At 42.9% G+C, this 144179-nt stretch overlaps 3 protein-coding genes across 4 annotated transcripts; 2 read left to right on the top strand and 1 right to left on the bottom strand.

Moving 5' to 3' along the window:
- Window positions 1-26096: 26096 nt before the first annotated feature.
- Window positions 26097-68030, top strand: ZBTB34 (zinc finger and BTB domain containing 34). 2 transcript variants are annotated; one of them, XM_089675291.1, is made up of 3 exons: window positions 41772-41833; window positions 44300-44399; window positions 56645-68030. In XM_089675291.1, the coding sequence occupies exons 2-3, from the start codon at window positions 44303-44305 to the stop codon at window positions 58132-58134; spliced, it is 1587 nt and encodes a 528-aa protein (XP_089531417.1). In that variant the 5' UTR covers window positions 41772-41833; window positions 44300-44302; the 3' UTR covers window positions 58135-68030. The 2 variants fall into 2 exon arrangements, with proteins under 2 accessions (XP_089531419.1, XP_089531417.1); XM_089675293.1 differs by lacking the exons at window positions 41772-41833; window positions 44300-44399 and adding an exon at window positions 26097-26183.
- Window positions 68031-75659: 7629 nt separating this feature from the next.
- On the bottom strand, window positions 75660-101709 carry LOC149463686 (uncharacterized). Its single transcript, XM_089675331.1, has 9 exons — window positions 101520-101709; window positions 95981-96042; window positions 89902-89933; window positions 85784-85871; window positions 82764-82841; window positions 82504-82596; window positions 81706-81785; window positions 77344-77427; window positions 75660-77205 (listed from the first exon to the last, which is right to left on the bottom strand). Exons 1-9 carry the CDS (start codon window positions 101707-101709, stop codon window positions 77121-77123), a joined length of 792 nt encoding a protein of 263 aa, XP_089531457.1. The 3' UTR covers window positions 75660-77120.
- An 8753-nt stretch (window positions 101710-110462) lies between these two features.
- Window positions 110463-142948, top strand: LOC149463685 (structure-specific endonuclease subunit EME2-like). Its single transcript, XM_089675290.1, has 8 exons — window positions 110463-112151; window positions 112720-112856; window positions 117018-117110; window positions 120542-120654; window positions 122622-122724; window positions 124487-124602; window positions 125315-125504; window positions 142631-142948. The coding sequence occupies exons 1-8, from the start codon at window positions 111569-111571 to the stop codon at window positions 142859-142861; spliced, it is 1566 nt and encodes a 521-aa protein (XP_089531416.1). The 5' UTR covers window positions 110463-111568; the 3' UTR covers window positions 142862-142948.
- Window positions 142949-144179: the final 1231 nt, after the last annotated feature.

Raw genomic sequence — 144179 nt, 5'->3', positions numbered from 1 at the left:
GCGGGCACCGGATTGCGGTGCTGCGCGCTCCCAGGGAGCGCGCACACGCAGGGTGCGGGGAGGCCATTTATAGACGGCCTCCCGACCCTGCAGTGCCACCGCCCGGCCGTTTATATACAACGGCCGGTCGGGAAGTGGTTAAGGTGATCGGATACCCACTGTTCTCGGTTGCAGCTGGTGGAGGGGAAACAGCAGCACACTGACCTTCCCAGTAAATAGCTGTGCAAGGGACGTGTCAGGAAAAGACCAATTATTAGAGGAGAGCACATTGAGCATAGCTAGAGAACTGACCATGCTGTCATGCCTAGTGTGGTCAGATTTTAATAGGAAATCAGACTGACTGACAGGAACACTAAGGATTTCACACAAAGGAAGCGATAAAAAGAGAACAGTATACTTTTTCATATAAGTACATGGTACAGCAGGCACATATCAGGAATATGAAATGTTGTGTTAACATATTATTTAAATCTGCTAGTCACTCTAACAATCCCCTCCCCCAGATTAACAATGCTGCTGTGCCTCTGTGCTCCTTCATACAGAGGGGGAGATGCTAATATAGCATATACAGCAATGGTCCAATACAGAAATACAGCATGGTCCAATCTCCCTGAAAGATGTCTAGTGGGGGACTGTAGACCTCTGGTTGACGCGTTTCGAGGCTATACCTCTTCCTCAGAGCCGATCTACGGTCCCCCACCAGACATCTTTCAGGGAGATTGGACCATGCTGTATATCTTGTGACATGGTTTTGATTTTATTGCTTTGTGAGTATAATACATTTCTATTTTAAAAGGTAATGCACTAGGCCCGTGCGGCCTCTTTTTTGTTTCTTTGTATGCAGTTCTTTTGGATTTCCCTGATCCGTTGAGGGCAGCAAGGCTCACATTCCTTAAATACTCCATGTGGGGCTACAGACATTGTGGAGTCCATTGTTCAGCTCAGGAGTTTAGGCATTTGGTTGCTTTTTTCTTCTTGAAAGATCAAACCATACTGATTAAAATGCAGTAGCCAATAAACTACTAAAACTATATATATATATATATATATATATATATATACAGTTGTGTTCAAAATAATAGCAGTGTGTTGAAAAAAGTGAATAAAGCTCAAAGTCCTTCTAATAGCGTATATTCCATACACACAAATGCATTGGGAACACTACACATTCTATTCCAAATCAAAACCTATAGAAAAATATATCAAATTTGTGTTGTTCCTCTAAAAAAATTGAAGAAAAGTGAATATTAGACTGTTCAAAAAAATAGCAGTGTTTTGTATTCTTCTTTACAAACTCAAACATTCACTATATAAACTGAAAAATGTTTGAAGATTTTGCTTTCCTTTGAATCACTTAATTAATATTTAGTTGTATAAGCACTGTTTCTGAGAACTGCTGTACATCTGTGTTGCATGGAGTCAACCAACTTCTGGCACCTGTGAACAGGTATTCCAGCCCAGGATGATTGGACTACTTTTCCACAGTTCTCTATTTCTTGGTTTTGCCTCAGAAACTGCATTTTTGATGTCACCCCACAAGTTTTCTATTGGATTAAGATCCGGGGATTGGGCTGGCCACTCCATAACGTCAATCTTGTTGGTCTGGAACCAAGATGTTGCACGTTTACTGGTGTGTTTGGGGCCGTTGTCTTGTTGGAACACCCATTTCAAGGGCATTTCCTCTTCAGCATAAGGCAGCATGACCTCTTCAAGTATTCTGATTTATTCAAACCGATCCATGATCCCTGGCATGCGGTAAATAGGCCCAACACAGTAGTATAAGAAACATCCCCATATCATGATGCTTGCGCAACCATGCTTCACTGTCTTCACAGTGTACTGTGGCTTGAATTCAGTGTTTGGGGGTCATCTGACAAACTGTCTCCGGCCACTAGACCCAAAAAAGAACAATCTTACTTTCATCAGTCCACAAAATGTTCCGCCATTTCTCTTTAGGCCAGTCAATGTGCTCTTTGGCAAATTGTAACCTCTTCAGCACACGTCTTTTTTTCAACAGTGGGACTTTGCGGGGGCTTCTTGCAGATAGCTTGGCTTCACATAGGCATCTTCTAATTGTAACAGTACTAACAGGTAACTTTAGACCTTCTTTGATCTTCCTGGAGCTGATTGTTGGCTGAGTCCTTGCCATTTTGGCTATTCTTCTATCCATTCGAATGGTAGTTTTTTGCTTTGTTCCACGTCTTTCAGGTTTTGGTTGCCATTTTAAAGCATTTGCGATCATTTTAGCTGAGCAGCCTATCATTTTCTGTACTTCTTTATATGTTTTCCCCTCTCCAATCAACTTTTTAATCAAGGTACGCTGTTCTTCTGAACAATGTCTGGAACGACCCATTTTCCTCAGAATTTCAGAAAGAAATGCACTGTAACCATGCTTGTAGGCATTCCTGACAATGTTTGGGTATGCTCCTAATGTGACGATGGTTGGTGTCATGGGGTGTTTCCTCCCAGATCTGGACCAGGGCATCATTGAGCTCCTGGACAGTCTGAGGGGTAACCTGACAGTGTCAGTTGGACCGAAACATGATATCCCGGAGGTGTTCTATTGAATTTAGGTCAGGCGAGTGTGGGGGCCATTCAATAGTATCAATTCCTTTATCCTCCAGGAACTGCCTACATACTCTTGCCACATGAGGCCAGGCATTGTTGTGCACCAGGAGGAACCCAGGACCCACTGCACCAGCGTAGGGTCTGACAATGGGTCCAAGGATTTCATCCCGATACCTAATGGCAGTCAGGGTGCCATTGTCTAGCCCAGTGGTCGGCAAGCCGCGGCTCGCGAGCCACATGTGGCTCTTTACACACAATGCGGCTCTTCTGTGTGCCGGGCGTCCGCTCCCCTCCCTCCTCTCGGGCGGCCGCCCCAAAAGTCAGGATTCTGCAGCTAGCCCAGCAATGGGCAAACTACGGCCCGCATACGGCCCGGCGGACCTTTTAATCCGGCCCGCGGAGCGTGGCAAACATTGGCTGTCAGGATGTAGGCGGGGCAGCGTGACGAACTCCTCTCCTCTCACAGTCCGCCCTGAAGACCGGAACGGCGCGGGAACACGGCGAGAGGAACGCGCGGAGCAAAGGTAAGTGAATTGACACAATATGGGGAATGAATTACTATAGGGGGGATGAATTACTATAGGGGGGAAGAATTACTATATGGGGGATGAATTACTATGGGGGATGAATTACTATATGGGGGATGAATTACTATGGGGGATGAATTACTATATGGGGGATGAATTACTATATGGGGGATGAATTACTATGGGGGATGAATTACTCTATGGGGGATGAATTACTATATGGGGGATGAATTACTATGGGGGATGAATTACTATGGGGAATGAATTACTATGGAGGATGAATTACTATAGGGGGGATGAATTACTATAGGGGGGATGAATTACTATATGGGGGATGTATTTTCAGTTTTAAAAATGTGGCTCTCAAAATAAATTTCAATCGTGGTTTTGGCGAGATTTGGCTCAGTTGAAAAAAAAGGTTGCCCACCACTGGTCTAGCCTGTAGAGGTCTGTGTGTCCCTCCATGGATATCCCTCCCCAGACCATCACTGATCCACCATCAAAACAGTCATGCTGAACAATGTTACAGGCAGCATAACCTTCTCCACATTTGTCACATGTGCTCAGGATGAACCTGCTCTCATCTGTGAAAAGCACAGGGTGCCAGTGGCGGACCTGCCAATTCTGATGTTCAATGACAAATGCCAATCGAGCTCTATGGTGCTGAGCAGTGAGCACAGGGCCCACTAGAGGACGTTGGGCCCTCAGGCCACCCTCATGAAGTCCGTTTCTGATTGTTTGGTCAGAGACATTCACGCCAGTGGCCTGCTGGAGGTCATTTTGTAGGGCTCTGGCAGTGCTCATCCTGTTCCTCTTTGCGCAAAGGAGCAGATACTGGTCCTGCTGATGAGTTAAGGACCTTTTACAGCCCTTTCCAGCTCTCCTTGAGTAACTGCCTGTCTCCTGACATCTCCTCCATGCTCTTGAGACTGTGCTGGGAGACACAGCAAACATTCTGGCAATGAAACGTATTGATGTGCCATCCTGGAGGAGTTGGACTGCCTGTAAAACATCTGTAGGGTTCAGGTATCGCCTAATGCTACCAGTTAGTGACACTGACCCTAGCCAAATGCAAAACTAGTGAAAAACAGTCAGAAAAGATGAGTAGGAAAAAAAATGTCACTGGCCTCCACCTGTAAAACCATTCCAGTTTTGGGGGTCGTCTCATAGTTGTCCATCTAGTGCACCTGTTGTTAATTTCATTAACACCAAAGCAGCTGAAACTGATTAACAACCCTCTCTGCTATCTAACTGACCAGATCAAAATCCCAGGAGTTTCATTGACTTGATGCTGTACTCTGATTACAAAGTGTTGGTTTAAGTTTTTGAGCAGTGTATTAACCTCCTTAGCGGTATTCCCGAGTGTAGCACGGGGTAAAATTTGAGTACCAAGAGTGGTAACCCCGAGCTACACTCGGGCTTACCATGCGGCGTTGCTCTGGGGTTCCCTGCAGCACTTACCTTGTCCTTCGCCCCCACGATGTGTCCCCTGCAGCGTCCCCGGCCATCTCCTCCGGCCGATGCTGGCATCCGGCTTCCGTGTTCCGGTCCCTGTGATGTCGGGATGTACAGGGGGTATATGTGTAAATATATATTCAGTTTTACATGCTTTGTTTTAATTTATTATTATTATTATTATTATTCAGGATTTATATAGTGCCAACAGTTTGCACAGCGCTTTACAATACAAAGGGAAACCGCACAATTACAATTCAGTAAAGAGGGAATAGGAGGGCCATGCTCATGGAGCTTGCATTCTAAAGGAAGGAGGAGGTGTACAAAAGGTGAATGCTGCAGGGGATGATCTGATGGAGGTGGCTTAAGTACAGATCTTAGATGGAGGTGGGGTAGGTTCCCCTGAATAAGTGTATTTTCAAAGATCATCTAAAGGCAGACGGTGGGGGCTGACCGGACATACTGATGTAGGGAGTTCTAGAGGATGGGAAAGGCTCTGGAGAAGTCCTGGAGTCAAGCGTGGGAGGAGGTGACTTGGGAGCTAGAGAGCAAGATGTCTTGGGAGGAGTGGAGCGGGTGATTTGGACGATATCTGCGGATGAGGTTGGTTATGTAGCTAGGGACAGCGTTTTGGATGGCTTTGTGTGTTGTGGTTAGTATTTTGAATTTTATACATTGGGTTAGTGGAAGCCAGTGAGGGGATTGGCAAGTAGGGGCAGCAGTTTCCAATCGGGTGTAAGGTGTATGAGTCTAGCAGCATCATTCAAAATAATATATAATTTTTCATACACTAATTCATTAATCCAGGGAGATTGAACCAATTATCGAATTATTTATTTGGTATTTTAATTTGTATAAGGTTTTTTTGTTGAAAGATCTGTCATAATTGCAATGGTGTACCATCACAATCAAGTATTGCCCTTTGCCTGCCCATGAGATCGGCCCCTTTATAAAAGACAGCCAGTTGCCACAGTTATCCAGGACTTGACAAACAAAATGCATTGTGGTGGCAACTGGATTGTTTGCGGTTCAGCCTGATTCCCTGTGGCCGACTTTCACTCCCTACCGGGACCCATGACATCAGTTCCGGTGTGCTGCAGTCCCCGTTCCTGTTAGCCGCTTCTACCTGTCAAGGGATGAGCTTTGTACACATCTCCATTCCTGGTTCGGGGGTTCCCGTGCAGCAAAGGGTGAGCGGATATTCCACCACGACTACAAGTTGGGCAACTGATACTGCTGGTTTGATATTGGAAGACAATACGGCTTTTCTTATTATACTGGAATATATCTATTAACTTTTATTGGAACCAATTGCTTGGTCATTCTATAACAAACCTATGCCATTCAAGTGCTGTTTCTTCTGACCTTTTTCATCAGATGTACTAGAGAACCTGCAACAATATAGGTGGGAATCGAGCTACAGTATGTATGGCTGTCCTTAGACGTATGCTAGCTCTACACCTCAATTCCTCATGAAGGTGGACTGCGAGCAGTTGAACATTTTTTATCAGAAGCCGACTACATCCATCCTTCTCAGCCGGAGTTTATCTGCCAATGCACCAAATTTGCCCTTGAAAGAAATAATTTCCAGTTCAATGTGTCTTATAATAGGCAGATATCTGGCACAGCAATGGGTGCACATTTTTACACCATGCTATACTAATTTAATCATGGGCTTCAAGGAGAAGATCAATATTTAAATCCAGAACCCTTTTACCAGGCATCTAGTATATTATGAGCATTACATTGATTATGTATTCATCATCTAGGACGTCCCACTTCAGACGGTTTACAGCTTTTGTCTCTTATTGCAATTCCAACACGTATGAGATAAAATTCACACATGTGGTGGATGACAATTCTCTGTTTTTCTTGGATCTGAAGTTGACTTGGGATCTGGAGGATAAGAACCATTTCAAGGAAGCAGCAGGCAATTCCTACCTTCATAAAAAAAGTTGCCACCATCCCAGGTGGAAAGACAATATTTCATATAGCCAATTTTTTCGGCTTTGTAGGAATTGCTCTAACATGGCTAACTATCTATCACAAGCTGAGGTGTTAACTAGAAAGTTCATGGAAAAGGGCTAAAGAAGAGATCATATTAAAAACAGACTATTCAGAAACATTGGCCTATTCTGAAGCAAGACCCTGCTCTTTGCGGGGCCCTCCCAGATATGCCTAAAGTTGTGTTTAGGCAAGCCAATAATGTCAAAAGTATTGTTGCTTCGAGCTGGAGAGCCACTTAAGAACCACTTTAAGACATTTAAATGAAAATATAAAATCTAGACTAACACCACTGTCTCTTATAAGACATACAGTATATTTTACCTTGATAATAAAGGTTAAGCTATAGGATAACTAAAGCCGAGAACAAACATGTAATATATTGCATTTTACCAGTCCTTGGATGTGGTGACTGTATTGGTTTTCTTACTTTTAGGCTAGGAAAATTTTAAGCAAGTACAGAAAATACATTTGATGTTGCCAAAAATGCTGTGTCCTTTTCACTTCCTGTGAACTGAAGTGGAAGTGTTATCTTCCTCGTGTAAACTACTAATCTTCTTATCCCCTATGTATTGGAAATGAATGAAGGTAGACGTGCTTGAGATCCAGCCTTGGTGGTGACCATGGCAACCTTCATGGATACAGTGGAGGAATGAGCGCAGATACCTAGAGACAGCAAGTGTGTTCTGTACAAAATTACTTGATGTGAAGTTGAGTTTGAAATGGAGGTGTTTCCAAGTCCACTCCGCAAAGTCCATTTTAGGACTCTTTCCCAACTTTTATTTATCCACACCTCAAAGGTATACAACAGGGCTATTTAGCAGAGCAACAAGCACAAATGTATTTCAGCTATTTTGTTGCATAGCTCTACCTATTCCTCTTTAGTTCTATTTATTGCCAAACTGATTCCTTCAATTATTAGAATGAAGCTGTTGTCTGCTCACTTAAACTGCCATTTGCTTGACTTAGACACAGACATGGAGGACATTTGTCCCTCTGCAATTCCTCTACTCTCTCAGACATCAGTCTGGCGGCTTGTCTACTTACTGCCCTTGCTTATAACTGCCCTTGCTGCACATATGAGTAAAGACTGACTAGAGAAGCCTTTTGTGAGTAAAGCCAGCCATAGATGGTTCAGATCTCGGCCGCTTCAGCAGGGACAAGCTGATATTCGAACCATCTATGGGTAGGCTGACTGAACCCCAGTTGATTGTTGTACAACTTGGGTACACCCAGCCTGTTGGATTTTACATGTGGATATTGCTGGTGGCTATTATAGCCACTAGCAGTAATCACTGTGTTTTCCCGGTGGGGATGACTTCCCCCATCGGGAGAACACAATTGCTACGTGGGAGGGATTCCCTCATAAACACTGAGTGTGTTGGAGGAATTGAACAATTTTCTTTCCTGCAACCCATGGTTGCAGGAAAGAAAATTGCATCATGTATGGCCTGCCTAACACACCTGACAATCAGTTGTACACCTGTTCATGAACCCTTTCCTGCTGGCACTATCTGCACCTTTACACAATGCCTGAAAAGCCTGAAAAAATAAAACTAGGGAATCCACCTCATCTGAGGACTGGTAAGCGGCAATATATTACATTTTCTGTTTAGATATGGTTTAAAGTACATTTCCTAGTGGTTTAAAGTACATTTCCTAGAAGTCTTTCAATTAACAATGATATTAGAACTTTAAACCCACAGTCTTCTTGATCTTATGTCTTAATAGATATTTGTTTGCAGGTCTGACTAAAATACTACAACATAGACATCCAGCCACCAATTGTAGTTTAATTTCTGCATCCAAGAGGAGCCAAAGGAACTATTACCATTTTACCATGGCCATGCTAATTGCATAAATATATTAGAACTGTCACATTAACATTAGAAAAGCAAATAGTTACAGATCTATTATTGTGAGGGAAGCGTAGGCAGGACAGAACACACAAAGAAGATGGTAAACACACAAAGCTTTATTGAACTATGAAAGGCACTCAATCAGGGTAGGAAGGTAGTGTCCAGGTACCCAAAAAGAGGAAGAGAGGGGAGGAGCCAAAAATAATTGTAATCCGGCCCACGATAGGGCAATCTAGGTAGCGATGGCCTGAGCACTTGGGGGGGCAGTCCAGGTAGCTACGATACTCCAGACATGCAATAGGCAGTCCGAGCAAGTATTAATCCCGGCACACAATAAGGGCAATTCAGGCAGCACTGATCCAGGTACTCAATGGGGCAGTTCAGGTAGCAATAATCCGGGCATTCAATGGGGCAGTTCAGGTAAGGGTAATCTGGGCACACAATAGGGGCAGTTCAGGCAAGCGTAATCTGGGCACAAAATAGGGGCAGTTCAGGGCACTCCGCAACATGCGGCTTGTAGGGACACTTATGGTAGGTGGCTTGCGGATGCTCAGCAGCAGGCGGCTTCCAGGGACACTCGATCAGCAGACAGGGGGCAGCTTTCCAGGGACAAAGTGGTCAGCGACAGGGATCCTCACTGGCTCAGCTTTCCAGGGACAACAGCAGGCTCACGGGGACTCAGCATGGTCTTGACTGTGGGGTCTGACCTCAGCTCAGACCTCACACAGCTTTCCACGGACAACAGCAGGCTCACGGGGACTCAGTGGGGTCTTGGCTGTGAGGTCTGACCTCAGCTCAGACCTCACACAGTTTTCCAAGGACAAAGCGGTCAGCAGACAAGGAATCCTCACGGGCTCACCCTTCTAGGGACACAGCGATCAGCTCCCCGGGGACACAGCGATCGGCGGACACTCTGTGGGGTCTGGCCTCAGCTCAGACCTCCCAACAGCTGTTCTCTCTCTCGTGCAGGGGACCAACACAGCAGTCAGCTTGTCAGGCTTGCAGGGAGTCGGCAGGGTCTTGGCTGTGGGGTCTGGCCTCAGCTCAGACCCTGCACAGCGCCCTGTCATGAGCGGGGGACGAGCAGCAGGCTGGGTCCCGCGCTGGCCTTCTTAAGCCGGCGCAGGACACTTCCCGGTTGCCTGGCCCAGCGTCGGGTTGCTGGGGCAACAAGACATGCCCCCCTCACTCGGGCTGTGCTCAGGGAGTGCGGCCTTTGGGTCCGGCGGGTGCAGAGCGCGGGAAGTCTCGTGCCCACGCTGCGCCCTCCAGGGGGGCGTGCGGAGACAGGTCGGCAGCACTGCTCCAGGGTCTCCTGACGGGGTCGCAACTCTTCCGGCGGTATTGCCGGGAGAGGTGTGATGCTTGCCACAGGGGCCACTTCCTCTCATCCTGCACAGCCTGTCTTCAAAGGCTGCGGCAGGATGAGGGGACTCGGCAAAGGGGGCGGAAGGGGTGAGGTGACAACAGGTCTGGGGACAGCAGGCAAAGGGGGGTGGTGGGAGGCACAGGCACTCTGTGACAATTATACACAAAGCATGCTCAATAAGAGACCAAAAGATAATTCACTCAGTCCACAGACTGGTAGAGCACTTAGAAACAAAACAAATAATCTATGCACCAATAATGCACACAGGATACAGAATATAAGATGTAAACACTCAGTCTGCCAAAAAGGAAGCAAACAGGCAGTAAATGTTTAATTTCTGAAGCCATCTATCTAGCCAATATCTTACCAAAATTTTCATCTCCGGGATTCTTGAGGATCTTGTCAACTGCCAAAAGTTAAATATGGTCTAAAGAGTTGTCATGTTTAAACATGATGTTCAAAATAGAAAATAAAAATTACATAATCATACACACAATGATTTATATTTTTAATGCACATATTGGTTTGCTGACATAAAAGGCACCAAGTTGCACATCACCAAAGACAGCCTCCCTAATCTTGCAAAATGCCTTGACACACAGAGCAAAGCGACCACAGGCTTTAACTGTTCTTTTTTACTTCATGAGAAAGTGTCCCTTTTAACACAAGAGACCTTCTGGCAATTAGGAATTACTTGTGAAATCAGTGTTAGGACCCCTTCCCATAAATTTTGATTTAATTTATTTAAACCTGTTATAAGAAATAAACACAAACATAGAAAATCTAGACAGCATTCCTTCCCATTAGATAGAAAAACACTTGTAGCCTAGGACATGACAAGGCACGTTCATATGCTAGTAGCAAAACTCTTGGTTAATATTCTTAAACTAAAAAACACGAACATCGATCCTCAACCTTCTCTGAAAATCTTCAGGTAATTCAAAGTTACTCCCTTGCCCTTGAATTGCCTGTGGAAATATTACATATCACATTACCTTCAGTTTAGGATGAAAACTTGCATCCCATAACAAATTATTGGCGGAGGCAGTTTTGCAGTATTATCTAGTACAAATTCAAGATTAATGGGTTACTGTGACAGTTGTCTCCCTTTCCACTCAAGATTGCACAAACCACTTCAGAACCAGCCAAAAAAAAATAAAGATATCACCAATGTACCTGTGCCATGTGTAAAACACTGCTCATGAAATTTATTGCTGATGATCAGAAAAAAAGACACCATTGTTCTTGAATTAATATATTCATAGTCTGCAAACCACAACAATTTATACCTTAATGAAGACTCTTCACATTCATAAATGCCAGAAAAGACAGCATGTAGAGTCAATGAAAACAAAGGACAGTAAAAAGATAATGTGAGGTTGAAGAAACTGACCAATGTTAAAGTCAATTTAGTAGGTCCAAGAACCAAGGCCCACTACAGTTGTTGAACAGGGAAGATTGTGTATTGCTTTTTGACTCTTTAATAGAGCATAAACTCACATATCATGGATTTTTAAAAAAGCAAATACTTTTCCAGCATCAATACCAACACTAAATGCTTTATTAATGAAATACAACAAATGTCTTGAGCATGTAAGAGAAAGAAGGGAACCTTTCTGGACCAATCAGAACTGTATTGATAAGTCATGAATTACAATGTTCAATGCACCACAATTCAATGGCCCCAGACTAATGTAAAATACATAAAAAATAAAATATATTACCTTACACCTCCAACTTCCACCTGCTCATGACAACACAGGGGGATCCTGGGAAAGCTGGGAATCACGAGAAGGTGCCCAGCACTGTGGTTAAAGTAAAGCAGGGAGAAGCCATTGTGTAAGGTAAGTATCTTTTACCCTTTACTTGTGATGGATTCAGGTGTTTTTCACTTTTCACTGGAGTTGAGCTTTAATCCCATATACAGTACTTACATCTAAAAAATGTGAAGCGAGACAGCTGGCTAATTGGTCTGACATTCTTTTAAAAAGAAACTCTGCAGCTTGCGAACATTGGTGTGAATTAGGCCCAATATATGTAGGAACTGGAAAAGATAGATTCTCACTTTTGTGGGATTATAGCTAAAGAATCCTCCAAAGCAGATTGTGTAATCGCTAAGCCCTTACATTGTGAGATGTGGCATATAAATATAAAGAATTCCCTCTTGCAAATTTGCATTGCTTTTGGGACAAATTATAAAATAGGTGGAGAAGCCCTGCTACTGCAGAATCTTATTGGGTTATATATAATATTTATGTAATGTTTCTGATTACTGTAGTTATTGCATAGGTTTTTGTTAGGGAAACATTGTGTAAGCAATAAATTAGGCTGTTCCCATTACCTCTGTGCTATTGTGAGTGTCCTAAATTCTCACATGTAGACTCATTGCTTTTCTTTTACTCATTGCTAAGGGCTTGTATATTTGTCATTCAATATCATACAGCTATATGCACCATGCTCATTTTGTTCATTCAGTGTTTTGTATCTTTATGTCATGTACTTGTATGAAGGGTTTGAGTTGACAAGGGTGGCCTCCTTCACAGCTCCCATCCGAGCATCCCTGGAAGTTGGGACACGTGCAGCTGGAGCAATGGAAGGACACAGGTGTTAGACAGCTGGAACTGAAGACTTGAACTGGAAGTGCTGGTAGCAGGTGAGCAGAAACACAGCAATGAAAGTACCTGAAATTCACCAAGTCCAGTTGTGCCGAGTTCAGTAACCGTCAGGCAGGCAGTTGGCAAGGTACAGAATAGGGAGGTAAAATCATGGTCAAGAATCCAGCCCGAGGATAACAAACAGACAGTGACCAGGTCTTTCCCTTTGTGTGCAGCTGCCTGCTTAAAGCCAATCACAGCAGTGGGCACAGCCTTAAAGTGCTCATGTGTGGGTTGCTCAATGATCCAGAAACACATCCGCATGCTTGCAGACTGACCCCCCTATGTTCATAAGCGACTTGTCTAATGGTTTCCCAGTGCCTCCCAATAGTGTCTCTGTGACCTCTAGTGTTTCCAGTGTCCATCCAACCTGTATCCAGCTCCTGTATGTCATTGCAGTCGCAGTGTTTCCTGGTGTCATCAGTCATTCCAGCTTTGCTATTTCTGTGTACTCCAGCCTGTGGCCGTGAGCCTGTAATCCTTGTATTCCCCATTGTATATCAGCTTGGTATAGAAGGAGACAATCAAAACAAAGCAACATTACTGAGGGTGTCAAATACTTTGCTATAACTGCCTTTCCATTGCAAGGTATTACAAGCATAAGTATCACTCTCCTACCTCTGCCACCATTCAGCCACCATTGCTGGGCAACAAGGACAGTGCCACTATGTTAGTGGCAGGCAACTGCCAGATCCATTGAGTAGCTGTGTTTGCCAAGTCTTTCTCCTCTGATGGCTTGACCAGCAGCGACACACCCTTACCCCATGCTGCCAAGTTCTGACTGGTTGCACTTCTCTGCCTGATTTAAGCATCACAAGCCTGGAACCATCTTCTGGATTACAATTGCCCCTTGCCAGCCCTGACCACGGAACCATTTACTGGATCATGCTTGTCCACAACCTGCCCTGACCTTGGATTGTAGCACCAACGCTCTCCACTGGTGACATGGGCCAACCTGACTTTAGATTTACAGGTACTGTTTTCTGTTATTTTCACCCAGTCCTAGTTTTGTATGGCCAGGAACTAAAACATTGTGTGGGAAGACCTTACTGGAAGGTCTACCTGCCTTTGGGGGTTGTTCTAGGCAAAAGAAACATGTACTAGCTATAGCATCAGACTGTGTGTAACACCAACTATGTCAATTGACTTGTCCAGTCCAGGAGCTTTCCTCAACAAGCTGCAGCTCCTTGGCTGCCTTGCCAGATCCTGAACCTAAAGTTAAACTGCCTGACAGCTTTTCTGATTACCACCACTTGTTTTCCAACTTTGTCCAGTTGAAAGCTGTAGTTCCAGCTTAGGCTATACTCTACTGGCTCTGAGGCTAAGCTGAAAGCAGTAGTCATTTCCTTGTTGTAGGGGGACCCCTAGTACTGGGATTTCAGTTTAATTTGGACAACTCTGCTCTCACCTCTGTTGATGCATTTTTTAAAGCGCATGGTCTGCTTTATGATCTTGACTGTACTTGCATGACCAAGTCCTCCATCAGAGCCCTACAGCAAGGAAGGAGCACAATGGACTAAGCCCAACTATGGCTGGAATGACCCAGACATAAGAAGTCAGTTCAGATTGGGGATGGCCAATGGCATTAAAGACTCCCTGGTGCACTGCCTGGAGCCCAACACCCAGGAAGAGGCCATGCAACCAGTTATCAGGGCAGACTGACCTTGCAGTCATACTGAGAAAGTGGTTTACCAATCTCCCAGTGTCCTCACAGTCTCCCCTCCTCTAATAGCAACGAGACCCTCTGTTCAGTGCCAAGAGGAATCAATGCAGATAGGTGCCACTCTGTTTTTGCTGGAGGAGAAAGTGAGCAGGATACGGGAACTCTGATGATATTGCAGTGGCCAAGGCTATTTCTCTGCTAGGTGCCACAATAAATCTGGAAATTGCAAAGTCTAGAGAATCCTGGGTCTGTGTCTCTAGACCAGCCTTTTTCAACCAGGGTGCCATGGCAAAATGCCTAAAAATTGCCCAAAAATTGTATACAAGGTAACAAAGGGTCCTTATATAAAGCAACTTCCTGGACTGTATAACCTGCGGGAGTGGCTTCTCACTCATTGTATCCTCTATATTTTCTGCACTGGCATTGTCACAGCACTATGTTCATTGCTCTGTTTGTTGAATACACGTGTACTTAAATAACATTAGAATAATGTCCAAAGGTGAAATCATGCTGGTGCTAGAGTGTACTCTGTTCCCTTAGATTATACAAAGCAGAATGTATATAAGGCACACTGCAAAACAGCCCTGAAAAGCATATTAACGAAATCTTGCATAGCCAGTGCTCATGTTGCCAAATGCCTTCATACCAGAGGAGATGAACAGAAGAAACAGCTCCGATCAGTTCACCCTTTATACAGTATTTGATAATGACCCATATTTGATTGCTGGGTTTCTTGCATCACACAGCCATTGAGCTCTGCATACTTCCATTTCAAGCAATCAGATATTTGTTTGGGAGATTTTGATAAAGTCCATATCAGGAACCCCAGCAATCACATTTCAACCCTGACAAGGGAGGTTTTGGGCTCCCAAAATGCACTGACTACCATTGTGAAATCATTCTAAAAAATAAAGGTTATATGGACCTTTGAACTGATCATTTGGTGCTTAGTTTCTTCTGTTCATGTAATCTTCTGAAGTGGAGGTCCAGTGCCTCTATTTTAATTTTGCTTTATTGATACCAGATGAGGTATTCAGAATGACTGTTTAATTTTAGCATGGAACCAACTACAAGGGATTATGGGAAAATATGCTGGCATAGCAGACATGACAGTTCACAAACTTTATCCTCCTGCAGGATAATCATGGCTGTTGTAGTTTCCATTCCATTTGTGTAAATACGGTTTATATGGGTCATTATTGAAGTATATCATTATTTTAGATCCAATATAAAGACACCAGGTACTGTTAGAGTGACTGTGTCCAACCCTGAAATAGTGTATGCTTACCAACTGTCCCTGATTTCCAAAGATGGGAACCTTTCTGTACTGTGATTTCCTGTTTTCCTGCATTATAGATTAAATCCTTACCAACTGTTAGTCCTAATTAAAGCTAAAAAGCTGAAAAAGGCAATCTGAAGGCAAATCTGTCATGCCTCTCTGCTTGGCACTAGCATATAAACAGGAGTAAAAAACAGTCGCTTCCATCTGCAGCATCTCACATCAGTTTTGACAGATTTGGTTAAATGAAAACGCTTCTTGTAGAAAGCAATTAAGTTCCATGACATTGCTAGAGTAAAGCCTAGTACACAAAATCAGAAGATCGGATGAAAAATAACTACACATCAAAAGAGGGCACATAATCACAGGCACTACTCAATATCTAGAGCGTCACTTACTTTCATTGTATATGGTTAGCCTGTGTTAGAAAATGCAATTTTTCAGCTCAGAGCAAGTGACCAACATAAGTTATCTTTTCACTGCACTCTATACTGCACTGCATAGGCCAGACTGCTACAATCTATATGCTGTGTATTGTGTAGTACCCAACCCTAGATAGGCTGCTAGGCTAAAGTGGTTAAGCTCTCTAAAGTGTTAGCTCTCTGTCTATATTCTATTATTTTTTATTAAATAATCCTTTACGTCAGGGATAGCCAACCCTGAGGAGATTGTGATCTACCTGAACCCTGGAGATAACCTAGCAAGACCACATTAAATAGGCTTTAGGAAAACTTAGAAAAATATAACTATACAAATGTTACTGTAAAAATATAAATATAAAATATCCTTTTTAGTGTCACTGAGAAATCTTGCATTCACAATTTTTTTTTCATGTCACCCCAAGTCAGATGCAAGAGTTATAAGCAAAGTGCAGAGGTCAGGAGTCTATTATGTACAGAGTGCAGGGGTCAGGAGTGTGTATTATAATACTGCATGAGTTGGGAGTGTGTTACGTACAAAGTGCAAAGGTCAGGAGCCTGTGATTCATAGAGTACAGGGATCACCCACATGGAAGAAAAATATATTTTAAAAATATTCTTCTCAAATACAGTATCTCACAGAAGTGAGTAAATCCCTCACATTTTTGTATATATTTTATTATATCTTTTCATGTGACAACACTGAAGAAATGATACTTTGCTACAATGTAATGTGAGTGTACAGCTTGTATAACAGTGTAAATTTGCTGTCCCCTCAAAATAACTCAACACACAGCCATTAATGTCTAAACCACTGGCAACAAAAGTGAGTACACCCCTAAGTGAAAATGTCAAAATTGGGCCCAAAGTGTCAATATTTTGTGTGGCCACCATTATTTTCCAGCACTGCCTTAACCCTCTTGGGCATGGAGTTCCCCAGAGCTTCACAGGTTTCCACTGGAGTCCTCTTCCACTCCTCCATGACGACATCACAGAGCTGGTGGATGTTAGAGACCTTGCACTGCTCCACCTTCCTTTTGAGGATGCCCCACATACTTGTCTTTGTACTCCTCACCTGGTTGCTGTCACACGCTTGACACCATCTGAACCAAATAAGTTTATCTTGGTCTCATCAGACCACAGGACATGGTTCCAGTAATCTATGTCCTTAGTCTGCTTGTTTTCAGCAAACTGTTTGAGGGCTTTCTTGTGCATCATCTTTAGAAGAGGCTTCCTTCTGGGACAACAGCCATGCAGACCAATTTGATGCAGTGTGCGGAGTATGGTCTGAGCACTGACAGGCTGACCCCCCACCCCTTCAACCTCTGCAGCAATGCTGACAGCATTCATACGTCTATTTTTCAAAGACAACCTCTGGATATGATGCTGAGCTCGTGTATTCAGGTTCTTTGGTCGACCATGGCGAAGCCTGTTCTGAGTGGAACCCGTCCTGGACATTTTCACTTGGGGTGTACTCACTTTTGTTGGCAGCGGTTTAGACATTAATGGCTGTGTGTTGAGTTATTTTGAGGGGACAGTAAATTACACTGTTATACAAGCTGTACACTCACTACTATACATTGTAGCATGAAAAAATCTCACGTCTGTGAGATACTGTATATTGACATTTGAAATACTACAATTTTAGCCATATTCAATATATTAAAAATATACTGTATGTTGAAATGCGTTTTTTTTTTATATATTACAAAATATATGGAAAATATCTATTTTTTTAAATATAGTCTTCAGATTTTTTTTAACATATGAAAAAGTAATTTTAACATATATTTTTACATATATTTGTAAATGCATTCCAAAAATGTAGATTAAATGTATTTTTAAAGACATACAGTATATTTGAAAATGTATTTTTAAAAATGTTTCATATATTTTGTAATATATATAAAAAATGAATTTCAACATACAGTATGTGTGTATATGTGTGTATATATATATATATATATATATATATTTGCAAGAAAACGTATGTGAACCCCTTGGGATTACGTGGAGTTTTGCATGAATTGGGCATAAAATGTGCTCTGAACGTCATCTAAGTCACAGCAATAGAAGAACACAGTCTGCTGAACATAATACTACACAAACATTAGATGTTGCCATGGTTTAATTGCACATAACATGTAAACATTCACAGTGCAGGGAGGAAAAAGTATGTGAGGCCCTAGCTTAATGACTTCTCCCAGAGCTAATTGGAGCCAGGAGTGAGCAAACCTTGACTCCAATCAGTGTGATGATATTGGATGTGTTGCTGACAGCTGTCCTGCCCTTACAAAACACACACCTGTTTTGGGTTTACTGGTTTCAAGAAGCACTGTCTGATGTGAACCATGCCTCGCAGAAAAGAGCTCTCAGAAGACCTACGATCAAGAATTGTTGACTTGCATGAAGCTGGAAAGGGTTACAAAAGTATCTCCAAAAGCCTTGATGTTCATGTGTCCACGGTAAGACAGACTGTCTACAAATGGAGAAAGTTTAGCACTGTTGCTACTCTCCCTAGGGGTGGTCGTCCTGTAAAAATGACTGCAAGAGCACAGCGCAGAATGCTGCATGAGGTAAAGAAGAATCCCAGAGTGTCAGCTAAAGACCTACAGAAATCTGTGGCACATGCTAACATTTCTGTTGACGAATCTACAATAAGGAAAACATTAAACAAGAATGGAGTACATGGGAAGACACCACGGAGGAAGCCATTGCTGTCCAAAAAGAATATTGCAGCACGTTTGAAGTTTGCAAAAGAGCAAGTGGATGTTCCACAGCACTACTGGCAACATATACTGTGGACAGATGAAACCAAGATTGAGTTGTTTGGGAAAAACACACAACACTATGTGTGCAGAAAAAAAGGCACAGCACACCAACATCAAAACCTCATCCCCACTGTAAAACATGGCGGAGGGAGCATCATGGTTTGGGGCTGCTTTGCTGCCTCAGGGCCTGGACGGATTGTTGTCATTGATGGAAAAATGAATTCCAGAGTTTATCAAGACATTTTGCAAGAAAACGTATGACCATCTGTCCGCCAACTGAAGCTCCGCAGAGGACAGGTGATGCAACAGGACAATGACCCAAGCATACAAGTAATTCAACAAAACAATGGCTGCAACAGCACAGAATACGCCTTCTGGAGTGGCCCAGTCAGAGTCCTGACCTCAACCCGATTGAAATGCTGTGGCATGACCTTAAGAGAGCGATTCACACCAGACATCCCAAGAATATTGCTACACTGAAACAGTTTTGTGAAGAGGAGTGGTCCAAAATTACTCCAGATCGTTGTGCAGGTCTGATCTGCAACTACATGAAACGTTTGGTTGAGGTTATTGCTGCCAAAGGAGGGTCAACCAGTTATTAAGTCCAAAGGTACACATACTTTTTCCTCCCTGCACTGTAAATGTTTACATGTTATGTGCAATTAAACCATGGCAACATCTAATGTTTGTGTAGTATTATGTTTAGCAGACTGTGTTCTTCTATTGTTGTGACTTAGATGACGTTCAGAGCACATTTTATGCCCAATTCATGCAAAACTCCACGTAATCCCAAGGGGTTCACATACTTTTTCTTGCAACTGTGTATATATATATATATATATATATATATAAAATTTTATTTTTAATATTTTATTTTTATAATATATTTAATACGACCAAAATTTAGTATTTCAAATATATGCCAATATATTTGGGAAGAATAGTTTTAAAATATATTTAAAATATACTTTTTTTCCGTGTGGGCAAGTGTGTGTAATGTATAGTATACAGGGGTTAGGAGTATTTTAATGCAAAGAGTGCAGGGGTAAGGAGTGTGTAACATGGGCTGATGTGTGTGACACACAAAGGGCAGGTGTCAGAAGTGTGTAACATACTTAGTGCTGCTGGTGCTTGATGCTAGAGATGCCCATGATGACAGGGTTGTGATCTAACTGTCACATTGCCAAGTTATCACCTTTTACCTCTATGGCTGTTTTCCAGAGTGGACGCTCACTCCCTCACCACCTCAGTGCCGCCTCTGGCTCTTTCCCCAGGTTTTTGCCCTCTTATGCTCTGCTTTCACTCCAGCAGGTATAGATAAAAGAAATGACAAACCAGCACATTTTGCAAAAAACATTTTTGCCATACCCCTGTATTTGTACTCACACATATTGATCCATGCCCAATTCTAATAAGCTGCACCTACCCAGTAATAATCAATGCCCACAATTTGCACCAGTGCACTACATACACTGCAGTCTGCTGCTTCCTTCCATTTGCGTTTCCCTCAAGCCAGGATTACAACTTTTTGTTTCTTTTTTCATAGGCTTTTTGATGATCATTTTGTGCAATTTAATGGGCCTCAAAACATGTAGAAGCAGAAAAAAAAATGCTTTCAGCTATGTTCAAAAACGCACTGGAAAGCAGCGCACAGCTGTGAGCAGGCTCTGTCTATAACATTGACTTTGATGACGTACACGTTTTAGGCCTCAGGCACCCAAACCCCGAGCAGAATTCAGTTTTCTGTGGCACACAGCAGCTAGCATGCATTCATCCATGTGCACAAGGCTTTAGTGTTTCCAATGTAAATGTGTGAATAGGGCTTGAGTAAAAATGTGACAACCCTGGCTGCAAAGTACATTTCCAGCTTTAACAAACGTATGATACAAATGTAGGCATTGGATTTTAGAGATTTGTAGTATTTAACCACTTCCAGCCCAGAGGACATATATGTATATGTCCTTTGGAGCAAGTGCTCATACCAGGATCATGGCTGCAGTTGCAGATCCTGGGGTGATGCTTTAGGGCCAGCTACTGGCTTTCATGTAAAAGTGATCTGAGTGGCTCTACAGCTGACCAATCACTTTTACAGGGCTCAGACGAGGACCCCCTCCCACTTTCGTTTCCGAGCTCTCCTATTTCACTGGGGAACCCATGACCTCTGCAAGTGATCAGGTCGGTTCCCCACTGAGGAGAAGAAGGAACATCCATTCCTCCCTCTCCTCTGTGATGAATGAAGCCGGAAGGGACGAAGATGTTGTGACTTCCGGTTTTGATTCAGTGTTTACTGGGCTAGTACAGGCCTGGAAAGCAGCCGATCAAGTCAATAGTTGTTTTATCAGCTGGCTTGGAGGGCAGAAAAGGGATCAGGGGTCTAAGAGGCCCCTGATCTCTCCATAAAGAGTACCTGTCACTGCCCAAGCCATCACAATGAATTTTGTTCATTCCTTGTGTCAACAATAAAAGAAAAACATTTAAAAAGTGCAAAAAAATACATTTAAATAGAATAAACTAAAAAATGTAAATTAGAGCTCATGTTTACCTCTAAACTGGTAAAATGTAAAGACTAACTACCTAAATACTGGACACTTTAACCCCCTTCCTGCCCAGGACATTCTTACATTATTATTATTAATATTTTTATATATTTAAAAATTGATCAATCCTGATATATTGACTGCTTATCTAATTTCTTGAGGCCCTAAAATGCCAGGACAGTACAAATATCCCCCAAACCACCCTTTTTTGGAAAGTCGACAGTCCAAGGTGTTTAGTAAGAGGCATAGTTAGTTTTGTGAAGTTGTAATTTTATGCCACAATATTTTGGAAAATGAAGTAATTAAATAAATTGTTTTTTTTCACATAGTTGTCGTTTTAACAAGTTATATCTCACACACAGTATAGGCTTACTTATAATTACACACCAAAACACATTCTGCTACTCCTCCCAAGTATGGAGATACCACAGGCGTGAGACTTTTTCTCCCTGGGCTTTTAAGGAGCATAAATTCCACATATTTTACACATCTAATTTCCTGACTACCTATCACGTTTTTCGAGGCTCTGGAGCAGCAGGACAGTGGAAAACCCACAAAATGACCCTCTTTTGGGAAGTAAACACTGCAAGGCGTTTTCTAATGAGTCTTTCGAAAATCTAAATTTTTGCCACAAGTTTTTGGAAAATGCAGGAAAGAAAATATTTTTTACATAGAGTTGTCAATAAGATATTTCTAACACACATAACAGCCATACTTGGAATTACACCCCAAAACACATTCTGCTACTCCTCCTAAATATGGGGATTTTCACAGCCTAGCCGCACAGATGGGCCCAAAATCCAAGGAGCACCTTAAGCCTGTTTAGGGGAATAAATTACGCATCTAATTTCCTGACTACCTATGAAATTTTTGGAGGCCCTGGAGCATCAGGACAGTGGAAACACCCATAAAATGATCACCGTTTGGAAAGGAAACACCACAAGGTATTTTCTAAAAGGCATGGTGAGTCGTTTCAAGACTTTAATTTTTTGCCACAAGTTTTTGGAAAATGCGGGTTTTTTTTTTTTTTTACACAAAGTTGTCAATTTAAGATATTTTTCACACACAGCATGGGCATATTTAGAATTACAACCCAAAACTGCCTGTGCTACTCTTTCCAAGTACAGCGATACCACATATTTGTGTACAGTATCACACAAATCAACCAGTTGTATAAAAGCCAATGTATTGTAATGGTCACCTCTGTACTAGTGGTCAGGGAATATAGCTTTGTGTAGTATCACCTATAGCAGTCCCTGTTCCTATAAGCCAAGCAAGCTTAACCCACTGGTATGTGGCTGCCCCCAGAAATGCCATGTTCACTGGCCAAGATGTACAGGACACTAAAGAAAGGAAAAACAAAAGAGTTCATGTGATTCCAGGAGTGCAGTTGTCCACAGGGGATGGCTGGGACTGGTGTCTCAGAGGAATACAGTCAGTGGGATATGCAGATGGGTCAGTTTAGGGGCAGGCAGAGTCATGATCAGCAAACAGGCAAAGGATCGGCCCACACATTAGGCAGAAACATGGTCAATAAACCAGCCAGGGTTATTACAGGCAGCAGGCAGAGGAAACACTTCACTGATGTGGCAGTTCTAAGGAACACAATTGCTGACATAAACCGGTCTGGTGACACTGGGACTGGTGTGGTGGTAATCAGGAAAACTGTTGCTCGCAGCACCGGTCTGGTGTAATGGCAATCAGGAACACTGATTCTAGCTACACTGGTCTGGCGACATTGTGGTGGTGATTGGAGGTTGAGCTGCATTTTTTTTTTCACCCCTCAACTGCTACCCCCTTTAGCTGCAGAGGCAGTGGCTGCGATATACACATGGCATGGGTGTGATTCTTTGCTTCGCAGCTTTGGCAGGAATTATACCCCCTGTACTCTTGCCGATCATGACCCACTCAAGTGAATGGCATTGCTTGTGTGGGTTACAAGGGATTAAAGCTGGTGGTGAGGAGGCAATACAATACGTTCTCACTGCCTGTCAAATGGTTTCTGAAGAGCGATCTGAACACTGATGGCTCTTCAAGGAACATCACTTATGTGAACAAGTCCTTATGATTATACTGTGATTGTTTTGATGGTGATCAGGGACACTCTAACTGGTGTGGTGATCAGGGACACTGTACAGCTCCTTTTACACAACAGGGTTGGTGTGGTCGCCGGATTCCTGTGGGAAGAATCTGCGGATCCTTGCTGCTGGAATGACTGGGTTATGCAGTTGGCAGCTGTGTCCAGGCTCGGACATCTGTCCCTACCTGCAGCTAACTGCTCTATGTGCGGCTACATGTGAACAGCCAGCAGCTGCTGTCAGATCGCCATTAGTTTAAAAGGACTCAGCAACCACTGCTGATCACATAACTTGGTCGTTCCAGTCACAAGAATCTACAAATTGTCACTGAAGGAATCTGGCAGCTGCACCAAACTGGCCGTGGGGCCTAACTGGTGTAGTGGTGATCAGGGACACTAAGTGGGTGGTGGTGGTTAGGGACACTGACTGGTGACAGAGTGTGTGTGTGTGTATATATGTTTGTTTTTTTAACATACTGTCCCTAGAGTAGTGCAGTGTCACCATAGTGACACTGTACTACCTAAGAAGGTGATTTCTTTTTTACACTGTGACTGCTTATTACAGTGATGATCACTTTAACAGCAATCATTTTAACTGATGCTCTGATAGGCCTGGTACACCATGTGATCACTGTGACCAATCACAGAGATCACAATAGTTACTAATGAATCATGAATGGCTGTCATTCATAATTATATAAAGGATATCCTGAGGAAGCCACGTGTCCTATCATGGTGTAACGCGTAGAGAGCATGTGCGGTGATGCACTTCCGGTTTTGACGCCATCTTGGTACACCCGAGTCCCCTAGTACACCCATAGCACATGGGAAACTGCTGTACTAATAGGATTTTAATGTGAGTGTCCATTTATTTGGCGTTTTTTCATTAATAAAGCGGTATTACACTATGCAGGTCTTTCTCTTTACCCCGTCATGCATGACTGAGCCTATTGTGTGAAAGGGATATTTGATGCGCTGAGTTATAATCGGAGCCCGTTTGGAGTCAGTGGAGCCATAGTGTGGGAAGCCGTCTGGTTTGAGGATTACCCAAGGTGTTGTGGCCCTTAAGGGTCGATGTTAGGAGGTCAGGAGGCACTTTAGCCACTGTGGGATAAGTCACAAAGAGTGTCACTGAGAGTACTTATAGTGTACACTGAAGATTGAAGCACTTTTTGTTGGACTGAGGTGGTGGTGAGGTATAGGGAATAGGTGATAGCAGCTGGCTATGTATTAGGTAATTTCATAGTTGAGCGCAGGAGGATATTTCAATTTTGTCATTCATAATTGATTACTTGGTGAGCATGTGATTGCTGTGATTGGTCAGTGATCACATGGTACTGGGCTGATCACAGCGGCCTGGAAGTGATAGCTCCGTTCCACTGTGTCTGATGGATACAATGGTCACAGACTGAGACACTATGCACCCAGGGGGCGAACACAAGAGCAGGAGGATGTCATATGATGTCTACCTGGGATAGTAATATACCTACCCGGCCATGTTATTACAATATGCCAAGTGGAAAAGACTTCTTGCATTTCCTATGGAGAGTTTTAGGTACTGTTGTTTATTGCCATTTCACAGGTGTGTAGAATTTTAAATCTTGACATCTTTGGTGTCTTCTTTGCACAAAATCATCTTTCCTATTTTACCAAAAGTTGAGTATTGTGTATATTGAGTTTGTAAGCACTAAAATTCTTATGTATTTTTTTCCTGATAATTTGCATTTGGTAAATGGATGTGCAGATATAGTGTGACATAAAATAAATTACAACCAACATTTTTTTCTCCAGGGCCTCTGCCTTCAGGAAATATATAATGTTTGAAGGTTCTAAGTAATTTTCTAGCAAATAAATGCTGACTTTAACTGTTTGCCTGCTGCCCTATACTAGAACTACTGCATATACACGTGATTTGTATTCCTGGGTAAGGGCCCACGCTTGCTGCCTCGCAGCTACGGATGTCATTTCCTGGGTCCTGGCCAGAGATTCCCCACCAGCACCCGGCGATCGCTGAGTAACACAAGGGGAGAGATCTGTGAGTAAACAACACAGGTCTCTCTCCTGCATACTGCTTTGTATTTCTCTGCACAGCAGTGGAATACACAGCAGCATGTTCCCTAATAAAACACAGCACACAGATAACCCTTTGCCCAGATGTTAACCCCTTCCTGCCCAGTGTCATTAGTACAGTGTCAGTGCCTTTCATTAGCACTGATCACTGTATTAGTGTCACGGGGGGTGGCAGTTAATTCCCACCCAGTGTCAGAATGCCGGCCGCAGTCGCTGATTGTTGCTATCACCAGTATAAAAAAAAAAAAAGTAGCAGAATACATTTTGGCCTAAATTTTATGATTAAATTTTATGTTTTAAATTTTTTTAGTGGATATGTTTTATAGCAAAAAGTAAAAAATATTGTTTTTCAGAATTGTTGGTCTTTTTTTGTATATAGCGCAAAAAATAAAAAGCACAGGTGCTCAAATTCCACCGCAAGCTTTATTTGTTAGGAAGAAAGGTCTGTACAGCGTTGCATGACTGCACAATTGTCAAAGTAATGCAGCGCCATAACGCAAAAAATGGCCTGGTCAGGATGCGGGGGAAATCCACTGGAGGGTATGAGAAATGCCAAAATTGGCCCGGATGGCAAGTGGTTATATCAGAGACAATTCCAAGGATAACCCTCAGCATTGTCCCTGGAAATCAGACATTTACCCGCTGTCTGCAGAACATTAACCATCTGCCTGAGAAGTCTACACACCGTTATGTATACAGGTGGTTTCAATAAAGTTGATTGAATTACAAAAGTGAAGACGCGCCCCTTGTAGCGGAAGATGCCTGACGTGACGTTCGATGGGTGGGGCCGGCAGGAGGGACGCCGACCCGGAAGTGTGTGCGGGGCGAGGCCTGAGAGTGTTTCCGGCAGCTGAGGAGAGCGGAGCGCGCTGGGCCCGGCCGAGGTGTTCGGAGCGATGTGAGGAGCAGCGGGGCGGCTCATTCCCGGCAGGTGAGGGTCCGGAGACCGGAGTGCGTGAGAGGAGAAGGAGGAGGGCAGTTTTATTCTTCACATCTCCCGAAAACACCTCATACACGTCAGCGGCGGCACAACGAGCAGCGCCCCCCAATGGTAGATACTCCGCCGGAGTGTCCAACGCAACACGGGCTTCCCCGCTCTTCCCCTGGTCCGGCCTTAGGAACGAACAGCCCTCCCCACCACATAATATAGGGGGCCCTGTGCCGGGAGGAGACATTCCTGGGGCCCCGTTCCTCCATACCCGGCACAGGGGTACACCAGGAGCCCCTTCCCCTGGACCGAACATGGGGATCCCTCGTTCCATCAATGTGAGCGTCTCCCCGGACATCAGGAGACCCTCCTATGATTGCACACCCCTGAAATAATTAGGAACACATTCCACCAATCACTGACCCGCCTCCATACCTTGCACACCACCAATACCTGTACCCTGCACATGAACCCCCCCCCCCCCATTCACAGACCACCAATCACTGACTAGCTTCCTATACCTCCTTACTCTGCACATGAGAACCCTCCCCCCCCATTCACACATCACCAATCACTGACCTCCACCCCCTTCTATATCTCCATATCCTGCACATGAGAACATTGACCCACCTCCTATACCTGCATACCCTGCACATGAGAAACCCTCCCATCATTCACACACTGCCAATCACTGACCTGCCTCCCTTTACCGTCATACCCTGCACATGAGATTCCCCCCCATTCACAGACCACCAATCACTGACCCGCCTCCTATACCTCCATGCCCTGCACATGAGAACCCTTTAGAGATCACTAACCCCCCTCCTATACCTCCATTACCCCCCCATATATACACCACCAATCACTGACCCCCACTCCCTTCTATATCTCCATATCCTGCACATGAGAACATTGACCCACTTCCTATACCTGCATACCTTGCACATGAGAACACCCCCCACGCATCCACAGACCACCAATCATTGACCTGCCTCCTATAACTCCATACCCTGCAAATGAGAAACCCTCCCATCATTCACACACCGCCAATCACTGACCTGCCTCCTATATCTCCATACCCTGCACATGAGAACCCCTTCACGGATCACTGACTTCCACGCCCCCCCATACCCTGCACATAATGAGAACATCCCCCCCCCCCCCATTCACAGACCATCAATCACTGACCCGCCTCCTATACCTCCCACATGAGAACCCTCTCCCCATTCACAGACCACCAATCAATGACTCGCCTCCTATGCCTCCATACCCTGCACATGAGAACCCCCTCCCGATTCACAGACCACCAATCACTGACCTGCCTCCTATACCTCCATACCCTGCACATGAGAACCCTTTAGAGATCACTAACCCCCCTCCTATACCTCCATACCCCCCCCATATATACACCACCAATCATTGACCCCTCCATACCCTGCACATGAGAACCCCCTCCCCATCCACAGACCACCAATCATTGACCCGCTTCCTATACCCTGCACATGAGAACCCCCTCCGCGTTCACAGACCACCAATCACTGACCCACCTCCATACCCTGCACATGAGAACCCCATTCACAGACCACCAATCACTGACCCGCCTCCTATACCTCCATACCCTGCACATGAGAACCCCCTTCCCATTCACAGACCATCAATCACTGACCCGCCTCCTATACCACACACATGAGAATCCTCTCCCCATTCACAGACCACCAATCACTGACCCGCCTCCTATACCTCCATACCCTGCACGTGAGAACCCTTCACAGATCGCTAACCCCCCTCCTATATCTCCATACCCTGCACATAATGACAAAATACATCCCTATACACACACCACCAATCATTGATCCCCCCCCTACCTCCATACCCTGCACATGAGAACCCCATCCACAGACCACCAATCACTGGCTGCCTCCTATACCACACACATGAGAACCCTCTCCCCATTCACAGACCACCAATCACTGACCCGCCTCCTATACCTCCATACCCTGCATATGAGAACCTTTAACAGATCACTAAGCCCCCTCCTATATCTCCATACCCTGCACATACTGACAAAATACCCCCCCATACACACACACCACCAATCATTGACCCCCCCCCCCTCCATACCCTGCACGAGAACCCCCTCCACAGACCACCAATCACTGGCCCGCCTCCTATACCCTGCACATGAGAAACCCCCCCCTGTTCACACACCACCAATTACTGACCCACCTACTATACCTCCATACCCTGCACATGAGAAACAACTCCACCCCTTCACAGATCACTAACCCCCCTCCTATACCTCCATACCCTGCACATAATGAGAACCTCCCCCCCCCCATACACACACCAATCACTGGTCCCCCCTCCTATACCTGCATATGAGAAACCTCCCCCCCACCACCAATCACCGTCCCCCCTCCTATACCTCCATACACTGCACATGAGAATCCCCCCCATTCACTGAACCCCCATACCCTGCACAAGAGCACCCCCCCACCTATCACCAATCAGTGACAACCCCCTTCCTATACCTCCATACCCTGCATTTAATGAGAACCCCCCCATACACACGTCACCAATGACTGACCACCCTCCTATACCTCTATATCCTGCACATGAGAAACCCCCTCCCCCCACCTCCTCCTTCACACAGCACTAATCAGCAACCCCCCCCTCCTATACCTCCATACCCTGCAAATGATAACCCTTCACACACCACCAGTCACTGACCCCCCCTCCTATGCTTTCATACGCTGCACATAATGAGAACCTCCCCCCCAATACACACACCACCAAGCATTGACCCCGCTCCTATACCTCCATACCCTGCACATGATAACCTCTCACACACCACCAATCATTGCCCCCCCTATACCTTCATAAAATGCACATACTGAGAACCCCCCCCACCCCACACATAATGAGAACCAACCCCCCAATCACTGACTCCCTTCCTATACCTCCATACCCTGCACATAATGAGACCCCACCCCCTTTTGCACACCACCAGTCACCGATCTCCGTCCTATAGCTTTACCTTTATTTCCTGCACATAATGAATCCCCCAATCACTGTACATAATAAGACCCTGCCACCACCTCCATTATTGACCTCAACCACCAATTACTGAGTCCCCGTCTAAACCTCCATAACTTGCACATAATGACCTCTTAATGAGCTTCTGCCCCTTCCCTTCCCTCATACCTTGCTCATAATGAGACACCCCCCCCCCCCCCAGTCATTACATTTACCCACACTACCACCAATCACAGCGTGTATATATAGTAACCTTATAATAACCAAATATCATAAACATTACTTAGGAACTTCAGGAGTCCTTCTTCTTGGATACCCTGCATATGAGACCCCCATCCACCACCAGTCACTGAGCCCCCACCTATACATACCCTTGTCATTATTACCTCTCCCAAGTCCCTGTATATAACAAGAGCCCCCTCTCACTACTAAGCCTCTACCCTTTCCCTCTCACCCTACTCATAATGAGAACACCCCCCAACCAATCACTGTATCTAATAACCATTACTGAGCCCCTGTTCCTACATACCCTGTATATGAGATCCCCCACCACCAGTCACCGAGCCCCCTTCTATTCCTCTATCTCCACGCTCTGTACGTAATGTATTCCCATCCGTAAGAGCCCCTACTCCTTCTATTTCTTCATATCCTGTAAATGAGACCCCTAACCACTCCTCATCACTGATCCTCCTTCTGTTCCTCCTTGCTCTGCACGAAATCTGACCCCCCCCCCCCCCCCCCGATCACTGAGCTGCTTCTTATCCCTCCATATCTTGCATGTACTGCACATAATTTCACCAATCACTGAGCCCCTTCCATAACCTACACAAGACCCCCCCCCATTCCTTGTACATAATAAGAACTCCCTACGATTACTGAACACCTAACTCTCCCATTCCTCCATGCCCTGTGCATAATGAGAACCCCTAGCTCTACCAATCACTGGGCACATAAGAGCCCCCTTCCTGTCCCCACACCACACCATTACTGAGTCTCTTCCTACCAATCACTTCCTAAATTTCTGTACCTTGCACATGAAAACTCCCCTACCAATCATTGACCCCCCTCCTATTCATCCATACCCTTCACATAATGAAAACTTCCTGCCACGCGCACATAATAAAAACTTACTGAGCTCCTCATCCCTTCATACTATGCACATAGTCAGATGCCACCCTTCCTCAGATCGCCAATCCCCAACATACCCTGTGCTTACTGAGATCCTCTCACCCCAAATGATAGGGAGCCCCCCATGCTTTTATACCCTGCACATAGTGAGATCCACTTGCCGGCAGGTTACTGAGCCCCTCCATACCCAGGCTTAATGAGATCAGCCCAACCAAATAACTTAGTCTCGCATCCCTCCATACCCTGCATGGAGAGAGATCTCCCTCCTCCTCCCCCCCCCATCACTGAGCCTCTCCATACTGTGCACATAGTGAGATCAATCAATCCAACCCCCAAACATCCTCCCTCCATATCCTGCACATAAGATTCCCTCCTAAATCACTGAGATGGTCCACACTCTGTACATAGTGAGATCAGTTAGTCCCTTCCCCAACCATCATCCCTCCATTCCCTGCACATAGTAAGATCTCCTCCCAAATCAATATGACTACTTCTTACCCTGTACATGAGATTAGCCCTGAATCTCTAGTACCCTGTATTCCTCCATGCCCTGTACATAGCAAGATTGTCCACCTAAATCCCACATAATAAGATATGAGATCCTCTAACAACCCCAGCCCCAACCTTCACTTTCTATAAACAGATTATGTCCACATTTATCCATACCAACCCCCCCCGTCACTGAAAACCCACAGTCCTTTATATGCTGCACTTAGCTCCAAAATCACTGAACCCTCCTGTTATGTAATAAAATCACCTCCAAATCACAGAGTCCCCCTTGCCTATTCCTCAGCACTCTGAGGTCAGCCCTTCTCTCCACCAAATTACTGCCTTCCCATTTATAGCTTGCACATCATTAGATCAGCCCCCACATTTCTTTTTCCCCATATCTGGCATACGAGATCTTCTCCCGAAACGGAGACCCTCTACCCCTCTGTTTATATTCACCCAGTCACTGGGATGCCTGTTCCTTCATACCCTGTACACAATGAGATCAGCTCTTCAAAACCCTGGGACCCCTATTTCTGCATTCCATATACATAGTTCAAAACCTCTGTCCTAAAACTTCTGCCCGATTAGGTTAATAATTCCCAATTGGGACTCCAAAACCCCTAATACCCTGCACATAATGAAATGAGAAACTATCTGTTCCTCCTTCATTGGTACATAATTAAATCAAGACCTGGCTCTCATCAAAAACCCTTAATTGTTTGCACTCAATCAGAACACTTCAATCCCAGTACATTCCTGAAACCATTAACCATCAATCATCCCAGAGACTCACCCCAATTCCTGGGTTATCTGCAAACAGCAGTGCCTTTCTATACCCAGTATGTTCCTGAGCCCCTCTCTTTGTACCATCTGTATAATAAGCCTGAGACCCTATTTCTCCATGCTTTGCCCAGAAGGTCAAAACCCCCCAACAACTGGGATCTACCATACTGGCATATTGATAATGAGAAAATACCTTTCTTCAGAGACCCTTACCCCTCTCATTCCTCCATATCCATTACAAATTCAATTCAGAATCCCCAATTATCCAGTCTATCCTGGAGACTCTCCACTTTGAGGTTCTTTCTCCTCTGTACATACCACATAATGTTTCCTGAGAATTGTAACCCTAACTGTAACACATATTGAGTTTATGATACCCCTCCATTGCTGAAACTCCCTATTCTTTTACAACCACTATACAAAGAGATCAGGACAACACAGTCTCGGTTGCCTCCAGAGACTCTCCCCCATCACAGACTGAGGAGACCCACTGATATGGTAGTAGTGTGGATGTGTGGTGATTGGGCAGTAGGCTGACAGGTTCTGCACACAAAAGGCTCCTATGACCCTCTTGGGTCGAGTGAATATGGAATTTAAGTACCATATCATTCTGTAGTTGAGATACAGATTTAATCCAATGTAAAATCAGATGAGAACTGTACATAAAGTCAACTCAGTTTGAGGACTTAGCCTTGGAGCCTTCACCAGAGCAGAGAATAGGGGATGGTGTATATGGACTTGTTTATTAGAAGCCCAGTGTCTTCTGCCTTCAGCCAGTGAAAATCCCATAACACACCATAATGATCTGCTGTTTACTCTGCCATTACCACTGGAATTCTGACAGCTCTGATCCTAAAAGTGCTCATCTGAGTGCTGCTGAATTCATTTAGCCTGGATGAGATTGGGGAAGCCTTCAGATCAAGATTAACACGTAACCAGGGAACTAGTATTTTCTGGAAGATCAAGACCAACTATAATGGTCCTTGTACCTACTACAGGGTTTCTTTAATGGCTTGCTGTGTTTTGTGTACAACTGGCGATAAATGGCTGCTGTTGTCCATTATTGTATAGAAGAATAGTTTATTGCACAAAAAAATCTGATTGTCGTCATGGTGAAAGATGGCTGTTCTGACTATATATATTTTATATATAACATCAGCACTGTTTCTGATGCAGTTCCTCTGGGATTTCTAGTACATCTGGCTATTGCAGTTAATCTTCTACTTCAAAGTTGTTTCAGCTCTTATGGATAGATACTGTTACCTAATGCTGCCGTTGCTTTAACCACATCTGTTGAACATTTATGGAAGTGTAACATATTCTTTCAATGTGTGCTGAGAATTGGTTACCCGTTCAGCAACATTGATGCTTCCAGCAGTCCTAGGAATGGCAAGGTCTTTGATTGCATACTTGCATATAAATCATGTGTGTGTTCTTTTCTTTTTTTTTTTTTTTAGGTGACTGTTTGATCCTCCTTTTGAAACAGTAAAACATGTCTAGGGCAATTATCACACCCTTCCTGCTGGGCGTCCCCAGAACACCCCCCCTCCACTATGTTTGCCAACACCTTTTACCTTCAGGCGTGGCTTAAACCTCATGCCTAACTCTAGTCATGGAAATTAGGCTGGGAAGAATTTAGGACAACCAAACTAATGAATTGATTGGGCTTTAGAACAGTGTCTTAAACAAAGGAAAGTGATGTTAGTGACATTTGCAGCTGGATCACAGTGCACTGACTATCTGCATACATGTTTTTAAGTAATCAGCCATTGTGGAAGTTTTATCATTCAGTCTAGGTTCACGCCTGTGCAAGTTGTTGCCACTGTGTGACCTGTACCTCTTCCCACCGCTGCAACCAACCACACAATCAAACACAGGAGTTGCGGGCGGGAGCCATTAATCCTAATGGTATGCTGCCTGGAAATCGCACCCGCACTGGGAACCACACTGTACCTGCAGTTCCCGTGCAGGCTACAATTACAAAAATAGTGCAGGGACTTTTTCCCTGTATTTCACGAGGCATGCAGCCCATTCAAATGAATAGGCAGTTGTGCCCTTGCAAACTACAGCCCACACAGCTGCATAGAAGGGAACCTAGCTAAATGATCGTTCAAGTCCTTGTGAATTTACCATGTGTCACCAAAAATGCACAGCAATGTGTATACTGTGTTTCCATTTATACTGCGTATCACCACAAGGAACTGCAGTACATGTACTTTGTAACGCATCACAACACAAAGATGTGAACGGTCTGTGCTTTGCAATAAAGACGTTGTCATGTATCATTTAAAGTGTTACTAAACCCATAACCCTGCTTTCACTATATCTGGTCTCCAACAGTACACAGAACTTTGAAATGCAATTATTTTAGTAAATATAAACTGGTAAATACCTTTTCTCATCAGAAGTTAGAGCAGTCTTGTGGATTCTATCTGTGTTTAGGCTAGCACTAGCTAAAGCTTCTCTTTCTGCTCTAGGAGGATGCAGATCCCCTGGCCTCTGTCTGGACAGTGCTGATTGGCCCTGTGCTGATTCCATGCACTCTCCCAAGGAAAAAAACAAAACAAAAAAAACCTCTCTAGCAATACACACTAAACTGAGCAGGTGCATGCCTATGGTTTAGTCTGGAGATGAGAGGTGGTTGCTTGAAAAAGGGGAGGAACAGAGAAGAAAGGATCAAACCACCTTTTTACACAATGCAGAAGATTAACCCCTTAGGGTCCACAGTGAGTATAACATGCATGCTTTACTGCATATACAGACTGATTTTACTGTTGTGGGTTTAGTAACACTTTAAGGTGTGTCACAGCAAACTCAAAATGAATAGGCTTCCCAATGCAACATATGTAATTTGTGCAATAATGCACATTGAACACAATTGCGGTAGGGCAACGCACCAGTGTGGGCTGGCTCTTAAAGCCTAACTCTACTTTTGTTGAAAAAATAGCAAATTAAATATAACACCCAGTCGCCACACAGGCCATCCTGTTATGTAAAGTTACCTTTCCTTTTCAATTTGCAGCCATTGTCATTTTCTGTAAAATTCAATGCTATATGGCAACCTGCAGGCCTGTACACAGTGGGTATACAGAACTTCCCCAGAAATGTAATATTCTGATTGTATGATTGGTTCACTGATTTTTCCAAATGTTTGGACTAAGATAAGAAAATTTTTTATAGAAATAGAAATTATATGTTAGATGTGATACTACCTAAGGGTTTATTACTTCTAAAGGGATGCAGACACTGCAGCTTTCCTCAGAACACTGCAAGTGCACCAGCTGATTAGATTGAACACAGGTACTCCCATTCAGGGATCAGTATTCCAAGAATATAGTGGAACTTGCAGCTTTTTCTTTAGAACAGAAACAGGTAGTACTCTGCTACAAAGCTTGTTCAAATCATTTCAGTGTACGTAGATCACACACGGGATTATTTTTTCTCAGCAAAAACTTTAATCCACCTAAGTGTCAAAGCTATTGGTGACATATTTGTGCTTGAGTTCCGGGGTGTGCACATGCTTGTTGTGTTCTTTATTGTCAGTGTCTTGTATTGGAAAGTGTTCACCACCAGGGTTCCTCCAGAGGTTGCTAGGGCTTCTTGAGTTGTAGCTGATCAGCCTTCATTGTGATGGTTCTTGCATAGTTCTGGGGCCAACAGCGTGACACCAGCAATATTTTGTAGTTGTGTTAGGGGAGCATTCTCCTCACTGACCACCAATGAAAGGTGCATCTTCACTATTGACCCTCCATGAAACGTTTTTCAGCAGGGATTCCCTTAGATCTGAAAAGTATTTCAAGGGTTCATCTGAATAAGAAAGGCTGTCATAAAGTGCGAGTTCACTAAGTTTTTGATAGATACTGGGGAGTTTAACCACTTTGCTGTTTCTTCTGTATTTGAAGACTATTGGTGATTTCTTGGATGTGCATGCCTGCTGTGGTCATTATGATGGGCTTCCACCATCTCTGAATGTTTATTTGATATCATGGAAAATGTAACAAGGAATTGGAATACCTGGGGCATGCAGGAGCCCCCAAAATGTTTAGGTGTAGGCTTAACACAAGGGCACATAGAAAACAACAATTTGTTGTAACAATGCATCACACTGCACCTACACATCGTACACGAGTGCGCACACATTTTAGCTTAGTGGGGTGATGTGAACGAGCCGTTAGACTTGCAGATATGGTGGTATATCACCCAACTTTAAACACTTGGTGCAGAACATTGCTGCTGATGCTTGCAACCAAACTTCAAGCTCTCTATGCAGACTTCTGGGAAAGCAGCGCGTTATTTCCAAGAGCTAGGCGATGAGTTTTTGAGAAAATCCTATAAACTTTAGTACTGTTGCTATGGTTGCCGTAATTCGATTGCTCATACGAAAGATCTGGGGTGTATTGGGTAACTGTTAGCAGCTGATCAATTTTCATTTTACTAAGGCTGTATATTCACACCTCTGTGTATTGGTCTGCTGCAAAATAATGTCTAAGTATGCACAGCACTTATCAATGCTATGGGTAGCAGCTACTCTTTGATTCAGATTTTCAGTGTGCTGTCATTCTCCAAAAGCCCCTCTAAGATTTTGGTTCTAGTTAAGGTGATTCTAAAGGCAGAAGGTTTTTTTACCTTAATGCACTCTCTCCATGCAGCTTCTCCCTCCAGCCCCCTGTATACTTACCCGAGCCCAATCTCAATCAAGCTATGTGCATGAAAGTAGCAGCTCTCTCGACTCTCTCCCTCCTCATTGGCTTAGAGACAGCAGCAGGAGCCATTGTCTCCTGCTGCTGTCAGTCACAGTCAATGGGGGGGGGGGTGCGGGACCTGCTCTGTGTCAGTGGACACACTGAGAGGAGCTCAGGAGTGAGTTTGCATGATTTCCCCCATAGCAAACAGCTTGCTAGAGGGGAACTTGATGGGGGAGGAGCCAGGAGTGCTAGCGGGGGACCACAGAAGAGGAAGAACTATGCACATTTACAATCGCTTCAACCTCTGCACAGAGAGTACGCAAACATGGGTACCAAAATGTAAACAAACCTGTGCTGAGAGCGAATGCCCTGTGAGCTCCCATGAAAATTATCGGTGCCTAACTGAAAGCTCCCGATCACGTGACTGCTGTGACAGCTAATCACGGTGGTGACATGATCATAAACTTGCCTCCCGACATCAGGAACTCCTTAAAGGGTAGGGAAGCACCTGTGTTAAGGATTATCTTTACTTTTGTAAAGGAGACAGCACAGATAGAAGGAATATCTGTAGTAATGTAGCGGAGGCACAAGAGGGTGCTTCAAAGTGCAGCAGATTAAGTCATTTATTAGATATTCACTTTTACTCCTATTTCATGTGAGTGACTCTTTGTGTTTTTTTTAATTTATTTAATCTGCTGCACTTTGAAGCGCCCTCTTGTGCCGCCTTTACACTACTACTGCAGGTATTCTTTCTATCTGTTGAGGAGCTGTGTCCTGTGAAGTCCTTTGAAGCCAGCTGCATTACCTCATTTGGCATTATGCACTATTCAGCTAGGACTTCAGCACTCTAGAATCGACTGGCTTGTCTTTGTGCTATAATAGATTTTTATCTACTTATCCTCACTTTTGGCCAGTTGTATTTGTTCCCATTTTTACAAACTTATCGCTCAAAACAGACCTTAACCCAAATTTAAGCACACTTTTCTATTAATAAACACTTCACCAATTTATATCAAAAGATAAGATTTCAAAATATCTTTCTCTGTAGAGTAGGAGATGATAGATCACTCTTGAGGCATTTGAATAACTGAGATTTGAGAGAAGGAAAGTATGTGTATCAGTGAACCTTCTCGAAATTGTGACCTTTGGTCATTGCTTCATTTACGGATGAGGGCACTGGCCTGTAAATTCAGCATTGTGCTGCCAATTCCTAAGGTAAATAGCAGGCAAGTAGCATCTAACTAAACCCCATTATTGCCTGCATGCTTGTTGGCAATCTGTGTATAACTGAATAACCTAGACAGTCTTGTTTCTGCTAAAGGTAAGGGGATTTACAGCGCCTTGGTAGTTCATTGAGAGCCACAAGCCAATAGTCGCTAAGGCTGTCGGGAGCCCAGCACAGCCACATTTTTTAAAAATTTGATAGAAGATCCCCTGCTAGTTATGAAAACGGGGGATCCGGGGGGAGCAGGGGTCAGTCATTTCATAACATGTTACACCCTTAATATGGATGTAACGTGTTATGAAAGGTGAACTTATTGTTTCAGCTTTGGCAATAAAACCTGGAAGCTGATTAGTTTCTATACACTGCTGCACCAGATTTTACATCATGCAGTTTTAGTAAATAACCTCCTTAGTCTCCGCAATATTCGTGCCTATTCCAGCCTAACAGGCACATCAGATAGTTTACTTTCCCTCAGGCCTTCATGCTAGCTGCAGGTGCCTTCCAGTATATACTCCCCATGATTTCAGGGACAGATGACCTTGAGGGGTTGCATTTATGGGCTCTTTTAGGCTACTTTTGTTAGTATCCCCGCTGTCAAGAGGTGAAGTGGTTAACTTACCTCCAAGTCTGGACTCGTTTATGAGTAACTCCACTTTTGTTAAGAAAAAACTTTTTTTGAGTGACGTGTATATTGCAGGGATTTTACCAAACTTTGTTGCAGTTTCCTACCTTTTGTTATTCTGAAGAAATACAGTGGGTACATTAAAAAAAAATCACCCCCCCCCCCCCCCGTTAAAATAATCACATTTTACTGAATTGAAGACACAGTTTTTGTTTTATCCATCTGTATTTATCACATCCAAGTGAAATATAACACCAACATGTCAGAAAAAAAATTTAAAAACAGAATCACGTAATTGGAAAAAGAATCACCCCCCTCCTAAAAAGGATTCAGGTTTAGTTAATCACCCAAAGCCATTTGACTTCCAATTGTGATCAGCAGTGGTCATTTTGATTAGCGTAGCATGAAAAGAGCTTTCCTGGAGCATTTCAGTCCCTGGTAGTGCAACTGACGCAAACAATCAACTATGGGTGGCAAGGCACTGTAAAGAGATCTACAGGATAAAGTTGTGGACAGGCACAAGTCAGGAGAAAAAAAAAAATTAAAAGCTTTATCAATGCCTAGAAGCACAGTGAAGTCTATTATTAAGAAGTGGGAGGTATTTGTTACAACACAGACCCTCCCTGTATCAGGACGTCACTCCAAATTGCATGAAAGAGCCAGGAGAAACTGGTCAGAGAGACTACCAAGAGGCCTACAACAACTCTGAAGCAGTTGCAGGAATTTATTATTTATTACAGGTACTTCTATAGCGCCGTCAATTTATGTAACGCTTTACATATATATTGTACATTCACGTCAGTCCCTAACCCTCAAGGGGAGTAAAATCTAAAATCCCTAATTCACATTCATACATACACATACTAGGGCCGATTTAGACAGGTTCCAATTAACCTACCAGTATGTCTTTGGAGTGTGGGAGGAAACCAGAGTACCCAGAAGAAACCCGCGCAGGCACAGGAAAAACATGCAAACTCCAGGCAGGTGATACAGTGGTTGGGATTCGAACCAACAACCCTAGTACTGCCAGGCATTTAGCCACTGTGCTGCCCATGACAGAGTGGTCATTGTATGCATGTGACAACAATATCACAAATTCTCCACAATTGTAGCTTGTATGGGAGGATTGCAAGAAAAAAGCCGTCCACAAGAAAGGCCACATGCAGTCACCACTGAGCTTTGTCAAAACGCACCTTCTGAGGCCACATGGGAAAAGGTGTTGTGTTATGTTATGATCAGATGAGACTAAAATTGAATTATTTGTCCCGAACATTAAATTTATATGTCTGACGGAATCCAATTCAGCTCACCATCCAAATAACACCAGTCCTACAGTAAAGCACGGAGGTGGTAATATCCTGTTATGGGGGTGTTTCTCTATAGCGGGGACTGGAGCACTTGTTAGGATAGAAGGAAATACGGATGGAGCAAAATACTGTCGAATTCTTGAGGAGAATCTGCTGCCCTCTGCCAGAAAGTTGTCAATGGGAAGAAGGTTTACCTCCCAACATAATGACCCAAAGCACACAGCAAAAATGACCACACAGTGGTTGAAGAAAATGGGGAATGTTGTTGCTTGGCCTAGTCAGAGCCCAGACTTAAACCCCATTGAAAATCTGTGAAATGACCTGAAGACTGCAGTCCACACACAGTCACCATCAAATTTAACTGAACTTGAGCAGCTCTGCAAAGGAGAGTGGGCAAATATTGGAAGGGGGGGGGGGGGTAGGTTCTGACATGTTAGTGTTGTATCTTTCACTTGGATGTTATAAGTTGTACTGAGTAAATACAGCTGGATAAAGCAAAAACCGTCTGTCTTAATTTTAGATAGCAAAGCAACAAAATGTGGTTATTGTAAAGGGGGGTGATTCTTTTCTATATCCACTGTAGCAGTTTCTCTCTGTTCATGTACAAAGTGAATGTGATTGGGAGTGACTTTTTCATTATTAATCAGCTGCTGCACTTGCAGGTCCTTAATGAAGAAAGTTGCAGGGTCTGAATCCCTTTAGGCGAGATTAAGCCTTTGGGAGTACCTCACTGAAACTGAAATATTTGTTGCCAAGGATGCCCAAAATCGGATCTGTATCTTAGTGCAGACTTCTGGGAAAATCAGTGAGCCAATTGCACAGCAGGGAATGACATTTGGGGGGTGAAGCATTCAGTACACCATCTGTGTACAGAATGCCTCCAGTTTGTCCTATTGCATTGCTTTGTACAGGAAATTACAGTGCTGCAGATTAAAAAGGAAAGGTAATTTGTTACATTTTTTTTTACTAACGTTCTATTACAATATGGCTTACGTCGCATATATATGAACTATATTTATTTTTTTCCCTATGTTACCCTTTAAGAATGGTCTAATGGTCTGTTTTGTGGTATAGGCCTTGTTTGCATAAGTGGCCCTGTGAATTGGGAGAATTGTTCTTATGAATATACCTAAAAATGTACTCTATGGGGGTCATTTATTAAAACTGGCGAGTGCAAAATCTGGTGCAGCTCTGCATAGAAACCAATCAGCTTCCAGGTTTTTTGTCAAAGTTTAATTAAGCAAGCTGTTAGAAGCTGATTGGCTACCATGTACAGCTGCACCAGATTTTGCACTCTCCAGTTTTAGCAAATCAACCCGTGTATTCTGGAATATAGTTGTCTTTATGCATAAATGTGCATAGACAACATGTGAGAAAATGGTTTAGAGATAAGACTTCTGATTCCATTGGCATGACCAAAGGTATCTTTATTCAATGTCTCAGGCCTTATATGTGAAATTCACAACCAATCACTCTTTCTATGTGATGTTAATCATTTTTGAGTAATAGACCTCATTGCAGTTTTGTTCTTTGTTTTCCTATGTAGATACACCTCAGCAATCTTGTATGTATTATACAGGATACTCTAGGTATATTTACATGCATGACATTAGAGTCAGTTCTTTATACATATATTACTTTGATTATATTCAGATTGTATTTGCCCTTGTGTATATGTACATGGATAGCTCAGGGGTTCTGGCTGCTGAGGCTCTATCCAGCAATGGATCAAATCCCTCATTCAGGCCTTACCAGATGCACTCTTTGGGCGTGATACTTGGTTCCAGTCATCTACCTTTTTGTAGGAAGGTTAAAAAATGTCACCTTTCTTGGAAAAAAGTGGTTGTGTAGACAGAAGGGTTTTTACCTTAATGCATTCGATGCATTAAGAGGGAAGAGGAGGATCAGGGCTGCTCTGTGCAAAACTATTGCACAGAGCAGGGCGATATGACGTTTGTTAGTTTTAAAAATGTTACTTTTTTAGAATAAGTTTAAACATATAACTCATGGAGTAATCTAAGTTTTCCCATCTAATACTAAACTGCTTGCTAGAAAGAAAATAGGAAAGCCAGAATACTTAAAACAGAGGAAATAAATGGGCTTGTCCTCGAATAAGCTGTCCTGGAAGATGATTCGGGAAAGCAGAGCTATCTAGTAATTCAATTTCAATGAATCTTTCAGGACAGCAAGGCTTCCTGCCTTACATTCTGTATTATATTGTTATTATGGTATTCCACTACTGCCTTCAGTTATTACTGAGGAGACTAGGCAACTGTGCTGTCTTTATTCATTGTAGATATGTTTTCTGTTTTTAGGTAGGTGGAACATCTTTCTCATAAACTGTCCTGGAAGATTAATGGGAATTAGGTTACCAGGTAACTGTTTTTTTTTTTCTTCATTTTGTGTAACGTAGGGGAGGGTAAAACACTGCCAGCTTTTTGCTGTCTGTGTGTAATTAGGGAGCGTTCCCTTGAAGATTTATTGAAATACATACATGGTTCACATTAAGTGCATTGAAGCATCTGTCACCTTTTTTTTTAATTCCTCTTTCTAGAAATAGTTTTCTGGTCTTTTGAAGAACATTATTTAAAGTGATAGTAAACATTTTTTAATTTTAACTACAGGTAAACTTATAATAAAGCTTACCTATAAGTAAAATGAATATCTCCTAATTGTGCACAATTTAGGAGGTTTTTATTTTTTTATTTATTTAATTTTTTTTAGCTGGCGCATGCACCCTGAAGGAGCGGCATATCCATGCCATTCCTTCAGAGCCGTGTGCTGTAGCCCGTGACTCCCGCACACATGCAGTGATGTAATCACGGTCTGGCCTGTCAGACAGCCCGCGCTTGCAAACCTGAAAGGAAGAAGGGTGAAGATGGAAGCTTCTACAGCGGTGACAGCGTGCCGCTGGAGGGCTTTGTTTTAATTGAAGTTAGGTGGCGGTGCACACTAGCATATTGACGTTACCTTGCAGGGGACTTTTTTTCAAATTTCCTTTGATAGTGACATTATGTGCCGTTTGGATCTTTGTATTGGCAACATGACTTTGGTTGGATCAGAATAAGTGAGGTTTATATTGTGTTGGGCTGGCTGTAATCAAGTTTGACTGTGTTCCATCAGCTGGCTCTATTTATCCTTAGTTGGGATTGATTTAAAAGAGAAGTTTGAGATTTAGAAACAAACAAAAAAGGCAAATACACATACCCAGGTGGATGCAACATTAGTCCGATGCTGCATCTGTCCCTGCAGGCTATAAGACCAAGAACTGAGCGTTCAAAGGCTGCACTTCAATGAGCATAGCTGGTAACTGTCAGTTACAGGCTCTCTGTTCTGCCCCTCCCGCACTCACAGGAGCGCCGAGCTGTGAAGGGCATGGGGGTGGCTGGCTAAGGCTGTTAGTGGCTTACTGAGTCTGCTGCCGTTCAGGAATCTGGGTGGATCCCGACTTTAAAGTCAGGAGGATCTCTCCAGAGCTTGGACCAGCTCAGTGAGTGCTGAGTATGGGTCACAGGAATGCAGAATTATTTGTATTCCTGTGACCCACAGAAGAGCTTTGGCCCTACTTCTCCTTTAACTTGGTGGGCAGAGCCCAATAGGTATATAAAAAAAAAAATTCTCCTGAACAAATGACAAATGTTAAACATTTTATTCACTCAGGTGTCCTACATGTAATTGGTTTAGGAGAGGAGTGTGTTTCATGTTAGATCCATATTTAGGGTGTAAAATCAAACATTGTCACATTGCCCAACCCCCTACCCTCAAAGCCCCCTCCCTGAAGTGCCCTTTTTTTTACTTGAATTTATGCCCACACAACCACATAATTAATTCACACTTCCATTCATAGCCTGAACACTGAACAAAAGAAATCCATATGTATGGCCAGTTTAAAGAGGATTTACAGCTTAAATATCACATTAAACAGCTACAGTACAGAATGATGTGGCAGCTGTGTGTGTTTTAATATACCGTAGTAGCGTTTGCTACATAAAGCAAATGGTGCAGTGCTTCAGCAGAAGTATACCAGTGACTTTCCGTCTGCTGTTGGAATTAGAGAGTTGGTCTTGGTGCTTCTCTACCATTCAGGAGAAGCCTTGTATTTTTAACCATGACTACAAGGCTTCCTCTGATTAGCCAAAGTGGAGAAACTATTTAAAACTGGAATTCTACTTTTGGCAAAGAGTGGAAAACTCTTCATGACACCATATGGAATTCATATGGATGGGGGTTGCGACTCCCCTTATTGATGACTTACACTTTAGCAGTCAAATTGTAATAACACCTACTTTGTGTTTCATGTCCCCATTCACGTAGCATAACAAAAAAAAAAAAAAACTTTTTTAGATTCACAATTCTGGACACTCCAGCAAGAAAAAATCCTTGAAACTTTAGTTTGAGGGGTCTGGCTCAGCAGCTGTGTTTGCAGTAATTACCCTGTATGTACTCTGCATCAAGAGATCTTGACTATGGGTGCTTTTTCCTGCGTGATCCACCATTCGTAGAAGTTGTACTACAGCTTCTCTGAATGGAACATGATCTTTGAATGGGGAACAGGTTGATGATAGCTCCGCCCCCTCCAGTCACAGATCCCGTGTACGGCGTCTATAAATGGCAGAGTGGGAAGGAAAGGGACAGGCATAGTTGGGCTCTCTTGATGAGGGGCTGATAGCCCACTAGTTGTATTAACTCCCACATCACCAGAAGATTTCACACCACAGCAAGGTTTCAACTAAAAACAGAAGAATCTGGGCAAGGGACACAAATACTCACTGTAAATTTTGCCACTTGTGTTGATTCTTTTGTTTGTGGCTAAACTTTAAAGAAGATTGTACTTCTTGCAGTATATGCTAATGAGGATGGACTTGAGACAGGCTCACTCTGACATTATTCAAAAAACCTTGCAGTCAGCCATGACGCATCCTCCTGAGAAACATCTAAAAGGTAAGAAACATATATATAAATAAATAAAAAATTGGGCATGCTGTTTGCAGGGATGTGGAAATTTTTGAAAAAACTACTTGTCCAGGGACTAAATCGGGGCCCTAATCTACTTGTCCCTCGTGACAATCTTCTTGTCCAGATAAAAAAAAAAAACATTTTAAACAAAACGATATTTAAATCAGAGGTGATTGTAGGAATGTTGGGCTTTTAAAAACAAAAGATGCTTTATGGCGACTTAAATGTGTAATATTTTTACCATTGTGCAGTTTATCTCCTCCTCCCCTCCCTGCCTCTCTCCAGCACCACATCCGGGGACTAGCAGGGAGGAGAGAGACCTTGCAGTGTAACCAGCACCGATTGGCTGCTCGTCAGGAAAGGGTGGTCAGGGCTTATACTTTATCCCTTTCGCTGCCGGAGCTGTTATTGCGTTTTTTGCACACGTTTAAAAAATCATTGTAGGCTTGAAGATTACATGAAACCCCCTAACATGATATATTTTCTGAAAGCAGAGACAAGTAAGTTAATTTTAGGGCACAAAAAAAAAGCAATAAACTGTCTTATTTTTTTTGTAAAATATAAAAGATGAGGTTGCATCAAGTAAATAGATATCCAACTTGTCAAACCTTAAATTTGTGCGCGCTCGTGAAATGGCGACGAACTTGAGTACCCTATATTCTGTATAGGTCAACACATTTAAGGCTCCTTATAGGTCATCAGTTTAGTGTTAGAGGAGGTCTGGTGCTAGAATTATTGCTCTCGTTCTGGTGTGCGCAGTGATATGTAACGTGTATCGCAGTCGACGCGTAGGCGCCCCAGCGTGTGCTTTTACGTTTGTAGGTGCGCATATATGGGGGTGGGGGCCTCAATATTTTTTTTGGAAGGGAGGGGGTGGTAAGTGCTTGGGTGTAACTTTCACTTTTTACAATAAAAAAAAATATTTTTTTTCCAACACATAGGGGACATAGTCCCCTATGTGATGATTTTTGGTGACAAATTCTCTTTGAGACGTCCAAGGTCTAAAAGACCCTGCATGTCTCCCCTCTGCTCCACTGAATGGAATGTGGTGCACATCGCACCATATTACATTCTTTCCCAGGGATTGCATTAAAATCTCTCAGCGGGGAACCAGAATTGACATCATAACGTCACTTCCGGGTCAGCACAAGGAGGGGAGTGGACTTGTCCGCTCTTCTCCCTCCCCTCTTGCCGACGGCGAGCCCGGCCCCCAGATGGGCAAGCGGAGCCCAGGAGACCTCACGCCGGGGGTGCGGAGAGGCTGGCACTGTGTGAAGCAATTGGCAGCAACGCTGCCGCCTATTGCTTCACCTGACAGGTGAGCCCTGCTGCTTGCCCGCAGCAGGGCTAAAGGTAGAAAGAAATTACCTGCCCAACACCCGGAACTAAATGTCCCTGGTGTCGGGCGATAGGAATCCCAATATCCCTGCTGTTTGAGTGGAAACACATAACATATATTGGGGGGTTTCTCAAATTTGACTGCAAAAGTAGAAATACTCTTTACCAAGCATAGTTTTATAATTGCTTTCCAGTGTTGCCTTGATGAGCATGATTTTATAACTGAGCTTGTAGATACCTTGAAGACAAAGTTAGATCTGTCCCCTGAGTTTCAGCTGTATGCTTTTCTTTGTACTTCTACTGTGTGTTTCAGTAATCTCCTCAACCATTAGCTCCTACTGCTAATGGTTGAGGATCAGTTAATAATTTAAGGGGGGGGGCAGGGGGGAGCTGCACCTAAAAGGTTTTTTTCCTTAAAGTGGTTGTACAGGCAGAAAGGTTTTTAACCTTAATGCATTCTATGCATTAAAGTAAAAAACCTTGTGGGTGCAGCTCCCCCTTCAGCCCTCCCTTATATTTACCTGAGCTCCATCTCGATCCAACGATGTGCATGAGAGCCGTGGGTGTCTCCCGCCTGATTGTCATTGACTCCTGCTTCTGCCAATCACTGCCAGTGAGCAAATGAGGAGAGGGTGAGGGTGGGGCCTAGCTGCGCTTTGTGTGAATGGACAGTGTCCATTCATCGGAGCGCAGCTCGGGAGTGAGCTTTCTCGAGTGCCCCCATAGCAAGAGGCTTGCTATTGGGTGTACTCATCGGGGGGGGGGAGCCATGACCATCAGAGGGGGACCCAAAAAGAAGAGGATTGGTGCTGCTCTGTGCAAAAATTACACAGAGCAGGTAACTAATGTGGTTGTCTAGGTTTGAGTGAAAAATGACATGCTGGAAGCCTTGCATGTGTTCTTTTGGTAAGTTAAGACGGGAATCCAAACTCCTAGCAGGTCATAACTAGTAGATCCTAACTCTGCGATCTTGCACAGCATTTAAAACAAGCATCCAATCGTAGTCAGCAGTTTTTTTTTGTTTTTTTCCAAAACATTGTTCTTTTGGCTGCCAAGTCATTTTGTTTCTGAAGTCTTGTTTTCCAAATTTTTTTTTATTTTTATTTTAAACTTACCCTGTGCTCTGCTAATCACCTCTAGAAACGTGACATTTGTTCTAAATAAACTTTACATTACCAGCTCTTGTTAAGTTTAGGTTTCCATTACTTGTTGCTCTTCACCAAAGCGCATTTCAGTTTTCAGTGGATGTGCACAATAAAAGTGGTATTAAACCCAAAAGCAAACATTTATTATATTACAGCTTACCAATTCTTAGATGTGATGGTTGCCTTCAGTTTCTTTTGTAGACTTTCTTTCCTTTATTTTAATCTGGTGATCCAGCTGGTAAGTCTGTTTTTCAACAGGAGCTTTCCTGAAAATGTAGTAGTTAGGCCCCTTTCATACGGGACAGATTCCATGTAGAGTCTGCTCCGATCAGCAGAGAAATGCAGTATGATCTGAAGTTTGGCTTCAATGTGTTAGTGCATCTAAATCTGCTAGTACATCTAACAGCCAGTCATCACAACACACACACTTCCAAAGGTACCTCTGTTGGTCATTCAGAGTGGGGGCTCTCTAATACAGGTGACATGTTACTTGCCAGATCACAAGGTGAAAACTGAGAGAAAAAAGCCTAACAAAAGAAAACTAATACGGCCACCACATGTAATGATTGGTAAGCTACAATTTATTACATTTTTGGCTTAATACTGTTTTAAGGATAAAAAGTTAATTGGGAGGGTGGGGTGGGGGGCGCTCACGAGCAGCGCTTGAGGATGGCCGCTTGGTAATCATGCTCCTCCACCATGGGCACATCAGCAATCAATCCAGCCTCCTGGAGAGCTTTCCACCATCCTCTTCCAGCACTCCCGTTCTCTGCCGACCCTGCTGCAGCACATGGGGAAGAAAACAACAGCCACCCACGCCTCCAGCACCAGAACAGACCCTTCCGGTCCTGAGGCCTGCCCACCCACACATGTCGGAAGCCCCAGCCTCAATTATGGAGGCTTCACCACTGCTCCTCCCAGGCAACCCGGATGCTCCCTCAGCCATTGAGAGACTGCCGGACATCTCTCCTGATCACCCGCTGCCCACCTTGCGGGACGCAGATCTCCTGGACAGATTTAAAACCATGCTGCAGAGGGAGCTCACTACAAGCCACCTCCAGACTGGCTGCTCATCTCACCAAGGAGATCTGAGAACTAGGCAACAGCACCAATGCCCATGAAGATCAGATGGATGCTGCAGTCACAGTCATTAAAAAAATCATTAGCTGGACCTCTCACATCTGAAAAAGGAGCTCTCCTGCAGTTGGAGGACTTTGAAAACCTGTCCCGTCGGGGTAACCTGAGTTGGTGCGGGGATACCGATAGATCGTCTAGAGTTTGATCGCATCCACTGAGCTCTGGGGCCGAAGTAGACCGAGGGTCTCCCCGGGGATATCATAATTAAATTCACCCACTACTGCACGAAAGAAAGCTTTTGCGGGCCGTACGAGATGAACAGGATCTTCATTTCCAGGGCCACCCATATCAATTGTTTGCAGACCTGGCACCATCCACCATACAGAAACGCTGACAACTGAAGCCATTCATATCAGTCCTCCTGAACTGTTACTTTAAATTCCAATGGGGCTTCCCATTCAAGCCTACTTTCACATACCAAGGCTGGAGCCATGTTGTCCACAACCCGGAAAAGGCCAAGTTGACCCTGGAGGCACTGCACCTTTTGCCCCCGCGGGACACCATCAACAGCCTGGCGCATCCTCCTTCCACTTAACTGGGTCACATGTGGGAGAAAGTTGGAAGCAGTAAATGCTCCCTCCCCGGTACACCTCTGCTATCAAGATCTTCACCCTCCAATCCAGGCTAAGTTCAGATGGGAGGGTAAGCTCTACTTTTCCTCATTATATGGCCTGGTCCACTGGTCATGAGCCCCTTTGATCCCAACACTGCGTTGGCCCTGATTGTCCCCTGTTGGGCGAAATGTTCCTATGTTTTACTGTTTTTACACTCAGAACTTTATATCCTGCTGTAAATGATGATGCATGCTGACTGTGTTCCCTGGCTCCCGCTGGATCCTTGACCCATTGTTGCTCAGGGACTGAACTAATCTGAACTGGTGTTTCCAGCATTGGATTACTTTTCTTTCACCCAGCAGGAGCTTTTGCGGTCCTGAAAGCTTCTTAACCTTATTGCCATAGGCTTCTTCTGCCCTCATTCCACCCCCTTTTTTTTCTGATTTACCACTCCCTTCTGGCTGGATTCTCCTGTTAGTTACTTTCTTGTTGACTCATGTTATGGGGGGAAAGAGGGTGGCCTTTAGATCATGATGTGTGTGTTTTTTATGTTACATGTCAGAAGCTTCCCTGTCTTGCGGTCCTGTAATGTCTGTTGTTATTGTCGGTCCCCTTGACCACTTGGCCCGCAACCCAGGAATGCTTCCTCCTTTGCTCTGGTGGTTTGTTTGTCATTGCTGTTCTTCTCTATTTTGCGCTTTACTTGTGGCCCTCAATTCGGGTGCGGCTACATGGTCCACCTTCCGATCCCCCCTTCCCTTCCCATTTAATCTCCCCTCTCCACTATGCTTCCTATATTCAGTCCCCCCTGTGTCTGATGATAGAGCCACCCTTCTGAGTGGACGCTGGGACGCAATTTCCACTGGTTGTGGTATTGTTGCCCTTTCCTACAGTGTATATACTCCGTCCTCCTGTCTTTTTTTTTTCCCTTTCCTGTCGTCCTTTTCTTTTTTTTTCATGGATCTGGTGCTTCCCAGGGCACCTGTACACTTGAGGTTTGGACCGTGGTTCATTGCCTACCTAAGCAGCCAACCCCCCCCCCCGGATCCATTATGGCTCTAAAACTCTTTACTCTCAAAACATTCATGGCTTTAATTCTCAGGCCAAGCAGTCTAAGGTGTTTCATCTCAAGTCCCAAGATGTGGACATAGTCTGCCTGCAGGAGGCGAGAAGATTTTTCCAATCCTCTACACCACGATACCTCTCCCCTCATTATCCAACCTTTTTTTCTGCTCCTACCCCTGAGAAACATAGGGGAGTAGGAGAGTGGTGATTGCCTTTGTTTTCTTGCAACTTGGAGATAGCCAACCCCACTGGCAGGTACCTGCTTCTGTGAGGCACCATCTGGGACCATGAAGTGACCCTGGTAGGCTGCTACATGCCAAATGGGTTCCAAGACAAATTCTTCTTATTTGCTGAAAGTGATCTCGCAACACCAGAAAGGTATCCTCCTTTTGATGTGTGACTTGAATGTTCCTCTTAATTCTTCTCATTATCTTACTGGGGTGACCGCCTCTCATGACTTCTCATAGGAGTCCAAGTTGCACACCACACTGCAAACCTATGGCCTGGCAGATGTGTGGCGGGAACTACATCCCACCTCACGGGAATACACCTTTTACTCAGCTCCACATCACAGCTTCTGCAGAATAGATAATGTATTTATTTGCTTACATCATTTATCTTTAGTACATCCAGGCTTATCAGACCATGACCCTTTGGTTTTCCTACTGAACCATTCAGGCTTATCCTGACCCACCTACTAATGGAGACTAAATGATTCCCTTATCGCTACTCAAGCTTCGTACTCACAGATACACTCGCATATTCAATCCTATTTTGCAGACAACATTGGCTCATTGTCTTCTGCAGTTTCCTTATGGGAGGCCCACAAGGCCACCTTTAGGGGTCATCTGATCCAATCTGATCTCCTCCAGAAAATGCGCCAGAGAACGGAGGATGCAAATACTGACCTCTCTTGGCTACAGCAGATGCGGCTTGGAAAGCTCCTTCTACTGCGGCTAATTGGAAATCCTGAGATGCCATAGCTACTGAACTTGACCTTCTTTCTAACACGCAGGCTGAGAAAGCCTTATGCTGAATCAAACATAAGTTTTATACATGTGCCAATAAATCAGTGCCAATAAATCAGGGCCAATGTTGGCTAGGAAACTTAACTCGGTGGGCTGCACATACAAACCTGTTCAAATCCGAGTGAGTGGAGGTGGCCTTACCTCTGATCCCGGTGAAGACAGATTTGGAGATTTTTTATCTTCCCTGTACAAGAAACCAAACTCATTTATTACAGAACATGCTGACAGTTTTTTTTGTTTTTTTTTTATTGACCTACGCTTGCCCTTCTTATCACCTGCAGCCCGCGATGCCCTGAACATTGACTTTTCTGAAGCTGAAATCTATCAAGCTGTTAAATCCCTGAAGCCTTCCAAGGCTCCGGGCCCGGACGGGTTCTCAGGGCTATACTATAAAAAAAGTATACCCTTTTGGTCCACACTTAGCAGCTTTGTTCAACTCTCTGAAGCGGGGCTCCCGGCCTTCCCCAGAGTCTCTCAAAGCACACATCACCATGATTCCCAAGATATCTGATGACGCCTTTGAACTGCAAGCCTTCAGACCTATTTCTCTCTGAATGTAGATCTGAAGATTCTGGGGAAGGTCCTGAGCACCCGAATTAACAAATATTTACATTCCCTTATCCACAGGGATTAGGTTGGCTTCGTACAAGGAAGGACAGCCTGGGGATAATATCCGTAAAGTTGTCCATCTCATCCATATCTTGCTTCAACGCAAGATACCGGGTATCCTTAGACATATACAAAGAGTTTGACTCTCTCTCCTGGGATTACTTGACCTATACGCTTTCTTGTTGGGGGGTGTGGAAACTCCTTTCTAGCCTGGACTAAGGCTTTATACTCATCTCCTTTGGCCTCCTTGCCCTTCCCGATATTTCAGGGCATGAGACAGGGCTGCCCACTATCACCTGCACTTTTTGTTCTAGCTTTTGAACCCCTTGCTGCGGCCATCTGAAAGAATCCAGATATATCTAGTGTCCCTTATGCAGGAAACCACTACAAGGCAACATGCAGACGACGCCCTCCTGGTTCTAACTAATCCCCTCATTACTACAGGGTATATTGGACCGATTCTCGGCCATATCTGGCCTTCGCATTAATTTTTCCAAAACAATGGCATTGAACATTACTGTCCCTGCTGACGTAGTTGAACATTTGCAGCTACAGTTCCCATACTGTTGGGTGTCCCACTCCTTAGATTACATTGGAATTAAACTTACTACCTCTGATTCCACCTTGTTCTTAGCAAAATATTACTCTTTATTACGATCTTTGACTTCCCTCCTTACTTCATGGCAGTTTCCTTCTCTGTCATGGATACATGCTGTCAAAATTACAGTCTTGACTAAAGTCCTATACTATTTTGTTGGTTGTTTTTAATTTGCTTCATTTTTGTACATATATCAGCTGAAGTTGATGTATGTAGATTTTTACATCATACATTTTGTATTTTGCATTGCGTTAATTTGTGATGATGGATGCATGAGTAGAATCTGAAGGAAAAGCAAAACTTTAATCATCTGACTGGCTTCAGCACTTGATTTTACCCCCAGGACCACTCCTCTTATAACAGGGTTAAATCCCTGCTTTGGTCAGCAGCACAAAATTTGTCATCTGTTCAAGTCTTGGGTTAAATCAGGGGTGTCAAACTGGTGGCCCTCCATCTGTTGCGAAATTACAAGTCCAATCATGCCCCTACCTTTGGGAGTCATGCTTGTAACTGTCAATGGGTTAGAGGATTAACATGTAACACTTCCCTTATTCCTTGCTCCAATAGGCTTCCACTATGCTGTGTGACTGGTTGCCAAAAGCCGATTCATTTTACCAGTCACAGACTTTCTGATATATACAATGCAGGACCAGCAGTTTGAGAAAGCGATTAACAAGGTATTGGATCTTTTTCCTCTACCCCTATATTTAACAAGCTTTCAAAGGGAATCTATAGTCACTGTATACACTTTTATATTACATTAGCATTGTAATAGTGTTCCAAACAATAGTTCTTTTTGAGACTCCCAATAAAAGCTTGCTTAGAAATCTCCTTTCATGTTGAGTGCTTTCTGTCCATTGGTCATCTTTCTACAACTTTCTGAATTTTGAGCTACAATGAATTAATATATGACTACATTTTGACTAGTGGTGCACCGAAATGAAAATTCTGGTGTCGAAACCGATACCAAAAATTCAGAATGCATGTGGACGAAAAAACGAAATGTCTGTGTATGTGGGGAGGCTCCAAATTTTTTTTTTCTACTTTCATGTATATTTTTTTTTTTTCCTTTTTTTTTAACTTGTGATTTTATTGCTATCACATAGGGGATAAATAATTTCCTATGTGATAGCTTGTGAGTGACAGGTCCTCTTTGTGAGGGGGTGGGGGGCAGTGTGTGCAAGGAGGGGGCAGCAGAGGAGCAGTGTATACAGAGCGGCTCCCTCACTGGCTGTCGCTATCTGTTAGTGCCAGTTTTTAAATGCAATTTCCGGCTTTTTTTTTTCTTTGCTATGAGCTGTCACTTTCCCCAGAGCTATTGGAAACTTTGTTTCTTTTATCACTGGAAAGAAACTAAAAGGAAACTTTGTTTCTTTTAGCTGGGGGGAAAGTGACAGCGAATTCTGTGAGCTATAGTGAAGAAGAAAAAAGTCGGTGAAAACATTTAAAAACCAGCACTGACACATGGTGACAGCCAGTCACTGTACACACTGCTCCTCTCCTACCTTTCTCAGCCATTCCGTCAATCCCCCCCCCCCCGCACCACCGATAGGGCTATTTTTGGCTGATGTGTTTCCATACTGTTGAAAGGGTGTGTGTGTGTGTATATGCTGGGTCTTATTTACAAAGGTACTGAGGCCCATAGATTGTGAATGGGCTGTATGTTTTTGCTGTTTGAGTTACCAGGTACTGCATGTAGGAAGCCCATTTGGGTCCTTTCACATGGACGTTCCGTTTTGTTTTGTTTTTTCTTTTTTTTCATCAGTTCAGTCGCTTTTTTTTTTTTTTTTCAAAATCGAAGTTAAACGGATCAAGACTTCACTTTTTACCTTGCTTTTGGTATCAGTTTACATCCATTTGTGATCCGTTTAAATCTGTTTTTGAGCCGATTGCAATCCGCTTACATCCGTTTTACATCTGGTTTTCATGAGTCATGGAAATTCCCCAAGGCACTTTGCTCTAACTCGGCATGCATTGTGCTTCCCATGCTGCTTTGTGGCCCCAGTGAATGACTCTATGTACATCACCGTGTTCTTCCTGTCTCTTTCCTGTTATTTTGTGTTTTTTATTTTCTTAATTTTTTTATTATTGTTTTATTGAAAATAAAGAAAAATATATATCCTAATTTGCAGAAAAACAGATGTTAGCGGATCGGATGTAAGCGGATGTCGTCCGGTGACATCTGTTTTTCGTCCGTTCCAGGTTTTGTTTTTTTACAGAAGAAAAATAGGGATTTCTTTAAAAAAAAATAAAAACGATGTTCACAGATGCAGACATTAACCAGTTCCCCGCCATTTGGGTGCAGCGTTGCATGACTGCGGAGTTGTCAGTCAAAGTAACGCAGCGCCGTATCGCAAAAAATGGCCTGGTCAGGAAGGGGGGTCTGGAGGGCAAGTGCTTAACTGATGTAAACAGATGATTATCCATTTACATGAGCTAGTCTGTAGAAATACATGGGTATCCGTTTTTCATCCGTAAAAGGACAGATGAAAACCAGACATATGGAGCGCCCCTGTGATAGGACCCTTGGTGTATATGGACGCACTCACTGCACAGACATTGCTAATATGATGATCATTCAGATGAGCACCCCAAGCACAGATGCATTGGGGTTGATTTACTATAACTGGAGAGTGCAAAATCTGGTGCAGCTCTGCAATCTGTGGCAGTAAAACCAATCCGCTTCCAGGTTTTACTGCCAAAGCCTAATTGAACAATCTGAAGCTGCACCAGAGTCTAAATGCTCCAGTCTTGGTAAATCTACCCATGTGGGGCTGCTCACCCACACACGTCAAATTAGAATGAGCAGCTGTGTCTGTGCCGCTACTGCATCCCCATACATTTTACATGGGGTGCCTGAACACAGCACCTGGCTGCTCATAAATGCGTATACCTACCTTTTTTTAAAAATTATTTTCATATTCGAATGTCAGCTTTAAAATTTTCTACAAATTCTTATCTGTCTATGGTAGCAGGAACAGGCATGGACAGTTGCTGCCAAGATTCAAACAACGCAGGAGCTTGTTGTTCCATTGCATGAGTCGCATAACCAAAACTTGCCTGTCATTGTTCAGTCACAACTGCACCCATCATTTCACTAATTCTAGCTATATGAGGAAATTGCATCATTACAAGGGTTGGTTGCAGTTAGCTATTGATCAATTATGTATAGACAGTCAGTCTATGCATGTGTTAGGTTAGTGCCTGGCACAACAACTAAACCTTTGAGTGCTTTGGGACCTTATGGACTTTTTTGGGATGTTGGAGATTGACTTCATGGGGTTTATTGGATGGGACGGAGATGCTGAATTCCCATCAGAACTTTGTGTATGGACCTTGTATATATCTGAACCCATCATTTTTGGACATCAATGCATTTGCAGAGACCAGTTACTTTTTCACAATACAGAGCAGATGAAAAATAAATTTTCTGATGTATGCAAATACATTAATGCAGTGAGAATATCTGAATTTTAATGCGTTGGCAATGAATACCAATTTCAGTTTAGTGGTATGTGCAAAAGACATCTCCGCACAAGGCTAACCTACTTTTCTGTTCAATCCTGACTTTTCCTGCCCATGTCGGTGGATTTGATTTTTAAGCTCTTGTCTTGGTTAAAATCCCTAAGGGCAATTATTTTTTTTTTTTATTTTCAGCAAAAAAAATAGTTCGGGGAAAACTGTACATTTAATTAAATGTCTTACTGCTCTGTCGAGTCTTATTTCTAACATAAGACCAAAAGCTAATGCACAATAGGATATTTATATTGTCAATGCTCGGGGTCTCGAGTACGATCGTTTTCTATAAGGAATGCAAAGATAAATGGCTGTACATCGCTCTGCTATGTGCTAAGCTGTTTTTCATGTTTCTAGAAGCACTTTATGTTGTGTCCATTTTATTTCCTGAAAGATAGGTGTCAATAATTTCAGTAAGACCCGATTCACATATATGCAGTGCAAAAAACGCAGTGAAACCGGAGTGTTTTCTGCACTGCATTGAAATCGCACTCCATTTATGCAATCTGCCACTGGTGTCAATGATTCTAAAGGTTCGTTTTTGTGTTTTTGTTTTTTTGGAAAATAACAAAACATGTCTATACTTACCTGCTGTGTGCTGTGGTTTTGCACAGAGCAGCCTGGATCCTCCTCTTCTAGGGTCCCCCGCAGGCTCCTCTGGTCCCTCCCTCGTGTCAGGTGCCCCCACAGCAGGCAGCTTGCTATGGGGGTACCTGCTCCTCTGTCCATTCACACACAAAGCAGCGGCTTGCCCCCAGCCCCCCCCCAAAAAAAAAACAAGGGTGTACGGATGTTTAATAGGAAATTAAGGGGGTTAGGGGAAACTTAATTTTGGTACATAGAGCAACACATTGCAAAGAGTGTTAATTTTGTCTTTGGAAATGCCTTTATATTATCTAGGAATCATAACCACTACATGGCCATGCAAGTGCCAGTATATTTTGTTTTGTGACGACTTTGTGTACATGTTTTCTGTTCACCACTGTGCAGCTTAATAAAGTTTTAAGATCAGTAATATGTAGCATGAAAGGTGTTCATAGATTGTCGCTTGGCATGTGATTACCTGAGGGGACATGCTGTCTGGTTTGGTCATGAAACCGATTCTATCCTGGGATTACATACCTTTTACTGAAGTCCCTTATTCTAGTATACGAGTTGTTAATTTTTAGTTTCATCTCCTGTTTTCAGAAACTGCACTCTCAAACAGTGATTTTATTGATGACTTTTATTTACATTTCAGAAACGTGTGCAGCAGACAAGATGGACAGCAACAGTTTCATCCAGTTTGAAGTGCCGGAGTACAGCAGCACCGTCCTCAGCCAGCTAAATGAGTTGCGTATGCAAGGAAAGCTATGTGACATCATTGTTCACATCCAGGGCCAGCCGTTCCGCGCACATAAGGCAGTCCTCGCTGCCAGCTCCCCTTACTTTCGTGATCATTCAGCACTGAGCACCATGAGTGGCTTATCAATATCAGTTATCAAGAACCCTAATGTCTTTGAACAGTTACTGTCATTCTGCTACACTGGAAGAATGTCTGTACAGCTGAAGGATGTTGTGAGCTTCCTAACTGCAGCTAGCTTCCTTCAAATGCAGTGCGTCATCGACAAGTGCACTCAGATCCTGGAGAGCATCCACTCAAAGATTAGTGTAGTGGGTGTGGGTGGGGAAGACAGCCAGAGTAACCACAATGGAGTCAAAGATGATAGCTTCTTTGCTAATCCAGTGGAGATCTCTCCATCATACGGTGGGCAAGGGCGACCATCGATTGTAGGCAATGATTTAAAAATAGATGGGGTAGCCAGCAAAAGTTTAAGAAACCGTCCCCAAGAAGAGGGTCAGTCAGACAGAGGCAGCAGTGGTAGCATTTCAGAGCATGAAATTCAGATAGAAGGCGATCAGGATCATGCTGACACCGTGCGGGAGAACCAAGTCTCGGAAGTTAAAGTCAAAACTGAAAAGTCTGACCGGCCAAGCTGCTCAGATAGCTCTTCTTTGGGGGATGATGGCTACCATACAGAACTGGTTGATGGTGAGCAAGTGACTATGCTGAATGTAGGTTCCTACGGGTCTGTATTACAACACGCATACTCTTATTCTCAAGCTGCTTCCCACACAACCAATTTGTCTGAGCCCTATAAGAGCATCAGCAACTCAAGCCCTTCCAGGTCCATGCTAAGTTGTTATCGGGGTGGCCGGGCACGCCCAAAGCGGGCATCTAATATAACCAGTGAGGTTCATAATGTGATCCAAAGCCCTGAAAGTGAAACTGTCATAAGTGCACCAGCTTATGAGAGCAGTCCCCAGGAAAAGGCCTCCAGAGGCTATTGGCATCCCTACAGCGAAAGACTCATCTGTATATACTGTGGCAAGACATTCAACCAGAAAGGTAGTCTTGACCGACACATGCGGCTCCACATGGGAATCACGCCATTTGTGTGCAGATTTTGTGGGAAGAAATACACTCGCAAAGACCAGCTGGAATACCACATACGGGGGCACACTGACGACAAGCCTTTCCGGTGTGAGGTGTGTGGCAAGTGCTTCCCATTTCAGGGCACACTGAATCAACATTTACGGAAAAATCATCCCGGTGTTGCTGAAGTGAGGAGTCGGATTGAATCACCAGAAAGAACGGAGGGATTTGTAGACCAAAATGATACCAATGTTTCAGATGTGACCATGGACTCCAATATTGAAATTCACACAGTCACTACTACACCTGACTAACTAGACATGCCAGGGCACTGTAAAAAGCACACATTATGTTATTTAAGGCCTATTTTTATTACTTATCGCTTATTTGGTAATCTCTTTACTATGGAGAAAGCTACTCTTAATCCTTTTGTTCTTTGAGAATGCTTCTTGATTATTCAGAGACATTTTAATATAACTGGGTGATACACTAAATGTACTTTGTTTTACTTTGGAAATTTCTTTTAATATATACTTTGTCCATTTTGCTTTTTAAGGAGACAGGGTACCATTGCACTCCTAAAGAAGCATATAGTTAGAGGTGATAAAGTGAGATTTTGTTTTTGTTTGGTGAATGAAACTGTTTTATCTAACAAAAGTGTTTATTATATGAGAAATTCTATATATCTCAATGATTTACGGATAGCTAAGGCAGTAAGGTTATAAATCGAGCAGTGGCCTTGACTAATAGGAACAGAGCAGAGTTATGGGAATCTACTGTAAGTTCAGTTCAGCCATTTTGTACACTTTACATTAATTGCTGGACATTTGTGGTTTGGCTAGGCCAAGATTTGAGTTTGATGAATGTTGAGCTTTGTTGGGTTCAGTTGTAAGGTTGGAGAATGTAAATTTATATCTTGCTTTCTTAGCTAAAAATCTGTACTTTTTTATTTGGATCGTGTGCAGGCAACCAACAGCCCAGCAACAGTGAAGGGAGGTAAATGACTTGGCATGCCCTATTGAATAGGGATTTTCTATAGGAAGTTGGAGTTAGTTCTCAATGCTGCCAAACTTTCATCATCTGATATGTGGAACATACTCATTACAAAGCTGCCCCAACACCCTTTCTATACCAACACGTCCATACTGAATAGATATACATTTTATGATCTGTATAATTCTAAATGTTGCTTCAAAAGAACCAAGTATATGTTATAGTTTGTAATCATCCATTTTTAGTTTATTCACAGTGTAGGCAAGCTGCCACTGGCTACTTTTGTGAGACTTGAGTTAACCGCTTCAGGTTTTCTGTTTTTGACTAAAATTCTAACATTGTTGTGTCACTAGATTTAGTAGAGCGTAAGCCTATGTCAGCGAGGAGACTGTTATAAGTCTTGTGACAGATTATAGGGAAAGTTCTAAAAGACACAAAATGTTAGTTGCTATTGAGTAATGCTATATTATACTTAAGATATTGGTCTTAAATTATTTGACTAGGAAACCTGTTGTGAATTTGTAGCTAAGCAGTCCTTGCAAACTGTCTGATTTCCCCAAAATTCAATTGATAAGTTGACCTGGTATATTTTTGGCTTTTCTGTTCTACGCGTGTTTTTTGCAATGTAATCATATGATTGCATGTAGTTGAGTTAACACATTTCTGGCAGCTGAAAACAATGAAAACTTACCTGTTGTTTTCCATTGTCTATTTTATAATGTGAGTACAGAAAGAAATTTGTTAATTTAGTACAAAACTGTACAACTGAGCAATTGGCTCCAGTAGCAGATACTCCATATGGTAGAAAATATACTTCTCCAGAACTTTTCTCTACCCTTCTGGTTAGATTCACCTTATGCTCCAGTTTTGATGACTTCCCCTCAAATTTGTTGGAATTTAACAATTTCTAACACCTCTCAACTTTATGAAAGAATTGTGTTTTGACGTTTATTAAAACAAGCTTTGCTTATTTGCTCCCTTTCAGGCTCAGTTCACGTGTTCTGTGACTTGTGAGACCCAGAGTCGCAAAACATGTGAAATGCCATGTATCTCTCTGAGAGCCGTTCCAATTAACACTATTGAAGTCACTGCAACTTCAGAAAAAGTTCCTGCACCACTTTGATGCACTGAAGCTGTATCAGTCACATCAAAATCGTATTATAGTTGTACTGCAAAGTTGCACTGAAAATCGCCCGACTTTGGAGTAAGCTAATGTGAAGCAAGCCTTAGTCTGTTTAAATATTCCATTGGAAGTGTTTTGGAATATTTGTTTGATAAGTGTGAAGAATAACTACATTTTATACAATTTTCTTCAATTTCCTTTAGATTTACCTTCAACTGTGTAGTGCAAGGGCCTGCCTGATTGCATACAAATTAAAAGTGTTTAGGTTTGACCTCATATTATATGGTTTTGGTAAATCTAAAGGAAAATTGTACAAGAAAAGTGTATAATGTATGGCCAGCCTATGTCCTGTGAGCACTTCCTGTAATATCTCAAGGAATCTAAATAGCCCTCTTTCTTTGACTATATAATTGTCTGTCAAATAGATGGAAAGAGTAAGCAAAAAACAATTGGGTGGGGCTGACACCACTCTTGTCACTCTACAACAGGATTTAGGAGCTAAGTGCATTTCTGGCAGGATCAACAGTGTTTAGCACTTGCTGGTAGGTTAATTGGCCCAAGTATCCTATTCTACTGAGCATGTCCAAGATGGCTACCTCCCCATCTGCTCCAACAGCAGATAATGTGTTTTGAGTACCTAGGGTTAAAAGCACTACAGCGATATAAGTGAATACAAGATTTGTCTATACTTGCAAGGTTCTTTTAATAGGAAATTTCTGCATTGTGATTTTATTCAGAAAGGCGAACAGAAGTTCAGAAGAAATGTGTATAAAAAGTGGACATATTGACAGGCTATGTATTTATTAGCCCATATCTAGCAGTCAACAACTGGCTTTCCTTCAGACACTCCAGTATCTTCAAGTGATGCAACTTTTCAGGCATTGCTTGAGATATTTGGGCGGTTGTAGGGGAAGACTGTAGAGCAATAACAAGCACATGTCACAGGCTAAGATTCTTCTGTTGTTGCTCTCTCCCATTGTTCCCTACTCTCGATGTCAAACATCAGCACAATTACTGCATGTGTACCTCAGTAGAGTTGGAGAATGATTACACTAGATCCCTATGGCATACACTTTGAGAAAGGACAGGCATATTTCTCACCACTCTTTATTTTTGAGGAACCGTCTTGACCTTTTGTTACCTACACGCTACAATCCGATTGTAAAATTTCCGTTTTTATTATTGGTTAAAGCTTATTGTTCAATGAGCTGTGATATTTTCAGTTAGATTGAATGAAAGTGAGATTGATAGAAAACTGATCAAGTATGACTTTTAGAATTTTTATTTACCCAAATTTTTGACAGTTCACTGAGCTAATATGTTTGTTTTAATTTGACCAATATAGCTTTCTAAATTTAGAGATAATTTTGAGCTAATGCAATATATTGTAAGATAGATACAAAAGCAACGAACATGCTGTCAAATATAGGCTTTGAATATGTATAATTTGACAGCGTATAATAATCAGATCCTTCTATTGTGTGAAGAAAAAAATGTGCAATTTGGGGTAGAACTTCATCATTTTGGAGTTTTACAGTCTTGGTGAAGTAACAGCTGCTTTGTTTTCCGTGAATTGCTTTCTCCAAAAACACTTTTTAGCCTCTCTTCACACACCACCACCCAGATGCCAAACGTATGAACCGACATTACGTCACATGTTCCTGTCTAAGAGCTGGATTTTATGGTGCTGAATTTTTATCATTTTTAAAAACTTTTGGGATAGTTTCAGTGGTTGGTAGTATTTAGGGTTTTTTTTTCTGTAGGTAGTATTTAGGGTTTTTTTTTCTGTAGGTAGTCTCAATTTTACTGTACATTAATGCTTCTGAGGCAGCATTTGACAAAATAACACTCAAGTCTTTTTAGAGAAACAATCCCCCCCCCCCCCCTTTACTGCATATAATAAATTGCCTTTGTCAACTCTGTTAAATGCTCAATATCGCAGAGTTTGTTCCTAATTTGTCGGTCTATCCTATCTCTTTACTAAACAATGCACCCCACTGATCATCCTTGTTTGTTTATTCATAATCTCATGATCAAAAATCTTCTCATGTATTTTGTCATTGGGCAAATTTCAAAGACTATTGCTGACAACCTTGGAAATATGGAATAAGGCTCCATGCACACTTTTATAAGCTCAAAAAAAAAAAGAAAATGCGGATGTTTGTTTAAACAAAATCATTTTACTAACAGTTTGCAAGAAGGTCTTTATACATACTTTTTTTTGTATTCTTCTGGATCTTCCAAAAGGCCAACTCTGATTGGACTGTGTACCGACAGTAGTACACAGGGTTGGTGTTGAACAACCAGTTATAAACTGTTTATTCTCATTTACGTTTACACATTAAAGAGGAGCTCCAGTCCCCCCCCCCCCCAAAAAAAAAAATTAAGCCCGTAGCTAAATTATTGCTGCACAGCCGGTATCCTAATGCGCATGCGCGAGCCACACTGTGCTTTGTGAATCGCCCCATAGTCTTCTGTGACCTGTGTATTCCAGAATGTTGCGGAGGAAGCTTTGGGTGAAGTTGTGCTTTTATGTTTTTTGTGTTTTGCCTTTGCATCCAAAATACCACATATAGAGCCCCTCAACAATCAAGTCAGCTCTTTGATTAGGACTTTTCGTTTCCCTTTAGAAATAATCCTTTGACTACATAGGTACTTCTGTTATTTTTGTGGTGCTTTATGCCATTCTGGTACCTTGAGCTGTTTTGTTTTTTTTTTTGTTTTTTTCATTTACAAAATGTGAAAAAAGGCTGATGGTCAAATTTCTCCACATCCTGATATTTTGTACCAGCATTACCATGCTATACAAATGGCATTAATTTTGTCACCGAGCAATTTTCACTTTGTTCTTTTGGCATAAGGATTTGCCAAGACAGGTCAGTGGTTTTGAGGGGCAAAGTTGGCTGTTTAGTGCAGAAATGATGAATTTTACCAAAGAGCATGCAAAGGATGTTTGGGTTTAGCCATGTCTGTACAATGACAAGATATCACTTTTAAGTTGTAGGTTTTCTCTGTAAGTTGTATATATTGTAGGTTCATAATGAGGACTGTTTAATGTCAAGCTACAGGCAAACTGCTGGGTGCACAATTAAATTATGTGTATATGGACTGGTTTACCAGCCAAAGGACTTGTCATTTGTACTGTAGGTCTATGGTAAAATGCATTCATAAAAATCATGGATGGTATATATTTATATTTTTTTTTTGTATCTTTGGAGTCCAGCTTTAATCTTCTATTTGATTTCCCATTAGTGTATCCTCCATGTGTTTTTGAGCCCAAGAATTGTGTACTTGCTGAATGCAAGATTCGGTTATTACTGTGAATCTGCCATACATGGACATATTGGGCAATCTGACATATGGTTTTTGTCCACTGGTGCTCATTCTTCTCTAACATGGACATTTGGTAGCTAGGTTGATCATCCAGATCACACAGGGTACAGTAGTTGTACACATGCTGCTTGAAAAATCTCGTTTGGACTGTTAAATTTCTTAAGGGCATCTCTTGGTCCCAAATGTTGTTGAGGCCTGCAAGCTTCCAAAGTCTGATAATATTTTTTTTATATAATGTAATCTGCCCATGCTCTTTTTATACGGCCACCCTACATTATTGAAAATAGGAAATGAATGACTTTTTTTCCTATCACCTAAGCATGTGGCTTGCTTTTACATGAGGCTGAGAGTTTAGATCGTAGTATGAGGCCAAATTCCGTAACTAGGCAAAGTATTTCATCTTGTTTAAAAGTGGTGACTTGCACATTACTACTTATTTTGCAAGCCCAAATTCGAAGTGGCATTCTGTGCAAGCAGGAAAATATGTGGTTCTATTTGACACAGGGTTTATAATCCTGCAGTACACCACTCTTGTGATCCAGCACCACAGCCAGAACTTTGTGCCCTCCTCTACTTGGTCAAGAACACAGCCTCACCTACTGCTTGGACAGTCTGGAGGACACCATAGTGATTGGTTATCATTGTTCTCTCCGCTTGTTGATGTGTTTCCTATTAGTACATGTACTGCAGTAGAACATGATTGGTTACTAATGTGGCTTCTTCATCTCCTAGTTTTGAGTTCAGCTGTGCAGGGGATTATAAGACACTGATATCAACACAAATTCAGGTGCTTAGACCAGTGCTATTTAAAAATAGATGACATTATTGTTGTAATGAATACATAACTGCATTACTTTGTGCCTGGAGTTTACCAAAAAGTGTCATTTGAGTTTTACATGATCACCAGTAACGTAAAAGGCAAGTTGCTTACGTCTGCCATGTCCTAGTAACTCCCCTGCTTTTCCCACCTGCTACAGTCAGTACAAGGCTAGGTGATGGTGTCACACTTCCCTGATTGGGTATTTGGAATTCTAAAGAAAAGAGAAATATCTGAAAACTGCAGCTAAAGTTTTTTTGTGATTCCAAGCAGGTGAAGGTGCAAACTATTGAAGATCATTTCTTTGTTGTCCTTCAGAGATATAAGGAGCAGGGGGGCGATTTATCCTATTGGTGTCTCCCCAAACATATCTGGTGAGAGAGGAGTTAACTTTAAAGGTATCTAACAAAGTTTAGAAACTAAAGTCAAGCCATAGTGCAATCATTTACTGTATAAAGCTCTTGTTGGTAACACTGCCATCCTTGGTAAAGCACTAATCAGTGATTTCTGTGTATATAATGGCTTTTTCCTAAGTTAATTTTATGAAATGACAAACTCCTAATGAGTACAATGACATGGTTGCTCCTCTCCAGCTGTGGCCAATCTATAAAATTGTGCCTTGCCATAATAAACACACCATGGTGTGCTTCTGTTCTAAACTGTAGAACATTGTCGCCTGAGTTCTGATGGCCATTGGTGAGTAGATCCTTATTCCTGTAAACTGGCTACATTCTCATGAGAGCTTTTCCAACCAACAAGCAAGCTGCCTCAGCTGTCAGCATGCATTTCATGTTTTCTTTCACTTTCTTGCTGTAACTTTTTAGAGTTTAACAGAAAAACTCTCTTGGTACACAAATCATTTCTTTACAGTGTTATTTAGGTACAATACTGTTACATTTTTACAAACATAGGCAGGACCGAACTTTTTTCAGTTAAGGACTTTTTTATGCAGCTTGTTAACTTATGAGCGTAGTTTATACTTTATCGTCTCTGGTTTAGAGAAATGTGAATTTTTTTTCCTTCCCTCTTGGATCTGTTTAACCTGTAAAGACAGACTGTGAAATCGGACATTTTATACTGTTTTACTATATAGTTTGTGGTTTTCAAACGGTTTCTAGTTTTCCTAAGCTGTTCAATCTTAGACAACTTACTACTTCTCTGTATATAGGTAGTGCAGTGCTGTATATACACTATTCCTGTTTTAAACCTCTTGACACTCTCCTGGGGTGCATAAACCAGCCGTCCGGCGCCACCCGCTTCCATGGAGACTGCTGTGTAATGAGGATGGCGTCACCTTTGCAACAAACCTGCTTAAAGTTGAGCCTGTCTTTTAAAATAAGCCAAAATAAAATACTTTGCTACAAGTTTTTAAAGTCATGGTTCAATGTATTTGAAAAAGGCCGCTCCATCTAAAGCTGATATTCCAGTGTTCAGTAGATGCTGGAGAGGTAAACCACCTAATGGTTTCTGATGTGTTTTGGACTCTGGGAGTGAGATCTCTGCACTTTAGTTCCGAGGTCTGGCCAGCTGGCCATTGCAAGGAATTCCCACTCTCCCTGGATTTTTAACTTATTCTATATTATGGAGATTGTAACAGGAGGAGTGAGAAAACTGGTGGGTGAAAACTGTTGCAGGGAGGTCTGGCTACTAGATTCCACCATCGATGTAAGAAGATTGCAGGCGACTATCCCACCAGATGCCATCTACAATTAAAAGTATCCCTTTTGGATGGATGGAACCTTTAACAAGGGTTTTAAAAAAAAAAAAAAAAAAAAAAAAAAACCATACGATTATAGTATCCAAGGGCTGGGATAAAGCTATATCACACGAGCTTTACTTAAACACATATTTAATTTTTTTTTTTTTTTTTTTTTAATCTGTATATTGACTGTGATATAGTTAGTGTCAATATTTTTAAGAGGTTTTTTTTTTCTCAAACAAAAACCTCCACTGAAAGGGACTAAAATATGCAACCCCTGAACTATTTTCTAAGGGACTCTTGCCCTTTTAATGGTGCTCTTTTGACTGGTCAGGATTATTTATTAAATTTTATATATATATCTATATTAAAAAAGTATTTGGAGATTTTACTTGTGTAAATTCTTTATATAACAATTGTCAGTTGGAGAAAAATATATATTTCATATATCTCAGTGACCGAACTTATGTTCGGTGTTAAAGTCATTCAGAATGTTTGATTCCAAACAATACCCCCCATGTAAGGAGCTGGAATAAAGTGCAAGGTTCTGTACATGAGTGTATGACTTAAAACAGCATTTGCGTATTCCCATGTAAGTATCTGTAGGCTATAGGGCGCTAAATGTCTGGTTAAAAGACTGTTTGCATAAGACCTAAATGTTAAAATCTCTATCCAGGATGGACTATAACCAAAATAACATTTGGTTTACATTTTCTTATGACTTTCTCTGCTGTAAAATGGACTCAGAATATAATCTTAATACAAAGGCCCTTTAGCACCTAACAGTCTGAATAGATTTGATTTTATAGATTACAAGCCAAATTGTAAAGTTTACAGAAGTGTCAGTGTTTTTGTCCTTTGACGGTTCTACAGTGTTTCTAAACTGTGCAGCAAAAGTATACATTTGCTAAGTGAAATATTTAAACTTTTTATCATTTTAGGGAAAAATATTTTCCCCCTTGAGAACATAGGTTAAGTGATTGCTTCACTGTCCTTTTTTTTTTATGTAACCTATGCTTACTACAGTATTGCTGCTTCCAAGTACTGATATTGCAGACTTTACACCAATACAAGTTGTTTTGACATTAAGATTTTCCACTTTATGAATAAGTTTATCCAGAAAGGGGGGAAAACAGACCTAGAGCCACTTTAAAGCGGAGTTCCAGTCATTATTGTGTTTATTAAAAGTCAGCAACTACAGCTGCTGACTTTTAATAAACACACACGCGCCTGTCCCAGGGCTGTGCTCACCCGTGCCTTCCCTTCTCTCGCCAGCATCTCAACTGTGGACCCCAGGCTGTGACAGCTTGCGGCTTCACAGCCGGGTGCCCACTGTGCGAGTTGTGCTGTGCATCCTGATTGGTCTAGCAGTCTTCTGGGACCTGTGATATGTCGCAGAAGACTGGGAGGAAGAAGAGGGACTGAACTTCTAGCTCACTTTGCTGCGATGAACTGAACCGGAAGTGGGAGCTTGTACCTGTCGAAACCAGGTATCCATTCCCCCCAAAAAAGTGTAAAATATGGCAGTGGAGGGGGAGGCAAACAAGCAGAGCTTCCACTTTTGGGTGGAACTCCCCTTTAAACCAAAGCAAAATGCTAAAAGATTTTGAAGTTATATTGTACAGGATGGATAATAAATGCACCACTTGCAGAAAGACAATCTAATCTGAGTTCATGTTGACACTTTAATTCAAATGGGAATTTTAAAAAACCCTTCTTGTTCACACCATTTTTTCAGTAAAGTGTATGCCAAAAAAGGCCTAATTGTGCAATAACGTTACAGTATGGCCCTTACTGGTTTTTGATGGGGCGATAATAATTTTTTCCTCCTCTCTATAAGAGAATCAAACATTCTGAATAGCTCCGGTGTTATTAATGCCTAGGTGTCTGGTGTTCCATACCAAGCACGTAGAGGTGTTAACTTGCAATATAAACCAGTAACCTCATAACTCCACACTTCTGTATGAAGTAACTAGCTAGCTAAACAAGAAAAAACATATGCTGTAACAACTATTAACTTGCCATTAAGGATTATTTTATAGCATGATTAAAAATATTTATTCAAATGATATTTTACTCTTGTATTGTTTTTGTTTTATTTTATTTTTTTTAGATTTGTGATATGACTCAGTGCTGCTTAATTTTGGTCAGATGACTTATGGCTTGTATAATTGCTTTTTTTAAATGGTATAAAGTCAATGGGGATTGCTGTTTGTTTGTAAATAAAAATGCTGCTAAAGCAAAAGACAGTGTATGTGGTCTCTTTTTTTCTGCTTCTTATGGTTTATAATGACAAAATCATGACCCTTTTTTCCCTGGATAGAATGGGGAAGTATGGAACCTGCTGTGTTCATCACCTCCACTGATGAGTGGTCACATCTTGGCACACAGGGTGTCATTTTGAGGGGAAATCTTCCAATGGAGACAAATACCTTCCCTACTATAAAATCCAGCATTACACAAAATTGTTTGTATTGGATAAAGAACTTTTGGTTATTGTAGTGTTTACCTTGAATTAATCTTTTATTGCCTATTTTTACTTACGTACATTTAATATTTTCAGAGTATAATGCATATATTCCCTTAATTTGTGAGTCAGGTGTGGCTAAGACCAGAATTGAAAGTGCAACAATAAAGGGTACTTTTACATTGATGTGTTACCATAACACATAATAAAATGCTCCACAGTGTCATTCACTTTAACCACTTGCCTAATGGGCACTTTTACCCCCTTCTGTGCCCAGGCCAATTTTCAGCACTGTTGCACTTTGAATGAAAATTGCACGGTCGTGCAACACTGTACCCATATGAAATTTTTTTTATAGTTTTTTTCATACAAATAGAGCTTTCTTTTGGTGGTATTTAATCGCCACTGGGTGTTTTATTTTTTGCACTATTAGCAAAAATAGAGCAAAGAATTTGAAAATAAAATTTTGCAAACAGGTAATTTTTTTTCTCCTTCACTGATCTGTGTTGATGATACTACACTGATATGCAATGATGGGCGCAACTGCTTGTACAGCACTGATGGGGGATACTGATCATCAGTGCCAATCTGTTCTGTCACATTTGTCGTTTATCGGCAGTACTTTCTTCACGCTGTGAAAGTGTGAGGAAAGTGCTGCTAACTGGAAACTGTATTTACTCTGAGCTGCTGTGGCATTGGATACAGTTGATCACATGGTAAAAGGCTGCTGTGGTTGACCTTTTACCACATCACGTGATCAGCTGTGTCCCTAGGGCGTACAGCGATCATGGAGATTGCTGGGGGCATGTCTTATGACACCCTCCCAAAACTGGACAACTGCGCTGTAGCCGTCATTTGGCTATAGTGCTGTTAGCAAGTGGTTAAAAGCACCCCAACTCACTTACAGTAGCATACAATGCACTCACAATGCAGAAAATCAAAATGCTTTGTGTTGCATTAATGTTCTCCCCCATATTCTGGGCATTGGCATCTTATTCATAATTGGCATCCTTACCCACTTGGACTGGCATCTTTTACCCGCTTCCTGTTTGGTTAGTGCTATGATAGTTTGACAATTATTACTTAAGCATCACTGTATCCCAATTAATTATATTTTTTTTGAGAACACACTCTCTTGTGCCTGCAACCCGCCCCCCATAGTTGAGACCCTTTAACCTGCCAATGCTGCCACAACATTAGTGCTCAGTGGCATTTTAAAACCCACCACAATACTCCCCTCATAGTTGAGGCTCTTTAAACTGCCAATGTTTAAGCAATTATTTTACGAAGAAAAAAAAAATTAACATGTCATACCTGCTGTGTGCACTTGTTTTGCACAGAGTAGCCTGGTGCCCCGCAGGCTCTCCTGGCTCCTCCTTTCTGTCAGGTGCCCCCATAGCAAGCAGCTTGCCGTGAGGGTACCCGCTGCTCCTTGTGTCCATTCACACATGGAACCTCGGCTTGGCGCACTGCCTCTACTCACGGACTGGCTGGCTGTGATTGACAGCAGTGGGACCCAATGGCTCCTGCTTGCTCTCTCAGCAAATGAGACAGAATCTTGTGACAGCTGAGGCTGCCAGCTGGATCATGATGAGGTTCAGGAAAGTATTGAGGTGGCTGGGGGCACTGCTGCTCCCATAAATGTTTTTTTAGAGTGAAAAAGGATATTCACAAATACAACCAGTATACAAGTGACATAAGCAAAAAGAGAGGCCTGAATCCTATAAGGGAAGGCTACATAACAATGCCATTTAACAAAAACGAGGTACAAAATCAGTAGAGTATATGGTTAGGAAAGGTGGCTAAGCATATATTGCAAAGAACAGTGGCCCCAAGCTTGTCTCTGGTGCTGTTCGTGACAAAGATATAAGAAGAGGGAGCAGAAAAAGCACCACAAGAAAAACTAGACCAAGAAGTGGGGGGGGGGGGGTTGAGGAAAGCAAGCAGTAGATACTTGTGCTGGTCCCAAAAGGAAATAACTAGTTCTAGGCAGCACCGCTAAAAAAAAAAAAAAAAAAAATTAAGCTCTTGCTGAACTTGTCTGAAACAACATGGAATATGCAGAAGTAGTTTTGTAAGGAAACCAGTTAACCCATATCACATGATATTGTGTAATGCAGTCCTGAGCGATGTGAATTAGTTCCTCTGTGTTTGTTAATGCAAGCAAACCCCCCCCCCCGCTATGGAGCATAGTCTCAGTCTCAGCCCGTCAGCACCTAGAAAAGATCTTGAAATCGTTCTGTACACTGACATTCAGAGATCACTTGTGGTTGGAGTCACAAATGGTTACCAAATCTACATCCGAAAAGGAGCACTCCAGGTCCCATTCCCATTGGTGGCAGGAATCCAAGTCTGTCACCCAAGACTCTGGAAATAGAGTATGTGGATGATACTACGTACTCCTGGGGCAACTCCATTATACAGTTGATTTCAAAGAGTGTAAATCCTGAAGAACAAAAAGTCTGTTCTTAGGGGAGTTCAAAAAATGTCTTTTAGAAAAATATTCCTGGGGGAGAATGGTTGATTAGAAGAAACGTCCATAAGAGTTAAATGGCTCCAAAAACAACCTCTGTCGAAGAACTGGGTCGCACATAGTGTCTGTTTAGACCAGAGCTGCTGTAAGATCTTACCATCAAGGTTGGACATAAAGTCTAAGTTAAATCTAAGCCAAGTTAGTGGACCACTAACTGTCAAAATCAAACAGGATGCCCAGGCTAGCTGGAATGCTTTCAGTGTGCAGTCCATTAATGGGTGTTGAAAAAGCTCTAACTTAGAAAGAGGTTTAGAGGTCCAGGGCAAGACTACCAGTGGGATGGAGGAGATTGCCTGCTCCACGGAGATCCAGTCCTTGAATGGGCTGTGTACACAGTAGTCTATAATTCTGGCCAGGACACATGCCCAGTGGTGTTTCCTTAGATTGGGAAACCCCAGGCCTCTCCAATGTTTTGGGAGTCAGCTGGAAAAAGCAAGCCTTGCCCTGCCTGAGAAATGCAAGCATACTTTTTAGCGAGGAAAAAAAAAAATGGAAGGCACTGCAATAGGTAGGGGATTGCATAATATAGAGTATATGGAAGTACATTCATATTAAGGTTTTTAGCTCTCTAAACCAATAATAGCAGGTCCTGTCCCAGGACAAGTCCTATGTAATCTGTGCGAGCAGGGGGTGGTAATTAAGGGCATAAAGCCCAGACAATAGAGGGAAGATAAACCCCCAAGTATGGAATGGCTGTTTCTTGCCATAGGAAAAGAAAGTGCAGCTTACAAATAGATGACATCCTCAGATGGCAGAGATGTTCAGGGTGTCAGACGTAGAGAAAGTTTTGAATTCAAGAGTAACTGGACGTGATCCAAAGTCACTAACAATGCAGGCTGAGAGGTTTGAGGTTTAGTTGAGAACAAAAAGGTCATCAGTGAGAGGCTCCAGTTTGTGCTACCTCCCCCCCTCCTCTCACTGCAGGGGTCATATGCAAACACCACATGAATGGTTCCAATGTAAAGTATAAACAGAATCAGAGGCAGGGGAGCATCTCTGCCCAGTGTCATTATGGATCCAGAAGGCGTCTGACGGGTGTCGACTAACTCTAGCAGGCCACTGTAGAGGGACAGAATCCTAGAACAAATGCCATTGCGAATGCCCAGGAAGAGGAGAACCACAAGATTACTAGATAGAAGATGCCCATAGGACTTTTATTGAGCTGTGCCAAACAAAATAAATACCACATTATATAAAACTGTACAAATTTTATTCCAAATATCAGAAGCAAGGTACAAATGACCATGTATTGAAAGAATAAAAAAAATGAACATTGTATATTCCACATAAGGAGAGTTTGCACAAACAAGTACACAGGTACTAATATTAGTCTCAGTGCGTGCATTTCATGAAACACATTGAGACTAGTATTAGTACCTGTGTACTCGTTTGTGCAAACTCTCCTTAAGTGGAGTATACAATGTTCATTTTTTTTAATTCTTTTAATATATGGACATTTGTATATTGTACCTTGCTTTTAACTGATATTTGGAATAAAATTGGTATGGTTTTATATAATGTATTTATTTTGTTTGGTGCAGCTCAATATAAGTCCCATGGGCATTTTCTATATTTATAGTAGTCTTGTTTTATAGGGACTGAGCTCTGCCTACATCTTTGCACTCCAGTCATTCATTTATAAGAGGAGAACCACCTCCATATAGTCCCAGGCCACTCTGTCAAACGCTTTCAGTGTCCAGTGATGGGGAAAATCCTTCCTAATCGTTTTCGTTTCTTTTTTTCTTGTCATTGTGGCTTGATATCTGCTTTAAATAGTACTTTTTAAATCAACCATTGCTGATTTACAAAGTCTAGTGCTGGACGTTTCTTTACATCTATAAAATAAGCTGAACTTTCTGGGAAATTGCTTAGAAAACCTTGACAGTGATGTTAAATATTAACAGGCTGTTGCATCTAGCGGAGAGGATAGATTAGGCACAGGAATGTCCCTGTGCCCCAAAGCTGCTCAGAGCAATATTGACATTGGACGGCTCCCTGGTCTTTGTGCTGCGTCAGGTGGGATTCTATGTTGAGGGAATTTAAAGGAACACAAAAAAGGAAGACAAATATTTATTGGATGGGCTGCACCCTCCCCATGAACTCTGAATGCATTTAGAAGGCTCTTCTCTGAGAAATATAAACATGCATTTTATTTAATGGATTTGCGATACTGTAATTGGCAAAAGACACAGTATGACCAGACAGTTGATGGTGAGGTGAGCCAAAAGGAACCAAAAAGCCCTCTTCTACTGAGACAGCGAGCAGAAAAATAGAGCCTTCTTAAAACACAAGCCATCTGCATGTCTCAATTCCAACACAATTTCTCAAAATAAGGGAATTCTCATTTCAGTATAATGGGTGGAACTGAACTAATCAGTCCTTTATGCCCCTTGGGACCAACAGTATATGTAGTACTGCTACAATACAGTTCAGATATAGCCTAATATTATACAGCCATTTATTTCAATCTGCATTCGGTTCTTTCAGGATTGCAGTGAGACATGGTTTATATAACCAATAAACCGCTAAGGTAAAAACTAGTTAAAGGGAAAATAACATTTAAAGTTAATCCCCAGGTGATTCCACCCATCACATGAATGCCAACATCAACAAGTATACTAACGCGAGAGATACACTACATTGCCAAAAGTACTGGTACACCCCTCCAAATCATTGGATTCAAGTATTCCAATCACCTCCATGGCCACAGGTGTATAAACTCAAGCACCAAGGCATGCAGACTGCTTCTACAAACATTTGTGAAAGAATGGGTCGCTCTCAGGAGCTCAGTAAATTCAAGTGTGGTACCGTGATAGGTTGTCCATCCGTGAAATTTTCTTGTTACTAAATATTCCACGGTCAACTGTTAGTGGTATTATAACAAAGTGAAAGCAATTGGGAACAACAGCAACTCAGCCACAAAACGATAGGCCACATAAAATGACAGAGTGGGGTCAGCGCATGATGAAACGCATAGTTTGCAGAAGTCGTCGACTGTCTGCAGAGTCAATAGTTAAAGACCTCCAAACTTCGTGTGGCCTTCAGATTAGCACAACAACAGTGCATAGAGAGCTTCATGGAATGGGTTTCCATGGCCGAGCAGCTGCATCCAAGCCTTACATCACCAAGTGCAATGCAAAGCATCGGATGTAGTGGTGTAAAGCACGCCGCCACTGAACTCTAGAGCAGTGGAGACGTGTTCTCTGGAGTGACGAATCACGCTTCTCTGTCTGGCAATCCAATGTACATGTCTGGGTTTTGGCGCTTGCCAGAAGAACAGTACTTGCCTGACTGCATTGTGCCAAGTGGAAAGTTTGGTGGAGGGGGGGATTATGGTGTGGGGTTGTTTTTCAGGGGTTAGGCTTGGCCCCTTAGTTCCAGTGAAGGGAACTCTTAAGGCATCAGCATACCAAGACATTTTGGACAATTTCATGCTCCCAACTTTGTGGGAACATTTTGGGGATGGCCCCTTCCTGTTCCAACATGACTGCGCACCAGTGCACAAAGCAAGGTCCATAAAGACATGGATGAGCGAGTTTGGGGTGGAGGAACTTGACTGGCCTGCACAGAGTCCTGACCTCAACCCGATAGAACACCTTTGGGATGAATTAGAGCAGAGACTGTGAGCCAGGCCTTCTCATCCGACAACAGTGCCTGACCTCACAAATGTACTTCTGGAAGAATGGTGAAACATTCCCATAGACACACTCCTAAACCTTGTGGACAGCCTTCCCAGAAGAGTTGAAGCTGTTATAGCTGCAAAGGGTGGGCCAACTCAATATTGAACCCTACGGACTAAGACCCATTAAAAGTTCATGTACTTGTAACGGCAGGTGTCCCAATACTTTTGGCAATATAGTGTATGTCTAGATTGGACTTTTTAGGCATTCCACATATTTACACATAGAACCGCATAAAATATAGCTTATTTGGAACACAATCTTTAAAATAAGAACCATTATAGAAATACATTAGGCTTCCAATAGAGCTATGTGATCAAAACATAATAAGTGCAATTCTCTTTGATCCGGCACATTTCGCAATTGCTTTCTCCCTCAGAAGAAACAAGAATTTGTAGACAAAAACCCAATCAATCACAAATAATATGCAGCCATAAAATCACCACCGTGTTAAAAGGTCACAAAGCAATTCCCATGGGCAAACTCCAGAAACACCTCCCTCAACAGAACCCATGGGCGCTCATTCTCATGTAAACGCCACTTCAAAAAAAGTTCCATCAAAGCAACAAAGGTGCCTGAAGTCAAAGAGTAACAGTATTCCCAGAAGCAGGGTTTTAACATAAAGTAACAGAATCACTTGAGCGCTTTCCTCACAGAAGTCTAGAAAGCACTAAAGTGATTATACTTGACATTAAAAGTCAATAAATAAAAAACAGTACTTCTACAATAAAAGTATGAATTCATATGTATTTTAAATGTATTAAAAAAAAGAGAGTAATCAGTCAAAAGTATATAATTAGAATATAGAGTATAAGACCAATTTACAGTTGCTTGAACAAACTAGAGTACTAGTAGAGAATGTAATCAGAAGCAAATTTATAAAAACTAGAGCTGATACCCATCTCTACCAACCAGGTGACATTTCTGAGCCAAAAAACAAGAACATTTACTGATTGCAATTTGGCAAAATTTCCAATTCTGCTTAAGTAGTATAATTTATTGTATTAATAATAGGCCCGTGCCAGATTAGCTGGCACTGATTGCTTTAAAAGTCCATTTCATTGGAACTGTTAATAGGGAGTCTGCCATCCCTGGCTTTTCCAAAAAATGCTGGTAGCCTGGCAAACTGTTCTGGCCCAGTGACTTGAGTTTTTAGTACTTTAAATCACTGATTTAAGGTAACTAATTCACTGATTTTTTTTGTATAATTACATTCTTTATTAAAGTTTTACAATACAAAAAAAAGAAGAGAAAGCATTAAATTATTGCAAAAGTCATATGCTTAAGAAGTGGATTGCAGATAGTTGGAAACAGAAGGCCATCATAGCAGACTGATAAACATCAAGCAACTGATTCACTGATTTAGCACAAGAATGGGTAAGAATATCTCGTTTTCCTGACTTGGTCTCGCATACTTGTTCTGGGCCATACATTGATCGAACTTCGGCCAGTTCAGCAGGGACCAGCCGAATTTTGATCCACGTATGGGCACCATGGTTGTACTCAAATCAATCTATTGATCGGCTTGTGTATAACAAGCCAGTTGGGTTTTTTCTGAAAGATTAGTGCAGCTGGGTATAGAGAGCAGCACCAATCCTGGTGTTCTGCCGGCAGAGAAGGCTCCTCGCTGTCAGAACACAATAGTGCTGTGGGAGGGATTTCAACATCAACACTGAATGTGTTAATGGGGGAGGATCAGCAATTTTCTACTTACGCTGTCTTGAAGCCATTAAATTAGCACGACAGCCAGGCAACTAGCATTGCAAAAGGTGGCTTATTTTCAGCATATAAACATGAAAATTTCTCAAAGATGAAAAACATTCATAAATCAACATTTTGAAGACCTGCTTGTCAAAGGGGAAAATGCCAGTGAGAAAATGCAACAAACATATGAGTTATAAAGCTTCTGCGTCTATGGGAAAATGCCACAGAATACATTGGTTGACATGCGCACTAGAACAAGAATGAAGAAAAAAAAGAAAGTAACACACACACACACCGCAACTGAAGTTGCTTCCATGGCTGTTTGCCAGGCCCGTGCTTTCTGGACTAAGCACATGACCCAATACCCTAGCTCCATCCTAACAGATCCATAGGTACACTAACTAGAGTTTTTATTTATGGCCCTACACTACTGCATGAATGGCTTGGTGAATATGCTCCACCAGGTCTCCAGGATGAGTCTTCTCGCTATCTGTATGGAGAGGATTATTTGCTCAAATGCTGGTCAGCAGAACTCCTGTGCAAGAAATGCCTACAGCATGTGCACTGTGAAGAAAGGAGAACGTATCTTTGAATAAGCACATCAAGGAAATCACAGACTGTAAGAGTACTCTTCTCCCCAGAATATGAAGGCCATGCTTCCACAAATATACCTGATCCTGAGATTAGGAAAAGTCCCTCTTGATCCTCCAGCTGCAAGCCAAAGTCTGGAGTGAGCTTATGAAGATGTGATCTTGTATGCCAGCCAGGTCTGGCTCCAAGCTTGCTTCCCAATGAAGAGAAGCCCTGACTTGTCAGAGTGGGAGGACTTCTTTCGGCCTTCTGGTCCCAGGAAATAAATGATTCTGGGATCAGAGTGTCATTTGCAGGAGCTACAAACTGACCGTTTAGGCTCTTACTCCTCCCAACTTCATGCACTCAAATTTGCCGCTCTCATTGCAATAATGGGCAGATCTTCTTGCTGCTGTTCAGAAGCTCCTCTTCAAATATGCCAAATAAAAGGAGTTTGGCCCATTTCCTATGCCAAGTAAAGGAGTAAGACTGTAGGTCTCTCAATCCTTAAAGTGTATTACCACTTTTTGCAGTCAAATCTGAGAAAATCTTACTGTATATCAACACACACACACACACACACTTTTTTAAAAATATTTCTTACCTTTTTAGATGTTTCTCAGGAGGAGCATCGTGGCTGACTGCAAAGTTTTTGTTGAACAATGTTACAGTGAGTCTGTCTTCAACCCTTTGTTAGAACAGACAATGTGCAAATCTAGTTATTCAGTAATTGTCAGATTTGCCTTCACAATACAGGTACGCTATATTATAGCAACACAGCTGCCCGGACCCTCATAAACAAAGAACTATCTAGGATTTTTTTTCTGGACCCAGGAGGGTCCAGTATAGAGCATCTAAAAAAGGTAAGGTACAATTTTTTTATGTTATATGTGAATAGGGACATGTAACATATACTGTGTAAGGTAGGTGTTATCTTCATTTGACTGCAAACGTTGAAATACACCTTAAGGCCATTCTGCAGGTGTGGTACATATCTCTCCCCTTATACATTCCCTGTGACACTGTGGGAGCTGAACCAGGTTCTTTCAACCCTTCAGAGGCCCCCTGAAGGGCTATTCTTGCTATCACCTTTATGCTGAGAGTCTCTGAGGTAGCAGCCTGTAAAGAGCTTTTCCTATTGTTACACAAGGTTGTCTTGAGGCCATAAGCCTCTTTTCTCCCTAATGTTCTAATGTATTCTTCTACAACTTCAACCATAACATTGTCCTTCCCTAGTTCCTGCTCCTCATTTCACCATTGTTAGCTTGATTAGACACGATTTCATTTGAGCCTATGGTCTAAAGGAATGGGTTCCCTTTCTTGCTAAGGTACACTCTACCAGATCTGTTAATCTTCATGGACTTTTCAGCATCAAGTATCTGTTTCTCAGATTTGCAAGGCTGCAAATGAGGCAAGGGTGATAAAACACTCACTGGATTGTACAGCATTGTAATCAAAAACAGGAAAGTCTGTAAGGACAACAAAAGACCTACCTGCTTCATTTCTGGGGGAAGGTGTTCTGTAGTCTGGAGAGACCTGACAATACTAACTGATAAAAGTGCATTAGAGACAAAGGAAATTATTGCTAGGATCAACAGGTATTTTTTCTTAAAGAGATAATAAATATTTTCAATGGTATACTTAACAGAATGAGAGAGATCAAATAAGAGAAGTTCATTGTTACATACGCTTTAAAGGAGTATTAAACCCAAAACCCAAAATGTAATGTATTGCAGCTTGCCAATCATAAGATGTGGTGGCTGAATTCGTTTTCTTTTTCTAAGCTTTCTTGCATCTATTTTCACCTTGTGATCTGGCTAGTGACATGCTTCCTGTCTTAGGGTGCCTACACTCTGGATCAGGGGTCTCCAAACTTTCCAAGCAAAGGGCCAGTTTACTGCCCTTCAGGCTTAAGGGGGGCCGGACTGTGGCCAGTGGGAGTAGAAAATGCCCCGGCATCAGTGGACATAACTAATGCCCCATCATCGGTTTTATTTAAAGGAATAAGGCCCCATGCTTGGGATCAGTGAGAAGAATAGTGCCATCAGTGGGAGGAATGGTGTCACATCAGTGGTGTCGGCTGGTTAAATAGTTCCCCAAGGCCAGATAGAGGCTAGCAAAGGGCCACATCTGGCCCCCTGGGGCCACAGTTTGGAGACCACTGCTCTAAATGGCGCAACAGAGATACCTTTGGACAACAGCATTGCCACTGCCAGCCTGGATCATGCTCGTTAGTCTACAGGTCACGGAACATTGGTATGATCAGTGAGCTGTTTTTATAAAAGACTTTTATGAAGACTAGAAAAGCCAGATTAGACTCTGCCAAAAAACATCTAAAAAAGCCAGACCAGTTCTGGAAAAGCATTCTTTGGATGGATGAAACTAAGATTAATCTGTACCAGAATGACGGGAAACAAAAAGTGTGGAGAAGGCTTGGAATAGCTCACGATCCAAAGCACACAACGTCATCTGTAGAACATGGTGGAGGCAGTGTGATGGCATGGGCATGCATGGCTTCCAGTGGCACTGGGTCATTGGTGTTTATTGATGATGTGACAGAAGCAGCCGGATGAATTCTACAGTGTTTAGAGATATACTGCCATCCCAGATTGCCATCCCAGATTCAGCCAAATGCAGCAAAGTTGATTGGACGGCGCTTCGCAGTACAGATGGACAATGATCCAAAACACACTGCAAAAGCAACCAAGGAGCTTTTGAAGGAAAAGAAGTGGAATATTCTGCAATGGCCAAGTCAATCACCTGATCTCAACCCAATTACGCAAACATTTCACTTGCTGAAGGCAAAACTAAAAGGCAGAAAGACCCACAAGAACAACTGAAGACAGCTGCAGTTAGAGCCTGGCAAAGCATCAGAAAGGAGGAAACCCAGTCTTTGGTAATGTCCATGGGTTCCAGACTTCAGGCAGTCATTGCCAGTAAAGGATTCTCAACAAAATATTTAAAATGAACATTTTAGTTGTGATTATATTAATTTGTCCAATTACTTTTGGTCCTTTGAAAAAGGGGGATGGCTAGTCTTAAGAGCTTTAATTCCTTAACCCTTCCTCCAATTTGGATGTACATACCCTCAAATTCAACCTGAGAGTGTGCACTTTCAACCCATGTCTATTATAGAACTATAGCTTGAATATGTTTTGGTAAATACCTGAAAAAACTAAAATTGTGCCTGTGTCCAAATATATATGGACCTGTATATGGTGCCTCACGGAAGTGTGCCTTTATCTGCGGGGCTGCATATATGAGTATCTGTGCTTAGAGCATGCCATGCAGTGTGCTCCCAGCACCAAGACAGAGACCGGGCTCTCACCAGTCACCTGATCACTGTGATAGCCTCTGATCAGTCACTGTGCAGCCTGCACCTGTTTTTTACTCTCCATCTGAATGGAGGGATAGATACATTTTCTCTCTCTCCTTGCAGGGAGAGAGATCTAAATAACTAAAACAAAAAATTGCCAGATCAAAGTTTGATCTAGATCAGTGCCAGGGTTAGTGTTTGGGTCAAGGTCAAAGTCAAATGTAAAGGTCAGTATATTTTGGGTAGAATTTCTTTCTTTAAAGCATTTTTTTAAATTAATCAGTGTAGTTAGTGTCAGTGTGGTTTAGGGAGCAGGATAAAAGAAGCAAAATGCACACGATTGTTTTTGGGCTGTACTACGGTTACAAACAACTAACATACACATATGGGGTATCGCTGCAATCATAAGGAGAAGCAGAATTTATTTTGGGTTGTTGCTTGGTTGTAGGCTATGGTAGTTGCAAGAAATATACAGACACGTAAAAAAATTATTTTTTTTTTTGTATTGTGGGCCAGTTTTCCTTTGAAAATAACAAAAATTGGGAGCTAACTAATATCATTTACCACCAAAAGAAAGTCCATTTTGTGCATCCAGGTGGATTATAACTCATTTTTTTCAGGATAAAGTAGTTGCAATGATATGTACGGTTCTACTAACACATGTCAAAGTTGCAAAATTGTGTTCAGGCATTAACATTTGTTTTACACTCAGTCACTAAGGGGTAAAATATACCTATTTAATGTGCAACGTGTGCTTGCTTTTTTCTGCAGAGATGCTTGATTCTTGGTCCAACTTGAGCTGAACAGTGTACACAGTGCAGAGGGAGCATGGCACCTTATGTGGTACACATTAGGGCAGATTATGGGGCACATTACATGGGACACACCACACCAGGTGCAAAGCACAGGATATTACAGTACTGGTTATCTACTGGTTTCATACTATATGCAGAACATAGCAGGAATGCAGCTGGGATCTTTACTCCAGTGGCGTGCTGTTCCCCGTTGGCCCCTCCTACCTTCCTGTCCATCCCAGGTGATGTCACATATACAAGGCACAAGAGACGGGGAACAGAGGAAGAAGATATTGAAGACTGGACAGAGTCTAACCTTGTAGACTAGATTTTTTTCACATTTGATCGGGCAGCCTCTGCTTATATATGTCAAGTGGTACATGGGAAGCACAGTTCTAATAGCTAAGCACCCACTTTTTCTGCACATAAAGAAAAAAAGTTCATACCCAATATTTGAGTTCTTTCTGTATCACTAATTACAAATCACAATTAGGCCCCATTCACACCAGTGCTTTACTCTGGTAAACATCTACCTTTAATGTATTTTTTTTTATCACTGATGAGAAGACTGGTTACAAGGTGTTAATATGCAGCCCAACTCAACTAAAGTACTGCATACTGCAGTTTAAATTTATTACAGTAATCTATGGCTAAAACTTTTTTTTTTGGTAGTAGTTTGGATAGAGTAGGAAGGGTTGGAACCCTGGGCAAAATTTTTTATTACTATGGGAGTCACCCTTCTCTGTCCTATTGCCCACTGTCACTGTGACAGAATGTGATTAGAAATCCACAATGTTACAGTTGTCATGGAACAGGAATTAAAAGGAAACCTTCCAATGTTTTGCAAATAACTTACTGGGCGTTTCTCCTTACTGTGGAGAGATTTCTTCTGACTTCCTGCTGTGTTCTCGGGACAAGAAGTGAAGGGAAATCTACCTAATGGGACACAGCCAGCGGAGAAAAAAAAAAAAAGCACACAAATTAGGAGAGTACTTCCATTCCTTACTCTTTTCCAAATCTATCCTTTTCCTATGAATAACCAGTACCTTAGAAACATAAAAACACAAAGCACAAGCATATTAATAATGAACAAGATAAAATAGCATAACATAACAAAATAGCATAGAATAATATGAACAAGACAGAAAAGACACTGATTTATACATGTTTTCAAATGCATTAGGAGTGAATAAGACCTAACAGTAGATTGCATTGTTGTTACACAGCCTTAAAGAAGAAGCTCTCATTAAAAAGAATAGTGTTTCTATCTGACAAACCACCATCATTTCTCAATGTAACAATTTAGTTACACTCATAATGAAAAAGCAACTAATATGCTCTATAACCACTTAAATCTGAACTCCAGGTAGATATAAATACAAAAAATGAGTGCAGCTCTGTAATCATTAATACAGACTTAAGTGTGTGTGGTTTTTTTTTTGTTTTTTAATGCAGGCAGTGTAAAGTACCATAATTCACTTGGTATTAGACTCTTGCAGTCCCTATACAGGGACTTATTTGCTGACTTGCTCCAGGTAAATGACTCACTAAGCAGTGAAGGATAAGGATGACAGGCTGGCCCTTCAAAAACAACAGATCTGAAGGGTGTAAGAGCAAAATCAGTGTTTGGCATGGTCAATGAATGTCAATGTACCTGTTCTAAGGCTGCTAGGTCGGTACGGAGAGCATTGTTCTCGGACAGAATGTTGTCCACCTGTTCCTGGCTCTCTGCACTCTGCCAAGCTACCTATATGTGATTGGGTGGCAGAAACACAGAGAAGAAGGGATAATTATAGGTCTCATGGCAAGAAGAGAGAAGCCAAAGAGAGCACAGAGTTTAGTTAAAAAAAAAAAAAAAAAGCAAAAATAAGAAGACAAAAAAACTAAAAAAACTTTAACCAGAAAATGACATACTTGTTTCTGAAGACCTTGCAGGGACCAATCATGGTCTTGCTTCAGGCTCTGGATCTGTTCTTTCAGCTCAGCACAACTCTGCCAATACAAAACATATAACAGGGATAAAAAAAGGAAAGGGCATTGCAAAGCCTTGACCAAATGCTCACCAGCATTTATCAAATTGTCTAAAATAAGAGCTATCTTTACCACCCTACAACACTCAACCATATTTCTGCTTTTATTCTGAAGAATGAAAGAAAGATAAAGGAGTTGAGTCTGGCTGATGTGGTAACAGTCAGATCACATTTCAGACTAAAAGAGAACAAGTGGGATATTAGCCACTTGCCTACCAGGCACTTATACCCCCTTATTTACCAGGCCAATTTTCAGCTTTCAGCGTTGCCGCACTTTGATTGACAATTGCGCGGTCATGCAACATTGTACCCATATGAAATTTTGATCATTTTTTTCTCACAAATAGAGCTTTCTTTTGGTGGTATTTAATCGCCACTGGGCGCTTTACTTTTTGCGCTATAAATAAAAAATTGCCAAAAATTTGAAAAAAAAAAAAAGTTTCTTTGTTTCTATTATAAAATTTTTCAAACAGGTAATTTTTCTCCTCCACTGATGTGCGTTGATGAGGCAGCACTGATGGGCACTGATAGGCGGCACTGATGGGCACTGATAAGCAGCACTAAAGGGCACTGATAGGCAGTACTAATGAGGTGGCACGGATAGGTGGCACTGATAGACAGCACTAATGAGGTGTCACGGATAGGCGGCACTAATATGCAGCACTGATAGGCGGCACTGATAGGTGACACTGATGATGGGTACTGATAGACGGCACTGACTGGCATCACTGCTGGGCACTGACTGGCGGCACTGACTGGCACAACCGCTGGGCACTGACTGTGGCACTGACTGGCAGCACTGCTGGGCTGCACTGGTGGGTGGCACTGGTGGGTGGGCACAGGTGGGTGGCACTGCTGGGCACAGGTAGGCGGCACTTCTGGGCACAGGTGTGTGACATTGCAGAGTGGCACAGGTGGGTGCACTGCTGGGCACAGGTGGGTGCACTGCTGGGCACAGGTGGGCGGAGCTAGTGGGCGCACTGCTGGGCACAGGTGGGCGGAACTTGCGGGTGGCACTGCTGGGCACCAATCATCAGGGCACTGATCATCAGTGCCCTGATGATCGGTGCCGATCCCCGCTCTGACAACTGCCGGTTCTCGGCAGTACTTTCCTCACGATCTGACAGCGTGGGGAAAGTGCAGCCGAGAACCGGCACTTGCATTTCCCTCTGATCGGCGTGTCATTGGACACCACTGATCAGGTGGTAAAAGGCCGCTGTGATTGGCCTTTTACCACATCACGTGATCAGCTGTGTCCGTAGGACACAGCGATCACGGAGATCGCCGGGGGCGCGCAGGAGAGCGCGTTCTGGGGGGACGTCATATGACGTCCACTCAGAACTGGCCGGCCGCAGTGCAGCCGTCATTCGGCTATCTGCGGTCGGCAACAAGTTAAACTGCAAAGTGTTCCCTCAGCCAGCTTGTGAAAAGTTATAACATAGCTAATTTCTGCAAAGATCACATGCAAAAACAATGCACAGTTTATGTTCTACATTTTGCACTAGAGCATTTGCCAGTGCTTCCTCACTTTCTGTTTTGCAAATGGCTGCACCAATCTTTGAACGTCTGCCTACATTTGTATATTTGTTGCATGCCTATTGAACTACAGTGCGGCAGAATAAACACACCAATCTGTTGCAAAAGTGACATGAACCACTTTTTAAACACGCACATTTGAAAATGACCCGCTAAATGATTTTCTGTTCTTTTGTTTATCTTTAAAACAAATTGAGGTATTTTGAAAAATATGTGGCACATATGCCACATAATGCAACAAAACAACGAAATAAAAGCCATTTGTCACAGTTAATACAGCAAATGCAAAATTATGATAAATATGTTGCATTTTTAAGACAGATCTGCAAATTGCAGCACATTAACAGATGCAAAGGCAGCGACTGTTGATAAAGACTAATGCTAGGTGCACTTTAAAGTGGTAGTAAACCGCAAAAAAAAAAAAAAAAAATTCTAAAAAATCTTCTTCCTGCAAGTTAAATAGCAGATTGTGCTAGTATGCATCGCATACTAGCACATTACAAAATAGTTACCTGAAATCAAAGCCCTCCAGGGGAACGCTGTCATGGCTCCCATCTTCACCTTGTCTTCCTTCCGGGTTCACGAGCTGCAGCCATCTGATTGGCCAAGCGGCGATATCGTCACTCCCACATGCGAAGGGGGTTTTGGCCGCGGTATGGCTCTCTCAATGGATGGTGGTATGGCTCTCTCAATGGATGGCATGCCAGCACTTCTACAGTAAATATCTCTTAAACTGTGCACGTTAAGGAGATATTTACAGTACCTACAAGTAAACCTTATTAAAGGCTTACCTGTAGGTAAAAGATGCAAAATAGAGTTTTCCTCCACTTTAAGCTGGATTCTGCAGAGAGATGTAACCAAGGGGCCTGAAAGTTGGGAGTTGCTATGGGGCACTGTGATTTGTTGTTTCACCCCTGCCTAGTGTGGTATTGCTGTCTATAGGCTTGTTTTATATCCACTCTGTCCCAATAAACAATCTTTTTTATATCTATAAAAAAAAAAAAACCTTTTCTGCTGGTGCGTGAAGGATACAATCATGACCAGTGTAATACTCCTGATGATAAACTGTCAAATTGAAAACAAAATAGATACTGACGTAATTGAGCTGCCTGCCAACTAACTTGCAGTTGTATCTGTCAGGACTGGGAACTTCTATCGTTTTCATGGGTGTCAAAAGATAAAACTAGGTAAACTCACAGGGTTTGTTGCTGATATAATAATGCAGGTTCATATACGAACAAGCAATATTAAAACTATGCTGTTTTAAGACACTAAGCTAACTTTTGTGACACTGCTGAGAGACAAATCATGTATGATCAGGTAATCAGCTGATACTTGTATCATTTCAACCTTCATACAGGAACTTACCTGCTGAGCACCTTGCAGATCCTGCTGAAACTCCTGTTTTCCAAGCAGGATAAAGTCAGCAAGAAAGCATAGCGGAAAGACTTCTGGTCTGAGGACATAAGTAAATCACTACGCACCTGCGGTCACTGTGCAGAGTCTCCTTGTCAGTCTGCAGCCACAGGTAGCTGTAAAGGAAAGAGGTATATTATTATTATTTTTATACAGGATTTATATAGTGCCAACAGTTTGCTCAGCGCTTTAGAATATAATGGGAGACAATACAGCAACAATACAGTTCAATACAAGAGGGATAGGAGGGCCCTGCTCCTTGGAGCTTACAATCTAGGAGGGAGGGGCTAGTGGTACAAAAGGTAGTAACTGTGAAGGATGGACTGGTTGGAAGAGTAGAAGATTCCATTATTAGCTGAGGGTAGGATAGGCTTCCCTGAAGAGATAGGTTTTCAGAAATCGCCTAAAAGTGAGCAGAGTAGGCGATAGTCTGATAAATTGGGGTAGAGAATTCCAGAGGTTGGGGGAAGCTCTGAAGACGTCCTGGAGACAAGCATGGGAGGAGGAGACAAGGGAGCTAGAGAGCAGGAGGTCGTGTGAGGAGCGGAGAGTCCGGTTTGGGTGATATTTGGAGACAAGATTGGTGATGTAATTTGGGGCAGAGTTATAAATGCCTTTATATGTTATTGTTGATATGACATAAATAAAGAGACCTGCTGTGAGTGGAGATCTTTTGCATATACAATAAAAGCAGGGCAAGACTTGCAGGAAACACTAACATCATAGAAGTATTTTTGTTGACGATTGGAAGGATAGGAAGGAATCTTTTATGGTTGCTGTGATATACCGGCCTCCTGGATCCATACCCCGCTTCCTGGAAGACTTCTCCTCCTGGCTACCCTTCTTCCTCTCCTCTGAGCTACCCACCATCATTCTTGGGGATTTCAACATCCCTGTCAACCTTGACAACCCGGACACAGCCCGTCTCCTCCACTTAACCTCCTCCTTTGCACTTGCACAGTGCATACAATCCACCACCCACTCCGACGGTAATATCCTTGATCTTGTCTTCTCCAACCGCTGCGCTCCCCACAACCTCACTAACACCCCCTTCCCTCTCTCTGACCACAACCTGATCACCTTCTCTATCTCCTCGTCCTCCAACAAAAACCCCTCCAAATGTCACACTACTACCAGCCGTAACCTCCGCAACCTTAACCCTGCCCCCCTCCACTCTGCAGCTGATCAACTCCACGACCGCATCCTCCCCCTGTCCTGCCCCGACTTGGCTATGACTGCCTACAACAACGTGCTGTCAGCAGCCCTTGACTCACTAGCGCCTTTAACCACACGCAACATCAGACTCCGACCGCTCCAGCCCTGGCAGACTGATCACACCAAAACCCTCAAACGACGCAGTCGTGCCCTGGAGCGACTATGGCGCAAAACAAAATCCCAACAAGCTTTCACCTGCTACAAATCTGCCTTCCGCACCTACACCTCCTCCCTCCACGCAGCCAAACAAGCCTACTTCCTGACCCTCATCAAGGCCCTATCCTCCAATCCTCGCCGACTCTTCTCCACCTTCAACTCTCTACTCTCTCCACCCCCACCTCCACCCAGCACCTCACTCACCGCCCTTGAGATTGCCAATCACTTCAAAAACAAGATTGACACAATTCGCAAGGACATTGCCGCAACTCACACGCCCTCTCAACCCGTCCCCTCTCACACAGCTACCCCCTCATCCCCCCCCTGGACATTACCCGCAGGGACTTCGTCACTGCTCAAACTCCCTCCGACCCCATTCCCCCTCACTCGGCTACCCCCTCATCACCCCTCTCTCACGGCCCCACCACTGCTCTGACCTCCACTCCCACCCCACCCTACATTCCTCATACTGAAGCTCCCCCAACACTCCACACCTTTGACCTTACTACCATTGAGGAAGTCTCCAAGATCCTCTCTGATGCCCGCCTCACCACCTGCCCCCTCGACCCTATCCCCTCACAATTCCTACGACCTCCCTCCCCCTCCATCCTACGCTCCCTCACCCACATCTTTAATCTCTCCCTCTCCTCCGGCACTTTCCCCTCCCCACTGAAGCATGCACACATCACCCCCATACTTAAAAAGCCCTCCCTGGACCCCAATGACCCGAACAACCTCAGACCCATCTCCCTGCTCCCACTTACATCTAAACTCCTCGAGCGTCTCGTCTACACCCGCCTATGCTCTCACCTCAACGACAACAACCTCCTCGATCCCCTACAGTCTGGCTTCCGCCCCCTACACTCCACCGAAACCGCCTTACTCAAACTCTCCAACGACCTTCTAACCGCCAAAGCTAATGGCCACTATTCAGTGCTCCTACTCCTTGACCTCTCTGCGGCCTTCGACACAGTTGACCACCCCCTCCTCCTCAAAATACTACACTCCCTCGGCCTCAGAGATTCTGCTCTCTCCTGGCTCTCATCCTACCTGTCACAACGCTCTTTCAGCGTTACCTATAATGCTACCACCTCCCCCTCACTCCCCCTCTCTGTTGGGGTCCCTCAAGGCTCTGTCCTTGGGCCCCTTCTCTTCTCCATCTACACCTCCTCCCTTGGCCAACTCATACACTCTCACGGCTTCAACTACCACCTCTATGCCGACGACACACAAATCTATCTCTCAACCCCCCACCTCACCCCTTCGGTCTCTGCCCAAATCACACACCTACTGAGCGACATATCAGATTGGATGTCGCTCCACTTCCTTAAACTGAATCTCTCCAAAACCGAGCTCCTTGTCTTCCCCCCAGCCCGAACCCCACCCCCCATTGACTTCTACATCACATCCAACAACGTCAATATCAAACCCGCTCTGCAGGCCAGAGTACTTGGTGTCATTCTGGACTCCAACCTATCCTTCCAGCCCCAAGTCCAATCTTTAACAAACTCGTGCAGACTCCACCTCCGCAACATCGCCAAAATCCGCACGTTCCTAACCCCAGAAACCACTAAACAGCTCATCCACTCCCTCATCATATCACGACTCGACTACTGCAACTCCCTCCTCACTGGCCTGCCTCGCCGCTGGCTATCCCCGCTTCAGTTGATCCTGAATACGGCTGCCAGACTCATTCACCTTTCCAACCGCTCCATTTCCGCCACCCCCCTCTGCCAATCCCTCCACTGGCTTCCGATTGCGCAACGGATCAAATTTAAAATCCTAACACTGACGTACAAAGCTGTCCACCATACTGCCCCGAACTACATCACTGACCTAATATCCAAGTACCGCCCAGCACGCACACTCCGCTCCTCACAAGACCTCCTTCTCTCTAGTTCCCTGGTCTCCTCCTCCCATGCCCGCCTCCAGGACTTCTCCAGGGTGTCACCCATCCTCTGGAACTCCCTGCCCCAACCCATCAGATTATCACCTACTCTCCTCTCCTTTAGGCGCACCCTGAAAACCCATCTCTTCAGGGAAGCCTACCTCACCCCTTGCTAACTTGCTGACCTCCTCCACTCTTCCTACCACTCCATCCCCCACAGCTATCTCCTCCTGTACCACTATCCCACCCCTTCTAGATTGTAAGCTCGAAAGAGCAGGGCCCTCGATCCCCTCATGTTTTGCATTGTATTGGTATTGTTCTGTCACATGTTCTGTCCCCCTTTGTAATGTACAGCGCTGAGTGAACTATTGGCGCTTTATAAATACTGTATAATAATAATAATAATAATGGTTACTTTAAGGTTATCCTTTTTTTATAGGACATGCCCTATGGGCTTTGTGAAGGAAGCTTGCAGTGAGAAAACCATATAGAGGCTGGCAACTTCCATCTGATGTCAGTGACCTGGGCAATGTTAAAGTCAACAGATCAGTATGACAAGCAGGCAACTAGCATTTTCAGAAAGGGTCAGCAATGGCAGTCTTCATATTTTTGTCAGTGCAGGTTTTTGTGCATAAAAGAAATTTACAATAATCAGTGATGGCTATAAGGAGCTTTGATTTTAGAGAGTGCATACTGAAGATATCATTTCTGGCCAATAGGCATTGGGGAGACACTGGTTTACTGTACCAAATAAAAAAATACTATATAGCCCCTCAGAAGTGACCTGCTACCTGATTCAGTGCTGACTCACCTGTCATGTCTCTTCTTCAGTTTCTCTGATATCTGTTAAAAGAACAGAATTATAACTGCCACATCTGACAGAAAGGATACAAATATGAACGGTAAAAACCCCCACCAAGATTAATTTGTTAAGCAAATATGTGCATTTCCAATGGAGAGAGAGAGACACAGAGAGAAAGAAAGAACTTTAGTCCCCACCCCCCTCCCCTCCAGCAGCACAAACCCACTTTCTTCTGTCCCCAGAAGCCCAGCAAAGAAAATACCAGGTACTTCTGGGTATAGTGGTTCACCCATGGCAGCACTGGTGCTTGGTGATTCACCCAGCACTATGCACAGGGCAGTGAGAAAGTTCTAAGTCCCGTGTAAACTCATCCTAGAGCAACACAGAGCTTACACAGGGTGTTATTTACTCACTCATGGCAGATGTGAAGAGTGGCAGGAGTGCAAAAGGCAAAAAAAAAAAAAAAAGTTTGTTTTCAGGGGGATAACAATAGAGAGAACCCGAGGCATTACTTTATATGGGAAAACTAGAGGTTTAAAAAGTTTGTCGATTTCCGTTACCTTTGCATTCTCCTCTTGTAGCCAGGAGATGTGTGTCTCTGCAAGAAAAAAATATAGTGTGAAACATACAAGGAAAGCCAACAGGCATAATGAAATTACTAAGCTACACTATACTAGATGGCATGGGCATGTTACCTAATTATATTTGTAAAACCTTTGCATTAGACAGAGGATCCTTTCCTTTATGCAGTGTTTCTCAACTCCAGTCCTCATGGACCCCCAACAGGTCATGTTTTCAGGATTTCCCTCAGATGAAACAGCTGTGGTAATTACTAAGGCAGTGAAACTGATCAAATCACCTGTGCAAAATAATGGAAATCCTGAAAACATGATCTGTTGGGGGTCCATGAGGACTGGAGTTGAGAAACACTGCCTTTATGCAATGTGCACCTTTGAAGTTCAAGATGAATTCTGGGCACAAAAATGTATCCCTCAACAGCCCAAAAGGGAAATAAATCATATTTGTGTGCACCAAATGCCTCTGCAAACCTAGCTATTACTTTGTAAAAGTATCAGTGACATTATAGCTGTAGTGGACATAGTTTGTGCAAAGAGAGCGGGAAGATGAGTGGATAAAAGACCAGTCATCCTGCACAAGGAAAAAGAGCAGCAGTGGGTGATCTTTATTACAGGAAACTCCTGCACAAGGGAAATCTTTCACACTAGATTACTGCACAGATCTGGAAAAAATACGCAAAAGCACTTAAGGTTCAAATAAAAATATACAAGCCTCTTATATTTGGAAAATATTTGCTTATCTCAGTGTTCAGCTTTAAGTGTATGAAAGAAAACCTTAGCAAAACACTATAGAATAGTACTTACTAAACCCACAACAGTAAAATCAGTCTATATATGCAGTAAAGCATGATTGTTATACTCACTGTGGAACCTAAGGGGTTTGATCCTGACTTCTCTGATCCTCCCCCTCTTCCACTGCCCCCCTCATCTCCTGATAAGACATATCGTGTGGAGACACTCTGCACATGCTCAGTCCAGTGTGTATTGCTAGAGAGGTTTGTTTTTTTTTTTTCTTTGGGTGAGTGCATGTGATCAGCACAGGGCCAATCAGCACTGTCCAGACAGAGGTCTGGGCTTCTGCATCCTCCAAGAGCAGAATGAAAACTCCTCCTGCAAGCTTTAACTAGTGCTTTGCTAAACACGGATAGAAATCACATGACTGTTCTAACTTTTACTAAAATAATATTACTATTACTACTAATATTTACTAAAATAATTGCATTTCCATGTTCTGTGTACTGTGGGACACCAGATCGAGAGAATGCAGGGTCCTGGGTTTAGTAACACTTTAAACCAAAAAATTCAACCTATGGTGACTTCAGTAAAAATGAATTGGTGCTTTTTCCAGCAGGACATAGCACCAAAAAAGTTTGTACTCTGAGGCAATTTCAGTGTAGAGACAGAACGTACAGAGAACATAGTGAAACAGACAGCTTGAAACAAACAAGCAACTAGAAATTACTTCAAGAGCACCCTAAAGCAAATTCAAAATTTCACTTCCTAAAGTTGAGCTCAACTCTGCTCCTTCTGCCTCCCTATTGGCCCTAAACTATGATAGGTGGCCTTATCAACCAATAGGGAGACATTTATCCAGGAACAAGCCTAAACCTGTATGCAGGAACTAAATAGTGATTTAGATATTACAGCACCCCAAAATTCAACGCCCCCTGAACACGTCAAAGGAATATATGTTAAGATACCTCCAAGTGCCTACTTTTGTTTACAGATGTCAGTTAGTTTCTTTCAATTTAGCACAAACCTGTGCTTTGCCCATGCCAGACAAACTTTCCAGTTTGCTTTAATGCCATGTCCCCCAACTGCACCACATTCACTTTCTGATTCCTGTCCTAAAACCTTTGTAATGGAATGCATGCACTAGGCCTTCCTTACCTGCTCCTATTATAGCTAAAAAGTTTCCAAATATCTGTTAGTACACAGACTCACGTTGCTGAGTGCCTGCAAAGAAATTAGCAACACCTGTAAGAAATTAAAGGCCTCAACAGTGCACAAAGGGTGACACAAAGGTGGGGGGGGGGGCACACAGAAGGTTTTTTTCACCTTCATGCAGAGAATACATGAATTTAAAAGACCTTGAGCCTTTACAACCACTTTAATAAATGGATGGAAGCTGTGCTGACTGCAACCATCCAATCATGTCTGCACAAAAATCTATTTTTTTTTTGTTTTTTTTCTACCTCATGATTGATTACTTCTTCAGCAAATCAAACCCAGTGTGTGTGGTGTGATTGTAAATAAACCCCACATTGCATAGCTTTACAGAATTTAAATCAAAATCTTCTCAGGGAGGTTTTCCTTTTAAACTGTGCTTAGCACCGAAATAAAAGGTTCCACTATTTTATAGCATTCCATTCTTGATAAAAATCAATTTAAACTAGTGGTGCACCGAAATGAAAATTCTGGTGTCGAAACCGAAAATACAGGATGCACTGGGCCAAAAATCCGAAACCGAAGTAGACGGTTTTTAAAATTTTATATATATTTTTGGAAAAAAATACACTCTATTGATTAAAAAAAAAAAACACAATATATACCCCAATTTTTTTGTAAAATATGAAAGATGATGTTACTGCGAGTAGATACCAAACATGTCATGCTTTAAAACTGCGCACGCTCCTGGATTGGCGTCAAACTACAGTACTTAAAAATCTCCATGAATGACACTTTAAAAATGTCTACAGGTTATCAGTGTAAAGTTACAGAGGAGTTCTAGTGCTAGAATTATTGCTCGTTTGTACATTCATGGCAATACCTCACATGTGTGGTTTGAACACCATTTACATAGGTGGACGTGGCCTACGTATGCGTTAACCACTACGTGCGAGCACGGGGGGACGGGGGCACTTTAAACTTTTTTTATTATTTAATTTTTTTTTCTTTCACTGTCCCTTTAAAAAAAAAAAATGTACTCACTTTTATTCCTATTACAAGGAATGCATGCATCCCTTGTGATAGAAATCAGCAGTGACAGGTCCTCTTTATGGAGAGATATGGTGTCAATAAGACCCCACATTTCTCCTCTGCAATGTAAAGCATTAGATTTAAAAAAAAAAAAAAAAAAAAAAAAAAAAAAAGGAAGGCGGCCTTGTTTACAAGGCGCCGGAAATGGAAGTGACATTGCTCTGGTCCTCCAAGAGCATAGAGATGAGTGGAGGCCATCTTTCCATCACTCATCTCTATGTCCAGCGTCGGGATCGTTTGGTGGGTTCTCAGATAAGGCTGAGAACTACCGAGTGGCGGCAGCAGTAGGCAAGCAGTGGCGAGCGGGAAGGGGTTATTTTCGGCACCTTTATCAGTGCTTATTTTCATATCGGCCGAAACGTTTCGGCCACCAAAATTTCGGTGTACCCCTAATTTAAACCTTTAGAACTAAAAAGTAATATATACTCACCTTACACCCCAGCTTCTAGCATGCTCCCCTAAGCTGGAAAAGCTGAGGATGCCAAATTCCAAAAGAATGCTCTGGGATTTGGGATCCTTAGTTTTCCATAGCTTCTGTGAGCAGGCACAGTGATGTCACTCATGTTGGTGAAGCCAGGGTTTAAGCAAGTATTATTTTACACCTAATGTCTTAATATCTTTGGTTATAAAGTTTATCTAAATCCAAGAACAAAAATTGCTGGTTATGTACTTACCAGTCTTTAGATGTGGAGACTGGATTAGCTTTCTTTAGAGACAGGATTAGCTTTCTTTATACACTTTTTTCCTTTATTTTAACCTGGTAATCAAGCTATTAACTCACTTCCTGTCCTAGGGTGACAACTGTACTGTGCAGCATTGCCAACCTAAGACTGGGAGTGTGCTCCTCTCCACAACAAGAGGGAGGTGTTTTGTAGTTAAACAGAGATAGCAGGAAACCATGCTAAGTGATAACAGTCCAGCGGTACAGAGTACAGGAAGTTATCAGTTCACATGATTTCTGGCTGGATGAACAGACATTATTTTGTACTTAACAGATGTAAATCACTTTCAATGGCAAATTTAACAGGCAAAATGTAAAAAAATAGAAGAAATGCTTTGTCAGAGTTTCTATACACCTTAACCCCTTGACACCGATGTCAAACAAACAAATATGCATCCTCGCAGAACTGGGCTTTCTCCGTGAGGCTGTGCAGCACGCTCCCAGCACAGAGACCGGGGTGTCACTGAAAGCCCAGGGTCCCATGCTAAAGAACGGGACCCAGAACTCCTGATTCCAGGTCACCTGATCGCTGTGATAGCCTTTGATTGGCTATCACAGTAATCAGTCACTGTGAAGCCCGCCCCCTGTATTTTCTCTCTGAATACAGGAGAGAGATACATTGTATTTCTCCCTCCCCTTGCAAAAACAAAAAAACAAAACACAACAGTGTGTAAAATAAATAAATAAAAATAAATATTTCAAAATAAAAGAAAAAAGTCAAAAGGTCAGGATTTTTTTTTATATTTTTTAAAATTAGTATCAGTGTTTTAGGTAGGACAAAAAAAGAAAAAAAAAAAAAGCGAAATGAGCACTATTGTTTCTGGGCTGTACTATGGACACAAACCACAAATAACATACACATATGTAGTATCGCTGCAATTGTCAGGAGCTGAAGAATATATTTTGGGTTGTTTTTTGGTGGTGGGTTATGGCTGTAACAAGAAGCACACAGCTAAATTATAAAAAAAATAAACAAACATGGTTTTTACTATTTTGGGCCAGCTTACCTCTGATAATTTAAAAAACAAACAATCACATCAAATAAAAGCCCAATTTGTCGTGAAGAAAACAAGGTATAATCCACCTGGATACACAAAATAGTTGTAATAGTTTTACTAACACATGTCAAAGTTGCAAAATTTTACTTAGGAATTAAGATTTGTTTTACCCTTAGGAATGATGGGGTTAAATTAGGGTTTTTTTTTTCTTTACTCAGTGGTGAGGAGTGAGAGATAAGAGACCTTGTATTTTCATGCAAGGTCTGCTTTAAGTAACCATTTAAAGTGTTACTAAACCCAGGACCTTGCATTCACTATATCTGGTCTCCCACAGTACACAGAACATGGAAATGCAATTATTTTAGTAAATATAAACTGCTAAATACCTTTTCTCATCAGCAGTATGTAGCAGACTTGTGACTTCTATCAGTGCCCAGAGCACTGGTTAAAGCTTGTAGGAGGAATTTTCATTCTGCTGTGGGAGGAAGCAGGACCCCTGACCCTCTGTCTCTACAGTGCTGATTGGCCCTGTGCTGATCACATGCACTCATCCAAGAAAAAAAAAAAAAAAACACTCTAGCAATAAACACCAAACTGAGCATGTGCAGAGTGTCTCCATACAATATGTCTTATCAGGAGATAAGAGGGGAGCACTGGAAGAAGAGGAAGATCAAAGAAGACAGGATCAAACAGCCTCTTTACACAATGCGGAGGATTAACCGCTTAGGTTCCACCGTGAGTATAACAAGCATGCTTTACTGCATATACAGACTGATTTTACTGTTGTGGGTTTAGTAACACTTTAAAGTTACCTTTCGAGCTTTCAGGAAATCTCTCTCTAGGGTTGCCTTCTTCTGCTGAAGAGATGTAAACTCTGAGAATAAGAAAAAAGGCATTTGTATAATACCAATGTTCATACAGTATATCTTGGAAGCGGAAGTCAAAGACATTTAGAACAGTTGCTAGCATAGAGGAAGTACAGTTAGAAATGAATACAAAGGATGGAGAAGACATTCGGAGGGAGTGGGGGAAGGAGCTGGATCCTACTGCTCTCACCCTGGTTGTTTTTTCACATGTTGTTCAACAGCTAATTATTTTGGGTTTTGAGCTCCAGGAGCTGAGCCTGTGAAAAAGGAGAACGAGGAATTAACATAAAAGCCAGAAACAGAACAGACATGCAAGGAGTTCTAAGTTAGTCAACAATTAAACCTAAAGTAATCAGACTCATGTAAAAATGCAATGAAGGCCTTGGGACAAAGTAGAGGTTTGCTTGTAAACCCAAGTCTACAGTGGTCATCAGTAAGGAAATGAGGGGACGTCTCTTTAGCAGGGACATACAGAGCTATAGGCTTTCATACTCTGTCCAAAAAAATTATGTTTAAAATTTAAAAATTCACATGCCATCCACAACACTGCCCCAATTTACATATCCGATCTTATCTCTAAATATCAACCAAACCGTACACTCCGCTCCTCGCAAGACCTCCTACTCTCTAGCTCCCTTATCTCCTCCTCCCATGCTCATCTCCAAGACTTCTCCAGGGTGTCACCCATCCTCTGGAACTCCCTACCCCAATCTATGAGACAATCACCCACTCTACTTACCTTTAGGCGATCATTGAAACCCTCTCTCTTCACGGAAGCCTATCCCGCCCTCTGCTAATACTGGTATCCTCTACGCTTCCAACCACTCCATCCCCCATAGTTTTACCTATTGTACCACTCACCCCTCCCTCCTAGATTGTAAGCTCCAAGGAGCAGGGCCCTCAATTCCCTCTTGTATTGAACTGTATTGTTACTGTATTGTCTCCCACTATAATGTAAAGCTCTGAGCAAACCGTTGGCACTATAAAAATCCTGTATAATAATAATAAGTTGCATGAACAGAGTGCAGTTTCTATTTCCTGGCCCCCTATCCACCCTAGACAAAGAACTGTGCATTACCAACTTCTATACTAATACTGACATCAAATCCCTCCTGCAGTGGACTGAGAACATCCATTCAGTAACATGTGAGCATACAAAACCTTAGGGCAGTAATTGTGAAAAAAACAGCAAGAGGAATGAAAGAGAACCTGTCGCAAGATGACATAAGAGTGTGAGGAAAGGCACTACAAGGTGCTGGTATCTTGCATTGCCTGCTTAACATAAAGTCATCCTGTACACTCCTAGGGCCATATCCGTTACACAAATGTCAACTTTGCTCCTATTCAGAGTTCAGGTAATCTCCGTTATACCACAATGCAATGTCAGCACCTTAGAATCTCAGGAATAAAGGGGCATGTAGCAGCTGGATGGATGTGCCTGATCTCTGACAGTAAACAAAGTCAGTATTTCCACAGTGAGTGTTCACTTTTCTTTGTACAGCATGTACTGCAAACTGTTAGATGAGATCTTTTAAAAAGTGTACTTTATCTATAGTCAAAACACATTTTGTGGATTAAAAAAGAAGTATGGCCAAAGCTCTTTTGACCATACTTCTCTTCTGTGTCACAGGAATGCACTTATTTCTGCACTTCTGTGACCCAGATTCAGCTGAAAGAGGGCTAAAGCTTGCTACTAGCTGATATCACAGAGCCAGTCCAGGCTGTGCAGGAATGCCGAAAATAATGTTGGGAAAAGCCCAGATTCCTGGCCAGCATCTGCTGAGAGCCTGAGCTAACTGCTCCCTTCCCCTCCACAGTCCAGCATTCCAGTGAGCACTGGAGAGGTAGAGCAGAGAGAGATGACTGACAGTCACTGCTCTCTGCTCACTTAAGACCAAGAACTGGGTGATTAGCAGTCATGTGTTAGCTTGGTTCTCGGTCTTAGAGCTGGCATGGGACCGATGCTACATCCACATAGGCGAGTATATATGTTTGTTTTTTTATAATCCCATACTTCCCTTTTAAGTGTTAAAACTGTTGCCAGGTTTTTATTGCTATTGGGTTCCCAGATAGGAAGACTAACCCTCTTAATTTGTCTTGGGGATCACTGTTACCAGGACTAAACGTAATAGGAAAATAAAAAAACTGGAGGTTTCAGGAAGTCTGCAATGGGGATACCTCCAGTGAGAATTGCCTAAAAGGAGATTTACACTCAGTTCATATCTCTGTCTTTATTCCACCTAAAACAAAACTTCACTCATTGACTATTTTTAATCCTTATGCTGTTAGCATTAGTATATAGATAGAAAAGTATATCATATTTACTTGTTTAAAGCTTCTTTTCACATTTCTTCAGTTACTTTCTGGTTTGCAGGCCTATGCAAAAGATGCCATGCATCTCAAAAGTCTTCAGGAAGGAAAAAGGGGCTTTCTCAGCGAAGTTCACCATCCAGCCTGCATGCCTGAGCTAAGAGCAGATGGATTCCAAGAAGTAAATGCCACATGAATCATCTGCCATTACTCAAGATGGCCACAGCCAGAAATGCTAGGGGTTGTTTTTCAAAGTGATTTTTCAACAAAATAAAACATGAAGACATGGATGGGTGGGCGAGTTTGCTCTAAATATTAAAAATGAATTAAACAGCATTTTTGGTTTGTGGTGCTTAGATGCAATGTAGTTCCGCGTTAAGTAAAATAAAAGCTCATGACATACTTTACTGCTGAAGTTTAGTGGTGTTTTTTTTTTTTTTTTAAACAGCACCAGGAAGAAGAGCGTCCCATGTGCTGGCAACTTCTGTGTTAGGTTGAAATCTTCGTTCTTCTGCCCCTGGATACCCCTGTAGCTGTAATCTTATGGTGCTACGGGGGTTAATATCAGGGGCTGTAGCTGTGACAGGCACTCATCAACAGTGCTGACTACACCTGCACTATTCATTGTATATACTATGTATGGTGATGTTTTAAAAGGATTCAAGTTAGACTTATCGGTAACTTGTTTTCTAATAGATTTTCAGGACAGCACATGAGAGAATGCAGCTCCTCCTCCTTTCGCAGGAAACACACACCCACTCAGACTTCAAATTGGAGGCCTCTCCCCATAGTCCTCAGTTGTCGAAGAGTACCTCCGGTCCATCTGAAACACATAAGCACAACAGCATAAACATTATCAGGGCGGGCAATTATTGCTGTCCTGAAAAACTACTAGAAAACAAGTTACCGGTAAGTCTCACTTGGATTTTCTCAAAACGTCTTTCAGGACAGCACGAGAGGAAAAAATGAGAACTTACCCTCTTAGGGCAGGACCACAGCTTGCAAGACCATCCTACCGAAGGCCTGCTCTCCTGCTGACAACAAATCCAGCCTGTAATGGTGTACAAAGGCGGACATGCTTGCCCACGTCGCCGCCTTATAAGTTTGTTCTGGGGTGGCACCAGCCTTTTATGCGTATGTGGCTGCTAGAGCTCTTGTGAAAGGAGCATGAATGCCCAGTGGAGGAACGAGATCATAAAGTTCATAGGCTGATTTGATTGCCATTCTTAGACATCTGGCAATGGATGCTTTAGTTGCTTTTTACCCTTCTTCCAGACTTTCCCGTAGTTAGCTCCTATGGCCACCTTATGACTTGCTAGGAGAGTGTCTACTAAACGTTTAGAGAAGCCTTTATTTTCTAGCAGTTGCCTTTCAGAATCCAATTTTCCATTTCCAGAGAACAGAGAAGACCTTGTAGTAGTAGGTCCTACCTGATTGGAAGCATCCGATATGGTCTGATTGACAACCGAAGGAGAGTTGCCAACCACAACATTTTCAGCCAGAAGGAAGCCAAGAAAATTACCTGAACTCTGTTTGCATCTTTTTTGGAGCCAGATGAATTAGTTGGAAGTGGAGAAAAGCGTAGTACAGCTGGAAGCTCCACCTTTGAGCAAGTGCATCGATCCCTACTGCTCCATCTTCCTCCAGGAAAAAAAAACTGACTGGTTTTGGTATACTGATGATTCGCAAACTGAACGATTTGCGGCTGACCCTATTTCTGAACTTCCTGGTTTAGGCACCACTTGCCCTCCTTCAGCTGGTGTCTGCTAAGGATGTCAGCTACCAGGTTCAGTGAGCCTCTCAGGAAAGGGTTTGCCCATAGTGCACGTGAAGATTTGTGACGCATAGGTATGCGGGTCACACAGATGTGCATGGACTTGGGCATAGGCGCATGCAATTGCACGCACGCATGCGCACGCCTGTCACTAATGCTGGCGCCAAATGGGCTATTTAAACAGGCTGCAGTTTTGTCTCATTGCTGTTTGGTCTACAGCTTCTGAGTGTGTTCCTGATTCTTGTGCCCGACCTCTGATACTAACTCATCTTGTTCCTGATCTTCGTTTGTCTGCAACCTGCCCTGACCCCAGCTTGTCTTAGATTACTCTTCTGCCCCCTGCTCCTGTCTGATTGACCCCCGCTGCTGACCTGGCCTGTGACCTGACTACTCCGCCATCTACTGTTTATGCTTGATCTGCCCGACTGTTACCGACATGGCTCGTCTGACCTCGCATCTTTCATCCTGCTCGCTACAGCTCATCAGTCCTGCAAGTCTGGATTCTGCTCCCTGCTGCAAACCTACAACCTGCTGACAGCCAAGATCCGTGCCAGGCTATCTACCTTCAACCTGTCCTGCTGCTTCACCTGCCTGTTGACTACTGCTGACACACAGACTACTGGACTGATCACAGGCACTAATACCTCGCCGTGCTCCTGCAGCTACTGTCCCACTACCAGTAGCCCTCTAGCCAGAGCTGTACGGGAGGCCTGCCTCTTCACGTCAGGCTCACTATCTAAGGTATGTGACAGAGCCTTTGAGATGGACTGCTGACAAGGATTCCAAATTGACATCTGCCCAAGTTACAACTTCTTCTGCCATACTTTGAAGACTCCTGCTTCTTGTGCAGCCTTGCTTGTTTACATAGGCTACCGCTGTGGTGTTGTCTGTGCAGACCTGCATGTGTCAACCCTGGAGCTCCTGAGAGAAAGCCACAAGAGCCAAAGCAATTGCTTTTAATTCCCTCCAGTTTGATGAGTTGGACCTTTGCTGCCTCAGTCACTGCCCCATGTGAGCTGACCTCCCAGGTGTGCTCCCCAGCCCCAGGAGCTGGCATCTGTGGTGAGGATCCTTTCCACTGGAAAGGACCAGGCTAGACCTTTGGATAGAACATCCTGCCTCCTCCACCACCAAAGGGAGCTCTTCACCCTGGAGGGGACCCTCATCTCCTTGTCCAGTGAGGCCAAGTAATCATTCCAAACTCTCAGGATGAATAGTTGAAGGGACCTGAAGTGTAATCTTGCCCACTAGATTGCCGGGAAGAAGGCTGTCAACAGGCCCATAGCTGACTTCAGAAACCTGATTGACACCTGGCGGTTGCCTTGAAGAAGAGTCAAAGCCGCCTGTATTTTCTGCGTCTTTTCTTCTGGCAAAAATTAAAAAAAAAAAAAAAAAACACACTTTTCTGTTCCACGGAACAGATGCAAAACCCCAGAAAGAAAACCTTCTTGGACAGGGTCACATTGGATTTCTGCACGTTGATGATCCAGCCTAGACTTTCCAGATGGCTGCAGGCTACCTGAAGGTCCTTCCTCAACTGCTCTTCTGAGCTTGCCAGTAACAGAAGATCGTCTAGGTAGGGAATTACCATCACACCTCTGAGCCTCAAGGGAGCTAGGGCTTCCACCATCACCTTGGTGAAGATGCGGGAAGATGAGGACAGCCCAAAAGGCAGTGCCCTGAATTGCACGTGCGGAACCTTACATCCTGACGTCAGAGCTAGGCTCAAAAATCTTTGAGCGTGCGCTCTGATTTGGATATGCAGATGGGCGTTCCTTGGATCAACTGAAGCCATGAAGCAATTTGAAAACAGCAGGTTTCTGACCGAAAAGATTGAATCCATTCATATTCACTTGTATCGCACTGCTTTGTTCAAGGGTTTTAAGCTGAAAATCAACCTAAATTTACCTGAAGGTTTTCCCATCAGATATATATGGGAATAAAACCCCATCTGTTCTTCCCCTGACAGGACCAAAACAACCACTCTTTGGAATATCAGATCCTGAACCAGGTTCTTCATTGCAAGAGCTTTTACTGGATTCTTCTAAATATCCGTAACAAAAAACCTTCTTGGGGGAACCCCTGCAAACTCTATCCTGTAAACACGACTGACCAGATTTCTGATATACAGGCTCAAAGTTATCTTCTCCCATTGTGGAATGAACACCTGCAGTCTTGCAAATTGACTCTAAGTCTGGCCAAAAGAGGAGATCTCATGAAAAAGAGATTCAACACAGCCTAACGTTTGGTGTACAGTGGGGCAAAAAAGTATTTAGTCAGCCACCAATTGTGCAAGTTCTCCCACTTAAAAAGATGAGAGAGGCCTGTAATTGGCATCATCACACCAAGCTGCTTGCCTATTGCAGATTCAGTCTTCCCAGCCTGGTGCAGGTCTACAATTTTGTTTCTGGTGCCCTTCTTTGGTCTTCACCATAGTGGAGTTTGGAGTGTGACTGTTTGAGGTTGTGGACAGGTGTCTTTTATACTGATAACAAGTTCAAACAGGTGCCATTGATACAGGTAATGAGTGCAGGACAGAGGAGCCTCTTAAAGAAGAAGGTACAGGTCTGTGAGAGCCAGAAATCTTGCTTGTTTGTAGGTGACCAAATACTTATTTTCCACCATAATTTGCAAATAAATTCTTTCCAAATCAGCCAATGTGATTGTGTGGATTTTTTTTCTCATTTTGTCTCTCATAGTTGAGGTCTACCTACGATGCCAATTACAGGCCTCTCTCATCTTTTTAAGTGGGAGAACTTGCACAATTGGTGGCTGACTAAATACTTTTTTGCCTCACTGTAGAGTCTCCCTGCCATGTTTTTAACCATAAGGCTCTTCTAGACGAGTTAGAAAAGGCAGCAGAGCGAGCTGACATGCATATGGAATCCGCTATATACCCGCTATATACCCTACAGCTCTTGTGATTGTAGGTAAAGAATCTAAAATCTCATCCTTTGAGGTCCCCGCACTGAAATGCGCCTTAAGCTGGTTCAGCCAATGCTCCAGATTTCTTGCTACGCATGTGACTGCCAAAGCTGGTTTCAAATTCTCCATTGTGGAATGCCATGCTCTCTTCAACAGCAAATCCATTCTTTTCTCTATAGCCTCTTTCAGGCTCCCCTATGTTTTTCAGGCTCCCCAAAGTCTGTGCTTTTTGAGACTTGGGAAAATGCGGTTTCATACAGCCAAGGAGTCCTCTTCAAATGGGAACCATCTCTTGTGGGTCTAGAAAAAAACGGTTTCCTTTCCTGACCCTGCCATTACTTTTTTTTTATCATATCTGAGATGGCTGAATGTACATGAAAACATCTCTCTTTTGGCTCACTAAGGCTCAGGTAAATTTTATTATGTAGGGAGAGATCTCTTTCCTCCTCTTTAATGCCTAAGGTGGCATGAATCGCTTTAAGCAGATATTCCACATCCTCCAGCGACAGCTTATATTTAGATACTGAGGAATCCTCCACCTCTCCCCCATCATCCTCTGACTCTCCATCTGACCAAGGAGGAGAGACAGCCACTTAAGAGGACGGTATCCCTGACCCTGCTTCCAAGGAAGCTGATGATTGAGGTGTGGGGGTAGGCTCAGAAGCACTCTGGGAGGAAGACTCCAACATATTTCTGAAAGACTGCAAGGTTGCACTGTACTCAGCCTTCATGGAAGAAAGAAAATCACCAGAAGTTGACGCTTTCTCCTCTCTCACCAAAGCAGAAACGCACTCCTTGCATAAAGGCTTTTTCCAAGTATCTGACAATTTTCACTTGCATGAAGGGCATTTCCTCTTGCTAGATTTGTTTCCACTGCCCTTAGCCTAAGACAAAGCACAAGGAACACAACCACTTAGCCACTGACTAACCTGAAACACACAAACGCAACCAGAGCCCAAACCTCCACACCACCAGTGCACTGACCCCACACACCCAGGATCCAGAGCACAAGACAGGCCCTGAGCCACTAGAGGGAAAAAGACACCACAGTACCCCAAACAAAAGCAGCATAATACAGTTTTCCCATAGGAAGCTCTCTCCTACCTGGGCTTTGCTGGTACCTGTCCCTGGAGCTGCAGTCACTCCTGACTCCTCCAAAGCAAAGCCTGCAGCATCCCATGTGGCTGTCTCCTGGTCCCAGCATCCTGGAATGCCGCTGCACCGGCCCAGGACCAAAAATAGGCACTGGCTTGGGTCCTGCCCCTTCCCCCCTGCATCCTGCGGCCAGAACTGATGCCGCACACCCGACTGGAAGCTCTGCCAATGCCTGGCAGTGACCTCATGGGCATGCCCAGACACTGCTGGACCCCAAAAACATGGCAGCTGCCATTGCCCACACATGGACACCAGGCAGTACTGGCTCTCTCCGAGCACTGAAAGGGAAGAGTGAAGCCAGGAACAGGCTGGGTGCAGTGACATCACTAGTACAATGACACATAACAGGTGCTGGGTGCAGTGACATGTGACATCGCCAGTGTTGGGTGGGATATTACATATGATGTCACCAGTGCTGGGTGCAGTGACATCACTAGTACAATGACACAAAACAGGTGCTGGGTGCAGTGACATCACCAGTGCTGGGTGGAATATTACATATGTCACCAGTGCTGGGTGCAGTGACATCACTAGTACGATGACACATAACAGGTGCTCAGTGCAGTGACATGTGACATCGCCAGTGTTGGGTGGAATATTACATACGATGTCACCAGCGCTGGGTGGAATATTGCATACGATGTCACCAGCGCTGGGTGGAATATTACATACGATGTCACTAGCGCTGGGTGGAATATTGCATACGATGTCACCAGCGCTGGGTGGAATATTGCATACGATGTCACCAGCGCTGGGTGGAATATTGCATACGATGTCACCAGCGCTGGGTGGAATATTACATACGATGTCACCAGCGCTGGGTGGAATATTACATACGATGTCACCAGCGCTGGGTGGAATATTACATACGATGTCACCAGCGCTGGGTGGAATATTACATACGATGTCACCAGTGCTGGGTGCAGTGACATCACTAGTACAATGACACAAAACAGGTGCTGGGTGCAGTGACATGTGACATCACCAGTGTTGGGTGGAATATTACATATGTCACCAGTGCTGGGTGCAGTGACATCACTAGTACGATGACACATAACAGGTGCTGGGTGCAGTGACATGTGACATCACCAGCGCTGGGTGAAATATTACATACGATGTCACCAGCGCTGGGTGAAATATTACATACGATGTCACCAGCGCTGGGTGAAATATTACATACGATGTCACCAGCGCTGGGTGAAATATTACATACGATGTCACCAGCGCTGGGTGGAATATTGCATACGATGTCACCAGCGCTGGGTGGAATATTGCATACGATGTCACCAGCGCTGGGTGGAATATTACATACGATGTCACCAGCGCTGGGTGGAATATTACATACGATGTCACCAGCGCTGGGTGGAATATTACATACGATGTCACCAGCGCTGGGTGGAATATTACATACGATGTCACCAGCGCTGGGTGGAATATTACATACGATGTCACCAGTGCTGGCTGCAGTGACATCACTAGTACGATGACACATAACAGGTGCTGGGTGCAGTGACATGTGACATCGCCAGTGTTGGGTGGAATATTACATATGATGTCACCAGCGCTGGGTGGAATATTACATATGATGACACCAGTGCTGGGTGCAGTGACATCACTAGTACGATGACACATAACAGGTGCTGGGTGCAGTGACATGTGACATCGCCAGTGTTGGGTGGAATATTACATACGATGTCACCAGCGCTGGGTGGAATATTACATACGATGTCACCAGCGCTGGGTGGAATATTACATACGATGTCACCAGCGCTGGGTGGAATATTACATACGATGTCACCAGCGCTGGGTGGAATATTACATACGATGTCACCAGCGCTGGGTGGAATATTACATACGATGTCACCAGCGCTGGGTGCAGTGACATCACTAGTACGATGACACATAACAGGTGCTGGGTGCAGTGACATGTGACATCGCCAGTGTTGGGTGGAATATTACATATGATGTCACCAGCGCTGGGTGGAATATTACATATGATGTCACCAGTGCTGGGTGCAGTGACATCACTAGTACGATGACACATAACAGGTGCTGGGTGCAGTGACATGTGACATCGCCAGCGCTGGGTGGAATATTGCATACGATGTCACCAGCGCTGGGTGGAATATTGCATACGATGTCACCAGCGCTGGGTGGAATATTGCATACGATGTCACCAGCGCTGGGTGGAATATTACATACGATGTCACCAGCGCTGGGTGGAATATTACATACGATGTCACCAGCGCTGGGTGGAATATTACATACGATGTCACCAGCGCTGGGTGCAGTGACATCACTAGTACGATGACACATAACAGGTGCTGGGTGCAGTGACATGTGACATCGCCAGTGTTGGGTGGAATATTACATATGATGTCACCAGCGCTGGGTGGAATATTACATATGATGTCACCAGTGCTGGGTGCAGTGACATCACTAGTACGATGACACATAACAGGTGCTGGGTGCAGTGACATGTGACATCGCCAGCGCTGGGTGGAATATTGCATACGATGTCACCAGCGCTGGGTGGAATATTGCATACGATGTCACCAGCGCTGGGTGGAATATTGCATACGATGTCACCAGCGCTGGGTGGAATATTGCATACGATGTCACCAGCGCTGGGTGGAATATTACATACGATGTCACCAGCGCTGGGTGGAATATTACATACGATGTCACCAGCGCTGGGTGGAATATTACATACGATGTCACCAGCGCTGGGTGGAATATTACATACGATGTCACCAGCGCTGGGTGGAATATTACATACGATGTCACCAGCGCTGGGTGGAATATTACATACGATGTCACCAGCGCTGGGTGGAATATTACATACGATGTCACCAGCGCTGGGTGGAATATTACATACGATGTCACCAGCGCTGGGTGGAATATTACATACGATGTCACCAGCGCTGGGTGGAATATTACATACGATGTCACTAGCGCTGGGTGGAATATTGCATACGATGTCACCAGCGCTGGGTGGAATATTACATACGATGTCACCAGCGCTGGGTGGAATATTACATACGATGTCACCAGCGCTGGGTGGAATATTACATACGATGTCACCAGCGCTGGGTGGAATATTACATACGATGTCACCAGCGCTGGGTGGAATATTACATACGATGTCACCAGCGCTGGGTGGAATATTACATACGATGTCACTAGCGCTGGGTGGAATATTGCATACGATGTCACCAGCGCTGGGTGGAATATTGCATACGATGTCACCAGCGCTGGGTGGAATATTGCATACGATGTCACCAGCGCTGGGTGGAATATTACATACGATGTCACCAGCGCTGGGTGGAATATTACATACGATGTCACCAGCGCTGGGTGGAATATTACATACGATGTCACCAGCGCTGGGTGGAATATTACATACGATGTCACCAGTGCTGGGTGCAGTGACATCACTAGTACAATGACACAAAACAGGTGCTGGGTGCAGTGACATGTGACATCACCAGTGTTGGGTGGAATATTACATATGTCACCAGTGCTGGGTGCAGTGACATCACTAGTACGATGACACATAACAGGTGCTGGGTGCAGTGACATGTGACATCACCAGCGCTGGGTGAAATATTACATACGATGTCACCAGCGCTGGGTGAAATATTACATACGATGTCACCAGCGCTGGGTGAAATATTACATACGATGTCACCAGCGCTGGGTGAAATATTACATACGATGTCACCAGCGCTGGGTGGAATATTGCATACGATGTCACCAGCGCTGGGTGGAATATTGCATACGATGTCACCAGCGCTGGGTGGAATATTACATACGATGTCACCAGCGCTGGGTGGAATATTACATACGATGTCACCAGCGCTGGGTGGAATATTACATACGATGTCACCAGCGCTGGGTGGAATATTACATACGATGTCACCAGCGCTGGGTGGAATATTACATACGATGTCACCAGTGCTGGCTGCAGTGACATCACTAGTACGATGACACATAACAGGTGCTGGGTGCAGTGACATGTGACATCGCCAGTGTTGGGTGGAATATTACATATGATGTCACCAGCGCTGGGTGGAATATTACATATGATGACACCAGTGCTGGGTGCAGTGACATCACTAGTACGATGACACATAACAGGTGCTGGGTGCAGTGACATGTGACATCGCCAGTGTTGGGTGGAATATTACATACGATGTCACCAGCGCTGGGTGGAATATTACATACGATGTCACCAGCGCTGGGTGGAATATTACATACGATGTCACCAGCGCTGGGTGGAATATTACATACGATGTCACCAGCGCTGGGTGGAATATTACATACGATGTCACCAGCGCTGGGTGGAATATTACATACGATGTCACCAGCGCTGGGTGCAGTGACATCACTAGTACGATGACACATAACAGGTGCTGGGTGCAGTGACATGTGACATCGCCAGTGTTGGGTGGAATATTACATATGATGTCACCAGCGCTGGGTGGAATATTACATATGATGTCACCAGTGCTGGGTGCAGTGACATCACTAGTACGATGACACATAACAGGTGCTGGGTGCAGTGACATGTGACATCGCCAGCGCTGGGTGGAATATTGCATACGATGTCACCAGCGCTGGGTGGAATATTGCATACGATGTCACCAGCGCTGGGTGGAATATTGCATACGATGTCACCAGCGCTGGGTGGAATATTACATACGATGTCACCAGCGCTGGGTGGAATATTACATACGATGTCACCAGCGCTGGGTGGAATATTACATACGATGTCACCAGCGCTGGGTGCAGTGACATCACTAGTACGATGACACATAACAGGTGCTGGGTGCAGTGACATGTGACATCGCCAGTGTTGGGTGGAATATTACATATGATGTCACCAGCGCTGGGTGGAATATTACATATGATGTCACCAGTGCTGGGTGCAGTGACATCACTAGTACGATGACACATAACAGGTGCTGGGTGCAGTGACATGTGACATCGCCAGCGCTGGGTGGAATATTGCATACGATGTCACCAGCGCTGGGTGGAATATTGCATACGATGTCACCAGCGCTGGGTGGAATATTGCATACGATGTCACCAGCGCTGGGTGGAATATTGCATACGATGTCACCAGCGCTGGGTGGAATATTACATACGATGTCACCAGCGCTGGGTGGAATATTACATACGATGTCACCAGCGCTGGGTGGAATATTACATACGATGTCACCAGCGCTGGGTGGAATATTACATACGATGTCACCAGCGCTGGGTGGAATATTACATACGATGTCACCAGCGCTGGGTGGAATATTACATACGATGTCACCAGCGCTGGGTGGAATATTACATACGATGTCACCAGCGCTGGGTGGAATATTACATACGATGTCACCAGCGCTGGGTGGAATATTACATACGATGTCACCAGCGCTGGGTGGAATATTACATACGATGTCACCAGCGCTGGGTGGAATATTACATACGATGTCACCAGCGCTGGGTGGAATATTACATACGATGTCACCAGCGCTGGGTGGAATATTACATATGATGTCACCAGCGCTGGGTGGAATATTACATATGATGTCACCAGTGCTGGCTGCAGTGACACAACTAGTACAGAGACAAATGATATCACCACCAGCACAATGACTCATGACAGGTGCTGTTGCTGTGACAACAGAGCACAGGGGGGGATCCTGACACAGCCAGCACAGGTCTCCTTGCCTCTCATTCCTCCTCTAATACCCAGAGCAATTCATCCTTTATAGAAGATGTTGTTTACAGTCTGCAGGCACAGAAAGGTGTCAGCCACACTGCTAGGAGAGACATCACCCCATAGCTGCCCCCCTGGGGTCCCCCTTACCTGCATCCGCTGGAACTCATCCTCTGACAGAGCCTGCGCCATATTCCTGCGCCATATTCCTGCCTGACACCGGTGTTGCATGAAGATGTGTCTCCCGTGAGGATCTGCCCCCCCTTGATGTATCTGCGCATGTGCCAGTTTCAGGCATAAGCAGACGATCAGCGATCTCGCTCTGAGAAAGTGTTAACTCCTTTCATGCTGGATTGCAATTACCTATACCCAGCTGTCACAAGTGTCACATGATCCCACCTGTCAGACCCTTTACCAAGCCTTGTGCAGAGATGTAATGCTTATATAAAATATCACATTAACATCTATAAAATATACTTGATAGAGTAAAAGAGTGCCCAGAACAAATATGGCCGCTCCTGTGCATGTGATGGAATCAGTGGGCGCCACGTGGCTGTATTGTTTAGTAGAGGGCAGAGACCTCGGAGCCATTTTGTTGAAGCCCAGAGGGTTCAGCTGGTGTCCAGAGACTGGGAGTCTTGTAGGGATCATGGTGTGGGTAGATGGCTGTTCGTGGTGCTGGCTTGTCCCTGTGTGAGGGGGACTGTGTTCTGGTTTAGTTTGCTGCCTTTGTTTTATTTATTGACAGTTCTATAGGGAAGGTGATTGTTATCTGTCATTAATTTTTAGATAGATAAACTCAGAGCAAATCTATACTAATAGCAATCAGATATTAATAAAGACAAGAATGGTTTGTATCAGAACTAATACCTTGTCCATGTTTGTACATCGTGTGTGTACAATCTACAATGTAAATCAATGATAGGAGGACTGATGACCAATGTATATCCTGTGTCATGGCTGACACTAGATGTAGCTGTAAGCATTGATCATATATCAATGCGGTATATTAAGGGGTTTCAGGGCTTTGCCCAATATCTATTTATGGAAATCTCTATTAATGGAAATAATGGATCCTCTCTCCCGCAAATTGTTACATTACATTTTTTTCGAAATGATCACATGTTCCCTTCCCCATCCATAAGTGAATGGCATTGTTTGCAATATCCTGGATTTTTTTCCTTTAATATATTTTGTCTTGAAGTATAAATAAGCCCTTTAATTAAATAAGAGAGAGTTGTGATCTGTTTTAAAGGAAGAGGGAGTGGTGTCCTTTTTTTTTATTTTTAGTTGCTTAGTAAACTTGCTTTATAATAGGAAAAATCCAGCACTGTGCATGTCTTTAGAAATCATTTCCTCTACTTCTGCTTTCTAGCTGTGGAGAATAAGGATCCACTGGCACTCTTATTGGCGGTAGTTGCTTTACAAATAATTGAAGTGGTGTGGACGATGTGTGTCGTATCATGAGGGTGACAACACTTTCCTGCATAAATGTTGAGTTGTGAGTAAACGTTGTCACTGTCTTGGAGGAAGTTCATGTGCAGGTGCTTACTGGCAGGATCACCAGGTACAACAACAGTGAGAAAAAAAGACACTGTGTGAGGCTAAGCTAACAGATCCTATCTTTTTTATTCTTGGGTTTACATACGCTTTAAACATGGAGCAGAGGCAGGTGAAAATCACAGTCACCAGTTCTCCCAGGAAAAGAGCCAAAACATGGGAGATATCAGATTCAGAAGAGGAAGAGCCAGACTGTATTCTAACAGAGGACATCAAGGGAGCAGAGGCAGGAATAAAATGTAAGCAAGTGTTGGATGATGTAGATGGCAGTCTATTTGTAAAGGCAGAACCTAGGGAGCTTTTGAGACCTGGACAAGGAGGACATGGTGGAGAACTTGGCTGGACTGTTCCTACAATAAAAGCTGGAGGTTCAGAACCTTCTGACATTCAAGATGTCTATTTTCCTCCAACTTCATCAGCCTTATCACTACCTCTTCCCAAGTCCACCACGTCTAGCCCAGTAAAGAAGACAAGAAGGAAGAAGAGTCCTGAAGAGCTGGAGGCTAACAGAGTAAAGGCTGAGGAGAAGAAGAGGGAGAAGGAACAAAAGCGTCAGGAGAAAGAGAAGATCAAGAATCTGGAAAAGGAGGAACGAGAGAAAAGGAAAGAATCAGCACAGGCCCTGAAGTTCCTGAGGCCAGATCAATGTGGGAAATTTATGGTTGTCCAAGTGGATGCAGGTAGGAAAATGTCCTACGCTTATTTTTCCCAGTTTCTGAAACAGATTTTGGCCAATGGCAGCTCTGGAAAGGACCAGAATCAGTTTGCTGGTGGGTGGGACACATTGAGAAGTGTCACTATATTAAATGTCCTTTTGTGCATGCTACCAGTTCAGATCAGCCTATAATATCATAGCAGTCCTTTGCAGGACCAAATCTGGTAGCTAGTGTGATGGACCTCTATGTTCTTACATGCAGGGTTTACAAACAAATGGGGCACATTGAGAACTGGCAATATATATATATATATATATATATATATATATATATATATATATTGTCTTTTGGCGCAAGCTACCATTTCAGATTGGTGTTTGGCAGCTTTTTTGGAGGACCAGAAGAGGGTATCTGGCAGGTTAGGCCTTGTGTTCTTACATGTAGAGTTTACAAGCAAATGTGACTCATTGGGAGTTGCCACTATATAAATTGTCTTTTGGTGCTTGCTAACATTACAGATCAACTTTTTGCATCATTGTCAATCACACATATACATCTACATTGCGTTGTTGATTGATCTCTTATTGCGCAGGTCTTCTCCAAGATGCAGGGTCAGAAGGTATGCTGGAAGCTCTGAGTTCAGCTGGGTATACTTACTCCTTAGAGCCACACTCTGTGCAATGGAGCATTACCTGGAGAAGAGAGATGCCTGCTGACTGGACATGTGTAGTAAGTTGTGATTGGAACAGACAACACTTTTTTGTATTAGAGCCACTTAAATTTTAACGTGGAAGAATCAGTCAACTCCAAACTGATATTTCAGTTCTTTGTAGGTGCTGTTGAGATAAAATGCCTGTTAGTTCTTTATATCTCCTGGGGATTCTCCTATTGAGATCTTTGTTGAGCATCAGGTTTTCACACCTGATGTGGCCATTATGAGATGTCCCATTCTCTCTATTGGGTTTTCATATTTATTCTAGACTGCGGAAAACATAGCCAGAGCAAAGGTGGCCAGGAACAGTCATGAATTATAGCAGGAAGATCTCCCTGTAAGAGCAATCCAGATCTAAGAAAGAAACCTGGGGAAGTCTCAGTCTGCCAGACGTCACCTGCAATAAAATATCCATCTGAGAGGGTTAGTCCTATTTGAGGAAATCTGTACTATTATTATTATACAGGATTTATATAGCGCCAACAGTTTGCACAGCGCTTTACAATATAAAGGATGACAGTACAGTTCCAATACAAATTAATACAGGAGGAATCAGAGGGCCCTGCTCAGTAGAGCTTACAATCTAAGAGGGAGGGTCAATTGATACAAAAAATAATAACTGCGGCGGATGGGCTGTTGGAGGAAAATACATGTACAGTTGCTAGGAAGGGGGCAAGATAGTCCTCTCTGAAGAAATGAGTCTTTAGGGATCGTTTAAAAGTGGACAGGGTAGGAGATAGTCGGACACATTGGGGAAGGGAGTTCCAGAGGGTGGGAGCAGTTTTGGAGAAGTCCTGAAGGCAACAATAAGAGGTGGTAACAAAGGAGCTGGAGAGCAGGAGGTCTTGGGAGGAAGGAAAAGAAGGATGTGACTGGAATTTTGAGACTAGGTTAGTGATGTAGCTGGGGGCTGAGTTGTGGATGGCTTTATTAGTTGTTGTACGCACCTTGAATTTAATTCGTTGAGTAAGCGGAAGCCAGTGGAGGTATTGGCAGAGAGGGGTGGAGGACACTGAATGGAAGCCAGTAGAGGGATTGGCAGAGAGGGGTGGAGGACACTGAATGGAAGCCAGTAGAGGGATTGGCAGAGAGGGGTGGAGGACACTGAATGGGGGCCAGTGGAGGGATTGGCAGAGAGGGGTGGAGGACACTGAATGGAAGTCAGTGGAGGGATTGGCAGAGAGGGATTGAGAACACTGAATGGAAGCCAGTAGAGGGATTGGCAGAGAGGGGTGGAGGACACTGAATGGAAGCCAGTGGAGGGATTGGCAGAGAGGGATGGAGAACACTGAATGGAAGCCAGTGGAGGGATTGGCAGAGAGGGGTGGAGGACACGGAATGGAAGCCAGTGGAGGGATTGGCAGAGAGGGGTGGAGGACACGGAATGGAGGCCAGTGGAGGGATTGGCTGAGAGGGGTGGAGGACACTGAATGGAAGCCAGTGGAGGGATTGGCTGAGAGGGGTGGAGGACACTGAATGGAAGCCAGTGGAGGGATTGGCAGAGAGGGGTGGAGGACACTGAATGGAGGCCAGTGGAGGGATTGGCTGAGAGGGGTGGAGGACACTGAATGGAGGCCAGTAGAGGGATTGGCAGAGCGTGGTGGCAGACACTGAACAATTGGTAAGAGCAAATAGGGGCTGTCAGTACTAAAGTCTCTATTGGAAATGCTAGTTGCTGGACTATTATGCTAACCCAAAGGCTTTCAGGACTTTGAGTCAATAACTCAGATTAGATGAGCCGTTCTGATTTTTCTCTGGCTTCATTAGCTAAATTCTTGCTCTAGGTTGGACGCTCTAAAGGTTTCCTTTATGTTGTTATGTTAAAAAGAGAATAATACATTCTAATAATTCATATTTTATGAGAAAAGGTCTCCATTGTATTATTTTTATGGCACCACCTTTGTGCACAAACAGCAAGCCACTGCACACAATGTAATTCCCATACACTGTTTTCTGTATTTCCTTTTACCTACGGTATATGCAGAATATATTTTTTTAAAGCTGAATGCCAAATGCTAACCATGTATATAATGTCATCATGTAATCTGGTAAGTATTCAGTAAACTATAATCAATGTATCATAAAACTAGCATACAGTGGTAAAGTGGAATTTCACACAAAAAGAGGGAGTTCTGCTTTTTTGCCTCCAACTCACCCCCCCCCCCCACATGTTTGGTCACACGTTGTTGTTTTTTTTTTTTGGGGGGGGGGGTCGAGCGGGTATCTAGTTTTGACAGGTATCTGCTCCCACTTCCACTTGGATCGCTTAGGCAATCCGAGTGAAACTTCGCCCAGGCGATCCAAAGGAAACTTCACCCCCACCCCCCTCTCTTAACACGCAACATTTTGGGACACATCACAAGTCCCAGAAAGCTGCAAGACCATTCACAAAGTGCAGCTCAACTTGTGCATGCGCAGTAGGTAGCTGGCTGTGAAGCCGTTAGGGCTCACTGCGCACTACAATTAATAAACATGCTTGCACCGGGCTGCCAAAGACCAGTGAGTAACCAGCCCAGGTGAGGATGGCACTTGATCGATGGATAACTAAATATCCTTATAATAAAAGTCAGTAGCTACAGTATTTGTAGCTGCTGACTTTTAATTTTTTGGGGGGACTTTGAAAATCCTCTGACTTGATATCAGCCTGCACAGGGGGCACTAAGACTGAGAGAGGTATTCTGAGCTTATCATTGCTAACACTGGGAGCAGCCTCCAAGGGTGGGAATGCAGAGGGATGAGATCATCAGTATTGGGCAGGGTGGATAAAAATCAATGATTTAAAAAAAAAAAAAAAAGATTTTTTAAAAATCGGATTTTTTTTATTTAAATCGGATTTTTTTTATTTAAATCCGATTTTTTTGAATAAAATGCTTTTTGAGGAAAATATATTACCATCCAAAGGTTATTCCATCATGAAATAAAGATTCGTTTTTTAATTATGTAGAATAAGGCTGTATATGTTTAATTTTTTTGGTAAATAAATTCCATGAATCCATTCACAATGTCATGCTCTTCCAGAGGTTTTTGTAAGATTATTGGGCAGTTTCTCTGCCTACAAGATATTATCACAGATGATTGGTGTACTTTGCAGTTCTCAAAACTGAATTGGACTCAGCGGAGATCACATGCCTCTTCTTCACAGCAAAAATGTTATAACATGAACAGAGTTAAGAAAAAGACCTTCATCCTAACTTCTACAAACCTAAGAATACAGAATCAACCCCTTCAGTGCTAAGTTTCAAGAAGTTCAGTGAATAGAATAGAAACAATATTTTTCTGATTGTTTGGAGTGGAATAGATCTGCACAAGAAGAAAGTGAAACTAAGTGTGAGGAGGAAGGGGCTGACAGTCTAAGTTTCTTAAAATATATATATTTTGTTTAGCCAAATTAGTTAACAAACATGGATGGAATAACATAACATATGCTGGAATGTTATTGTTTCAGTTGAATAAATCTATTGAAATTGTTATTATTAAGGTAATGATTCATTTTCTCCTTCCTAAGTACAACAGAAAAGTTGTCCAAATATGAATGATTAACCTATTAAACTAGGGATAAAAAAACTAATATGAAAAGTTGTTCTAAAAATCTTCATCTACTTGCATATTAAAGTTATACCAGCAAGAATTAGTCTATGTAGAAAACTAGGATTTAAATCAAGCCTTACTGACTAGTGATTTAAATCGTGATTTAAATCAAATCCACCCTGGTATTGGGGGATTAAGTAAGAAAATTGTTGCTCTACCGGGACCAAAGAAGAGAATTTTTACCAAAACAGCAAAATTATACAACAAAAACACAAACAGTAACACTAGCACTGTAATAATAATATGTCTTGAGGCAAAAAGAAGTGTGTGTGTGTGTGTGGGGGGGGGGGGGGGGGGGGGAATAAGGAGTGCACATAAGACCTACTACAAATATTTGCTCAGAATGGTGATATAATGCCAGCTATTGAGAGCTGCTATCTTGGGGTGTCCTCTCTTCCTCTTAGATTTGGTTCACACCTGCAGATGCAACCAAATGCAGGTGCATTTCCATGTGTGGCATGAATGGCAGCCTATTTATTTCCATGGACTGCTCTACACACGAGAAACACAGAAATGAAGTCCCGAACTCTTTTCATTCAGCTAACACAAAAATATTTCTGGATTTTCCAATCGCTGTTTTTATATTCCAGGATGGTCTGGATCTATGTAAAGGGGAAGAAGATCAAATGCTGATTCTAGTGGAGCCTAGAGAATTTCTCAAGAGTGTCTTCTATTACATTCAGGTAAAATTTGGGAAGGTGAAGAACATGCAGATTTATATATATTCTGTATCTGCCACCCCTCTCTGCCAGTCCCTCCACTGGCTTCCCATTGCCCAACGGATAAAATTCAAAACATTAACAATAACATATAAAGCCATTTATAACTCTGCCCCAAATTACATCACCGATCTTGTCTCCAAATATCATCCAAACCGTACTCTCCGCTCCTCGCACGACCTCCTGCTCTCTAGCTCCCTTGTCTCCTCCTACCATGCTCATCTCCAGGACTTCTCCAGAGCTTCCCTCATTCTCTGGAACTCTCTACCCCAGTTTATCAGACTATCGCCTACTCTGCTCACTTTTAGGCGATCTTTGAAAACCTATCTCTCCAGGGAAGCCTATCCTGCCCTCAGCTAATAATGGAATCTTCTACTCCTCCTACCAGTCCATCCCCCACAGTTACTACCTTTTGTACCACTAGCCCCTCCCTACTAGATTGTAAGCTCCAAGGAGCAGGGCCCTCCTATCCCTCTTGTATTGAACTGTATTGTTTCTGTATTGTCTCCTGTTATATTGTAAAGCGCTGAGCAAACTGTTGGCACTATATAAATCCTGTATAATAATATACTAATAATAATATAGGGACCCATGGGGCATATAGCTCAATTTCCATGTGCCATACGTACAATAATTGCATTTGCTGAGGTCAATTATAATAGATGTAAAAAAAGGTTTACAGTATGTGTCCAAGATTTTTTTATTTTTTTGTGCTTAAAGTGTTACTAAACCCACAACAGTAAAATCAGTCTGTATATGCAGTAAAGCATGCTTGTTATACTCACTGTGGAACCTAAGGGGTTAATCCTCTGCACTGTGTAAAAATGATGTTTGATCCAGACTTCTCTGATCCTTCCCTTCTACTGCTGTCCCCAATCCATCTGCTGATAGAACAGAGCCTTGGAGACAAGCTGCACATGCACAGTTTGGTGTGTATTGCTAGAGACCTTTTTTTATTTTCTTGGGAGAGTGCATGTATCCAGCACAGGGTCAATAAGCACTGTCCAGACAGAGGTTTAGGGGTCATGCAGCCTCATAAGTCAGTCGGGAGAATGAAAACTCCTCCTACCATCTTTATCCAGTACTCTGCTGGACATTGATAGAAGTCTCAAGACTGCTCTACCCGCTGATAAAAAAAAGGTACTTAGCAGTTTATATTTACTAAAATAATTATATTTCCATGTTCTATGTACTGTGGGAGGCCAGATATAGTTAATGCAGGGTCCAGGGTTTAGTAACACTTTAAAGTGGAGTTCTACTCACTTGTCAAAAAATAAGTCATTAGCTACAAAAACTGCTGACTTTTAAAAAACAGCCATTTACCTGTCCCTCGGTCCTGTGGTGTGTGTCCCGCAGCCCGTTTCACCGGCCGTCCTGGATTCCAGGAGGCCAGCAGGCCGTCATGTATTCCAGGAGGCCGGCATCTTCAGTGTGGGCACCCGGCTGTGATAGCTTGCAACTTCACAGCCGGGTACCCACTGCGCATGCGCGAGTAGTGCTGCACTTCCTGAATGGTCCTGTAGTCTTCTGGGACCTGTCACGTGTCCCAAAAGACTACAGAGAGGGAGGGAGGACAACTTCTGTTTCCAATCGCCTAGGCAATCAGACCGGAAATGGGAGCAGGTACCTGTCAAATTTGGGCACCCAAAGGTGCCATTTCTTAATGGGGAGCGGGGGAGCAGTCCTTAAAGCGGAACTTCACCTTTTGGGAGGAGCTCTGCCTTAAGGCTCAGTTTACATCTGTGCGTTTAACTGCGTTTTTATCAAGTTCCTGTGAGTTACGTGTGGAGCAGTTTATTAATTTCAGTGGGCTTCCCTACATGTAGGAAACATGGTAAAGAAGCCCCTGACCCCTGTCAAAAATGATGCCGCATCAAAACGTACCCTGCATTTCAGTATGTGTGAAAACAGATGCATGGGAGTGCCATTAGGAATTGATAAATACTACTACTAATAATAATTAATTCAGAAATATTGGCACTGCCACGTGTCTGCCAAAGGACAGCCCTTTTGTTACCATTTAGTAACTTATATAAAGAGAAGTACAGACTCCTGTAGTGTTGGCTCTGAGGAAGAGGTTGTGTCCTCGAAACGCGTTAGCAGGTTGGTAATCCAGGGTCGTTGCGCCCTTTTTCTGTTTCTCCATTTGTATCCAGTGTATTCGGACCACCCCGGTCTGTTGAGGGCAGCAAGCAGTGCATATTCCAGAAAATTCCAGAACATTCCTATTGGGTCTACTGAGTCCTTTCCTAGCGCAGGAGTAAAGTGTTTGTTGTACAGGATGTTTTGCGTCAGGAAAGCGCACAATTTTGTTCACAACCAACAGTAGTGTGAATCTTACCTTAGAGAGACTTCAAGTAGTAAAATGTTGCTAAATGTCTATGTATATTTCAGTTGTTTTCATTTTGGGAGATTATACAAGGAAGTAGTTTAATTACAAAGGAATATTTAAGAAAAGGCATGTACTGTAGATGGATATAGAAAAGATATGAAGTATACAGATAGAACAACGGGGAAACCACGGCGGTGATGCGAACTGAGCCCACATTTTCTTCCACTCAGGCTTTAGATCACCTGAGCAGCCATTTCTTTTAAGAACAACAAAAAGGTACTTTTTTTGCTCAAAAGAATGTCATGGTAAAATGTTCCCATATTAATTCATGTGCTTTGTAATTTGTAATGATAGATCCGCTTTCATTGGCATTAAAAGCATGGCATGATCGGGGTGGAGGTTGTGTTTAATCCTTTCACTGGCACTGACGTAAGGGTTACGACAGAGCAGAACTGCTTGCAGTAGGCCATGTCAGTAATCCTTTTTGCAGTTGCATTCCCTTAAGCCAAGGGTCTCCAAACTTCCTAAACAAAGAGCCATTACTATGCTTCAGACTTTTGGGGAGCCGGATTGTGGCCCTTGGGAGTAGAAAGGTCCTAACATGAGTGGGAAAACACAATGCCCCATTTTTGGTGTCAGTGGGAGGAATTGTGCTCCATCATTGGTGTCAATTGTTGATGTCATTAAAGGGAGTTGTGTCCCTTCATTGGGATCAGTGATGGGGGGAGGTATGGTTGGTATCAGTGAAAGAAATAGTGCCCTAAGGGCTGGAAAAAAGCAAGCAAAGGCCTGCATCTGGCCCCCGGGACACAGTTTTGGAGACCACTGCCTTAAGCTATAAGCTAATAGCCACTACGCTGATCATGAACTTATAACAGAGTGGTACCTGAGACTCTCCTAATTCGTGAAGGGCCACAATCAGCAGCTGCCGATCATAACCAGTGAAAATATTGCCAAAGTGGTCTGGGTATGTGAGGTGAAAAAATGGACGTCAGGGCCCAGCAGTGAAAAAGTTAATAACAGCCTTGTAAGAACTAAAGTAGCTGATCCCTCTCCATTCCAGGCTCCTGAAAACTCCATGACTTCTGAGACTCCGACCTCTGTGTTTGGAATAGATAGGAAGTGTTCTGGAAAGAAGATCACCTTGGCTGTTTTGGGGCTACATGATTATAGAAGGTAAGTTGGATTACAGACTGCAACTTTCATTAAAGAGGACCTTTCACTTTTGAAATAATACCATTCTGATTCAAGTTAAACATTTTTATTTACATTTTTTTGTCCAAAAAACTTTCTGTTCAAAGCTACAGTGTTCAATAGTCAGTCTAGATTTTAAGATGCAAGTCTGGTTTACAGATTGAAATTTAAAGCAGAACTCCATGTAAAATTTTACTTTCCCATGCAGTGGGGCTGTGCACTGCATGGGAAAACTGCTCGTTTTGTCCAGGGGTTTAGTGGAAAAGCTATATATATCCCGTCCTCCGATCCTCCGGAAAACCACGCTCCCCCAAGTCCAGCGGTGGACTGTTCCTGCCATCCTCAGGCTCTGAGACGGTCTGTGGGCGTGATGACGTCAGGAACAGTCCATTGACAAGACCGCTAGCATGCGGGGGGGAGAAGCAGCAAGGACCAGTGTTGCGCTCTGAGGATCATCTGATTCGGTAAGTATATTTTCACTCTTATGACCCCTAGACAAAAACATTAATAAAATCAAAAATGTGCATTTATTAAAAGAGAAGTATGGGCTATACAAAGAGAAAATCTTCTACTCACCTAGGTTGATGCTGCATCAATCTGATGCTGCATCTTTCCCCCACCGGCTATCCACTGAGAATTAAGTGATCAGACACTGCTGATCATTCAGTTCTCCCCTCCACTCTGAGCAGGGAGCAGTGATTGTCAGTGACTGGCTCTGTGCTCTGCCCCTCCAGCACTCACTGGAGTGATAGGCAGGGGTGGGAGTGGCTGGCTCAGGATATCAGTGGATTGCTGAGAAGCTGAGTCAGCTGCCGGTCCAGGATTATGGGTGGATTCCAACCATGTTGTTAGGATCTTTCGGAGCCTGGACTGGCTCTGTGAGGTCAGAAAATGGATCACAGGAGTGCAGAACAAGCTGCACACCTATGATCCATAGGAGACGGTTGGCAATGCTTCTCTTTTAAATATATGCATTCAGTCCTGCAGAGCATTGCAAGTGTAATCAGTGCATAGTGGGTGTAGTTCACAGACACCTGCATTATTTACCCCAAGTCCTCAGTTTTTTGCTAAAAACCGTGCACTTACAACACCAGACTTCTGGTTCCAAAAGCTAACGTAACAAAGAGGTGGGTTCTCTTTTTATAGTAAGTAAAGTGCAGCACTATAAATAAGTAAATAAATTATAATAATGTCCGTATAAATGAATATTCTTATGGTGACAATCCGTGTGTAGAGTACCCACTATGGCGGTACTTCAGTGCTTGTGCTTTTAAAAGTGGGGTAAGAATACGCACTCACCAGATGTGTAGAGAAATTACGCATATAGATCAATGATCGGAGGTCCCCTTTAAGGAAGTGGAGTCATTGATTTCCTAGAGCCCACCCCTGAATCAAGATCTACCTTATTACACAGAGGAGGGAGTTCCTGCTACACAGGTTGCTACACCCACTCATCCCTTAAAGGGGACCTCTGGTTTACTGGATCCATATACCACCCAGAAGTGCCTGACATACCACCCATCCAGAGGGAGGATATCTCTATACATGGCTTAATCCGCTTCCTTAAAGGGGACCTCTGATGATTGATTTAAATGCGTAATTTCTTTACACATCTGGTGAGTGCGTATTCTTACCCCACTTTTAAAAACACAAGCACTGAAGTACCGCCATATTGGGCACTCTACACACGGATTGTCACCATAAGAATATTCATTTATACGGACATTATTATCATTTATTTACTTATTTATAGCGCTGCACTTTACTTACTGTTTTGACTGAAGTTTTATTTGGTTACCTTTAGTGCATAGCTGCTGACGTTGAAAGCGCTCACTTTTTTATTTATTTATTTATTTGGGGTTCTCTATTTATGCTTGAAGACGGAAAACACTGAGATGGTAAAAGTGAACTGACTGAGCTTTAATAGTGAATGTTTTTTTGACCACCAGATGTCAAAGACTGTCATGTAAGATGGAGAGACACTCTCTAGAGCCAAGCCTTTGCTATGATGAACAGCCAGAAAGCCAAGTGACCAGGCGACATATAGATGAGGTTGGTAGCTAATCTACATTTAAATACCAGTCCTCGGTTAAAGACTTCTCCATACATCATCTTCTTTAGTGTCATCTTCTAGGATTAGTTTTGGAAACTAAATTTTGAATACAATTTTTTGTTTTAAGCAAGAGCCTAAAATGAGTTTTGCTTTGCTACATAGTGCTTTTACTTTGCTGCATTGTGTCCTAAAGGGGGGGGACTATGTGGCCCAATGAACTTATGCAATACATTTTTGTCTTAAAGTGGAACTAAAGGCACACGTACTTACCTTAGTTCTAGTTCCAACGATCTGACACCCATAAAGTCCCTGCTCGGCGCTGGTCTCTTCTCCCTGTGTTCTTTTGGACCCTGGTTTTTGTCTGTTTTGATTGGCTGATGTGGGATGACATCACTCCCATGCATGCGCAGGAGTGCAGTCATCCGGGCACGCTGGGAGTTTGCCAGTATGTGCAGTTCAGTGTACATTCTACAGAGGACTGCAAATAGGCAGGTAAGTGTAACATTGCATTTTTTTTCTGCAATAAAAAGACTGCCTGTTCACAAATGTTTCTATTTTACATTTAGTTCCACTTTAAGTTTACATGTTCCAGACACCTCAGGTCCCATGCACATTAGACATTTAGCCCCGATGCATGAGATCCCAGCATCTTGATGCGGGCGGAAGGCAAAGGTTGCACCATCCAGCCTCACTGTCGGCAACTTGTAAAACTCTATGAGAGGCTGAAAGCTGCTGCGGCTGGACAGGCCTGGATGTTGCACTGAGTGTTCCTAATGTTTGTGGCAGTATCAGGGGCGGACTGACAACTCATGGGGCCCCCGGGCAATAGGGGATTATGGGGCCCCTGTGTCTTTGTACAAACTCAAAAAAGCCTATGAAAAAGGTACCAGGGGCATCTCATGGGGCCCCCTACTGACCCCGGGCCCTCGGGCAGTGCCCGAGTTTCCAAATGGTCAGTCCGCCCCTGGGCAGTATGTGGCCAAGGATGAATGCTGGGAGTGCACACTGCTTGCATTCTGGGTATTCATTCCTGGGAACATACTGCCCTAAATGTTAGTACCACTCTGCGCACCATCCAGTCCCGTCCAGCCGCAGCAGCTTTCAACCTCTCATAGATTTTTTCAGACTGTCAGCAGTGGGGCTGGATGGTGAACTTTTCATTTGCACCAAAATGCCAGGATTTCAGGCACTGGGGGCTAAACACCCAGTGAGCAATGAGGCTTTTATGTTGAAGCCATGATATATTTTTCAAACTAGCTTCTGTGGAGAATTTACTAAAGATTTGTCACTTTATTTAACTTTCCTGTGTCCTTTACAGTAGAAACTGAGTTATTGCCAAAACTTTTTGCAAACTAACTGCCAAGTGGCAAGATCAGCCCTCTTTCTGATCATTTTCAGAGCTGTAATAAGAATCTCAGACCTTCTCTGCATCAGTGGCCCCAGCTTAGGTATTTTTTTTTTTCTTTGGCTTTTTTTTTACTTTTTGTAGTCATGAATGTAAAATTTATTCTGTAAGAAAAGGAGCGACCTTTGCATCTCTTTACAAGACCCTTTTAGATTGGGGCAGCACCTAAATGTGGGCATAACATGGTGCAAAAAGATGGAGTTGCCCTTTAACCCTGATTTTTCTCTAGTTTATTTTCACTGTTAAGCATGCTGTCAAATCTAAATTTTAAAGTGAAAGCATTATGTATATTATAATAAAGTTTTCTCTGTGATGTCACCTTCTTTGATAACTGTTATCCTCCTCTGTGGAGGTAGGCACTTATATTTCTACAGCTGTACCATGAGACCAAAGTCTTATTCTTGGATACATGGAGAGAACTGGGGCAACATGTGTGTGCTGTGACCAAGAGTATAGCTCAGCGCCCGTTCCGGTGAGTTCACAAAAAAAGTGACTGGACAATGTAAATTCCTTGTGAGTGAGAGGTTATACAAGTGACATGAGCAGCCTTATAATCATTGCCCTGCTTTAATGGATTATTTAGATTTCTGTTTTTCAGCAAATCAGCATTTTCAGCTGGTATAAAGGAAAAAGAATTTACATTTAAAATGAATTGTCTGTTGAATCCACTGAATGCCTACTAAAATAACATACACTTAGAGCAGAGCTAAACCCTCTTGTCCTTTACAGCCAAGGAAGCTATTTTCTTAGCCTCTGTTTAATCATTTGACCTCTCGAGGGTTTTACCCCCTTCATGACCAGGGCAGTTTTTTTATATTCACCACTGTGCTACGTTAACTGGCAATTGATCAGTCATACAACACTGTACCCAAGTAAAATTTTATATAATGTTTTTCACGCAAATAGAGTCTTCTTTTGGTGTTATTTTTTATTATATAAACGAAAAAAAAACCCCAAAAGGTTTGGGGAAATAAAACACAATATTTTCTACTTTCTGTTATAAAAAATAAAGAAATGTAAAAAATCTAATTTCTTCATAAATTTAGGCCAAAATGCTGCTACATGTCTCGCATGCGTGCCCCAAAGTTTTCTTTTCTTTGCAGCAAACATTGAGGCCAGATGACCTATAAGTGATGGTGCAGCAAGGTGGACCGTGGTAAACAACGTTCTCTCTCTGTCTGCAGATTGCACTGGGAAGCTCAGAGCTACTCCTTCTGCACCTCAGCAGGCACCTGGCGAGGGTGGGGACCCAAAGGATCGCTCACTGGCTTACCATTGGCCTGGAAGAGACAGATTCAGCAGTTTAATAGAGTCAGTCCAGCAATGGCTGCAACTATAACAGAGGCCTATCCTTCTCCACAACTCCTTATGGAGGTCAGTGTCTTTGTGTAATGTGTTTTCTGCCCAGGATCCACATACAATGGGGGATATTTACTAAAGCTGGTGCAGCTGTGCATAGTAACCAATCGGCTTCAATCTTCAGCTTGTTCAGTTATCCTTTGGCAATAAAACCTAGAAGCTGATTGGCTACCATGCACAACTGCACTAGATTCTGTGTGTACCAGTTTTAGCAAATCTCCCCCACTGTTTTTCACACTAAAGGGAAAGCTTGAGCATCTGCAGATATTAGACAGAGGAGTGTATAGCCATAGGGATCATTGATCACTCCTATCAAAACAATGGACCATCTTCTAAGGCAGGGTCTCCAAACTTTCCAAACAAAGGGCCAGTTTAACCTCTTGACGCATGCAAATGTGCGGCCTCCCGGTGTCTGGGCCTAGACGCCGAGCGGCCGCACATTTGCGTTCTATTAAAAAAACATATGTGCTGAGAGCACACGCCTGCGCACTCCCAGCACACATGTCCAGTACTCATGGAAAGGTCCCGATCTCCTCTTTCGATCGGGACCTTTCCCAATCATGTGACAGTGTGTCACGGCGGTCACATGACCCTAAACCCTGCCCCGCCTCCCGACTTCTGAAACCTTTAAAGGACCAGGAGGCACCGGTGCCAAGGGGTAATGTCCTTCAGACTTTCTGGGGGCTGGATTAGGAGTAAAAAAAGTCCCTGATGTTAGTGGGGAAAAGTCATTGACACCATCTTTGGTGTCATTGGGAGGAAATTTGCCTCATCATTGGCATCAGTGAGAGAAATTGTGCCCCATCGTTGGTGCTATTGGGAGGAATTGTGCCTCATTGTTGGTGTCATTGAGATGAATTGTACCCCATCACTAATGTCATACGGCCCTATTGTTAGTGTCATTGGGAGAAATTGTGTCCCATCCTTGGTGTTATTGGGAGGAATATTACCCCATCATTGTTGTCAATGGGGGTAATGATGCCCCATTGTTGGTATCATTGGATGAAATAGTTCCCCAAGGGCCAGATAAAAGCAAGTAAAGGGCCGCATCTGGTCACCGGGCCACAGTTTGGAGACCACTGTTCTAAGGCATGCCGTAGAAAAGCACATATCTGAAATTGACTGGAAGTAAGACATTTACTTAGTTAAATCAAGCTGATCTCCTTTGCATGTACAGTGGGGATCAAAAGTTTGGGCACCCCAGCTAAAAATTTGTATTAATGTGCATAAAGAAGCCAAGGAAAGATGGAAAAATCTCCAAAAGGCCTCAAATTACAGATTAGACATTCTTATAATATGTCAACAAAAGTTAGATTTTATTTCCATCATTTACACTTTCAAAATAACAGAAAACAAAAAAATGGCGTCTGCAAAAGTTTGGGCACCCTGCAGAATTTATAGCATGCACTGCCCCCTTTGCAAAGCTGAGACCTGCCAGTGTCATGGATTGTTCTCAATCATCGTCTGGGAAGACCAGGTGATGTCAAGCTCAAAGGTTTTAAATGCCCAGACTCATCTGACCTTGCCCCAACAATCAGCACCATGGGTTCTTCTAAGCAGTTGTCTAGAAAACTGAAACTGAAAATAGTTGACGTCCACAAAGCTGGAGAAGGCTATAAGAAGATAGCAAAGCGTTTTCAGATGTCAATATCCTCTGTTCGGAATGTAATTAAGAAATGGCAGTCATCAGGAACAGTGGAAGTTAAAGCAAGATCTGGAAGATGTGGTGGTTTATGTAAGGATTTATTCTACTTATAAAGGGCGTGTCCCTTTCCCTTAGATGAAATATTACAGTGCCTCCAGCCGTTAAAATACGGCAAATATTTAGTAAACCAATAATTTGGACACCTTGATAATTTGATCACCACTTATTATTATACCTTGAATTCTTTTAGCCAGTATGATTTTGTACCATACACACAAAATTTGCCTTATAATAGATAAATATAAAAATGTATTTATGTACAAAAATTATATATATATTAACACAAAACGCAAAAGACTGGTGATAAATGAATATTGATACACACAATCAAAGATATACCCTACCAATGTAATACACAATAATAATGTTTCTAAATAATTAAATCAATATCACAAATTTCTAAATGATACTGATTAAAATTTAAATTTATTAATAACTAATAATTTCGAGTATCTCAAAGGTTATTTTCTCTCATTACGTGGCCATAGCAATGGAAGAATATATTCTCTGATAAATTATACTCTGATTATTAATATTTAATAAATTATGAAATATGAAAAATTTATAATATGACACCAAACAATTTTAACAGTAAAACAGGATCTCTCTACATATATATAACTACCCAATATAGTTGTGATACACTAAGGTAATTCTATGACTCTACACAACAGAGAAAATAGACAATGCAAAATTAAATGGACAGTCTCACCACACCCGGAATTCAGACTATGAAACTCTCCCGTGGATTCAGCTGGCAATGGAACGCCTTTAGAATGATGTCACAGGGCAAGTGATAGATATTTAGTATGGGAGAATGTAGGAAGTTAGGAGTACAGAGATTTAGCAATTTAGTAAAGTTTTGGAAGTTTGAAAGGATGGAAGAGGGGTTATAGAGAGGTCTCTTCAGATGTCTTCCGATTTTCTTCTAATGAGGTCTTTCTTCAGTCAGGTTTTTCTTTTGATCAGTCTTTTTTTTTTTTCTAAAGGTGCATGGGCTTTTATACCAACTAACCCATTGTTCTAAGATACCCTCCCACCAGGCTTCTTGATTGGCTAGTTGAGAAATGTATGTACATAAGCTATTTCTCACCTATCCGCCAGGTGGCGGTCTTGTACCATAGAACAATTTGAGTATTGATGATGACTCATACCTCGGGTGGAACTCCATGTAATTTTAGGTATTAAATATACGTCTTATCCAGACATATAGTTGATCATAGCTATAGTGTTCTAAATAAGAACCATGGAATATATGTGTATATTCAGTTATTCCTCCCTGAAATACAAGCTTGTGTGAAAGCATCTGTTTCCTGATAAGACATACAACTGATGCTAACTCACAATATATCTTACTTTTCATCATCTCAATACTCAAGTTAGTGATATACAATTCCCATTGCTGAATATTTGGTGGTGTGTGAAACCTATTCTTTATAACATCTATATATACTATGCTTTTTGTAGTAATATCTTTGTGGTTAGATACATTCAATTCTTAGCCTTAAATGACCGGAATTTAACTTTTAGTCTTAAAAGTGACACATTAAACCGATGTTTGTCCATTGTAAAGATGAGAGGCAATAACCAGGTGTCCTTGTAGTTTGAACAGACCATTTGAAAAGACTGATATCTCACCAGTCTCCTCAAGGGTTGTTTACGCTTCTCAAACGTTACTATAGTTTCACTTGTTGGTGTGGTGATTTCACCATTTGAAGGTTTAAAGTCTTATTTGGCTGTCTAATTAACTTTTGTATATGCAGTCTTCCCGACCCCAATATACAAATAGTATTTATTTACAGTTCAAACAATCTATTGTCTTGTAAAAGAACTCGCTTCACTCATTATGTCCATTTCTTAACTAGAGTCCTTCGAGGGTTCAACCAAGACAAATTAACCCTTAACATCCGGCTATGCTGAGTTGCTGTTATATAGGATTATGCCTTGATAAAATCATGTTTTTGAGATGTAAATTCAAAAGGCCCACAACAAATCCCCCTTTTTTTGGGGTACAGGCACGTATAGATGGGTGTCTGTGTCGCAAAACATGAGTGGGACTTTTGGCTAGGGTGATCGTTCGTCTTCTCCGATGGGTGAATGAAATAAAGAATTTTTTTAATAATAAAAATGGCAGCGGTGATGCTGGTTTGGTCCTCAACTTGACTCGGCGTCTTTAGATGGACACTTCTGATGACGATCCTGGTCTTGTGATGAGGCCGGCCTGGCCTGGCACCTCCGCCTTGGGGCCCATGGGTCCTCCGCACGACAGGTCTCTTAGACGGTCTCTTAGGCGGGTGTTTTCCTCTGGACTGGCCCTTGGTGGCCTGGGACATCAGGTTATCGTCTCCGGATCGATCTCTGGCATCTGGTCTTTCCCACAGGACATTATAGCTTCCTTCTAGGGTCTGGTCATTGACACCTCCGATCGCCGGTCTGGTCATTGTCTGGGCCTTCCTTTCTAAATTATTAAAATGAACAGTTTAAGTATTGGATATACATAAAATTATATTACTGGATCCTGTAAGGCAAAAGATGAATTATATGTTCAAAGGAAATTTTAATAATGATCTCAATATCTCCAGATAGGAACTGGTGGGTCAGTCTTCCAACAACTGCAATTGAGACTTCGGATGGCAAGCACGTAATTGGTTGATGTGCACCCATCTATCACTGATTTCACCATACCGGGTAACCTGCAATCTATATGCGACCGGAGAGATTTTATCAATGATAGAGAACGGACCTTTCCAAGATGGAAGGAATTTCCGTTCCTTGATCTGGTCTCTTGCAAAGTTGTATAGATAGACCTTGTCACCAATCTCATATTCCTTCTTGGAGGTTTTGAGATCATAGTATGTCTTAGCACTAGTTGCAGCTCTTTCCAAATTCCGCTGGGCAAAGGCAAAAGCATATTGCAGATGTTTACGTAAATCCTCTATGTACTGGTGTGTGGTGGTAGCATTGATCAAATTTTGATCTGTAGTGCGATACAATAAGTGCTGGGGCAATACCATCCGTCTACCTGTCATCAGTTCAAAAGATGACATTTTTGTAACTGTATTCGGAGTAGCCCTCAACGCCATCAGGACCAGTGGAAGTTTGACATCCCAATCTTTGCCTGTTTCCTTAACAAATTTTTTAAGGACATTAACGATGGTCTGATTGTATCGTTCTACACCACCACTAGAGGCTGGCCGATAGGCGATATGCAATTTCCTTTTAACCCCCAAAATTTTCCACAATTTGGCCATCACTTCGCTAGTGAAGTGCGATCCTCTATCAGACTCTATCCTCTGTGGGAGACCAAAATGTGAAAAGACATGATTTATTAGCAATGTAGCACATGTCTCGGAGCTATTATTTGGTGCTGGTATACACTCGACATACTTGGTGAATAAACATGTAACTGTTAACATATACCGATTTCCTCGTGAAGATTTCGTTACGGGCCCAATAAAATCCATTTGAAGGTCTGACCAAGGCATACATATCCCCCTTTTCTGGAGAGGTGCTCTGTGAGTTGGCTTGGTAGGTTGAAATTGGGGACATATTAGGCAACCTTGGCAGTACTCCTTCACATCACGTAACATATGAGGCCAGTAGGCATAATCCCGCAGGATCTCATACGTGATTTTTTCTCCACGATGACCGGAAGTAGGAGCATCATGGGCATGCTGTAGCATCAAACCTCTAAATTTTAAGTGGGACGACCCATTGTTGTACGCCACCCTTTGAGGTTCGTATCAACAATCCCTGGTATAAAGAGAATTGGGATTTGGATTTCATTAAGATACGTAAATCCTCCTTCCCACTACATACTTTCTTATTTATGGGATTTTGGTTGGGATCTTCCATATGACTATAAAACAAGCCAATTATTGGGTCTTCTTTTTGGGCAGTAATTAAATCCTCACTAGGAGAATCGTGACTCCACTGTAATGCATTTCGATCACCAGCTGTTCTGGCCTGTTGCCTGGTGACAGCTTCAACCTGTACGGTACCTAAAAATTGATCAATGTCTAACAATTCACCGGTGATTACCCCTTCCTTGGCTAGAGAATCGGCCAGATCGTTCCCTTCTTTCTCGGCACCTAGAACCTTGGAGTGGCCTTTGGTCTTCTTGAAGTGCAGGGTGATATCATTGGACCTTACCAGTTCATCGATGTGACAAAAGAGCTTACCATGTTTCACGGGTTTGTGATTACTCTTGTTCATGTTGTTTCGCTTCCACCTAGGGAAATACTCCACAAAACTATTCCTGACATAATTGGAGTCGGTTATGATGGCACACTCTTTAATGTTGAACTCTATAGCCATCTCAACTGCTCTAAGGATTGCAGTAAGTTCAGCAACCTGACTGCTTTTTGGTCCAAGTTTGTATCCCACAGAAATTGGGGTGACACCTTGGGTCCAAACGATTCCAATACCTGCCACTAGTTGGAGCTGTTCCCCATCCTTGTGATAAAAAGCACAACCATCCACATATACACACGGCAGCTGTTTACAGTATTCTTCATCATAAACCTTGTAGGAAGAGAACAGTTGTTCTTCCAGAAAGTCAGTGTCCGGGGCCCCCATAGCAGGCGTAGTTGCGGAACAATCATGGAGCTCGGCTAGGCCCTGGGCTACTGGACTTTCCTTGTTCTGTTTGTACCGAATTTCAAGAGGCCACCCTTGCAAAGACAAAGTCCAAGCAGTGATGCGGCTATTAGACACATTTCCTCCCTTGATACGTTCACTCTTTAAATACTGTAAAGGCTGGTGTGCCGTTTCAACAATGATTCTCTCTCCCTGAATGTAACTGCGGAAATTCTGTAATGCCCACATGGTGGACAATAGAGCTTTTTCACAGTCACTGAACTTTACTTCAACCGGGGACAAAGTTTTACTGGCATAGGCAATCACCTTACTGACATCATCACGTTTCTGGTAAACAACGGAACTCATACTTACCTGCGTAAACCCTGTCTCTAGATAGAAATTTTTACCCCCTTCGGGATATCCGAGACACGGGGCTTGTGTAAGACGTTCCTTTAACTCCTTCATGGCGTCCTCCTGTTTCTTACCCCACGACCATCCGACATCCTTCTTCAGTAGGTGAAGCAGTGGCTTGCTTATCTCGGCGTAATTATCAATAAACTTACGCGAGTAGTTTACCATACCTAGGAATGATCTCAATTCTTTAAGGTTAGTAGGGACTTTACAGTTCAGAACCGCCTCAACCTTCTTCTTTTGTGGGTTCAAACCTTCAGCAGTAACTTCATGGCCTAGGAAGTTCACCTTCGTGCGACACCACTGGGCTTTTTGTAAGGACAGTTTAACTCCTGCTGCTTTCAATTGGCCCAAAACATGCCGAAGTTCTGTGATGTGTTTGGCCATATCCGTACTTTTGATCAGGATATCATCCACATATGCCAACGTCCCCCTTTCGAAGGCGTCTGGCATGGCCTTGTGCATGAACACAGCAAATTCATGTCCGGAATTTATGAATCCGAAAGGCATTCGCACCCAGCAATACTATCGATTTCCAAAACTGAAGGCCAGTTTGTATTGGTCTTCCTCACTCACCTTAATGGTCCAATACCCCTGTGCACAATCCAAGGCTGTAAAAACTTGGGATCCTTGGAGCTGAGCGAGACATTGGTCGATGTATGGGACAGGCCATCCTGACATGTACACACGTTTGTTCAGCTGACGGAGGTCAGAGCACAACCGCCATTGTCCATTGGGTTTTAAAATACCCAGGATCGGGTGGTTATAGGAGCTGTGGATGGGCCTAATTATACCCCTTTCATGTAACTTCCTGATAATCTCAGCTAGAGATTCATAGGAAGCTAATGGTAACCTATACTGTCTTACGAATACTGGTGGGGCATCTGGATCTGTTTGAATCCTAGCGATGTGTAGGTCAGTAGTCCCACAATCGTAAGAATCCTTGGCAAAGATCTCTTGGAATTCAAGGAGAAGCTCTCGGAGCAATTGTCGGTCGAGATCATTGGAACACGCATCGGCGAGGGCCACCATCTCTTCCACTAACTCCTTGAATCCAGGAAAGCTTTCCGGCTGACCTATCTCATATGCCTCTTCAAGTTTTGTGGTGAGGTCATTGGGCAGGTGATGTGTGTGTGTGTGTGTTCTCCTGCTATCCAGGTTCTTTGGGGTACTCTTGTTCTTTGATTGGGTGATCAAAGACAATTGATGTCTCTTCGATTCGACAGGTGCCATCTTTAGAATCGAATGGATAAATGGACTCTGTGGTGAAAATACCCTCTGGTAATGAATGGAATGTTTGTTCAATTAATTGTTCCTCTGACAAATATTCATCGGGGATGAGTCCAATCACCTGGTTAGTGACCCCAAAGGTGTAATATTCAGTCTCTACCGCTAGACCAATAAGGGTCCCTTTTTGGTAAGACGATGTCCTGATTGGACAGATTATGTATGTAAATGTACATCGGAGATTGATGTGTGTTGACTAGGGGCGTGTGTGTAATGTTCAGTCCCTCCCCCTGCATTTTATGGGAGAGGCATACCAATGCATCTGACCCCTTCAGTCTATGTTCCTTTTTAACTTGGATGGGGAGTATGAAATTATTTATGCCCTTAGGAATTGTAATCTTTTGGGCTACCTGGACTTCAACAGCATAAGGCATCTGTTGCTGGGATTTTAAAGCTAAGTCCAGATTTTGGTACTTCTCAGGGTCCCCCTTTAGTCGACTCCATAAACAGTCATTAATTAGGTCGACTTGCATTGCAAATCGATGTAACACATCGTTGCCAAAATAAATTTTAGTTTGGGGATTATCCAAGACTAGGAACACATGGGTTGCTGTTTTGTTTCCTACAGTGACGTTCAAGAGACACCTAGCCATTGAATTGTAATCATCAGAGTCATCAATGGAGTCTGAAATCCAATGACGCTGAGGTGTGGAGAAACGGATCATTTCCATTTCGGTCAGGTGTTTTATCAGCCCATGGCTTACAAAGCTGTGTTCCTGTCTCAAATCTAGTTTGGCATATTTTGACCTATTAAGACCATTTATCCGGATGGGGATAAACAAGTCGCTGTTAACCCTTTCAATACCTGTCAAGAATTGGGTGTGATCTCCCCCTTTTCTTGGTTTATCCTCCTGATGAAAAGATATCGTAAGGATGTCATCTTGGAGGGAAATATCTTTTATTTTATCTTGGGGAATTCTAAAAATGTGTTCCTCATCTCTTCTGATAGGGTTATGGTCATCAGGTCTGATAACCGTTACATCAGGAAGTTGACTATTCCTGAAATGGATTTCTAATGATCCAGGCCTTTCTTCCACCAGGTGGCAGTGTTGTCGGGAATGGGGAGTTTTAAGTTTCCCATATTTAATCGGGGTATTTACCTGTGATCACAGTACTTGGTTCACACAGTCAACTATTGTGTTCAGCCTTTTTAGGAAGTCCATCCCAATTATCATGTGGTGCTGGGAGATGCTGGCAATGATGATGGGGTGTCTCAGTTCCTTATTACCCAGTTTCAGTTTAAGCCAGGCGGTACCCATGACTTGTAAAGGGTCTCCACCTACACCAATCAATGAGCTGTCAAAACTTTTAAGTCTCGGCTTGGTGGGCATGACATTCGCCACTTTATCAAAATGTTCCTGTGACATGATGGTTGCTTGGGATCCAGTGTCTATTAGGCCGACAATAGAAAGATCACTGGCATCCTGCACCTGTACTGTGGCATAATATCTCCCATCAGATTCAGTCAGCTCACACATGAAATTGGTGTGGTTGAAGATCTGTGGGCCCTTCAATGACATATGACTGGCTCTTATCTCACCGCATGTGGTGGACACATCACCCTTATCCTCCCTGGTGGGATTCTTGGACTGTCTCAAGACAGAAGCACAACTAGAAGTTGGTGCTCCATCTGGCTTGTCAATCCCGACGACTTCCGATGCCGCGACTATATTAGGGGCAATAGATGGACACTGAAAAACAGGAGAATCGTTAATAACCAACAACTGGTCCCCCTTTGCCTGAGAACTAGATTCTCTATTAGTAGGCGTGTCAGGGACGGTACGCACATCTCCTGTCATTTGACTCGGTGTTCTCCCCTGTTGGTGTAAGTCTTGGTTGCCTGTTAATTCTGTGACCCTTGGTTGGTCACAGGAGCTGCTCCTAAAAAAGGATTGGATGAAAATTGAGTGACAAGCCTGTCCATTTGTTCAGCCATTTTGCTGACCTGTGCCTCTATTTGCCCAATACGCTCAGAGGAGTCATTCTGTTGATTCTCCCTCTTCCTATACTTATGCTTGTATTTTGGACGGGACTGGTAATGAGACTCAGAGTCAGAACTACTGCTCTGGTCCCGACACCATTTTTCTCTCTGAGGTTTCGGGGTCTCCCTGTCATTAAGGGGAGCCTGGGGTACTGTATCCCCCCTTTGAGCTTGAGGTTGTTCTTGGCGTGGAGGAAATCTTTGGAAGTCAGAGTTCTTATTAAAATTGGGGTTCTTATTGTAATTATGGTTCCTATTGAAATTGGGGCTCCCATAAAAATTCCCATGTTGATCTTGGCGAGGATAATAGAACCTCCGAGGATACCATTGACTCCTTTGATTCTCATCACTATACTGGCCCTTACCATACTTTTTATTCTTCTCACTTCTGTGGCAAACTTGCTCATCAGAATTGGAGCGGAGTTCCCCCTCAACCCTCGTTTTCGTGTTCTGTCTGTGTATTTGAGGTCTTCCTGGAATCCTCACATCCCCCCTGCATTCCTGTGAGGCAGACTTTATCTCCTGGCAAATGGTGTGGAACAACCAGGAAGACATGAGAAGTGGAGCCAGCCAGTCGGCAGAGGTGTCATTTTTATCACCCAAAACTATGTAATCCCACTCATTATCAAACGGACCAGAATAAGTGCCCAGTCCTCAGGTCAACTGTATGGTTCATATCACGGGATATGAAGCTAGTAATTTAGTGTAGAGTTTCCCAATGACCACTCCCAAGTCAGAGCCCCCCCTCCCCTTTTCGCCTTTAAGACTTTTAAGTGAGTTAGAGAAACTCACACACACTGACACTCACTCAGGGATCTCCCAGCAACATCGTAACAAGGGGAGATCAAAGAACCTTTCTGCTCTGCATCTTGAATTTGCTAAAACCAGGCAAGGCAAGTAACTTACCCTGTAATTTCCTCGCTATTCTATGTTTGCTGTGTCTTTATATACATATATATATATTCTTGTGACATCTGTGTAACTATTTATTTTGCATCTGTTTGACCTATAGAAATAAATCTTTCTTTCTGAAAGTGTTAAACTGTTTCTAAGCGCTTACTTGCAATTCACGAATCCCTGCCTTTGAAGAGACGCTACGGGTTGTCATATCTCTGTATAGCAAATCCGCGGGCCGTGCTATATAGATCAATATTTCAATCATTACAGTGTATATTGGATAACGGGAGTTTCCCAGTCTCCGACAAAAGTGGTGGTGGCAGTAGAGGGTTAGTTGCGTAACTAACCCGACCCAGTAACAAGCGCATTCAGGCTGCAGGCACCGATTGTAGTCCATTAGCTGGGCAATCGCTGTGTAGGGTGCAGCTGGGTGGGGCCTTGTTACGCGCGTCACACCGCGGTTTTGGATCGGCCGGCCCTTCGGTCACGAGTTTGGTGAGAAGGTCTGGGGTCTGACGCCGTGGGCATGACGTATTACTGTTAGTCGCGGCTGTGCGATTGTCGCCTGTTGGTGGCGGCGGCCGCGGGTCGTGACAACTTCCACTACCGTAGTTCCCTGGCTTTTGTCTATCCTTCCTCACCCACTGGTTTTGGGGTGCAAAGTTATGGACCTCCTTCACTTGCTGGGTTTGAGATACAAATCTAGGGGAACCATTGGTTTTACCCCCACGGACTACTTCCGCATATGATTTCTTCTCTGCTTGCAAATTTGGATTTGGAGGGGAAACGGTAGTGGCTGCTACTATCTTGGGGCTATTCTTAGGTTCTCTTTTTATCCTGCCCTCACTGGACTGTTGGATTGAGAATAAATAGTCACTCTCTCTCACCAACCAATCAAGAGAGCATCCCTTTCTGTAATCCTTTGCAAGTCCCAATTTTATGTAAGCAGGTAATGCTTCATAAAATAGGGTCTTGAATTCTGGCTGGTTAGGATTGGGATCCTTTTCTGCCAGGAAATAGGCATTTCTGAGGACAGCCAGAAATTCTGCAGGGCTTTGGTGAGGACCACACTTTAAATTGTAGGCCGCAGCCTTGGCAGAGGTTACAGTTTTATAAGGCCCAAATTCCATGTGGCACTTATGTTTAACCTCTCTCCAGGACTGATTGGAATAGGCCCTCAAGGTATCAAAGAATTGCCGGTATTTCTCTTCAAATACCCATGGCAGCAATTCTATTTTGGTGTGGTCATCTCTAATGCCCAGAATTTCTAACGTCTGTTCATATGTTTTCATGTGTTCGGTGATCTCAAGGGACCCTTTCTTAGTAAACATAGGAACAGTGTCCTTCAGGAACTTAATGACCTTTGGGGTGTCATATCTCCTGAATGACCCCTGGGATTTCCCTTCCTGCCTATATGAAACCTCATACTTTTCTTCTGAGCGCTCTGGAGTGTATCTTAGAAGCCTAGGAGGCGACCTATATTCTGTCCCTGCCTCACTATCAGGTTCTTCACTGTGATGCGGGTATCTCCGCTCATCAGCCTCCTGCTCGACTGGGTTGGTCCGGTTTTGGACCCCAGAATTTATTTGGGCCGTCAACCTCATAATCTGCTCCTCCAGAGTTTTCTGCTCAGATTTTATCAAGGTAAGTTCTGACTGGTCATGCTTATCCCCTGGGTGAACTTTAATTTCAACAGAAGATAACCTTTCTGATCTGAAGTACTCCACCTCATCTTTTAAATCCTGATACTTCTTTTGAAGTCGTTTCAATTCCTGAAAATTTCTTTCATACAGGTCCTGAGCACTTTGAAAGTCTCTGACCAATCTATCATAATATTTCTGGGATTCGTCTAAACGAATACCGGCATGACCAAGCTTCCCTTTCAAAGACTCAATGTCCTGATTTCTGCTTTCCAACAATATGCGGGCTTCTGACAACTCTTCCCTTAAAGTTATGGTTCGCTGGGCAGCTCCAGCGGTCATGAACCATAACATGGGCCAAGCTTCTAGGAGAAGTTTGTCACGGCTTTTATCACTTTCTGCTCTAGCAAAGGCTATTAAAAACTCAACAACCTGGCCCTTTTGATTGAACAGGTCCTCAAAGGTGCTCATAGCCTGCTTTTTCTCTTCATCCACGAATTCATTATTGCTATCCCCCAAACCTAATCTCTTGCGGAGATAGTCTATTACTCCACATTCAACATACTTCTGCCAAGCACCGACAGCTTTCCGGGCTGGCTTCGGAGTTTCCTCCTCAATACTTTGGGCCGCCATATTTTCCTCGTCATGCTTGGAAGAGGTGGATCCGTGATTACTGGATGCCATTTTGATATAAAATATATGTTTGACAAAGTGTACAAATATACAATCACCAGTGCGTTTTGTATTATGGTACGATTTCTATGGATCTCAGCAGTGCCTCCAAATTTATCCTGTGGTGGTTTATGTAAGGATTTATTCTACTTATAAAGGGCGTGTCCCTTTCCCTTAGATGAAATATTATAGTGCCTCCAGCCGTTAAAATACGGCAAATATTTAGTAAACCAATAATTTGGACACCTTGATAATTTGATCACCACTTATTATTATACCTTGAATTCTTTTAGCCAGTATGATTTTGTACCATACACACAAAATTTGCCTTATAATAGATAAATATAAAAATGTATTTATGTACAAAAATTATATATATATTAACACAAAACGCAAAAGACTGGTGATAAATGAATATTGATACACACAATCAAAGATATACCCTACCAATGTAATACACAATAATAATGTTTCTAAATAATTAAATCAATATCACAAATTTCTAAATGATACTGATTAAAATTTAAATTTATTAATAACTAATAATTTCGAGTATCTCAAAGGTTATTTTCTCTCATTACGTGGCCATAGCAATGGAAGAATATATTCTCTGATAAATTATACTCTGATTAGTAATATTTAATAAATTATGAAATATGAAAAATTTATAATATGACACCAAACAATTTTAACAGTAAAACAGGATCTCTCTACATATATATAACTACCCAATATAGTTGTGATACACTAAGGTAATTCTATGACTCTACACAACAGAGAAAATAGACAATGCAAAATTAAATGGACAGTCTCACCACACCCGGAATTCAGACTATGAAACTCTCCCGTGGATTCAGCTGGCAATGGAACGCCTTTAGAATGATGTCACAGGGCAAGTGATAGATATTTAGTATGGGAGAATGTAGGAAGTTAGGAGTACAGAGATTTAGCAATTTAGTAAAGTTTTGGAAGTTTGAAAGGATGGAAGAGGGGTTATAGAGAGGTCTCTTCAGATGTCTTCCGATTTTCTTCTAATGAGGTCTTTCTTCAGTCAGGTTTTTCTTTTGATCAGTCTTTTTTTTTTTTTCTAAAGGTGCATGGGCTTTTATACCAACTAACCCATTGTTCTAAGATACCCTCCCACCAGGCTTCTTGATTGGCTAGTTGAGAAATGTATGTACATAAGCTATTTCTCACCTATCCGCCAGGTGGCGGTCTTGTACCATAGAACAATTTGAGTATTGATGATGACTCATACCTCGGGTGGAACTCCATGTAATTTTAGGTATTAAATATACGTCTTATCCAGACATATAGTTGATCATAGCTATAGTGTTCTAAATAAGAACCATGGAATATATGTGTATATTCAGTTATTCCTCCCTGAAATACAAGCTTGTGTGAAAGCATCTGTTTCCTGATAAGACATACAACTGATGCTAACTCACAATATATCTTACTTTTCATCATCTCAATACTCAAGTTAGTGATATACAATTCCCATTGCTGAATATTTGGTGGTGTGTGAAACCTATTCTTTATAACATCTATATATACTATGCTTTTTGTAGTAATATCTTTGTGGTTAGATACATTCAATTCTTAGCCTTAAATGACCGGAATTTAACTTTTAGTCTTAAAAGTGACACATTAAACCGATGTTTGTCCATTGTAAAGATGAGAGGCAATAACCAGGTGTCCTTGTAGTTTGAACAGACCATTTGAAAAGACTGATATCTCACCAGTCTCCTCAAGGGTTGTTTACGCTTCTCAAACGTTACTATAGTTTCACTTGTTGGTGTGGTGATTTCACCATTTGAAGGTTTAAAGTCTTATTTGGCTGTCTAATTAACTTTTGTATATGCAGTCTTCCCGACCCCAATATACAAATAGTATTTATTTACAGTTCAAACAATCTATTGTCTTGTAAAAGAACTCGCTTCACTCATTATGTCCATTTCTTAACTAGAGTCCTTCGAGGGTTCAACCAAGACAAATTAACCCTTAACATCCGGCTATGCTGAGTTGCTGTTATATAGGATTATGCCTTGATAAAATCATGTTTTTGAGATGTAAATTCAAAAGGCCCACAACAAAGACCAAGAAAAATATCAGACAGAACAGTTTGCAGGATTGTGAGAAAAACAATTCAAAACCCACGTTTGACTGCACGATCCCTCCAGAAAGATCTGGCAGACACTGGAGTTGTGGTACACTATTCCACTATAAAGAGATACTTGTACAAATATGGTCTTCATGGAAGAGTCATCAGAAGAAAACCTCTTCTATGTCCTCACCACAAAAATCATCCTTTGAACTTTGCAAATGAACATATAGACAAGCCTGATGCACTTTGGAAACAAGTTCTGTGGACCGATGAGGTTAAAATTGAACTTTTTGGCCGGAATGAGCAAAGGTACGTTTGGAGAAGAAGGGGCACAGAATTTAATGAAAAGAACCTCTGTCCAACTGTTAAGCATGGGGTTGGATCAATCATGCTTTGGGGTTGTGTTGCAGCCAGTGGCACAGGGAACATCTCACGAGTAGAAGGAAAAATGGATTCAATAAAATTTCAGCAAATTTTGGATGGTAACTTGATGCCATCTGTGAAAAAGCTGAAGTTAAAGAGAGGATGGCTTCTACAAATGGATAATGATCCTAAACACACCTCGAAATCCACGGGGATTACATCAAGAGGCGTAAACTGAAGGTTTTGCCATGGCCTTCACAATCTCCTGACCTCAACATAATTGAAAATCTATGGATAGACCTTAAAAGAGCAGTGCGTGACAGACAGCCCAGAAATCTCAAAGAACTGGAAGACTTTTGTAAGGAAGAATGGGCAAAGATACCTCAAACGAGAATTGAAAGACTATTGGCTGGCTACAAAAAGCGTTTACAAGCTGTGATACTTGCCAAAGGGGGCAGTACAAGATATTAACTCTGCAGGGTGCCCAAACTTTTGCAGACGCCATTTTTTTGTTTTTTGTTATTTTGAAAGTGTAAATGATGGAAATAAAATCTAACTTTTGTTGACATATTATAAGAATGTCTAATCTGTAATTTGATGCCTTTTGGAGATTTTTCTATCTTTCCTTGGCTTCTTTATGCACATTAATACAAATTTTTAGCTGGGGTGCCCAAACTTTCGATCCCCACTGTATATATGAAAATAGATCTTGTTTTTTAATTGCTTGTATAAGGTGGTTTAGAAACTTTACAATCTTTCACAGAGCCCCTCTCATCTACTATTCCCCATTGACAGGTAAGCTCAGTGGCCAATAGGGAGTCACAGGAGCCAGGAGGGGGGAGGGGGTGTCAACTCTCACCATTATTCTTTTAAGGCAATATTTGCATATTCATGCACCCCAGAATATGGGGATCTCTGGTGGATCTGGAAAATATTAAAAGGTACTGTAAGTGCTTCAAGTATTTCCTAGACTTTTACCATACTAGTTTAATAGAAACATACATTGATGCTGTTCTGTAATCATTTAATACATCATATTAATGTATTTTTTTCAGTGTCAGCAGTGTAAGTACCATGTTTGGCTTGGTATCAGCCTGCATTCCCCTGTACAGCAGAGCTCAGAAAGGAGGAAGCACAATCAGCCAGGTGTTGCTGCAGTGCAAAAGGAGCATGCTGATAAAAGAGCAGTGATGAAGGGATGAGCGCAGTGTGCTGCTTCTCCTTTCATTGCCCTGACACAGGGTGGGGTGAAAAATAGATCTGTAAGTAAAAATGAATCCACAGCAGAGACAAATCAAGTCCCCTTCTAGGCAGGGATGTGCTGTGAGGCAGAGCTGTGTAAATGGTAAGACCGAATGGACAGAAACACAAATCCTTTAGCAGGTAAATAAGCTCACATGTACGCATTTCATCTGTTCCGTATTAATTCTAGTAGTCAGTGTATAAAGCTGATGTTATTCAAAGAAAGTATATTCTGTATCTTTTCTCTCTATCCAGGCATATGTGGCATGTAATACTGATAAGGGGAGACTATCTCTCCTCACTAACCTGAGGGTACCACGTGCTGGAGGTGCCACAGACGATATGGAGTATCCAGATGACGATGTCACACAGTCTAATGACCAAGACCAGACAAGAGAGAGGCGCATTGGTCCTGATTTGTCACGACGCATCTGGCTGCTCATGACCTCAACCAATCCAGAACTGGTATTGGACTTAAATTCCTAGTCCATAATCACTGGTGCTTTTTTACTGTTATTTGGCAGTAAAGTATTTATAATAAAAATATGTTTCCAATCATTGCAGTAAGGAAAATGTGCCTGTGTGTTTTAATGACTGGCTCATTCACACCCTATGGAAAGATCTGTAGTCACTTTAGATCCGTTGTTGTCAACGTATGAGCTAAAGGGGACATCAAATGTGGCTCCTGACATCACCAAAGGACCGCACATACTGTTCAATATATATAATGCTTGAGAGGACTGTCAGAGACTTCAGACTTTAATAGATGAAAATGAGGGCCAGAGAGTGTAGACGTGCCACATTTTGGGCTGGGGATGTGCTTTTGGAGACAATAGAAAACAGGGAACACGTTACATGAAACTAGTAAAGATCAATACTATTGCCCCAATCGATGTTTCCACTATAGACCACTAAGGTCTGAGGGCCACACATCATATATCAAAGGGCCACATGCAGCCCTCGGGCTGCAGGCTGGGCACCAGGGCTTTAGATCATACCGGCCAGATGTCCACTGACATTTAGACCAGTTTGTTATCTCAACAGTGTGGTACTGCATGCACTATAACATCTTGTGTTAAAGTGGAATTAAAACCTAATTCTAACAATTTTTTAAAATGTTCCTACCCCCTCCTCCTGCCTATCCTGTCTACTCTGTGTATAAAAGATCTGTAAACCTACCTTTTTATTTAGTCTGCTCAGGCCTGGTCATGTGATCCTGCAGCTCCAGCTTCCCTGTGTTATGAGTGGCTGCTGCAGGGGAGAGGAGGAGGGCTGACAATGGCTGGGCCATGGAAAGCTGTGGTCACTGCTAGAGCCAGAGCTGCAGGATCATGTGATCGGACTTAAAAAAAAAAAAAAAAAAAAGGTAAGTATATAGATCTTTTTTTTACACAGCAGGAAGGGAACATTTCTAAGAAAAGTTAGTGTCAGGCTCTAATAACTTTAGGCGTTTACTCGAGTGTGGCTGCCTACAGTCAATAAAGTGGTACTTTAGCTAAAATAATAAAAATGGGCAAACAGGCAGGAAGTTTAATGCAGAAGAGACATGCTTTGTCTCTTCTGCACTAAAGTTACTTACCTGCTGATGATTTTTAGGTGACAGGTTCTCAGTCTAAAAGATGTCTCCTCTGTACTTCACTGAGTGTACTGCAATGCAAATCGCATTGCAATACATTCCTTCCCGGCTCTGCTAGCCAGGGAAAGTGACAAGTGACCTGGAAAAGATGTCATACACATAGTTTTCTGGGTCACAGCAAGAAGGGGAGGAGAGCGGACGTGTGTCCACTCTCCTCCCTCCCCTCCA

Source organism: Staurois parvus, unplaced genomic scaffold (assembly GCF_062004578.1).
Source record: "Staurois parvus isolate SC_StPar_1 unplaced genomic scaffold, SC_StPar_1.0 ptg000154l, whole genome shotgun sequence".
NCBI lineage: Eukaryota > Metazoa > Chordata > Amphibia > Anura > Ranidae > Staurois > Staurois parvus.
The sequence above is the reverse complement of the archived record's forward strand: the minus strand, read 5'-3'. Positions and strand labels throughout refer to the sequence as shown.

Bases quoted from the DNA above. Each gene is read 5' to 3' on its own strand.
- ZBTB34 (XM_089675291.1), top strand. From the start codon at position 44,303: ATGCTAATGAGGATGGACTTGAGACAGGCTCACTCTGACATTATTCAA. The intron at 44,400-56,644 runs GTAAGAAACATA...TTTACATTTCAG, and splicing joins TCCTGAGAAACATCTAAAAG to AAACGTGTGCAGCAGACAAG.
- LOC149463686 (XM_089675331.1), bottom strand. From the start codon at position 101,709: ATGGTAATTCCCTACCTAGACGATCTTCTGTTACTGGCAAGCTCAGAA. The intron at 82,842-85,783 runs GTAAGTTCCTGT...TTGTATTGGCAG, and splicing joins ATCTGCAAGGTGCTCAGCAG to AGTTGTGCTGAGCTGAAAGA. The intron at 77,206-77,343 runs GTAAGAAATATT...TACTTGGCATAG, and splicing joins CCTGAGAAACATCTAAAAAG to GAAATGGGCCAAACTCCTTT.
- LOC149463685 (XM_089675290.1), top strand. From the start codon at position 111,569: ATGGAGCAGAGGCAGGTGAAAATCACAGTCACCAGTTCTCCCAGGAAA. The intron at 117,111-120,541 runs GTAAAATTTGGG...TCTCCATTCCAG, and splicing joins GTGTCTTCTATTACATTCAG to GCTCCTGAAAACTCCATGAC. The intron at 120,655-122,621 runs GTAAGTTGGATT...TTTGACCACCAG, and splicing joins GGGCTACATGATTATAGAAG to ATGTCAAAGACTGTCATGTA.